The sequence below is a fragment of the Notothenia rossii genome, assembly GCF_949606895.1.
Source record: "Notothenia rossii genome assembly, chromosome: 7".
Taxonomy (NCBI): Eukaryota; Metazoa; Chordata; class Actinopteri; order Perciformes; family Nototheniidae; genus Notothenia; species Notothenia rossii.
In genome coordinates this window covers 22,895,890-23,040,068 of record NC_136905.1, presented here as the reverse complement: position 1 = coordinate 23,040,068, position 144,179 = coordinate 22,895,890, and the positions used below count along the sequence as shown (strand labels likewise).

The window sequence follows — 144,179 nt, the reverse complement described above, 5'->3', positions numbered from 1 at the left end:
CATCTTCAATTTAAAGTGGTACTGAAACGTTTCGTACCACTGGAGGATGAAGGGTATCTAGTGGGTAAACAAACTGCGAGTGGGATATTAACACCAGCTGAAACATTTCAGTTTGTTCATCCTTCTATATCTGCCTCCTCCATCTTTCTGAGTTTGAAGCCAGCAGCCTGGTTTCCTCACTTTCCTCCATCTCTTTCCACCTGCTTGTTTACTTCCATATGTTCCTCTCAACAGTTGAAATATTTCACAGATACTATGAATGTGCGTATGCAGACTTCCCACGTCATTCCTGGAGGATGTCCCACTTTGCCACACTGTGCCAAGCTGTCATACAGTAAATAAGTCGATAGTGTTATGTTATCCAGGTAGTATTTATTGGAAACATTTAAGGCTGTTGGCAAATGTTTAAAAATAAAAAATAAAAACCTAGTTTGGAGTCTGCATACAGAACCATTCTTTTAAAATGTGATATTATTCAGCTTCTATTGGCAAACTGTTTTTGAAAATCACTTGGTTTGTGCCGAAATGTGGACATAAACAGTATACAACTACATCATGAAATATAAATATCTAAAGAGTACAGTACTTAGTACTAAAAAAACATGTGACCATTCATTCATAATGCTCCGAAGTCTAATCTTATACACAACTATAAGGTTAACACAGGAACCTTAAACAGTGTTTTATATTCACATATGAAACACTTAAATCCAAAGATGTTTGACTTATTTGTGTAGTGCAGTATATACATGCTGCATTGATTTTGGGTCATAACATGATGGACAAAATTCTCAAATAAAAACAGCAGAATTTTTTATTAGAATATTTATATACATACAATATCCAAAAACTATTGAAAAATAAAGGTTTTTATAATCATAAATCAAAGATAATCCCCTTGTTTGAGTTTAATCAATGTATCATTAGTAATTTATCATGCAAAAATGCTAGAAAATGCTGTTTTTAGCTTCTGAAATGTGGAAATGTCCTATTTTCTCTTTAGTACTGAAAGAAAACACATTCAAATATATCACCTTGTGATTTGTTCATGTTTAGCTATTTTTATTTCACATTTACACTTTATAGATAAGATGTTACTAAAATGTTATTGGCAAGTTAATCAAAAAAGAAAATAACCATCAGTTGCATGTCTACACTCACTATACAGCTCACCCCAATTCTCTTGGGGTGAAATCTTGCACACACACAGGTAGTTTCAGCTTCACCCCCAAGTCCAGCCGTGTTCCTCTGCTCTGAAGAAACCATAACATCTCAGACCAGATGTGTTGAGCGCAGTGTCAGCCCTCCCACTGATCCAAGCTACGGATGATCCAAAGTTTCCACTGTGTGGCTATTTTAGGAAGCCGTAACAATCGTACAGGGAATAACATGGTTTTCCACTGTGACCTATGTAGGGTTCGGCAAGAGAGGTCAAAAGGTCACCACCCACTGTCAGTGGGACCAAAGTAAGAGAGCCTCAAAACCTTATTAAATGAACATCCTGGAGTGCAAAGGAAATCCCCAATAAGGTTACTTCAATCGTAAATGGTAAAGTGTGCATAGGAAAATGAGATCTACTGATTAACAAATGTAATTATACTTAATTTACAATGATAACGTAAACATTTAATAAGCCTAGCATGTAAAGTACATATTACGTTTGTTTGTAGATTATTTATTTAACCTCGTTGTGTTTCCTCTCTGACAGGATCTCACAATAAAATGTGAGTCTCGCCGCCCTCCACCACTCTGGGTGATCTCTCCGACATTCCTTCCTGTTTGTTGTCATGATGCCAGCAGGACAGCTCCTCTATATAAGACCCTCCTCTCCCAAGTCTGAGCCAGAACGACAAAGAGATCACAACCTTCTGCTACAGCACAGCCAGAGAGGAGGGAAGATTCAACCCTGAACCAAAGGACTCAATCTTAAGACAACTTAATACTTATTAGACTGCAGATATTTTTGATCCTGCTCTACTCACCAAGAAGATGACCAATCTCTCAGAGAAAGCTCTTTTTGTCTTCTTTACTGCGCAGGTAGGCATTACAGCACTCAATTAGTGAGATAGTGTTTGTATATTCTATCAGAAGATACTCTTGGTGTGAAGAGGTTTAAAATAATGAAAATATTTTTAAAACAAATTATTTTTTCTGTGTAGACTGGATTATTTTTCACACAATAATTTCTTTAAGATGTCATGATAAAGTTACTTCTTTATTTTTTATTTTTGCCATCGAGTGCACTTATATCATGATATCCTAATTTTTATCGAGTGATGAATTGGAAAAAGGTTGTTTTAGCAACTTTTTACTTAGTCACTGAGAAAGCAACTGACATTAAAGTTTACTATAGTCATTATGTGCCTTTCTGCAAATGCCACCTTTTTTTCACAAGAGTAAAAAAACAAATATCCAAACAAAAAATAGGATGGCAACACATTTTTGTATGTAATATTTAATCCCGATTGTCAAGAGCAAGTCATTTTGGTTGGACAAGAAAAAACAACATTCAACAACATGTAAAACCCTAATTAATTTTCTTCCCTATCAAGGTGTTCACACTGGTCTGGTCCCAGACGTGTCCTCGAAGGTGCCAGTGCCCTAAGGAGCCCCCCATGTGCCCCCCCGGAGTGCCTTTGATCCTGGACGATTGCGTCTGCTGCCTGGTGTGTGCCCGTCAGAGAGGGCAGCTCTGCTCTGACATGAATCCTTGTGACACACGCAAAGGTCTGCAGTGTGACTACAGCACAGACGTCCACAAGAGAACCGGTACCTGTGCTGGTGAGTGAGCAATTACATTCCCTCACATTACACATTACATAATGTAAGTAAAAACGCGGTTACTGACTTTTGCCTATTGTGTCTCTTCCCTCCAGCTAATAAAGGAGAGGTCTGTCTTTTGGATGGTTCTGTCTATCAAAACGGCCAGACCTTCTTCCCCAGCTGTAAATACCAGTGTTTTTGCCGTGATGGGCAGATCGCCTGTGTGCCACGCTGCAATTTGGACGTGATGTTGCCTGGGCCGGACTGCCCAATGCCACGCAGGGTCCAGGTGCCCGGAGAGTGCTGCGAGAAGTGGGTGTGCGAGCCCCAGGCTGAAGCCAGTGCCCTGGGAGGCTTCGCCATGGCCGGTGAGTAAACTGTAGCGTGAGATGGGATGAGACTGAGCAAACAGACCGTATGTACAGATAGATCCGTACAGTCCCCTATGCCTTTCTAGACGTTAGTGTCACTGCAGTGTGAGACAAAAGGTTTAAAGGTTATGTACATTTCTCTGACCTGATCAGAGTAAGGGAGCAGGAACTAAGCAAGGAAGGAAAGAGAAAAATAAGTGAATGCTTAGAAAAGAGGCAGAAACACAGAGGAAAGAGAAATTGTTATTGTCTGGAATGTGAAGCAGAAATGTGATCCCCCTGCAACCAGTTGAATACAATCAAGGATCTTTAAGTGTTTCATATTTTTGAATTTGTTGCTGGTTGCTTTAAAGTTTTCAACCATACAAACTAGTACTTCATGAATGTCCTATAACAGATGTATTTATCTAACTAACCGTCGACCTTGTGTGTGCTCCTCAGCCTTTCGTCAGGAGGACACAGTAAGCTTTGACGGTTTTGACCCCAGTCTGAACTGCATTGAGCAGACCACAGAGTGGGGGGCCTGCTCTCAAACCTGCAGCATGGGGGTGTCCACCAGGGTCACCAATAAGAACAGTCGGTGTGAGATGGTGAAGCAGAGCCGGCTGTGTATGATCAGACCATGTGACGACCAGCAGGACAAGGCCCAGCTGACACCTATTGCGCCAAAGGTATTTTTGGTTTGTTTTTTCATGCCATGACTTTATACTATATATTATATTAGACAGCAGTAGAAGGAGACATAAGCTTTTTGTTTGGACTCATCTCTTTCTTTTACCCCATGCAGAGAGGCAGTAAGTGTCAGAGGATGGTGAGGAGCGACAATGCCGTCCACCTCTCCTATAAGAACTGCACCAGCGTCCAGGCCTACAAGCCTCGCTACTGTGGCACCTGCACAGACGCCCGCTGCTGCACCCCCCACAGAACCAAGACCGCCCTTGTGGAGTTCCAGTGTGCCAACCGTAAAACCAGCAGGAGACCGGTCATGGTGGTCCTGACCTGTGCCTGCCACAGCCACTGCCCCCGAGACAACGCTGTGTGGCAGCCTACAGAGCTGGGATACAGCGGTTATCGCTCATAAATGTCCCTCTTGAACAATATTCTGTTTAAAACATGAGTTGTGTTAACTCTAACATTTTAGGTTAAAACAAAACTTTCTGTGAAATATCCAGAAAATAAGATTTTATCTGCTTATTATGGTCATAAACATACTTCCTGTTTTGTGGTGAGAGCTCAAGATCTCCGTTCCTGGAGAAAGGATTTAGTTGTGTAGCATAAGTGTTATCTTCACTATTGTAAGCTAAAATCAAAGCACTTAAAGCTTGTGATGAAATAATTCTCTCCATAGATCACGGGGAGTACTACCAACCATTGACAAAAGACTACGGTTGGATTTGAATAGTTTTAGGTGCACTTACTTACTTAGAGGAGACAGCCTCTATTTGAGAGGTAAGATAGTATGAAGTTTTTCAGTTACAGGATAGTGCAGACGTTGGGAGTGTCCTGACTGTTTGACTGAGAGTCAGGTCGGCCAATCAGGAAACTTCTTTTTTTGACAAAGAGCGTGAAACCACAGTGACACTTTGACACTTTAATCTAAAATATATCCATAGTATAATTACTGGTATCCCATTACTTTTACATAAGAAAAACAAGGAAGAAAGAGGAGAAAATAAATCATTTTAAAGTAAGCTGTTACCTTTTACCAGCACTGCCATCTTTCAACTGGGACACATTTTTTAAATAACTTGACTGTGTGCTTTTACTTAGTCCACACCAAGGGTTCAACCTATGAAAGAGAGGTCACTGCAGTGACTTTGTGTCATTTTTAACATTTGCCTGAAATCTTACCCCATTGGTAAATGTCAAATGGTTATGGCCTATGCTCAGTAAATGCAAAAGTATGTTATTTAGATTAAAAATAGTTTTTGTTAAAAGCAGTGCACATGAACAACAGCTGTTTTTTTTATGACAAAGGTTTTGTAAATACTTGCTGTATAGCTTGTTTGACTGAGTGTGTATCAAATACACAGCTTTAATCAGTGACAATGTAAACATGAATTGTATATATTAGAACGTGGTATTGGTTTACTACTTGAACTATGCTTCATACTGCTTGTTGCTGTATATGTCTGAATATTAATGATGAAAAACTCAACATTTGACAATAAATGTGTATATTTTGTATCTATTTTTCATTATGTTTTTTTTATATTCAACAGTATAAACCATTCTTTCATGGATGCAATGAATTAGGCTAATGAAGTAGATAGGGATTTGTGTTTAAATAATAATAAATTGGTTGGATAAGGTGAATAACTACTTAAGATTTTAAAAGGGTATGATTGAGGAAAGCAGGGAAACATGCATTATAAATGAATAGGACTCACATAAATAAATCAATGGGGATGTAGTATTAATGTATAAACGTTGAAATGGGATTTCTCCCACTACTTGCGTCTCATGTTGTTTGATTTTGTTGTTTATTATTGCACTAAAAATACACACTGTTAGTTTATAAGTACCAAATATTATTATTTGGGGTTTTTTGTTAGTAAAATGTATGTGTCAACCAACACTAACAATATGGCAGCTCTACATTTATCAACACTGGAGGTTTACCCCCTCTTATCAAATGTAAACTATGAAGGCACACTTCAACCTAACACAAGTTGAATTACATTTTGGCTGGTAGTTTTCAAACAAACAAACCAAACATAAAACATGAACTACATGATGATAACAAAACAGATCACCAATTCAAATATAGATTTCCCTTTTCACATATCCTATATTCAATTTTTTGGGAAATACATTCCCATCTTGAAAGAGTTTCCATCTGCATCTGGTGTAATCCTCTTCCTCTGGATCCTCTTTTAACCATTCAGGATGTTCAAGTCATCACATGGGATCCAGAAGTTTCCAGACCCTGAGCCCCACTGACAGTGGGTGGTGACCCTTTGACCTCACTCCCTGAATCCCACCTTGAAGGTCACAGTGGAAATCCCTGTTATCCCCTGTGGGATTGCTACTGCTTCCTAAAATAGCTCCTCATTGGAAACTTTAGCTCAGCTTGAAACAGCGTGGGACTGACACTGTGGTCGCACATCTGGCTGGAACTGTGTTATGGTTTCTCCTCGAGTTGGTAATGTTGGTTATGTCTGGGATTTAAAGTGTATCCTTGTGATGGATAAATAGAGTATGTAAAGTGTAAAGAGCAGGCTAAACAATAGATAGCTAAAAACATGGATCATTTCTTGACCCTCTGTTTTTATTGGTGAATGGTGTCAGTCTGTCATCCATATAACTCAAGTATCACTAAAAACAGCAAAGCTCTCAGACTTTATCCCATTCTGTTTTCAGACAAATGACTTAGTAATACAGATAAACAGATATGACCACCTGATTTCAAAAACATCTTGAGTTTAATAGCCCTACATTCCTGTCCTTTCTTAACATTCCAGGACTGCTCAGATTTTCCCTCTGTCTGGCTGAACCGTTTGATTACAACATTATGTCAGTGAGTGAATGGTCTAGTATCGATGTTGTCAGTCAAACTATATAAAAACTATATATAACAACTACTGTGTTTCTGTAATTTTCTGGTGCTGCTATGAGACCTGCATTTCCATACGGGGTCAATAAATGTCCATCTTAAAATCCATTATCCTCGGATTAATTGATTGACGGGGACCAAACATATCATGCCAGTACATGGTGGACCTACTCTATTAAAGTCTGCTGATAGTCTGTTTGTTGAACATTAAGAGACTTAACAACACATGTTTGAAGCAGCAATTCTTGCAGTATCCAGTATTTCCCTCATGTGACCAAAAGTATAAATAAATACACAGTTGGTAAATTCATGGAGATATTTAAAGCCCAACTTTAAAATACTTTTGTTATTCCAACATGTATTACTTTGACAACTGGTAATTTTGGCAATATTTAATAATAAATTCACAGTGTACCGCACTTCCCTGCCCTGGATTTGACCCTGAAATAAATTGTCTGAAAGCAATACATTCCTTAATGTTCACCACTGACGTCTGATTTCACTTAATGTAAAAACACATGAAATAAGACTTATTTGAAAAATGATCCTTTTAAAGATGCTGACATGCAAACATGTTACACTTGGTTGGCTGGCGTACAGTAATGTTTCCACAGTTACAAAGTAATAATATTACACAACATGTGCCCAAGTTTCATGTTAATGTTATCATTTTGAGCATGCAAGCATCTGCACAATCACAGTGTCAACTGATTTTCAAAGTATACAATCATCTTAATTTAGCCCAAAAGGAAACTTGTTACCTATCGGTCCTTAATGAAAAGTAAGTCAAGGCAAGGCAAGGCAAGTTTATTTATATAGCACTTTTCAACACAAGGCAATTCAAAGTGCTTTACAAAAAAAGAAAGACATTAAGAAAATGGCATTTAAAATCAGTCATTAAAAAGAAAAGCTAATAAAAGAAACATTAAAAGAAAAATACATGGATAAAAGTTACAGTGCAGTCTAAGATATGAATAGTTCAATTAAAAGCGGCGACAAAAAGAAAAGTCTTCAGCCTGAACTATAGGAACTCCTATAGTTATAAATGAGAGGGACGTGAGTGCTTGTAACAACGTTGGCGTCATGGCAATACATCTAAGATAAAGCTCTTCTCCTATACGTATTGTTAAAATAATTTAAATCAAATTAAATGTTTGTAATCCAATGTTATTATACAGTATGTCATTCTGCTGCAGCAATACATATATATATATTATACATTAAGCATACAGACAGACCACTTTGTAATTATAGTGGTTTCCCTGTTTTGATTTTAGTCTCAAAATGATCTAACTTTCTGAATAAGAAGCAATAAGATGTAAACACAAGAGTTCTTAAGAAAAGACAGAAAAACTAATAAGTACTTAAAATGTGGTGATCCAGAAAAAAACTCAATTCCGTTTAAATTGCCATGTTATATCTTAATGAAATGGGGTGAGTTTGTATGAAGAATAAGTCGATAGCTCCCTCTAGTGGTGCACTTGAATTAAGTCACCATCAACACTATACAACACTTTAGACATGCTCGTTTATTGTGTTGTTTTTTATTTCAAGTTACCAGTGTATTTTATGGAGATTTACTTTAGGTTTTTAAAAACTGACAATTTAACACCAAATGCAGAAACAAGCATTACAAATATGTTTATTAAAACTTCATTTTTATTTAGAAAATCACTGAATATGAACCAAACATTTTTACCTTTGAATATGTGAAAGATGAGTTTGTCACTGGAGGGAGATGCTTGTTGTAACCCTTTATACCACTGTAGCAGGAAAACATTTTTTATCCAATGTCATGATTTAAATATTGGCTTGCAATCCCACAGAATAAAATAAAAAAAATATTTAAAAAATAAAGAATACAACGAAAGCGGAAGTCGTTATCTGGATTTTGCAGCCATCCTTTGAACTACTCAACCTGCTGTTGCAGCCTCCCAGGTCTCACCTGATGTAGGACTGCAGAAAAGATAAATCCTCTCGTGACAATTGCAGAAGGGAAAAAGTGAAGGTCAACATCCTAGTGTCTTCATCAAAGAAGTTCACCGATCCTTGGTCATAGTCTACATACACCACAACTTTCCCATGTGTCGTTATCCAGAAGACTTGGACTGGCACTCGATGTAGAGATGTAACATTTTTCAGAGTTCCCGCCCTTATGATCCAGTTTCCATCCTTGGGTTTAGGTATGAATACCTTTACCCCTTGCATCGACTCTCCCTCCACTGCTGGGTCCTCGCTGGAGCCCCCTTCAGTCTAAACCTCACAGTAGCATCTCCATTCAGGAAGGACCCCGTTCAGAGCAACTCTGCCAAAACGGTCTTGAATCCACCAAGTCTGAGGATTGTTCATGTTTTGTATCACTCTATTGTTTTCCATAGCCTCAGCTTTGCCTTGACTCGTCTTCTTGTTCTTCTGAGCTCTCTTTTCCACGCTTATGCTTCATTTCCTGTACTTCTACTTCTTCCTTCTTTTTCCTCCCTATCTGAGCCCTCTTGTCTAAATAGGCTTCCTCCAAAGGGACTGTATCGTGAGTGCTGTGTTCTGTACACAGGACACAGACACATTTCTGGTCATTCCTGCAGAAGCGCTCAAGCATCCTGTTGTGTTTCTTGCATATTTGGTCCTCCAGGTTATGCAGGATTAGTCAGTGTGTGCCTCTTTAAAGCTGCAAATCTTAGATAATAATAATAATAATGCATTTTATTTATATAGCGCTTTTCACAACTCAAAGACGCTTTACAATATGAGGGAGGTCAGACAAACAAGGACAGGCAAACAAGTAAGTATAGTAAAATAAAAAAAATAAAAAGGCAGTCAAGAGGAAGTTGATTGAGGGGGGGGGGGGCTTATGGGTAGACAGAGTTGAAAAAATGTCTTTTGAGGCGGGACTGAAAGACTGTGAGGGACTCAGAGTCACGGAGATCTTGGGGGAGGGAATTCCAGAGCCTATGAGCTGCCACTGAGAAGGCTCTGTCCCCAAAGCTGCAGAGTGTGGATGTGGGAATGGATAGGAGTCCGGCTGCGGTGGATCTGAGGGACCGTGGGGGTTGATAAGGAGTGAGAAGGTTTGTGAGATAAGGGGGGGCCAAATGGTGGAGTGCTTTTTAGGTGAGGACCAGAATTGTGTAGTTGATGCAATGGGAGACAGGAAGCCAGTGGAGGTCTTTGAGGACTGGGGTGATGTGATGCCATGATTTGGTATGCGTGAGGAGACGCGCAGCTGCATTTTGAACCTGTTGGAGTCTGTTGATGGATGTAGTGCTGATACCGTAAAGAAGTGAGTTGCAGTAGTCAAGGCGGGAGGAAATTAAGGCATGGATTAGTCGTTCGGCTGCGGGGCGGGTGAGAGAGGGTAGGATTTTTGCAATATTGCGGAGGTGGAAAAATGAGGTGATGTGAATGATGTGAGGTTCGAGGGAGAGGGTGGGGTCAAAGATTACGCCAAGGTTGCGTGCCTGATTGGAGGGGGAAACAATGGTGCCATCGATGGTGAGTGTTATGTTAGTGACATTGCTGAGGGTGGATTTGGAGCCAATTAGGAGGAGTTCTGTTTGTTTGATGTTCAGTTTGAGGAGGTTATGTTGCATCCAAGTTTTAATAGCTGTCAGACAGGAATCGATGTGGGTAAGGGGTGGGTTATGGAGGGATTTGGTGCTGAGGTAGATCTGAGTGTCATCAGCATAGCAGTGGAAGTCCAGGTTGAAGTGGCGGAGTATCTGACCGAGGGGCAGGATGTAAATGATGAAGAGGAGGGGGCCAAGTACTGATCCTTGAGGAACGCCTTGGGTGACTGAAGCTGTGGCAGAGGAGCGGTTGGGGAGGGAGATGAAGTGGGATCGTTCAGTGAGGTAGGACTGGAGCCATCTGAGTGCAATACCTTCAATACCAATGTCCCTGAGTCGGGTGAGCAGGATGTTGTGGCTCACGGTATCGAAGGCTGCACTCAGGTCGAGGAGGATGAGAATATTGAGGGAACCAGTGTCAGCAGAGATGAAGAGGTCATTGAGGACTTTGACGAGTGCAGTTTCTGTACTGTGGTGAGGACGAAATCCAGACTGAAGGGGTTCATAAAGCTGGTTGGTTTGGAGATGGCAGTGAATTTGTTTGGCTACAATGCGTTCAAGAGTTTTTGAGAGGAATGGTAGGTTGGAGATGGGGCTATAATTAGTGAGGGAGGAGGGATCAAGACCAGGTTTTTTGAGGATTGGAGTAACGGCAGCAGTTTTGAAGGCAGAGGGGACGGTTCCATGGGACAGCGAGGAGTTGAAAAGGTTAGCAAGATAGGGGCAGAGGACGGGGAGGCAGGACTTCAGGAGAGGAGTGGGTAGAGGGTCAAGGGAGCAGGTTGTGGGATTTGAGGAACCGATCAGATGGAGTATTTCAAGTGGGGTAACCAGGTTGAACTGGGAGAGGCGGCGCTGGGGATGAGGAGTCAGGAGGTCAAGGGAGATGGGGGGAGAAATGGTAGCGGTGGAGGTTGGGGGAGATGCTTGTATATTAGATGGAGCTGAGAAGGAGTGGTTAATGGCGTTAATTTTGTCTGCGAAAAACTGGAGGAATGAGCTGCAAGTAGCGGAAGTAGAAGTAGGGAGGTTATCAGCACGGGGTTTGAAGAGCTTGTTGACTGTGGAGAAGAGGGTCCTTGGGTTACAGGAGGGGTCAGTGAAGATGTTGGAGAGGTAGGCAGATTTAGCGGCAATAAGAGCATCTCTGTATGCATTGAGATGGAGTTTGTAGCTTATGTAATGGACTGTGAGGGATGATTTATTTGAAAGACGTTCAAGTTGGCGGCCTCGCTGCTTAATTTTACGTAGTGCGGGTGTGAACCAGGGTGAGGAGGTCTTGAAAGTAACAGTTTTATTTTTGAGGGGGGCTAAAGTGTTGAGGGAGGTGAGTAGGGCGGAGTTGGGGTGGTTAAGCAGATAATCAGGTGAGCTGAGAGTTGCGTCCAGGGGGAGATTAGACGATAGCAGTTTGGAGATGGTTATGGTCAATGGAGTGTAGATTACGGAAGGTGATGTTTCTGGGTGGGCAGGGGTTTTGGGTGGGGGAGGCAATGGTGAATTGTATGAGTTTGTGGTCGGAGAGGAGAAATGGGCAAGGGTGGAGGTCAATCACAGGGAGGTTGGTAGAGCAGACGAGATCAAGAATGTGTCCTTTGTCATGGGTGGGGAAGGTGACATGTTGGGAGATAGAGAAATTGTCCAGTAGGGTTGTGAATTCGGATGCGGGCTTGCAGGTGGGTGAGTCAATGTGAATGTTGAGGTCACCAAGTAGTAACAGACGTTGAGACAGGGATGAGGCAAGTGTGAGGAATTCAGTGAAATCGAAGAGGAAGGAGGGATGAGGTTGATGAGGCTCTATGTGTGTCTCACAGAAAGATGTTAAGCAAGCAAAACAGGTTTTAGAGGCTTTGGACTGGTTGTCATCAGGGCAGCAGTCACATGGCACCTCTCTTGGCTTCACAGGGCAAGCATTGTCAGCTTTTGCATTAAGTTCCTTGACATTTTCCACAACCTCCCTGAATCCAGTGTTGACCCGAAGTTTGAGATCTTTGGGGAACTTCTCGTTGCACAGTGGACACTTGCACAGATCTTTGCCTTCCCAGTGCCTGGTGAGACAGGCCTTGCAGAAATTGTGTCCACATGGAATAATGACAGGCTCGGTGAAAACTTCCAGACAGATGGAGCACTGGAACTGATCCTCAGTAAGCAATGTGCAGGCCGTGGCCATATCTAATGGAGAGGAGACAGTTACAAGTTAAGAAACTCCCTTTGTTTTGACTCCCAAGTTGAACTGGTGTAAGCCATTTAATGAGCAACAGGTGCAATGTTTACTGTTGATAGCAATGAATAGGCCTACTCAGAAAATTATTAGAAAAGCAGTTATACTTCACCTTCTTGCAAGCTCTGCTCTGCTGTCTGTCTTCGGATGAGCCGAACTGTGTTTACCAGTTGTTGATTTTCTACTCGTCTATAAATGATGCATTGGAGCTCCTCCTCCTCTGACTCATACTCCACCTACACCAGGGGTGCCCAACCGGTCGATCCAACCGGTCGATCGCGATCACCGGTTGGGTCGATCGCGGGGAGATTCCCAGTCGATCGCGAGATGTTTCTAAAAATAGAACAACAATATTCAGTTTTATCGTTAATGTCCTTTAAAATAATCTTCCTCTGCCAGAATAATGCACTTGAACGCATCAAAGCTTTGTGATTGGCGTGACCCCATGTGTCGGGGCGTGGCTGGTGGGCAGTGGGCACTAGTTTGCTGACGTTGTCCGTGGCAACAGGAGTGACAGTCCGCACACACACACAAGACCACAATTATGGCAGAAGCAAAAAAGCCCAAAATATATAATTTTCACTCCGAGTGGGAGGATGATTATTTTTGTATCTATTCCAATTCAAAGTCCATCTGTCTCATCTGCAATGTGAGCGTGGCTTTATCGAAGGAGGGTAATTTAGGAGCGACATTTCAAAACAGTGCACAAACGCTACGAGACGGAATTCCCTCCTAATTCTGCCCTACGCTCCCAAAAGGGGAGGGACCTGAAAAGACAGCTAAATGCACAGCAGTCCATTTTCACCAGGCCCAACAACAAGAGCAAGGCTGCTGCCATAGCATCTTATCGTGTCAGTCTTGCGCGAAACACATGAAGTATTTCAAAGACGGCGAAGTTGTGAAAGAAGCATTCCTGGAGGCTGCCGATAAATAAATTGGTTACAGTCTATTATCAATTCAGGTTAAGAAACTAGTGTTGCTTGCATCCTATTTCTTTTTATACTCTACTAAAATGCAACAACAACAAAAAAGGGTTTGATTCTATTAATTGTGTCTTTTTTATTGCACTTTGGTAGCAGATTCCTGTGTAGCTTCAGATCTGAGTTGTCTTATTAGTAAGCCTAATTTATACTATTTTTAGATAATGGCAAAGAAAGGATTCCGTGTCTTTTCTTTTTTTCCTGTGTCATATGTGGCAGCACTTTTCAATGTTTCTTCCGTTTGGCCCCCCAGAGCGTTCCGTTTGCAGATCTATCCACCTTGGGACCCATTATCGTTTGCGGGGTCCGTTTACGCGTTTCCGTTACGGCCTTGTGTGCACGAACGGGCTATACAAAAGAGAAAAGTAGTGGATACAACCGTTTGCGTTCTCGTGTAAACAGCACATTACAGATGCAGGTTCAAAGGTGGATTAGGTTCAAAGATGAATTATTGCGTCATCGTTTGCGTCATGACGTAACCGTTTACGTGCCTTCTTATGACCCACACTGCGTTTTACGTCGCTGATTTTCTCCAAAACACCGCTCACAACAACATCAATAGAGGACTGCGTCGGGTAGTTTTTAATCATACAAAGCCAGATTAAAATAAAGAACTACTTCTCCAACCTTATACCTTTCTCCAGAGTGCCGTGGTGCATTGTTTATTAATGCGTGTAGCGACCCTGATAGGATGCTGAGGGTGTCACTCAGGCATCCCCCGTCTCTCTGCCAATCACAGAGCTGCACAGTGATGCTGGTTTAGGTGCGGGTCTGTGATTGGGGGAGCAGACGGGGGAGGGCGGGGAAGTTGTGACGTAGTCTTGGTTATAAAGGTGTGTGTGTGAGAGTTTAGTAGAGTGTGTGAGGTTGAACCTGCAAGCTATACCTGTACCTGTGATCATCTAAGAAAATAAGAGTTATTAAAGCCTAATAACTAGAAGCCTGTTTCAGACTCCATCTGTGAATGTTACATGCGGTTCAATCAGCGGCATTACCGACCGCTGCAGTGCTGCTCGTCCACTGGAGTTTATTCTACTGTCAACTCACGGCAGCGGCCGCTGTGAAGTATTCACTGTCCGACTGTCACACAAGATAAATATCCCCCATCCCCATCAGTGAATGTGTTTCAGTATGAGTTGACGCTGTTTGGCATTAGGGGTGCAAGAACTAATCGACTTAATCGATTAAAATCGATGACCAAATTAGTTGCCAACTAATTCAGTCATCGATTCGTTGGTGACGTCATCACGTGTGTTTTACGCGCCGTTAAACTCCAACGTTATCGGTCTTTTTAGGACCTATCGGTACTGGAGACATTTAAAAAATATATGTCATATGTTTTATTGCTACATAAACATTATATCGCAGTCTTAGTGTCGCCAACTCGTTTCTAATACGCAAAAAGACAAAAAAAATGCATCTATGGATAGAGTCTATGATCTATGGTGTATTTTCGATCTTTCCAATCCAGACGAGATCTCTCTCTATGGGATTAGTTTTGTATCATAAAGATAAAGCAACACTTTCTCAGAATAAAGCAAAACTATGAGTTTAAAAGAAAAAAAACTGAGTCAAACCAAATAAAATACATTTCAAAAATAAAACTATAAATTGCAAACAAATCATTTGTGTAATCATGTAAACTATAAGTCTTTTTTCTTGGTTTTAACATAGGTTTTTGTTTGCAGTTCTTGTTTCTTCTTTCTCAATGATCAGACTTTTGCTCTCGCTGGAGCTCTTCTCGTTTACGCTCCCTCATTTTTTGTTTTAGATTTTGAAACAAACATCCCAGGTGGGCGGGACTTTCAAGGGTGCGTCCCCATTGGCTACTCAGTTTTTGAGTGACAGCCCACTACACCACAGATCATACGATCATTAAGGTGTATAATAATAATAATAATAATATCTATTAAATGTATATGTAAAGACATTTGGTCAAATTAAATTACACTGAGCTAGTGATAACAGCAACGCCCAGCGTGGATGAAGATGGTGCAGGTCTTTCTTCATGCCCCCCCCCCTCCTAGGATCTAATGCTGTCCCCTCAGAGGAAGTCGGAAAACGGGATAAGACCTCTGGACGTCACGCTGTCTGAATGATCCACACTGTTAAAATGAGAGGAAAATAAATGTTTTAGGAAATGAAAAATATGAAGTTAACAAATAAAACACAGCTCAGGGGCAGTTATGGATGGTAGGTTTTTGTTGAGCATATTTGTATAATAACAAAGTCATGTTTCAGTTCATGTTCATGTATGACATCATCAGAATGTGCCTGCAACGTGTTGATGCTAATGAGCATGCGCTGATGCAATAAACGGCCCGTACTCCAGGCCAAACTGTGTGTGTGTTTTTTCTGTCCGTTAGCATACTTACAAGCTACTTTGGTTGACTGCAAACGTGGACACTTCTGCTGAATATAATGTCTCACGCAACAGTTTTCCTACAAAGTTAACTCAGCCTCCATTGATTTTCATATCAAATTAGCGTGTTAATAAAATAAGCTATCATGGCTTATACTTGCATATTCAAACAGAATCATGAAAGCCTGTTGGTAGAGTCAGGCACACGAGTCCCTTTGAGTGTGCGCCGGTGTCTGAACACTCACTCACTGCTCGCTTTGTAGCTAACTGTCCCTACTAGCTTGCATTGTTATGGATCTAAAGTTAGCAAAAGCTAACTTTCATAGCACAGCTTTTTTTTACTTCTCACTAAACACAATAAAGAAACAGACCGTATAGTACAGCACAAACAACACAACTAACAAACAACATTACTACCTCATGGTCGCACTTCAGTCACTTGTGGGTCACAGAGTAATAACAGTGATTACACTTAAAGGTGGGGTATGTAATTTTGGAGAAAACAGCTCGAGTGCGCTCGAATTTGAAACTATGTAGCCGAAAAAAATCTGCCTCTTCCTTGATACTTCCTTACATAGCCCCTCCTCCAACACACACGAACGAGCACATGACCAATGAGGGCACGAGATAAGTTTGTGCACAGATGGAAGGCTAACAGGCAGGTAGGCATCCAGTTATTTTAGCCGGGCTGGCTATGATTGGTCGTGCGTTTTACAGTACTACGGCTTCCACAGATTACATTTTTGTATGTTTGTCAAAGCATTTCATATATTCATTGCTATTGGGATGTTAAGAGCATTCCATGGAATATAACAAAAAGTGTTTCTGAAATAAATTACAACTTGCGGTGACACCATGTTTGACCATAATTCACCTTTTGTATTGTGTTGCCACACGGACCCTTTAGTGGGAACACGAGTGAAGACGCTACCCGTGGAGGGCACGGACCGCGATTGACGACGGCTAACGGTGGTCCCATTCGCACGTACGGCGTGAGGCCTATGTGTTTGTGCATATGAGGACAGCGTTTCAGCTGGGATTTTGTGACAGCGGACATTTCTTTTCCCCTCCTCGGAGCGGATTTTTTGTGTGCTCATGGACTCTTAGTGGACGTTAAGAATAGGCGTTTGGTTGATGCCTTAACGTTTTCTTCCCTCGTGTGCACACTTGGCAGCGCAGTGTACGGCTTGCTGTCGGGGGCTGACACGTTTCTCAGACTGTTGGCCGAGTTTCCAGACCTGTCGCTGCCCACCTTCTCTGCGCTTACCACTAAGCATGGCGTGGAGCACCACGTCACTACCGAGGGGCCTCCTGTCTACGCCAGAGCCCGGCAGTTGAACCCTTCTAAGCTGGCTGTAGCGAGGGCGGAGTTCGCAACCATGGAGCGCCTGGGCATTGTCCGCAGCTCCGACAGTCCTTGGGCTTCACCTCTGCACGTCGTCCCTAAACCGAACGGCGGGTTCCGCCCGTGCGGGGATTAGCGCCGAGTCAACGACGCCACTACGCCTGACCGCTACCCGGTGCCGCACATTCAGGACTTTTTGGCGCATCTGGCAGGTACAGGGGTGTTTTCCAAGGTGGACCTGGTGCATGGATACCACCAGGTTCCCATGCACCCCCTGGACATTCCCAAGACAGCAGTGATAACGTCTTTTGGACTTTTTGAGTTCCTGCGGATGCCTTTTGGGCTCCAGAATGCCGCTCAGACGTTCCAGCGCCTGATGGATTCGGTGCTGCGGGACCTGCCGTTTGTGTTTGTCTACCTCAACGACATACTCGTCGCCAGCGCTTCAGTGCAGGAGCACCTGTCCCACCTCCGAGCCCTTTTCACGTGGCTCAACGAACACGGATTAATCATCAATACTACAAAGTGCCAGTTCGGGATGTCTGACATTGATTTCCTGGGGCACCGCGTCACCAAAGGCGGTGCGGCACCTCTGCCAGCGAAGGTGGAGGCTGTGGTGGCTTTTCCTCGCCCTCTCAAAGCCCGGTTGCTCCATGAGTTTCTGGGGATTGTGACTTTTTACCACCGTTTCATCGCCCGGGCCGCACACATCATGCGACCGCTGTATGAAGCGTTGAAAGGCAAGACCCCCGTCCAGGCGATCGACTGGACAGCAGAGGCGGACGTCGCTTTTGCTGAGGTCAAGACCACGTTGGCTCAGACGGCTTTGCTGGCACACCCATCATCTACGACTCCCATCTCCATCACCACAGACGCGTCGGACTACGTGGTCGGCGCAGTGCACGAGCAGTGGGTGGAGGGCGCTTGGCAGGCGCTCGCCTTTTTAAGCCGCCAGCTGATGCCCAGAGAACGCAGGTACAGCGCCTTTGACCGTGAGCTCCTGGGTCTTTGGTTGGCCGTGCGGCACTTCCGTTTCATGCTGGAAGGCCAGGAGTTGACTTCGTTTTTCGACCACAAGCCGCTCACCTTCGCCATGTCAAAGGTGGCGGAGCCTTGGTCGGCACGTCAGCAGCGGCAGCTGTCCTACATATCAGAGTTCACTACAGACATAAAGCACGTGGCTGGCAAGTCAAACCTGGTTGCTGATTGCCTTTCCAGGGTCGTCATCGGTGCCGTCCAGTTGGGTCTGGATTATAATCACATGGCGGCGGACCAGGTCGCTGACCCCGGCGTCCAGGCTCTGAAGCTGGAGAGCACTGGGTTGTGTTTGGAGGACGTGGTGTTCGGCGACGCGGGCATTACTCTCCTGTGTGACTTCTCTACGGGCCTGGCGCGCAGGGCCGCCTTAATGCACGGGCTGACCTGGGCTGAAGCCCAGGGGTCTACGGAGATCGGGGGCCTATCATGAGCCAATTAAAAAATTAAAAAATTTAAAAAAAAATTCTTTTCTTTTTATTTCGGGTGTTTTTCGGGTGTTTTTTTAAATAAACAAATTCTTGGCTTTCAGAATAGGAAACTTTCATTTCCAAAATCACACGATAAATACATTTTTGAATCTTGTAAAGGGAAGACGACAGCTCTCCCTCGCCACTCTGTTGTTCCACAGCGCCGCCCCCCTCCCTCCACTGAAATTATTATTGTAAGACGTAGAGTAATGATAGATAACACGGCAAGGTCCGTTACAGTTTGTTTTCATCTGATTTTTAAAAAACAAAGTCTTGGCTTTCAGAATATTAAACTTGTTTCGGCAAATTCAGATGATAAATACAACTTTGAAGCTTGTAACGGCATAATTACAAGCGGAGAACGGAGTAACTTGACGTCACAGCAGGCATAACAACAGCCGATGTTTCTCGTGAGGGTTTTCCCCGGGAAAAAAACACAATACACACAAACGCAAATATACACAAACACACACACACGTCAGAATGAGAATATGTTTCACATGTGACTTATTCAAATTGCGAGTGATTGAGTGAAGAAAAAGTTTGGAGTGGCGCTCGGAAAAGGAAATTGTTGAGGGAAAAGGAGTTTCGAGACAAGCAGCTGTTACAAAAAATGCCGACGCTTACAGGTTATTTTAAACCTGTAGGCCAGGATGAGGAGGAAGGACAGATGAGTTCTGTACCGAGCGGTAGCGGTGCCGGCCGCGGGGCCTCTGAGACAAGTAGGCCGTCTGGTTCTGATAGCGATGGAGTAGCGGGAGAGGAAAAACAGACAGGAGGGACATTATCTGTTGGAGGAGATGGAGAGGACGACGAGGACTTGCTACGTGGAGGGGAGCCAACGGCAACCGGACAAATACATGAGGGAGGCCCGATACGTCACTCATATGGAGGAGAGGACCAGACGCGTGTAGAGCAGAGTGGAGAAGTGCGATCACAGAGCCTGCCGAGGCTATAAATGATTTTGATTTGTTGTTTAAATAGGGGGCCTACAAAAACTATCAGCCCCAGGGCCTGATGGCAGGTTAAGGCGGGCTTGCTGGCGCGGCCTGCCAGCTGGAGGCGTCCTGTGTTTGAGGCTGTGCACGACCTGTCACACCCCGGCGTTAAGCCTTCGGTACGCTTGGTGGCGGCGAAGTTCGTTTGGCAAGGGCGGAAAAAGGACGTGAGGACTTGGGGCAGAGAGTTCGTGGCTTGTCAACGCGCTAAGGTGCACCGCCACACAAAGGCCCCGTTGGAGCGTTTCCTGATGCCTGAGAGGAGGTTTGATCACGTCAACATTGACCGGGTTGGTCCATTGCCTTCCTTTCAGGGGTTTTCCTACCTCCTCACCATGTTGGACAGAACGACCCGTTGGCCGGAGGCGGTCCCGCTCGTTTCGACGTCGGCCGCAGACGTTGCCCGGGCCTTCATTGCAACGTGGGTGTGAAAAGCAGCGACCCAAGCCTTGTTATACTCATAGCTTTCTCTCAGAAAAAGAAACTCATTTCAGGACGTCTCATGATGCCAGCTGCATGAGCCATGTCGCTGCCAAACCTGCAGAGTCCGGAAGGTTGCGTTCCAATAGTCCATTTAGCTTAGGAACCTTCCTAACCAAGTGAAATGACCCAGAAGTACGTCAGTGGCAGCCATGTTAAGTGCCGTTCCAATTTTCTAAATGAAAGGAAAGGAGGTTTCAAACTTCCTTTATAACCTCCTTTAGCTTAGGAACCACTGGACCTCCCTTACCGAAAGGAGAGGAGAAAATGCTGCCCCACAATGCCTTGCAGCCGCAGCATTTGCCATCTCACAACAGTCGGCCGTTCACGGAAACAAACGATTATGACGGAGAAATTATATCATGAAAGTTACGGTGCTTATTAAGCATTTTAAAACGTATGTGGTAAGTGGCCAAAGTGCTTTGTTTTGAACGTTCATCAGTATTATAATCAAAAAGAGAAATATGAACGTTAGTTTTTACTGAAATGATCAAATAAAGTCAACATTTCACTGAGCTGTGTGGGGTTTGTTCAACTTTTAAAATATGTTTGAATGGTGATGTACACAGTGATAGGTGTTAAGGACTAACTTTTATAATAAATACATTTGTATTGATTTTAAGATCTTTTATCATACGTATTGGGATCATTTGTATTAATGTGGACCGGAGGGAGAGGGTGACGAGCATAAGTTTCACTTTCATTTTTTATTTCAATTCCAACTTTGGTCATGAAGAATACATATTTCCACGTTCATAAAGCAAAGCAACAGCATCAGAGCACGGTGCAGAGTCTCTAGATGAGTCCGTCGTTCTTATTAAACATCCATGTTGTAGTCCGCTGTATAGAAAACTGTAGTTTCCATAGTTTCCCCACAGCAGCAGACACACAAAATGACATGCGCTGGCCCATCATAAACACGTCGGATAGTGAAAGTGCATTCGGATTCTCTAAAGTACTGCAGTCTCTTCTCCTAAGTCCTTTTGAATTCTCCTATCCACTATCCCTTAACCCCGTGACGTTTCACTCACAGGTCAAGGAATAGGAGATATGGTTAGAATTTAGGAGCTGATTTTTGGATTATCGGAACGCAGCCCTGTGAGACTCAAATCTACACATGGTTTACAGGAAGTGTTGGTCATTCCTCTTCCTGTCTGATGTAATGAATTGTGTTCTGTCTCATGTTCATTCCACCAAAACATTGTGTGTTGTCATTGGTGAATTGCTTTATTTACAGTAACTTTAATAAAAGAAAAAAAACGCCTTGTTTTGATTGATATCATTCATCTTCAGTGTAATGGCTTTGTGTATTTCAGGAAATTTGTTCAGCAAGTAAGGAATTGATAATGGAACTGCCTTTCATTCAAAGAGCTCTATGATCAAGGCTCAATATGCAGGAGGGTGTTGAGAATGTATACTCAGGTAGTGTACTTGAGTACAATTTCAATGTATATATAAAATAGGGTGAGAGGAGAGAGGAAGGAATGACTGGAGTGCAACTGCAAACAAGTAAACATTGTGGTAAATAATGCAGAAATAATAAGCGTTGCAAGTAATCCTTATGAAGAAGGAAAGTCGCTCAATGATTCACACAAACATTTTCGGGAGAAACTTTGAATGTAAACAGAATATTTTATGTTTACTAGATTTCTCTTTAGGGCACTTTTACATTTTAAACGATGTAATAATACGGAGGTGTAGAAATAGAGAAATTTCGCCTCATCTCTGAAAACTGACATCTCCTGTATAGGTTGCAGTGCTATTGAGCAAGTCACTCTACCATTTTAATTGCTCCATAGGCGGTTCATAGACTGACAGTACAAACCCCATGTGTGATTCTGCGTTTGTGTGTAGGCATGAGTCTGCAGCTGCTCCCTGTTGTATTGAAAAAATCTAGAGTGTAGCACTGCCTGAGGAATAAAAAAAGATTAATTAACAATTCTTTAAATACCATCACCTTTAATCAGATTTGAATTCTTCGTTTGTTTGTTTGTTTGCTTTGAAGGTCGTTACCACTACAAAGAATGTACATGTTATCTGATAGCTCATTTCCATATAAAAGTAAAAATCAATTGTAGTTTCTACACCTCATTAAGCCTGCGTATTGTTATGTTTCAGTCTCTCTCTCAAAATAAATCCTCTTTTTGTTGCAGCTCAGTAGTAATGATACATTGTAGTTTAAAGGGTGGGCAATAAAGAAGTTTATATAATGTGTACAGCATTCATAGACTGCTATATTCCAGTGATTATACAACTTGAATAATTGCACACACACATCCTCAAGAATAGAAACTATGAGTTCTGAAAAAAAATCAAAGAGGTGATTCAAAGGTTTTGTCAAGAAGCTTTGCTGTATCTAATATACATTTTTTAACACAGCCTATTAATCCAAAAATAAATATGTTTACCTAAGCATCTTAATAAAAAAAACCTGTTTTAAAAAACAAAAATGCTTTTAAATAACTTGGGCAGTTACGTAACGACAGTCAGTTTTGTTAGTATCATTTTCAAATCTCAAGACATCTGTGGGTTATGGTTGCATAGTAAAATAGAATGATATTTTACTGTGTCCACCAGGGCAAGATATGTGTCTTTGTATGACAAATAAAACAATATTCACAGCAAAATGAATCAAATAATAAAAGTGACACATATGATCCGCATCAATGTAGAACTATGTGTGCAAAAGTCAATAAAAGTCAATAAATACCATTTATATATTGCAATGCGTTTGTGATTATTCTAATTGGCACAAATAAGCCTTTTGTATCTCTGAGTTTACCAGTGGGGCTTCGTCTAAAAAGTGTTACTGTTGTGTTTCACCCTCACAGACTGCCACCAGTAGGTGTCGTAGGTACATTGATAATAGCTCAAAGTGTCACGGTCGGTTCGAGTACCATGGCATGCTGTTTTAATGCATATTTAAGTACTGTTACACCCGAAAGCTGTAACTTCTATGTACTTGAAGTTTTCATTGAAACCCCCCCACCCGGCCCCAGCAGCATGATCTGTAACTTTTGTCTGCATCTCCTAAACCTGTCAGTCACTCCCAGATCTTGAACCGGGGTCATCGTCACTCAGCGACTGCAGGCATTGTGGTGATAACCCTGGTTGCACTCTGACGGTAGAGCCTTCAAGATTGACAGTGCACGCGGGTGTCCCTTTGTGTGGAAATAACAATAATAAGTAGAGTTGGAAAGCAAATTCTCAGGAGGTGTTCTCTCCGTGACAGATCCAAACAAAACGCTCTTTTTCTATTTTTTATTTTAAACATCATAACTGGCACAGGCGAATTCCTGTACGCGCATACCCGGTCTCACGCCTGCAACGTGAACGCGCTCAGCAAAGTGGGTCTCACTGGGAATTTGAAGACTGGATACTCAGTTTATATTCATATTTCAGATCAGTTGATGTAATTAAACTATGGGCTATCATAATGGAAATTTCATCTTTCCTATTGCTTCTTCAGTTCCACGTGGCCAAATCACTCACAGCCCTTGTGATTGTTTTATTCAAATAGACGTTCATTTGATTTCAAAGTCGGTATACATAGGCCTAGAGTATACTGTATGTAGGCTACTTGTTGTAAACCTGATACGAGTAAAAATGAAATATTTTTTTTTCGGTGAATGTGTAGTGTTTTTGTTCAAAAACTGTCAAGTCTCAAATGTTGGGGGAAATTACTAACACATTTTGTGCATGCAGGGTCTGGATCGGCTGACGGCGGGGGTCGCAAACTCCATCCAGCAGATAGGATCTCCGGCAGGCGGAGCGGCAGGCAGCTTTCTCCAAAAGGGCTCGGGCTGGTTGGTCGGGACTCCTAACAAGTCCCACAGAAACTTCAGAGGGGCAAAGTCCACGCTGAGTTAGAGGGAGACAGGGGGAAGTTAATGTGTGAGAGTGTGCTGGGAACCAAATCACATGTCATTTTAAAGAAATGCTCCAAAGATGGCGGTGGTAATCGAGACGGGAGTTTCAGGTGCCTCCGGAGTGCAAAAAAGTGGATTTGTGGAGGTTTTGGTGCGGGAGCGGTGGCACAAAGTTTTGGTCAACTTAAACGAGGAAGCGCTTACGTTAAGCTGCGAGGAGGGCTGCGTAAACGACAACGGGGACGACAATGTCAACTCCAACGGGGTTACCAACGGATCCTACCTGGACAACAATAACACCAACTCCAACAACGGCCCCCAAACTGTGCGCACCGCGTTCACGGACCTGCCGGAGCGAGTGCCCGAGGCGATCGCCAACAGAAAGCGGTGCGTCAAGCTGACCAAGCAGGAGATAGGGGGACTGGGGATCAGCATCAAGGGCGGGAAGGAGAATAAAATGCCCATTCTCATCAGTAAGATATTCAAAGGGCTCGCAGCTGATCAGACCCAGGCTCTGTACGTGGGGGACGCCATCCTGTCCGTGCACGGCATGAATCTGCGGGACGCGACCCACGACGAGGCTGTGCAGGCGCTGAAACGGGCCGGGAGAGAGGTGACACTGGAAGGTAGGCAAGCTGAGACTGTTTGGATGGCAGAAATCATTTTAGACAGAGATGTGAATCAGAGACTGTGCATTGGAATCCTAACTTGTTCATACCTCATGCCCCAATCCCTGTCGTGCATTGGACAAGATAAGGTCTTATTTAGGAAGAACGATATGTGAGTGTGTGTTCTGATATATTTCAGTGAAGGAGTGTACAGCAAAAGAGATCAGTGCGTGAGTTTCAGCTTTTTCATAGGTTCTTTTGGAGACCCAATATAACATTACTCAAAGATCCCCAAGGAAGCTCTGGACCTATACATGCATGGGAACCTAGTTGCAGAGAGGGGTCCTGTGAGATTTTAACATCCCTCTTGTCTTACTATTTCCTCTACTGGCGTTGGGCTGGTTTATGCATTATTCCTTTGCAGACCAGTCAGTGCTCCTCATGACACAACCTATTGCAAATATTTGAATTTTACCTACCAGTTGATTGCATTCACTCAGTATCCCAGATGCAAATCACTCCCTAAGAGGAACAGAATGAAAAGCAGCAGGGCTCTGAGTGTTGAAGCCTGGGAATGAAAACCTCTGCTGTAGAATGTTATTTATTTTCTATCAAAGATATGAAGTGCTGGCTGGTAGCAAGAGTAAAGATAGCAGGTGGTTATGACACCAGCCTTATCCATATCTCATCTAATCACATTTGTTTACATTTTTCATTAACAGTGCCTCACTTTGTAGGCGCCAAACAATCTCCCATGATTGGAAACTGTCGTTAAGCTTTTCAAATGTGTTTGATCATCAGCAGAAGAGGGGGAACTACTTTATACATTTGATACACAATTGGGTGGTAATCAAGTTTCTGAATTGCTGTCTTTTGCACAGAATAAGTTAAGATTCAGATTAGTATGTTAACACTTACTATGCAACCAGAGGGGCCATGGGAAGATCATACAAGTTCAGCTTATCGTCTCTTATCCTCTCATGCTTGAACAAATTCAGCTCTAGAGTTCCTGAAGTGTCTCTCACATATAGACAACACACACACACACACACACACACACACACACACACACACACACACACACACACACACACACACACACACACACACACACAAATACACATACACATACACATGCCCACGCACGCACAAACAGACTTGCTTTCAAATCACTCACAAAAACTGTGCAACCCATTTAGTTTTGTGCCATTTTTAGCCAAAGTGAAGACGAAATCAGGATAATTGCAGGCACAATCCACCCTGAGGGAAGGACACTATTTTATCCCCTGAAAACCCACACATACACACATACAAACACACATATACTACATATACTCAAGTATTCAAGCACAAATATAAAAAGCATTCACACACCGGAAAATGTAACACACAAGTGCCCAGCCCTAAGATTTTTATTCCTGTTCCTGTGACCCAAAATGGTAAGAACAACGTGTCTCTTACTCTTGCACACACACATGCACACTTACACACAGACACACACACGCAGACACACACACACATGGTGATGATCCTTCCCAGGGGGACATAAGCGGCTACATTGCAGAGGAAAAAGCAGGTCCCAGCTGAAAACTTACCAAGATAAGACAGGAGGAGAGAGGGAAAGAAGCAGGCAAGAAGGAAGGAATAGAGAGAGAGGGGGGAGATGGGAGGGGAGTAGGGGCTGAAATGTGAATTTAATGGGCAAAGTGCTGTGAGGGAAAGAGATAGAAAGAGACTGAACGGAAGGGGAGCTAACGAGGGAGGCTAACAGTCTGATATTAAGATGACAGCCAGGGTTAACTTAAGGGTAACAGGGAGAAATAAGTGCAATTTAACACAGATAATTTGCATTTGGCAAAGCAGTGAAGCATAGAGGAATAGTACAAATGACTTCAAAGTGTTTTCAAGGGGTTTCGTGGATCTTAAGGGGGATAAGATGTGTTTAACGCATAAGCCATCATGTTAACTCTAATTCCAAATTAAAAAACAATTAAAATGGGAGATGTATTTGAATTTTACGCCTGAGTATGAAGAATCTCTAAGACAGATTCTGAGAAAGGGTAGGAAACATCTAATTCAACTGAGAGATAGTGCACGTCTCGAGAGGGTTCTGCAACTCTGTGTGTACAATGCAGAGCATGTTTGTGCATTTTGTGACTGTGTACGTAAGAGAGCTTGTACGTGTGTGTTTGTGATTTCAACCATAGATTAGGCAAGCCCTACTGGAACCTTGTTTAAAGAAATGGAGAACACGTTTAGCTAGAATAGGCAGCGACTTCTCACTCCTTCAGGCTATGTTAGGGCAGTAGATTGACCCAGTAGCCGAAAACTGATAGGAACACAGTTCAAGCCCCACTGTCAGAGAGCATCTGCTGTGTTAAAGTGTCCCCTGAGACGCTGGGTTTCTCCGGCTCTGTTCTGTTGCTCAGCATGCAGCTTGACATGTTGAAGTGAATTACCCTTTAGGGACCAATCAGGGTGCTTCTGCAGCTGTTCCACAAAGCGCCTATGGAACTGCAGCCAGTGCTATTATTGAGGTCCAGTGAAAATCTGTTTCTGTTCACAAATAACGCCTTTGATTATATATCATAGGAAAACAATAAATAATACAGTCACAGGTTTGTACTTGCAATTTGAGAGTCACACTGGAGATCGATAGGTCAGCTAACAAGGTCCATCTGAAGCACTGTCTAATCAGGGCACCTTATCTTAGTCACTTGTATTACAGGAGCCATCATTTATGCTATAAGTAACACCTGTGCCTTTATGCTATTATGACTAGTCAAAACGAATGGGGAAAAAGGCCTATGTTACATGCTATTGGGAGGAGGGTGTTGCTGGAGGTTGTTATAATTAGACATCACAGTCTGATCCTAAAGCAAAACAGCACCCGGCTGCCCACCATGCTCGAAAACAAAGTGCTTGCTGAACTGTAAAACAGTGTTTGAACCCCCTCTCCCCACATGTTGCCATTGTTAGAATTATAGAGAGTTGTTTTAAGCATATTTTTGTTACAGACAATATGCAAAGCTTTTTGCCTTGTTCTTTCACAGCAGACGTTTAGACCTGTCGATAATAGAAAACTGTCATAAGTGAGATGTCCACTTCAAGGAGAGCAATAATGGAAAAAGCTTGAACTTCTCTCTCAAAAAGACAGGCAAAAAAGACCCAATAGCCGCTTTTACAACAAGTACTTTGTTGTACTTAGTTCCCAGCACTTAGTTCCCCCATGGAACGAAAGAGCAGATCGCGTTCACACCAGAATAAGTCCCTGAGGGAAGATTACGCAAATTAAGCCGCTGACTCCACTACTTCTTCTTCTGCTTTGGGTTTACTGGCAGGCCGCAAACAACTTCACGGCGTATACTGCCACCCGAAGTCCCCGGAGTTGGGGACTGGCCTTCCGAGTAAATCACCAGAATGCCGACACCTCCTCATCACTCCACCGCTCCCATGTTTTTTTTAGTGTTGCCAAAAGTTAGTCTCTCTCTGTTGGTGCGCTGGGCTAATGCTAATGCTAATAATGCTAATGCCAGTAAATACAATGGCGACATCACAAAACCTTTCTCAGTTTTACGAGGCGTGGTTTGCAATCCGCCCAGCCAATCAGAAATTGGAACTTTTTTCTCCCCAGGAAAGTACCACCTCTCTAGCAGGGACTGAAAAGGGGGTAAAAGTTCTCATGAACTAAGTTCTCTTTTTGGTGTGAATGCAAAATCCCAGGAACTATCGGAACTAAAAGGGAAAAGTATGGGGAAAAGTACTCCGGTGTGAAAGCGCCTATAGTTCAAGGTTTTTTATTTAGTCATACGAACATAGCTACAGTGTAGTTATGCCGATGAAAATCTTGTGTCACAGGCTTCTCCAACAAAGCAACACAATAACACAGATAAACAGAAAAAAAAATATATATATATATATATATATATATTTTTTTAGTAGTAAGTAAATAGTAATACAAAAAGAAAAATAGTCTTAAAATAGTGAAATAAGAGTCTATATGCAAGTTATTGAAATAGGATATATAGGTAAATAGATAAATAATTTTTAAATGTTTTTTAAGTAACAGCCAGATGAATATTAGGGATGTTATTTCAACTGTTCAGGTGTTTAACAGATTTAGCTTCAACAGTTAAGGTGTTTAACAGTCTTATTGCCTGTGGGATGAAACTGTCCCTGAGTCTGGTGGTTTTAGTCCGGATGCTGCGGTAACGCCTCATGGACGTCAACAGGTCCTGCCCATACGCTGTAACTTTATTTCTCTCCCTAAATTAATGGCCAATTGACAACCTATGAGATGCCCTTGATGAAAACATCAGGAGCCGTTGCCCCTTTACCTGCCGGTGGTAATAACTTCATGAATGGTGTCAGTAATGGATAACTACTCTTACAGCTGTCCCTGTTCTCTCCTTCAGCATTTCTCAATTCGCAGTTTGCACATCCTTGATTACTCTCCTCGCCTCGTGTTGTTTTTCACAATTGTTTTGTTATATATGCAATGCTGATTGAAAATTCAGTTGAACCATGGGGGTGTTAAGTTTATATTTTCCCTCAGAACAAAGAACACTTTCAAAGGATAAAAAGAGATGAGAACAATTCCTTTGGAGAATTGCGTAACTCAATTCACTTTTCTATAATTAAAACTGGATAGTTTCATATGTAAAGCTCTTAACACGTTTTGATTACAGTCTATTTTAGAGCCAGAAGGAGATGTAGATGATGTCTACCCCACACAATGAGGGTCAGATTATTCATAGTATGATGATTATACCTGTTTGATCATTCATTGAATTACGTGTAGGCTGAACAAAGATTTAATTCTCATGGTTGACTTGCTGTAAATAGGCTAGAACCGACCTCAAAGTAGTACAGGTTGACTATAGCTAGATTAATTGAGAATACTTATTATATTATTCTCATTAAAGGTGTGTCAAAAGTGTTCTGCAGTTTTCTTTAACAGTAGGCTGTAATAATACCTACTACTGTGAAGCCTATCAAGGCTATCTTATGCAAACGCTAGAGCTGATAGAATGTAACCTTACCATAAGATCTGCCTTTATCGATGGTGGGTTTACCATTAAAATGTAACAATGTGTACATTTTATTCCATCACAAACACACTGTTTAATACATTCCAAATGCCTTTTCTGTTGGGTTTTGATTTCAGAAAGTAAAAAGACACAGTCGCCCAAACCTTTTAAATTCCATATTTTTCTCATACTCCCTACCCCTCTCACATCTATGGTAGAGAAATCAAAATGATGGTTGCTACACTAAGAGTACACAATGTTTGGGTGAATGGTTCACCCTACCGTCAACTAACTACTGGACCCCATATATAAATAATTGAGATGGCTTTTTGTCAGAATGGATGAATATGAGTGGGTATAGTGGGAGAAAAAACAATCCAGATTGAAACTGGTAGTAGTTTCACTTTGTAAGGAAAATCGATTTCAGTGTGGACACACAGCATCAGACTATCATTTGTAAGCATCAACTCCAAAAAGCTGTTATTTAAAAGCAGAAGAAATTAAGAAAAGAGTACAATTCAAGAACATCTGCTACACTTTGGCTGACAGGAAATGAGTCAGTGTCCTGTAAGCTCCTCTGTTGATCCTTTAACAAGCCCTACCTGTCATCACCTGATATCTGGATGAGTGTGTGTGCTGTTGTCAGCAGTGTGTGATGCAAAGTGTGCGGTTAGGAGCTTGTGACGGTTTATATGTAGTCTAGACTGATACTACAGTGTGTGTGTGTGTGTGTGTGTGTGTGTGTGTGTGTGTGTGTGTGTGTGTGTGTGTGTGTGTGTGTGTGTGTGTGTGTGTGTGTGTGTGTGTGTGTGTGTGTGTGTGTGTGTGTGTGTGTGTGTGTGTGTGTGTGTGTGTGTGTGTGTGTGTGTGTGTGTGTGTGTGTGTGTGTGTGTGTGTGTGTGTGTGTGTGTGTGTGTGTGTGTGTGTGTGTGTGTGTGTGTGTGTGTGTGTGTGTGTGTGTGTGTGTGTGTGTGTGTGTGTGTGTGCGCGCGTGCGTGCGTGCTAGCATTATGTGACTTTTATGCCTAAAAAATATTCAACAGGGTGATCAAAAGTGACCAATAAGAAGTCTGTTTTGCAGTTTCACTGATTGTTGAATCAGTTTTGGTGTAGATGATTACAAAGATGTACATGTTCTGTAAAGCATCTGTTCTCACTTTCTGTGTTTTTGGTTTTGAGTGAGTAAGTTAGTTTATGTATCATGATTTATTGCAATAATGAAACCTGAGACACACCGCTCACTGGTTTAAAGATTGATGATAATAAAGTTTCCTGTTTTACAGCACAGTGCAGATTACAATGAAAACTGTGGCAGGTTAACCACTTGAAATTATTTTTGAGTTTTAAACAATGTGTCCCTGATCCCAAACAGAAAGTGGGGAAATGGCTACAAAGATGTGGCTGTGAACAAAACCTTTTACCCTACAAACATTTGTACTTATGCTATACTTTAATAAGAGTATTTACTATAAAGTTGAATGTAGCATAAGGTCATTCTTTACCGTACAAATAATACACTCAGTAAATAATGCACATAGTTAAGCCTCAGCACTATTTGAGAAAATGGTATTTTAGTTGTTTTGCTCAGGGCATTTAATCCTATTAGGGAGATTATTTGTCCACTAATATCCATGGTATTGTTTACTGTAATGAGATGTCACATATAATGAGTCTTTCTGTAGCGCAGTGTGGAGTAAACATCTACTGTATTTGCATCTTTCTGTGTGCAGAATTCAGTACAAATGTGTACTTAAATTCCTACCTACAGCCAAAGAAATATGATTTTTATACAGAAGACCTACTGTATAGCTATTAAACTATAGGTTCCAAAACAGTGTGTCAGCTCACCTTTGCCATCTCTTTAACGTTTTTAGCAACAATTACCATCGTCTTCTTTCTGATTTAAAATATATTCAACATCTCTTGTTAAAAGTTCAGTGCTGGCAGAGAGTTAGTAACTGTTTGACATCAAGTTCAGAGTTCAGTGGCAGTGAGTTATTCTACCCACGCTCATTTCAAATTTCTTGGTTAAATTCCTCCTATAAAAAGGGCCTCCATCCAAGTCACTGTTCATTGTTCATTGTTCAGTTGAGGTGATATTTGAACTCTTTGATATGTTGGTCCAAATCTTACGAAGAGACCTCTTGAGGGTGGATTTGAAAAGGTATTTTGTGCTGCCATCAGGATCCAGCTACTTGCCTCAGTGCCGACAGAGTAAAAGCCTTCATTCTGCGATCAGAGGAGTCTTTCCCCTTTTCCTGCCTCTTTGCCCCGCTCTGTTCTTATTCCAGCTTTACCAACGTCAAACCTTCTACTTTCTCTCCCACAGGCTCAATAAAAGGAGGTTTATTTTATTTCATTGGTACACCTCCTCACCAAATCACAAATCCCCTTTATAAGCATATGGTATAACTTCCAGTGACTTCAGACACCATTAAATACTGTTAAGCACCATTATGTAAAAAAAGACACAATGAGAAGTGTGTGTGTGTGTGTGTGTGTGTGTGTGTGTGTGTGTGTGTGTGTGTGTGTGTGTGTGTGTGTGTGTGTGTGTGTGTGTGTGTGTGTGTGTGTGTGTGTGTGTGTGTGTGTGTGTGTGTGTGTGTGTGTGTGTGTGTGTGTGTGTGTGTGTGTGTGTGTGTGTGTGTGTGTGTGTGTGTGTGGTTGCTGCTGAAACACACATGTCGAGGAATGCGACTGAACAAGTGTGTGTGTGTGTTGACGACACATCTGAACACCTCTGAAGAAAAAATAGCATCATTTTAAAAATGTGTTCGAGTTGAGCACAGTTTAATAATCCGTGTTTTTTATTGAATGGTTTTTAAACTGCATAAATGAAGTAGCTTTTTTACTGGTTGGTTGAACAACTTTTCTCTGGTGATACATTGAGACATCTAAACCACAACTACTGAAACAGCAAGCTTCTGTTTCTACCCTCAGTGGAGACTAAGAGTCATACTGAAAAAGATTGAGTTGCATCTGTATGGGCATGATCTCAATTTTTTTTTAAGCACGAGACAGACAAATGGAAACTAAAATCCGACAGATGGGTGATGGCAGCCTTTCATTTGGACCTTTTGGTTTTGATTTACGTAACTGCTGCTTTCAAACGGTATAAGGCCTATCCTCTCCGAGTTGTTATTGTGCTATTGAGGTTATTGTGCAGAGTTGAACGTGTTGGTGCTGTAATGGAATAGAAACACGACCCATGGGAACGCACACACACTTCCACTGTAATGATCACACCGACTCCACCCCATTTATTTTCCCCTCCGCTGGAAACAGCCAAGCTTTATTTCTGGGCGCAGTGAGGCTGCTGGTCCATGAGTGTACATTTGCTCCATTCAAAATGTCATTGTAAAGGTTAACCAAAGACAAATGAACCACTAAATATGTTTGTGTAATAGCTGCATTAGATTGATTGAGTGTTTTTAATTGAGTCAGGTAATAAAGTGGACTGTAAATCACAGAGACTAAACTGTTTGGCCATTGGTGAACCTCTCATCTCATTCCTCATTAGCAATAGAAAGAATCATTTTCATTATAAATTAATTGATTAATAATTTAAGATATGATAAATAGTTTATTGCCAAGTTGATAGTTGATGTCTTCAAACTGCCAGTTGATGTATTTAGCCGATAAGATTGTATCATGCCTTAATTATATTCCCAACAGCCACTGTGTTTGTATTGTTTAATTCTCTTTTATAAAGCTTATCACATCTTTATATCAAATCTTTTAAAAAGCACATTCTTGTTCACTGACCATTTTGTTGTTTTGCCTTTGTTTGCCGCTATCTTACAATTAAATAGTGCATTTGATAACAGGAGTCTAAAAATATGCTTACTTGCTGAACATTTTTGTTTGTCAGATCCTTTCCAAGGTCTGTCAGAAGTGCTGGTTTGGCACAGACAGACATTTGGGGGATTTAATGTATTTGCTGTTCCTTTGCAGCTTCATCATGCTCTGCAGCACAGAAGATGAAGCAGACAGTGTGCGTGTCATCTTCGTACTTTAATAAATATATCTCAAATTTGAAAGCTTTGTTACACTCGCTGCCTTTTTTGTTGCCGTTTGCCTCTTTTCTATATTAAATCCTAAATGTGCTTTAGTGTCACATAGAAGCATGGCTCCTCAGAAACATCACCAGACAAGGTTTTCATCACCCAACTGCAGCAGAATTAATATTTTCAGTCCATTGAATTCAGTTGTATAGCACCTTTAACAAGTGGATTTTCCGCCCTTTAATCTGATTAGACTATGCGGGTTATTCTATGCTGCAATTGGATCAAATCTTCTTTGAAGGTCCATCCAGAACACTCTCACATCACCCCCGTCTCCTGCTCTGTGTTTTGTGTCAGCTTGTCATCTCTCGTCTGCAGGTTGGCGTGAGGCTTGCTACGCACAGTCTCACAGGGGTCTATAGTGCTTCTTCCAAGAATAGTTCACTTTTTGGATTACAAACGCCACCAGCCATATGCCAATTAAACGCGGCTAGGACAGTAGGATATGCCAATTAAACATCCAGGGGCATACCAGAACATTTGGCACAAGGAAAGCATACTGCTTTGTCTCTGCGTCTCTATTTCTGTCTTTCACTGAAACATGTGTCATGTCTTCCTCTCTTTTCTTCTACCCTTATAAACCTAAAAACACGATGAATTTCAAATCAAGCCCCCAGTGATTGAGCTTATTTATGTTTTGCTGACATCAAAATAGGCTTTCTGAGGTACTTGGCATAAGCTGTGATGGTTTTATCAGGAAATGTTGGAGGCTGTGGGGGTTAGATGGCTCAGTGTTTATTAGATGATAACTTTTTTTGCTGCTGACTTTCTGTAGCAACAGAGACGAGGTGTGAATCATCAGTGCAGTTAACAGCATGAATACATTACAGCATGCCTAATATTAAGAAATTAACTTAAGCTAAGTCTGCTTTGAGTATACGCATTTTGACTTTGCTGTTGTTTAAAATTGACAGCAGAGAGCCAACTGGGCCAGTTTACAGGCATTAGAAGGTAATAAATAATGTGATCAAGTGAGTTTTCCTGCTGTCAGTGCAACAAGCACGCATCATTTTATTTGCATACTTTTAAATGACAGAATAACTACATGTGCAAAATGTTATTTTAAAATCTAACTTGTGGACTACCCTAATGCAAACCTAATACAGCTATAAAAGTCTCATAGTCTAAAATAAAGTCATACCGACAATACCCTAGGCATTTCCATGCTACACTTGCATATCTTTAGTTAATGCATCATTTATGCACTGAGATATTGCTGAGAGAACTCTGCCCCATGACTGTCTTTAATACTTGCAAAATGCCTCCAAGGTACCATCATTAAACAGTTTCTCTTTCTGTTGTTTAACTAAACATCCTCACATCCTCCCTTTGACAGACACAAATTCTCTTCAAAGCAGTGAGCCTCGTAACAGCAGTTTGTCTGTTACCTTTGATATCATAAAAGGGGTCGCATAAAAAGATCGCTTTTATAGTCACACATTCGGGATATTCTACTTGGATTTAAATAAACATCTGCGTTAACACAATTCTTATAAAAAGAGACTGCAGTGTGCAGAGCAGTTGAGCAGTACAGCGTGAGAGTATTTTTGCACTGTGAAATTCGTAAGTAAGTAATCTGTGTCAATATTTTGCCAGTTAATGTGATAAAAATGAAGCCCCCATAGCACCTTCTTCACGATGTCTGACTGTATACTGGAAATCTCTTTCTTCCTTTTCTGCCCAGTGAAGTACATGCGTGAGGCCACGCCGTACGTCAAAAAGGGCTCCCCTGTGTCGGAGATCGGCTGGGAAACCCCCCCTCCTGAATCTCCTCGCCTCGGCAGCCACTCCCTCACCTCCTGCTCCCCCTTCGACCCCCCAAGCTCTCCCACCCAGCCTTCACTGTCCCTGCAGGGCGACAGGAGGTGCATACCACTCAGGATGTGTTGTGTAACCCGAGCCATGACCACACCTGACCCAGAGAACAGGTAGGTGACACACACACACACACACACACACACACACACACACACACACACACACACACACACACACACACACACACACACACACACACACACACACACACACACACACTCACAGACAGACAGACCATAAAGATGCCTGTATCCTGATTCTTTAGCTGAAGGCAGGTCACTGGAGATGCTGCATTTTTCAGACTCCTGAATACGATCTGCCTGCTTCTGCTTTTAATTCACAGACTAACGACTAGTTAATCGATGAACTCACATAGTTTAGGTCACGTGTAGGTGTAATCGTTTTTAAAGATTTACATCTTCAGGAGGCACAAATGAGCTTGGGGCGGCACGACATAAACAGGATTATACGTTTTTGCTAAGTATTGACAGGGGGACAAACACAGACTGTTGCTGTTTGTATTGCATTTATGTATAATATTTCAAAAAAGAGAATATTGCTGGTCATGCTTTTTAAAAGAGCAATAGAAAACATTTTTGCTTTAACTTATTATTATGAAGTTTGTTGATTGATCCACGCAATGGGTTTAGAATAATCACACATCTGCGTTTATATTCCCTTTGAGCATTGCTTTACAGTGAAATTCTGTCTGCTAATTCTGGGTCTAAAATGTCCTCTTCCAATAGAAGCCCAAGACTATCACTGCATACTAGAGAGCCTTTGCTAAAGGGCAAATGAATAAAATAGCTTACATTTTAACAAAGCGGCAGACCAACCATAGTAATGTAACTGCTAAAGCCAAAATGATTAATCATATCTGGGGATATCCTTATCAATCTCCTATTTCACATGAAAATCAATAAACAGAAGATATATCATCACTGTCTCTGTTTTGAAACAACCACGTTTTTGGTAAAAAAGTGGAATCACCAAATATAAATTAGATTTTATTTCCATTTTATGTTCACTACAATTATGAACAGGGTGCATTTGATACAGTCTGCTGCAGTGAGAAAAGTCATGTGACATGTCTTGTGTGTGTTGTGGTGAACCCAATCTGCCTAAACTATCCCAGAGAGTTTGTGTCCATACAGTCACTTGCTATAAAGTTCAACTCTGAAACAACCAGAAGATGACTGTGAATGAACCAAAGGTTAACCAACCCTCCTCTGCTCCTTGACTCTACAGTCTGACAGACAGACAATAGGAAAGTCTTCCTCTGCGTCTTCAGCCCACTTCTTCTTCAGTTTTTAGACAGACCTTTGAAGTGGCACTCTGATTATTCTCGGTTAGCGGGGGGGTGGCCTGTTAGGAGGTGTTGTCAAGTTAATTGGTTTGTAATATGACAATGGCCCAATCAAACAGCATGGGGGCAGAGAGAGATTTACTGTTTAAACATTTTTGGTGTCACACTGTATGAATGTGTGCTTTCTGTCCCAGATGTCTCTCTCTTACCGGGTTGTTTCCCTTCCCGTTTGTCTCAACATTGTCTCTCTTTCCTGTTTTATAACTCTTTCTCACTTGTTTGTGTTTTTCTGCCACTTTTGTTGTCTCCCTTTTTGTTCTTTCATGATCCATCTTCTGTGTTCCCAGCTTTTCTGCAATCTATTCTCTCCTTCTACCGCATCTCCATCCTCTTGTCATTACCGTCTTGATTTGTTTTCTGTTTCTCTCTTTGCGGTTCTCAGTGTCTTTTTATCGCTCTGTCATTCCATCAATGTGTGTCCCCTTCTGCATATGTATGATTTGAGAAGTATGAAATAGTTGAACCTCACTAAAGTTCAAAGCTTCAGACAACATCAAAATCAAGTTATAAACGTGAATAGTGCCTTCAAAGTCCCTCTGTCTGTGAAGACGTTGTTAGACAGCTCTACGCTGCATCTGTTAAATGTAAATGCACACAAACAATCAGTTTATGAAAAAACAAAACAAAAATAAGAACAGAATAAACAGAGAAGGCAGATGGTTCTCTGCTGGCTGGCTGTCCTGTATCATAGAACTTTTAATTTCCCTCAAAATACAAAAACAAATCATAAGAAAAGGATATTATTCATTATTCTGAAATGCTTGCTTGGAATGTGTCCACTGTTTGTAGAGTGAGTGACAGAGATTGTGTCCATCAGCCATTCTCTGTACATTGCCTGTGGCAGTGGGCAGTATGAGCCCCATGTCTCTTCAGATGTTAAATGTAGGGTGAAAACTGTTACAAATGTTGACTGAAATGCTCACACTGTGTAGATTACATTACATGTCCCTTTTTAGACGCTTTTATCCAAAGCGACTTACATATTCAATACTGTGGACAATCCCCACAGGAGCAATTTGGGGTGTCTTGCCCAGGGACACAACGACATGCTGACTGCAGTGGGGTTTGAACCTGTGACCCCCTGATCCAAACGCCAGCGCATAACCCACTGTGCCACACATTTCCCACGTAGATCACTTATGAGGAATGACATTTTGTCTTTGAAGCAACAGTAAAGTATAATCTAATAGGTTTGTTATTGTCAATTAGATAATACAAATCTGCATGCAACTAGAACTCGGAGGTGATGAGCCTAGCTTAGCATAAAGTCCATATCTGAAAAAACAAGAAAGTGTAACTGTGTTAGTATATTTGAGATATTTATTTACCTGCAGGCCTTACCACAAATTACTTTTAAAGCCATTTAACTGTCTGCAGCTGACGAATATTCAATGTCATAATATTAATAATATAGTAAGAGTTTTGCTAGCCAAAGCAATCTTTGGTCAGTCTTTTTCAACTGTTGTTCATCTCTAATATTATCATACTTTTTTTTGTTGTGTAAAAATGTGACTGAATCTTTGTGAGATATTACAGATTGTCTTTGGTTTTGAGAGGGCTCTAGTTTTCAAAGTATTCAGGACAGGTTTATGGTAGGCATTAGCTAAATAAATGAAATAAATAAAAACAGATTTTCCATTACAGAAAATGAAATGTAATCCTACATTTCAAAATGCCCGGAGCCTGTTTGGTAAGCATTCTGCTCCGATCTTGGTTTAAGTATTAGACTTTCCACGAGCACTGCTGGGTTGAACATTCACTATGTTGGCCATAACTGTGACTTTATTGGTCATCCAGTTACACACAGAACTGGGGTCAATAACTCTTCTAGTTTTTTTTTTTTACTGTTCACAGATAACACAGTGTTTTAGTGGTTTGATAAAGCTGGCCAGGTTTACCTTGACCAGCATGTTTTTTTATGAAGGTCCTTCCTTGTTTTTCACAGCCATGGAACATTCCACTTTGACTGAACCGTAAATATTTAGTGAATGTTTAGATGGGAGAAAACCTCATTTCAACCTAGCCTGTTATCCTTGAAACACATATTTATACTAAAAGTTAAGAGTTGGACGATTCTTAGTATCATAGTGTTTATAGATAATGTAAGTCAGATAAAGATTGTCGGGTTAGAAGTAAACCGATTCTTTGTTTTTCTTATTTTGGGATTCGAGCTAAAATAGGTTTATTTTTGTGTATTTTTGTTAAGTTTTGCTTATCTTATTATACTAGACTCCCCTTGAGGGTTGCTATTCTCATTTCACCATGCTGTTTAAACTTTGTGTAAGCCTGAAAGGACAGGCAGGAGACAAAGATACAACGGAAGGCAGAGCACGTACAGTGATAAAACGAGATGATAAAAGACAAGGAAAATAAAAGTGAAACAGTATGGAGGAGAAAAGATAAGTGAAGATTTGATTGATTCATATTTTTTTCTAGTTTGTAATACTCTGAAGACATCTTCCTCACCTTACTGTAACATTTACATTTTATAGGCAAATAAAGTATGATTTCCTGGGACATTGATTACATACCAAAAAAAAGGATTATACTCCTATCCTTTACAGTTTGGATTACCAATGTTAAGTGAAGGTGTAGAAACAGGGGACAAGAAAAAGAGAGGAGGGTGTGGGCAGGGAAAGGACAGACATTGAGAAAGAACAGAAAAGGCTAAGATGAGCAAAGAAAAGGGAAAGGAAAGCTTGTGTGGCTTTGTAAGAGGGGGACATGAATCATGGCAGAAACAGCACAGTTCCCTGTTTGACAGTTGTCTACAGTACCTTTGTTTAACCTTAAAGGGATGAAAATGTCTTATTCTCATCAAGGTTTGGTGCATACCAGTGCAGGAAAATTGGCCTATACATACAGTTGCAAGAAAAAGTATGTGAACCCTTTGGAACTAACTGGATTTCTGCATAAATTGGTCATAAAATGTGTTCTGATCTTCATCTAAGTCACAACAATAGACAAACACAGTCTGCTTAAGCTAAAACCACACAAACAATTATATGTTTTTATGTTTTTATTGAACACACCATGTAAACATTCACAGTGCAGGGTGGAAAAAGTATGTGAACCCTTGGATTTAATAACTGGTTGACCCTCCTTTGGCAGCAATAACCTCAACCAAACGTTTCCTATAGTTCCATATCAGACCTGCACAACGGTCAGGAGGAATTTTGGACCATTCCTCTTTACAAAACTGTTTCAGTTCAGCAATATTCTTGGGATGTCTGGTGTGAATCGCTCTCTTGAGGTCATGCCACAGCATCTCAATTGGGTTGAGGTAAGGACTCTGACTGGGCCACTCCAGAAGGCGTATTTTCTTCTGTTGAAGCCATTCTGTTGTTGATTTACTTCTGTGCTTTGGGTCGTTGTCCTGTTGCATCACCCATCTTCTGTTGAGCTTCAATTGGTGGACAGATGGCCTTAAGTTCTCCAGCAAAATGTCTTGATAAACTTGAGAATTCATTTTTCCGTTGATGATGGCAATCTGTCCAGGCCTTGAGGCAGCAAAGCAGCCCCAAACCATGATGCTCCCTCCACCATACTTCACAGTTGGGATGAGGTTTTGATGTTGGTGTGCTGTGCCTTTTTTTCTCCACACATAGCGTTGTGTGTTCCTTCCAAACAACTCAACTTTAGTTTCATCTGTCCACAGAATATTTTGCCAGTAGTGCTGTGGAACATCCAGGTGCTCTTTTGCAAACTTCAAAACGTGCAGCAATGTTTTTTCTGGACAGCAGTGGCGTCCTCCATTTTATGACCAACTTATGCAGGATCCAGGTAATTCCAAAGGGTTCACATACTTTTTCTTGCAACTGTACTTTCCTGGTACTACTGATCTCTTAAGTTGTCTCCAGCATTTTTGCTCCAAAGCTGATATCCTGTTTGTATTCCATATCTCATCTCAAATGTCCACTGAAGAGGAGGTCAAACTGTTAGCCCTACCCATTTACGACATTTCTTAACATCTCATCTAATTATTTTCATGCTGAAATGGCATTTTATAGCTCAGCTGTTTGGCAAAAATATCTTTAAGACTAAGCGAAAGAATGGAAGTGCAAAATCTGTGAAGGAGAACTATGCAGACGATTCAACAAGTGGCTTAGTCAAACATACAGACCTCCATTCTGAATCAGCAGCAGGGCCGAAGAGCTGCATTCAAAAAAAAGCATTGGATTGGAAAGACTCACTCAAGTTACAGCTAAATGTCCCAAGAGAGTGCTGCCCACTCCTCAAACCACTAAAATAACTGGCCACATAGGATTGTTCCCTTTACTGCAGCTTCACACTCTAATAACCCCACGTCAGAGCTGGAGAGGCAGTCAAAAGCTTACATTCTGATCTGAGAGATCCACTGCAAACTTGCAATTTCTATATGAAAAATTGCCCTCAAGGACTTTATATTTTAGATATTACTAGACTTAAAAACATCTCTACATGAAACCTACTGTATATGTGCTACAACTATTCCATTGTTAATTATTATTTTGCCAAAGAAATATGAACTGGATTTATTGTGAATTCAAACCTTGTTTTTTTGTTATTTGGGTCATCTGTGACACATATGTATTATCGTGATTAGAATAGGCTTGTATTTTGTATGTTCAGTATTCTAAAATGTGTAACTGCTTTAAATTGGATATTTCGCCATTAAATTATTTATTTAATGCAACTGTTGTGTTCATACAAAGTTCATCAACTAATAATTCAAATAAAATGACTGCATGACTCACATCTGTATGCTAGAAGTGACCTACCAAGCTGAATACATATTTGCTATATATATAATGCTAATCCTGGGAGAACAATTACCCTTTGATCAAGGGAGACGTTGATCTTTTTTCAGGCAGGATTTATATAATAGCTCATCTACTGGTCTGTGTGCTCTTCTCAGTTATTCCCCGTGTTTAAACATTGTGTCATTCACCCAGCAGATGGGTAATTCAGCCCAAAAGCTCCTCTACATTTGAACCATGGCAGATAAAGCTTCTTCTAGGTCTAGCATAACTCACAGGAGTCAAGTTGTTGCTAAAACAAACACCTTCCTTAAAGAACCTCCTCTATCAAATGCACATCTGGCCCTGGAGTCTCCCCCCCAACCTCCCCCCTCCGCCCTCTCTCACTCTCACTCTCTAGCCTGTTCTTAATCAACTTTCCTTTTACAGGCACATTTCTATTTTTAACCCCAGAGAAACACCTGGAGCTGCCCTGGGCGGTCTGCCCCACCTCTGAGAGTTTGATGGAAGAGCAGATTCATCACATTCACCAGGGCTTTTCCAGGTCCCCAGAGTGTGCTGTGTGAATAAGAAAAGCTGCTAAAACAGCATGTTTGCAGAGTTGAAACCACCCTGGTTTTGGAGTAGTTTCTATTTTAAACCACCGGGAGCACCTGGACTGTGGAGTGCTGTGAACAGAGAGGCTAGACTGTGAACTCACCGCCAAATCACAGCATGAGCCGCACACCTAACAGTCATTTACCAGGTCTTGTTTTCTAACACCATGTACATATTACAAGCAACAAACAACAAAACTACTGAGTTTCAGGCACCTGGAACTGGCAAGAATATGTACTTTCTTAGATTTTTAATACAGGTGTAGAGAGAGAAGGAATCCTGAAATTCATGTTAACGGCTTTCTTTAAAAATTTTGAGAAACCTTTTGCGCCGCCCATTACTTCAACACAGCATTAGCGTATGAAGCCCTACTATATTTGTCAAATGTAACTGTGATGTTATTTGCATCCCTTTTCATTTGTTCTTGAATAAGTCCTACTGACAGTTGAGCTTTGCTTCAGCATCACTGAGTACATTACATGTTACTTGTTAGACGCTTTTATCCAAAGTGACTTACATACTCAATACTGTGGGCAATCCCAACAGGAGCAATTTGGGTTGAAGTGTCTCAGGGACACGACGACATGCTGACTGCATTGGGGTTTGAACCTGAACACCAACGCACAACCCACTGCGCCACACGCCTCCAGTATTTTTTACTGATGCTTTTACTCCTGAAGATGAGCAATAACTGTATTGATATTACAATCTTAAGCGCGCCATAATGGCTGAAACATGCACCTTTTTAAAATTCATAATCATTGACAACACAATCAAAGAGCCATTCAAGAGAACGGGAACCATCCTACAGACGCATTTCTCCCAAGGCCAGAAATATTCCCATATGATTTAAGAAGATTAGCTATGGAAATTTAGTGTGGGACAGCACTGTGTCATATGGCCACAGAGGATGCATAAGCAATGCCTGTCTTCTGTTTTGAATTGACTTGAATAAAATGTAATGCACTTAATTTCATTGTCCTCACCCGATGCCCATTTTCATTTGGATGAGACAAACAAGCATCTGTTGAAGCTGAGAACCAAAAGGATTACATTTGGTTTCTATAACTATGGGTTGAGATTAAATTGAGTCCAATTGGGTCTGCCTGATAAGGCTAGCAATGGATTTTCCGAAATATATTAATTTATTCATTGCAGCATTAAAAGTCTTAGAACCTGTGGTAAGATAACACCGAGGTTAAGGGTGTTTTAACTTTTCTTATTTCTCCCTCCAGACAGCTGGAGCTGCACTCCCCTGACGCCCGGCACACAGTGGTGCTGCGCTGCCCCGACCAACCCTCGGCCCTGAGCTGGTTCTCCGCCATGCACTCTGTCACCTCCACTCTGTCACAGGTCTGTCTCTGATTTCATTGATTTTAAAGGTAATTCTCACCATTAGAATTACATATTTTAATTGGCCTCCTCGGTGCTGCTCTGAATCTAATGCGTCCTGAATGATCGTCCCTCCACAGCGGGCGCTGGCAGAGGTCATCCAGAAAACAGCCAGGACCGGGGTGGCTGGCAGCCGAGAGATACGACACCTGGGCTGGCTGGCAGGGAAGGTGTGTGTGTGTGTGTGTGTGTGTGTGTGTGTGTGTGTGTGTGTGTGTGTGTGTGTGTGTGTGTGTGTGTGTGTGTGTGTGTGTGTGTGTGTGTGTGTGTGTGTGTGTGTGTGTGTGTGTGTGTGTGTGTGTGTGTGTGTGTGTGTGTGTGTGTGTGTGTGTGTGTGTGTGTGTGTGTGTGTGTGTGTGTGTGTGTGTGTGTGTGTGTGTGTGTGTGTGTGTGTGTGTGTGTGTGTGTGTGTGTGTGTGTGTGGTTCTGAGGGGAAAGAGAGGGATAGGTGGGCAAGGGGACTCGGCAAAGAAAATATGTGTACCTGCACCTGCAAACCAGACACATTCACTGTTTGGTGAATTCTCCTCTAGCTACACACATCAGTATAGTGATGGTTCTTATGTCTAGAGATGTCCCAGAACAGCATTGTGACATTTAGATCAGTTTTGGAGCATTTGGCAGGGAAATAAGACAAAAAGACAGATAGAAAGAGTTAGTTTGAGAGATGAACGCTGGTCTACTACCACTGCAGAGTCTTTTACAGATCAAACACACACACCATTCCTCTCTCTGACACACCATAAGTCCCAAAGAGCCAGCTCACTGGTAAACAACCATTGATATTACTGATGAAATACCTGCTTTTGGAGACCTTTCAGCGTTTGTGACAAGGGGTTGTGCTTTATTCAAATATAATTCTGAATAAGCAGCCTTGTATGCTTGAATCAATTAATTTATATTTTTAAGCTCCACAAAGATCCCTTAACATTATGAAAAAAGTACATTGAGAAATATATAAAGGGATATTTAAAAAATAGAGAATTTTGGGCTGCTGCTGAGCACACTCAGTACTCATTATATTTGATTACTTCTGGGTTGGCAATTTGACAAATTATTGAAGAAACTAGTTTTAAATGGCTTTATGTTTATGTAAATGTGTTTCATCTGAATACAGCAGTCTGCCCATGGACCTGTACTAGATAAGTGGTTATAGAATATTAATAGATGTTTACAAACGTTCCTGTCTCTTTGTTTATGTGTTTTTTCTGCAGACGGAAAGCGAGAAGCAGAGCTGGAAGCCGGTGCTGGTGGTGGTGACAGAGAAAGACCTGCTGCTGTACGAGAGCTTACCGCAAGGCAAGGAGGCCTGGCAGAGCCCTGCTCACACCTACCCACTGTTAGCAACACGGTAGGTCCACTACCATGGGTACAGATATCAGAAGAATCAGAGACTTTTGTGATTTAGAAATCATTACTAAATTAGATATAAATTAAAAAATACACCCTGCCACGATATCAATTTTATTAAAGCCACTTCTTGTGATTTTGTGCTGCTAATTTGAATATTGAAAAGGATTTTAACATGTTTTGCTAATAGGTTAACATAATGTGCTTAATGCTACCAAGTTAGCATTATTATTGTGATCACGTAAGCATTACAACCGTTACAATATTAACCTCTACCATTTTTTATTTACTTCACCACGACTCCTCAGAATCATCAAAAGCAGCTTTGAACTTCAGCTTCTATCCATCGTCAAATTTGATTTAGTTTATAATGATCAGCATCACAGAGCTGCTGTATGAATGTAGACCTTTAGGCTCTGTCTCAAATCTCTCCATTCACTGATTTCGGTATAATAAACCCTCTAGATTTTTCAGGCTCTTGCCTCACCACGGACAGGTGAAGTGTTGCACAACTGGGATTGTTGTATGTATCAAAGTCAACGTATTGGATTTTGAGGGTTTTCAAACAACAGTCCCCTGCCATGCTACATGCTCTTTCAGGCTGTACTTAGCCACAGCGGTGCTTTGACTGTAATGAAAATGTGGCAGTGTTGCAGGTTGGTTATAGGCCAATTTCACCAAGATAAGCAAAAATATGAATTGGTGCCTGCTTTTTGGTAACAGCTTTGCAATGAAATGTTTTCTATGTGTGTGTTTCTCCAGTTTGGTCCACTCTGGTCCTGACCGGGGGTCGCCGCACTCTGGCACCGAGTTGTTCTTCGCCACTCGGACTGGCACACGGCTCGGTATCGAGACTCACCTGTTCCGGGCCGAGACCACCAAGGATCTGTCCCTGTGGACCAGACAAATAGTCAACGGATGTCACGCCTCAGCCGAGATGATCAAAGAGGTCACGACAAGTGAGTGGTACTGAACTTAGATGCCATAAAACATGTAGCTCTGGAGTGAGATTGAGAGTAGTATAGGTCAATGCGCTGGATTATGTGATGCATCCTCAGACGTGTGGAGGCACGCTGTAGCAAAATACATGCTAAGAGACTTAAGAGTTTGCAAGGGTATGCACTGCAAGCACCACAAGTTAAGTACAAGAAGTAAATCATATACATTCACCATACGCCCACTTATACGCTGAGAAGGTTTGTGATATAACTTGACAGCCATATGGACGATGTGGAGGGACAAAGCATTTAAAGCTATTTATAGAAAGGAATGCTATTTTAGTGTGCGTGTGTGTGGGGGGGAGGTATTTGGCATTTAATTTCTGCCGTCCAGGGAATTCCAACAGAATATACTCTCTCCCCCTCCATCTCCCCCTCTCTCTCCCTCTTATACATAATGTCCTGGGAACTGCACTGCTCCCCTGGGCCCCCCTCCTCTCGTCTTCTGTGATAACACTGTGCCAAATAAAGTTCGACTTCAGAGTACACTCATATATGAAATAGAGAGATTTCAGGAGCAAATCATACACTACATCCCGTTATTATTTACACATCACCAAGCTTTTGCTAAAACTTTCTGGAAGTGTGTCTTCACCCAATTATCCAGGTGTAAATGTTACGCTGTGATTGGCATAGCAAGGCTACATTCATGCCTGGAGAGCTCAATTTGAATTTAACATCCCCAAGATGTTTGAAAATAATCACATTTTCTTTGTCAAGGTAATTTGTGAGGAGATGTGAATGTTAAAAGGACATTTGTTTAATCCCATGACAAAACGCTGTCTAGCCTGAAACAACAGGATTAGTTTTGACTCACTGTAAGATAAGGCAACAGATGAGGTGGAGAGCCCTGGCCTGCAGACCTGTGGTGCACCCACACTGGTGATTACACTTATTTTGGATAAGAGCTTCATAGGAGTGAATAGGATTTTGCTTACTGTTTTTAATGAACATTTTACATTTCCTTTATCATTCTTATTGGTAATTTGTGTCCTGTTACCGCATGCAATTTTCTGCCCTCCCTACAAATTGTGCTGAAATCTAATCAGCTGGGATCCATTAAAGCCCATGCGCCTTAAAAACCTGCCTTAATTGTTTTTTTGGCCACTTAGGTGAGTAGATATAACATTAGCATTAATTGGCCTTAATAATTAGCTTTCATTTTGCTGCTAAATGTTGCACTAGCATTTGCCACTGACAGATGACAGGGTCCACTGTGGCTGTGAGGGAGCGGGGTTTTCTATAAATTGGATGGTTTCAATCCCAGCAAGATACTTAAAGCAAAGGTACTCCCGATGGCATTGCCAATTTTGTGTAAGTGTCTGTGAATGTTAGTTTCCCAGAGCAGATTCCCTGAGATCTGTGAATGGTTGAATGCTGACTTGTGTATGTAAAAGCACTTTGAGGGCTTGTAAAGACTGGGAAAGTGTCATACAGCGCTATAAAAGCTACAGGTATGTAAGCACCATACTGTATGAATGCAGTCCATTCACCATTTACCATGAATGCTTGTTTTTCATGTTGTGTCACTTCTGTTTACAAAATACCAAGGAGGCCACTGCCAAAAAACAAAGATAGCGACTAAATGCCAAATTCAAGGCCTTAAAACAGGAGTCCATAAGACAATCTGTGACGATGGAATAGTCCTAATGTTTACACTGTTCGCCATCTTAGTTTAGCACACAGAATCTTACTAATTAGCACTAAGTGGTGGCGCAAGAAGTCAGGGGTTCACCAAAATCATAACGATTTATCCTCTGGGGACGATGAATGTCAGTCCAATATTTCAGGGCTTAATTGTGGTTTAGATGCTTCAGTTTGTCCAAAAGTGGCAGACCCACAGTCCAACATCACCATCCATAGAGCCATGGCACTACAATCGGTGGAAACATTTATTTTCTTTCATTTTGGAGTGTAATGAAAATGGTTGTGAATCTTTATTGCTCATCATTGAATTTCTGTCTAAATTGGATCCTATAACTTTTCTGAAACAGATTGATGTTAGCACCAAGCCCTCGGTTTCGTGTTATGGAAGGAGAAAAAGTAATTTACACTTCCCCGAAAGCGAGTGGGATAATGCATACAAAGTGCATTCCCTCATTTTTCAGCAGTTGCCACCTGCAGTTGTGGGGCTGACCTTGTAATATTTTCATATGTGTCACGTTCTGATAAATCATTGCGATGGTTTCTTCACTGTCAAGACTTGTGATGAAGATTTTCTCTGAAGAGATTAACACTCAATCACTTGACGGGCAGCAGGCCGTTCTTAGAGCGACGTTAAGAAGAAGAGAGATTTGTTAGGCTCTCAAGTCAAATTTCACAGACACATGGCCCGGAGTCATTTCTCTTATGTTTATGTCCAAGGTGACTTTTCTTAGGTTATATTGATATTTTTAGCAATTAGCAGGATACGGCATCTGTCTATCATGTTCTGAAGTTAAAACCCTGCTTATGTTTACCGCATTTCTGCTCTTCCTAGTGTCCTCTAACGCTTTACTCACTTCACTGGAGTCTTAATCAACCTATCAAGAATCAATAATCTGTCTTATGCAGTATTTCATGTTGCAGAATATAAATAGATCTGAGGATGGATTTTACCGTCAGTTGTTTTGCAGATTTTACTTGAGCACTTATGTTAATAGTTTGATATTTTGGGCACTTTAATTTGCTTTCTTGCAGAGAGATAGATAAGAGACTTGATACCAATGAAGTCCGTCATATAAAAACAAACCTACAACCAGCTGTCAGTTTCCTTACCTAAAGCTTTCCATTAAGAATGGAAACACAACCCTTCTTTATGACCAGCTTCAGATGTATCTGTTTAGTCAGTAATCCCACTAGTCGCTCTTCTACACCCACAGCCTTCTCATTAATGTTATTGTCAAAGGTGCCAGCTGTAAAATGGTCTTAGGGCTCGACTGGGTCTCCTTAATGAACAGGTAAACAGCTTAATGACTCGAAACACACAAAGCAATTTTACCTCGGTGGTTGTGGAGAATCATCACGGTAACCTGCTGTGACACGAGTTCAGCACAGGGGGAAGCAGTTTTAAAATGTGAAGTATTCCATTTAACAAGTTTCAAACTAATGACAGAGAAAACCGAGTTCTGTCCCCTAATAACCTTTTCAGTGTTTGCACACGTAGTAACAGAGTTGGTGTCCCTCTCCTCTCTCACTGTCTTCTTTCATTCAGTTCCTCTCTCAGTGTTGTCACTCTCTGCCCCCCCCCCGCTGTCTTTTCCACTCACTGTCAGGCAGAAAGAGGGTTTTTTGTTGAAACCTGAGAAGTGTGTGTGTGTGTGTGTGTGTGTGTGTGTGTGTGTGTGTGTGTGTGTGTGTGTGTGTGTGTGTGTGTGTGTGTGTGTGTGTGTGTGTGTGTGTGTGTGTGTGTGTGTGTGTGTGTGTGTGTGTGTGTGTGTGTGTGTGTGTGTGTGTGTGTGTGTGTGTGTGTGTGTGTGTGTGTGTGTGTGTGTGTGTGTGTGTGTGTGTGTGTGTGTGTGTGTGTGTGTACTGGTGGGAAACCTTGCCTGCAGATCAAGCCTTTCAGGTGGAAGAGTAGGGTTTCAGGTCTGATTTTCATTACAAAGACCAGCACTCTTTGCCCCACTTAGATCTGTTATGCCGTTAGGGAGACGTTTGTCCTGCCAGATTGTTTATAAATCATTAGAATAATATTACACATTATGAGACTCATTTTTCATCATGAATGAGATCAGGGTTCTGGGGATATTACACTGTGTATTTCACTCCGTGTGCAGCACATTTTTCTATGTGATGTTTTCTCCTTGTCAACATTACATTACCCTTGGAAGTTGAAATCAACACACATCTGATGTGTTTAGTGTGTTTGAAAAGGCCATACTGTAGCCTACACTACTTCTCTGCTCCTGACACAAAATGTTGTCTGAATCCCAAAATGTGCACTTTCTACTGTACATTACTTCAGTGGTATTGCTATCCTGAAATATGCAAGATACTATATATTACAATAGAAACAGATGTTAACCTTGTGTAGCTGTCTGGCTGTTGGCAAAGCTATACACATTTACATTTTAGCATTGGGTCAGCGTTTCATAATACCTATAGTTTAGAACAAGTTCATCCCAGCTCTTATTCCCCCCTCAACAAGCACACACAAATATAGCTTGTTTTTGCACCTTGATAGTGAAACAAAGTGTACACATGTTTTAATAGAAGTCAAGCAGCTAATGACTTGAGTGCTCTGCCTGTACCAAAGCTATTCTCCAAATAATGTTAGAGAATTTCTAGATCTGCAACTCCATCTTTGTGTCTGTATGGGTTCTGAGTCCATTTAAATACATTTCTTTAAAGTTACTATCTCACATTTGAGCAAAGAGGCTTATGAGCCTTAACTACAGTTATAAAATGATGAAACATTTCCACCCAAAAAAATATGCCGAGCGCATTCCTGTATTAGAAACAGTGACAAATAATCTATTTCGTACATGTTTTCTGCAACTTGATTACATAGCTCTGCAGTCTAATCTGCTCCTCTGTGAAGGCCGAATTAAACTCACTAGAAGAATTTGCCTTTGACCAACTCTGGTGTGTATATATTTGCCAACCTTCCGGTTTCATAATTGCCTTTAGGTAAAGAAGCGAACGTCAAAGGGATTAAGGTGTGTATAAGGTGATTAGGGTTGTTTGACTGGCAATGTGGTTGAGTAGTCATAGAATCTCCGGTTGACTCTCTGACAAAATAGACTGATGTAGGACACTATTACTATACTATAACAGACATGCTATTCTAAAACATACAAAGAGAGAAAACGCACACTCGTATGCATCTTTATGATTGTTTCACATTACTGCAAGATAGAAAATACACCCTTTTACGTAGCCTGCTTAGAGGCATTATACACACACTTTCACTTTCGTATGTAAACTCTAGCAAACAGACACTCCCTACCAGTACATACCACACACACACACACACACACACACACACACACACACACACACACACACACACACACACACACACACACACACACACACACACACACACACACACACACACACACACACACACACACACACTTCCTGCTCAGGCTGTCAGCAAACACTGGAAAGATAACAACTATTTTCTCGTTCACCATCTCTTTGTCACAAACACGGCGCTCGATTGATCAGATGTCGTCAAGAGAGAGAAGCCTATTCTGTAAATGAAGTTTTCAGCATGCAAAGGTGGAGGTGGGTGGGGGGGAGGGGCTGTAGCAAGGGAGCTCTGCTGTCAAGGCACTGAAAACATCAGACTAAATGCAGTGGGATTACACTGTGTGGAGAGGCGACAGGTTTGTCATTAAAGCAGAGGAAAGTGATGTGTAAATTGGGAGAGTAGATGGCACACTCTGCTTTCAAGCGGACACATGCTGTGAGGAGAGAGGAGAGAGAAGTAAAGTGAGGAGAAATTATGCAGAACAGATACATTACAGACCATCGGTCTCCACGTGAAGAGAGAAGCCTGTCACTGAAGTGTGGCAAATTGTAATGTGTAAAATATACATGAGTTAGAACACAGTCTGCTTTAATGATATGACAGAAATGTACTGTGTTTTAAAAAGAAGATCATACATATATGCTTTAAAACTAGCTGAAACTAAGGTTCAATGCAGTAAGAAGTGTCACTTATGTTTAGTCTTCCCTCATTAATATAAATCCGAATGACTTGAATAATACTCCAAATACGAAAATGCCGTACAATTCTGCGGCAGCAAGTCTCTAAAGATCGGATCAACACAGTAACATAAACAATCATCAATAACCTCAATGAAGAACGTGTTTTTAAAGACTTCCACTGGAAATGTACCATACCATGTTATTGTTTTACCAAATTATGTAGTCAAATGTAAGGCTTTTGAGCAAATTGTATTGAAAACGTGTATCTTTTTTTGTTTTACATGCGAGTACAGTGAATGACACATGAACAAAAAAAAGACTTTATCAATGTCATCCATTTTTTTATATATATATCTAAGAAAACTGATTCACTTTTTACTAACATCCAACCTAGTAACATATCACATTAATCATACTGGATAGCCCTGCCCTGCCAATACAGGCCAACACTTATTAAGTAATTCGACAATAGAAAAACTACATGTCCCTAAAAGTAAGGAGAGAAAGTGTTCCAAGAACAAAGAAGATGCATTTGATTTGATTTAGCTAAATACAAGTCTGTGAGTCTAACGTTTACCTCTCAGTGTAATGACATATTACATATAGCATGTACCAGGTGAATCAAAGTGGGCCTGTCATCCACACATCAATAATGAGGAAATGTGCTTTTGAAAGGATTTTGATTTTGTTCATCCAAAATGAAAATGTTCTGTCTGTTCATCTTCCAGGTTGTCTGTACCAGAGTCAGGAGTGCCGGCTGGTGATTCACTACGAGCAGGGCTTCTCTGTGCTGGCTGACCCCTCACTGGGGGAGGGGGGGGACGGGGAGGAGAGAGGAGCCCACACACCTACCAGGCCCCGGGTGCTCCTCTCCTACCCCTACGAGAAACTAAAAATGTCTTCAGATGATGGAGTTCGCTTGCTCTTTCTTGACTTTGGAGGAAAGGAGGGAGCGATAGTGAGTATTTCTTTATTGTAAAGCACATTTTTGTTACACAATTGACACACATGACCAGAAATCATATGATGGATTGTGAGTAGTACTCTCTAGAAACCCATCAAAGATGAGGCTGCCTTTTTCTCCTCAGTATCAGCTGCAACAGAATATAGAATAGTCTTTCAAATGAAAATTTGAACAAATCTAGACTAACATGTAACTTGTTTGTATTATTTTAACCCATGAGGCTTAATCCTAAACTACAATGTTTTTTATACAACATTGTTTATTATGTCATTTCCAAAATGTTCCCAAACATTATTTCTTAGATGGGGTATTGTCTGTTCAGCATAGCACGCTAGTTTTCTCCATTTTGCTTTAGCAAAGAGGACATTGATGATAACAGTGGTCCAACAGGCCTTCAAGATAGTCTCTAAATATCTAATATAGTCTAAGATAATTGCACTTAATCAGTTTAAGGTAAGATGAGTGCAAATTTAAGCCTTAATATTAATAACTTTATGTCACACTGATTGGCAAAAAACATATACATTCAAGTAATTTTTTGTAGATGTGTCCAACCCCGTACAATAGAAAGAACGAGCTCATATGCACTCTCAGGGAAGTTTAGGAGGCCTTCTGGGAAATGAAGCCAAACACAAATTGGAGAGGTTGAAGTGTACAAGACAGGCAGAGGGAAAGTGGTACAGCAGGAACTGAATTACAGCACTTCATCACAAAATAAAGAACTTCACATATACCAGGTAAGAGCAGTGGAGAGTGGACTTTTCTTTATAAATAGCCTGCCACTTACTGTAAGAGATTTCATCTGTTTACCACTCAGCAGCTCCAGAGGGTCCAGGTGGCCGGGCTCAAGCCCACCCTCCAAGTTATCGACTTGTATAGCTAAAAACAATCAACAAAACTCTCCCTTCCCAATTTCTTTATTTCATATGCTGTAAAAATGTGGTTTTTCGCCTCTTGGAGGGTTAGTGAAAAACCCTGATGTGAATATTAATCATGGTGTTAGGAGGATCACATCTCTAAACTCATCTATTACCCTCTCTTGGCACTTACCCAGAAAAACATTTACGTTTTATCATACATAAAGCCATTACACTGATTCACCATGTGCTGGAAAATAAAGTGACAGTAAAATCTAAAATATTAACTGTCTAGGCATATGGCATTTGGAAATTGGAAATATTTGATTACATTTCTTTGAGTAGTCCACATACAGCTCCATATAAAACTCCTGTCAGATATACTTGTTCCCAGCTCAGACTCTGCTGAAGGCAAATAAGCAGAGACTTTGGAGCTTTGATTCAGAACCCTCTGTTGGCTACCTTAGCAGAACAGATTTTGGTGTCTGTAGCCTTTCTGAATCACTACACAGTCATAGACGAGGCTTTATAAAAATCCCAAGACACCTTGCGGATGTGGCTGAGGGCTCATTAGCCAATATTTGAAAGCGGAATCAGCTGGGCTTTTTTCTCAAAGTGTTGACTATACTGTCATTAGTTGGCCGGGACTGTGTATATCTAATTTTGTCACAGCAATTCAAAGATACAGAAAATGGTTTATAAAATAACAGGGACTCTAGTAGCTCCTAAACACAGAAGTGCATTGTGCTACACTGCGAGTCAGCAATTCTAACAAGCTCTCAATGTCATCGCTAGCATACCAATGTTAGGCAGATCCTAATATATGCTTATTCGCACTAAACACAATTTACAACTGAGGCTGAACATAATTCCTTCTTTTTTTTTTTAGATATTCAGTCATAGACGAGGGTGTTGAACAAATTGGCATTTTGACTTGAGGATAGTACTAGATGAGAAGTAGAATTCACAATCCACCTAATCGTGGTTGATCAGTTGGAAAGATGTTAGCCAATATACACAAATTGCTGGCGGTTTTAGTTGAAAAGGTAGGGGATAACAAAAGTCATTTAGAATCTTTGCCCCTCATGGTTATCTGTATAAAAATCCATAGCAAACCATCCCAGTGGAAATATCTTCCACTGGACTAATGTGTTGGACCAACTGATGCAATGGCTAAACCACTATTCATAATCAATCATTCAATGTTTTATTCCAGGAGGTAACTAGGTTTCGTGACAGTTATTAGAATACAAAATATATATTTGAAAACACAAGTTGAAGTATAAATGTGCATTAAAAGTATTTTTAGCCTCTGGGACACATCGTCTTCGGCACAGTAACGAGGCAGAGCATTCTCCACAGCACAGGGACCCTCTGAATACTCAGGCTGGTTTACAATAATTCATTGCCCTGGCTTTCCTGGGGATAAGGTATCTGCTAAAATGTCCACCGTGTTAAATATGACCAACTAAACAGTAGTCTTAGTGTAAATGTACAGGTTACATTTTCCTAAAGGTGAACAGGAAATGAGTCACACTGCTGTTGATTCAGGCTATGAACAGAGCGTTGTTCACAGTGATGTTAGTGCGTGTGAAGTGCTGAGCTCAAGCTAGGTCTGTCTAATTCTTGCCTCATGGGGACCTGTTTCCTGTGAAGCTAATTTTTAGCATACTTTTATGATTGTATGTGCCTAACAATCACTTTTTCTCTTTTATTTCCCTCCCCTGTGTCTTCCCCTCTGTGTCATCCCTTCTGCTCTAATACATTCTCACATCTTTCAGTCATATTCTTTCTTTTACTTCTCACAAGTGCAGTGCTTTATTCTGTCTAGATCTACTACGTAGTCAATTCTGTTATTTTTCGTTTCTCCTCCAGCAGCTGGATCTCCACTCATGTCCGAAGCCGATGGTCTTCATCCTCCACTCCTTCCTCTCTGCTAAGATCTCCCGCCTGGGTCTGGTGGCCTGACCCCTCTGAAGGGAAATCTCCTTGGAAAACAGAAATCTACCTTGTTTCTCCACCTCTCTGCAGCCTGCATGCAGTTGATCACCACATCAAACTCCTTCAGTCGGGGACCCAAGCTGAATGAATGTAACTTCTATCTGGAAATGTAACTTTATTTTGGAGTCCATGTCAATGAAACACTGGAGAAACCAATTGAGGATTTTTGGAGGGAATTGGACAGATTTCTTTTGGGGGGAAACCCCTTCCTTTAAGGGCTGCATGGACTGGAGTGATGACTGAAGAACCACAGAAGAAGACATGGACTGAACTAGAATCAAAGGGATGAAATCTACAGACATTGGGCATGACTGTCACGTGCATCATTGGAAGGACTGGACACGTGCAACATGGTTGAGATTAATTCACTTTTAATTCAATCAAAATGTAATATCAAACTGCCTTCCATTAACCAATTATATAATGTATTCACCATTAGCTCTGAAAGCACATTATGAATTTCATTAGGTCATTTTTCTTAGCCAAACATTTGACACACTGGAAAAACTTCATGCATTTGTCTTTGTTAGTGTCCCCTGAAATGTCTTGTTAGCTGTGTCAGCATTCATCTTTGGAACTGGCGGGCACAGTCTCCCACACAGTCTCCCACAATGTGACAGCTGACTCAAATTCAAAATGTCACATTATTCTGTGAACAGGTTGCAGGAGGTCATATAGTTTGATCTGATGGTGGTCTGAAGTCAGTTCTAATGTATTCAATTAATAAAAAGGAAGATAATTGGCTATAGTTAAGATTAAAAAATAATATATGCAAGCATTGAGATATTTGGCAAACACATTTAAAACCGACAATTTAAAAGCAATACTTTGATCTTTTAGGGAAATACACTTTTTCACTTTCTCGCAGAGAGTCAGATGAGCTACAGCCAGTAGCCGATTAGCTTTGATTGAAGGCACAGGATTGAGAGGATGAGTAGGATTTGTCATTTGCGGTTTGTAAACATTCAAATTGGCCCTCCTGTCGGGCTCAAAGGGATGTTGCTGCTTGCCAGAGGCTAAAAAAAAAAAAGATTCTCTCTTGTTTTAGAACCAGCTTAGTCAGCTTGGCATTTCACCAACAAAATAAGAAATAGAAGCAGAGGGCAAAGTCATGGCGACACCAACACCACCAAACAGTTTTAGTAGGTCATAATCGATGATTGAGTGGGATTATTTGTGTATTAATCTATACATTGTTTTTAAGTAAAACTATTCTCAATATGCCTTGAGTGGTAACAGAGGAAAACAGATAGCTGGGTAATTAGTGAGCTTTAGAGGTGCTGGTGGGTGGTTATGTTACCTTTGGATACTACTGTAGGTTAACTTATAACCTTATATCTAACAGACACATTTGAAATTAGTTTATTCTCATCTAACTCTGCAAATAAATATATTTCCCAAAATGTTGATCTGTTCCTCATAGGGTCTGCCGTCTGATCAGACATGATAATGCTGTTCACTCCTTCCTCCCTCATTTTACAGTGATATGTTTATGATTGTTAACTTGAGTTACCAACTGATATCATCTAATTGTCTACGCAGAACTGATCTTATTTGCCTGTTAACTGAGAAACTGCAGGCATGTGCTTCCCCCAAGCAAACATCTGCCATCATACAAAAAATTGATACTCAATCAAACTGTGCCCCTTATGCCCCTTATCAGATCAAGTGTTATTTGTTTTTTTGTAGCAAGGTGGCCATGATAGGAATCTCAATAATTGTTTTAGTCCTGTAGCAGCCAGTGTAGGGTTTTCTTTTTGTTTTCTTGTTTTGGGATGTTATGAAATCTGCACACTGCACTGTCTGTGACATGGCTGACTGCCGGGACATTCCTCGTGCCTTCAGATGACTAAAAATGAGACATTTTAATTTTGAAAGAAATTCATTATAGAGATCACAGGATTGAGCAACAATGTGACTTCTATTGTGGCTACTTTTATGTTATTCTGTACTTTTCTGTTTCTCTACTTTATATCAGCATATTTTCAATAATCATTTACCCACAAACTGTGAACAATGATTTACATATTGTAATCCCACCAGTCTGTAGAAGAATAACCATCTGTTTTGTTGCTATTAAAAGATAGGAAAAGGCATTGTAACACTTTAGTTCAGCCACGAATCCAGCACTTACTTATAACCTCAAGTGGAGAGAAGCTCCTTGAGTAAAGGCTGCTTTGATATGTAGACTACTCTGATGCCTTCGGCAGCTACTGTACTGTCACTCAGAATGATAAAGCCTAGTTTTTAATTCAAAACGGTGCACATAAATCATGTATTTAACAAAAGTGACATGAGTTTTTGTCTTCACTTGTTTGTTATTCATTGCTCAGCAGCAGATACAAATCAACAGAAAAAGCCTGGGTTTTACATTTTACATTACATTTACATTGTTTGTTAATAACACTGGTTCCTAGTAATACAATATTATTTTCTTCTTTTACTTTCAGATTTCAAATGCTGTAGACACACATATTCAGTACTATATATTTTATACGGGGCGGCTAAGTTGAAATGTGGTGTACTACTAGTCTACTGTATATTAGTGACAATTTACCATCATTTGGGAAGCGTTTTATTAATCAGCTCAGCAGGAAGAATTCACACGTCTTTAGCCAGATAACTTTAGAGTTATTGAATTGTAGGCAGCGTTTAACACAGTCGTAACTCTCTGACATTATACTTGGCTCCTAGGTAATGAGCTGGAAACTCTCCTCTCCAACACACAAACAAACACACACACACAAACAAACACACACACAATAATGGATGGACACATTCCTGTAATTGAGGGTGAAGAGTTTCGACTTCAAACACATTCATAACTCTTGACATTGTTTACTATAGTTTACTAGCATTTTTTACCACCTCTTTGTGTTCATCACTGTTTCCCTTCTGTTCAGAATGCTATTGAACCTGTCTCAGCGGGACACTAAATGTCTGCACGTAGCAATTGTTGCATCATGAAAGAAAAACACAAACCACTCTCAAAGTCAAGGTTTACCACTGGGGCGGACAGGAAGCTCTATTTGTGCCAATTGTAAGACCTTAAACACAAAAAATGACAAATGTTGTACTAATGAAATTTCAACACACACAACCGCATGAACATGCACGCTCACTAATTACCATCTTTTTCATTGAGAGAGTAAGGGAGGGCCGTATTGACTTGGAGTATTAGCTTTTCATTTTGAGGGGCCTGGACAAGAGCCAAATCAATTAGCAATCAGAGAAAACTGTGTGTGTGTGTGTGTGTGTGTGTGTGTGTGTGTGTGTGTGTGTGTGTGTGTGTGTGTGTGTGTGTGTGTGTGTGTGTGTGTGTGTGTGTGTGTGTGTGTGTGTGTGTGTGTGTGTGTGTGTGTGTGTGTGTGTGTGTGTGTGTGTGTGTGTGTGTGTGTGTGCGTCCGTGCGTGCGTGCGCTAAAAAATGTCCAGAGTGGTGCTCATGTGCACACAGTGGATACTTCTTTCAGTGACATGTAAATACATTCCCTAAGGTATTTTGTTTGCGTGTGTGTGTGTGTGTGTGAAAAGGGTCCCTGAATGAAAAGCTTTTTTCCTGGCTCAGTCTTGCATTACATTCCTCAACTGTGGCAGGTCATTACGTACGTGTGTGTGTGTGTGTGTGTGTGTGTGTGTGTGTGTGTGTGTGTGTGTGTGTGTGTGTGTGTGTGTGTGTGTGTGTGTGTGTGTGTGTGTGTGTGTGTGTGTGTGTGTGTGTGTGTGTGTGTGTGTGTGTGTGTGTGTGTGTGTGTGTGTGTGTGTGTGTGTGTGTGTGTGAGTGTGTGAGAAAAAGAGATGGGTGTGCGTGTGCTTGAACTAATTTATGGGGGCAAACATGTTGGGCAAAGGGACTGAACATACATTTTAAGATCATTTATTGTGAACTGAAAGTGTTTATTCTCCATAAGGGAAGCGAGGTCAGCCATGACCAGAAGTATTCCATCTCTGAAAGTAAAACTGGCATCAATTTGGTCCTTTTTTATTTTGTTGATATAAACTAAAGAAGTAAAGATCATTCTAAAAGCTCCACATTTCCAATTTCAGTAGTCTTTGGATCGATGGATGGATGAGACCCTGGTGGGTAAAAATGCAAAGGTGTTGATCCCTTTAGCCAACTCTACAACAAAATAATGAATAGAAGTGTGTTATTAATTCCGAACTGTTTCTTTGACCATTAATCCATCTGGAATTAGTCTTGCTGTTGGGTTCTACTGGCATGCAAGCTAAATGTTAGGACACATGTTTGTTCATTTGTATTATTGACTACACAAATAATTCATGTTTAAGTACATTTTATATTTAGTCTTAATACATGCTGCCTACTCAACCTTGTATATACTGTATAGTCTGATATATTTACCTTGCGTTTAAAAGGCCTTCTTAATATGTTACGTTTTGTACTAGTAAGACTCATATGACAGAAAGAGGAGATAATGGAAACCTGCTTTAATGCAGGAGGGAGATGTAGAGAGGACTGATCACTGGAAATAAAGAGAAGAAGAAATAGAGTAGTGCTTTTAGTGTGATATTACCAGTCACATGCAGAAAAACAGGTTGGACCCCTGTGTGTTTGAAGTGTCTTCCAATCCCTCCTCAGACGTGTTCCTTTGAAAAGCTTTTAAAAATGTAAAATATATGACACATTTCAAAACCCATGCTCTGCTTAACTGAACAGACTGGCATTGCTGTTCAGTTCAGCCCAGAGTTTCTCAGGAGATGATTGTGTCATGATCAATCATTTAATATTGGGAGACATAATTAATGCATAGACAAGTTATCTACAAACATTGTTATTAAATGTTAAAGCATCTGAGTAACATCCAGCATCTCTACAAAGACCAAACCAGTGTTTTTGCATGTTGCACTCACCCACCCTACACCCTCATTTCATGAGAAGAAGTCATTAGTAAATGTATTTCATAAACAAATCACTACATTTTGTTGTATTTTAAGTCATGATGTAGTTAGGTAACGTACCTTTAGAATGGTTTTCAACTTTTGAAAGATTTAAAACGTATAACTGGATCAATCCACTTGTAAAGCAATCTGAAGAACCACACTTTGAACTGAACTGTGTAACAAAACCTCCTTCGTTCTATCCATCCATTATCTCTCTTTTCCCCATTTCAATTCCAGCAGTCAGTGAGACAATAAATACATCCATGGACAGCTCAACTTCATCTTCCCCCGCCAACCTCGCACTAAACACCTGCTCCCTATCCCCAGAAGTTTGAGGAACTCATAAATGTCCAGAGTGGTGCTCATGTGCACACAGTGGATGCTTCTTTCAGTGACATGCAAATTCATCCCCAGAGTTTGAGGAACTCATAACTTCTGGGCAAGGGTGGTTTTGAAAAAGTGGTCAAATGTGTGAAACAAGCCACTGAGCTGAGAGACCATAAATATTGCAAAAAAATGACGATGTTCAGACAGGAGGTGGGACACTGTGGGTTTTGTTGCCACAGTTACAACTACACATTCGTAAAATGGGGTTGGTTGGGATGATTACTAATTGACATGGTAGTAACACAGGACTGTTTGCTACACTATATATTACATATCTACACCAAAGAAGAAATCAATACCATGATGTTTACAGTATACTGTCCAACAACGTCAATGGGCACCACAGAAAGTGAACTCGACATGATATTTACTTCTTAATCAAGGGCAGCATGGTGGTTCAATCAGTAGCATTTTGGCCTCTCAGTAGGGGAACCTGTTGCGGTCAAAAAGTCTCAACTTCACAATCAGCCCTTCCTAGCAAATGGAGTTGATCAATCTCGGTAAACAAAAGCACACTGCAAGAGAAAGAAATTGGGTCATCTCTTTACTCTGTCCCTGTTGTTACTGTATCTGTTAATGTACAAGAAAAAGGATGAGTGACCTTCTTGGCAACATACACATAATGGACACAATCACATGACAGGACCCTCCGTCTTACATCATAGGATGAGGACATGTTTGAGAGGTGATGTTGCTGCCGTGACCCTCCCACTTAACAAGCACCATACCTCAAACTCTGTTAATCTCAAAAACAACCGCCAACATGCAACCTATACATATATGAGGCCACAAATCATGAAACTATGTACTCACACATGGACATACAAAGTACCGGTCTGTGGGAACCTGATGATAAAGGAGTGTGAGAGAGAAAGAGAGAAGGGAATGTTTTGCGATGCCACTGCCAAGTCCCAGTACCCCTGAATGCACACCCATCTCTTTTTCACACACACACACACGCACACACACACACACACACACACACATACTCACAAAGGGTGTTCTTTACATTCTCCTCTGTCATGTGAACCTATGATAGATTTATAAACTGTTTGTGCTTGTGTGTGCTTGTGCTTGTGTGTGTGTGTGTGTGTGTGTGTGTGTGTGTGTGTGTGTGTGTGTGTGTGTGTGTGTGTGTGTGTGTGTGTGTGTGTGTGTGTGTGTGTGTGTGTGTGTGTGTGTGTGTGTGTGTGTGTGTGTGAGTGTGGGGACAAGCAGGGACCAGGACCATGCACAAAATCCAGGGTTGTATTGCGCTCCATTTTGATCTTTCACAATCAGTATCATATTTAAAATGTGTGTATGCAAACGATAAGTGGGAGGGAGGCAGACATCATAGGAGACAAAACAAACTCAGGGAGACGATATCTGAGCTGACTCAAACAGAGAGAGAACACGTTCCCATGCAGGAGGATCAGGCGATGAGATTACAAACTGAATCATGACACTGTGACAATGACAGGATGTACTGCAGTAATATTTTTTAAAGGAGCGTTGGGTGTCTTGGCTGCGCCCCGTCTCTCCTAATGTTTTTACTGTTTTCCCCGCTCCTTTTATGTTCCATGACGCCAGTGTGTCTCTTACTCTCTCTCTCTGTTTGTCTTCTGAGCTTCAGGACCCCAGCCAGCCTGTCTGCGTCCCTGCCAGCTAACTCATGTTTCCTCGCAACACCTTCAACCAGTCTGCCTCAACATCTCTATCCTTCCTGCCGTCTCCAGCCATCTAATGACCTCTGAAGTACATTACAATAAATCTGTTTAACTTCCTCTCAGTCTGTGCTCCAAAACAGAGCTTATGGAAGTAAACACATTTTTGTCAATGTATTAAAGTACGAATGATTGAATTAATACATTTTAGGGAATGTTGTCTGAATGTCTGTGTAGTAATCCATTTTGAATTATCATGTTGTCTTACCCTACCCCACCTTTGAGCATGGTCATTTGGAACAGTTCAAACTACAACAGCATACTGATTTGCTTTTATTATATGGTTTACCTTAAGTAGAAAGCATCTCTCCATACCTTCCATGTTGCATTAAGAGCCGTCGCTCCTCTTTATCCAGAATCTGCAAATTAGAATACCCCCGATTACTCCCCTATGTCTAAAAGAAGGTTACAAATATTTATGGTACATTTATATCTTTAAATGTTCGTGATTTACTGTAAATGCAGAAAGCTATCATTCTGTGCTTTATCTTTAGCATCCTTATTTAGCTCAAGGAGGTCAATGAGGTGTTGCAGCTGGAGACAAAACACAGCATCGTATTAACAGGTTCAGCTTGTTCACTAGCAAACATTACTTTAATTAAATCCAGTTAATAAATATGCGAACCAAGGCTGGATTATAAAGATGCAGTAATAATTTGGAATGGTAAGCAAACAGAGGTCTGGTAATTGTACATTTCTCACTAGAATCGGTCAATTCCCCCTGGTCAAAGCACAAGGCCAAACACCATGATGGAAACGACAAAGAAGCCCTTAATGTGAAAGAGAACAATACAATGAAAGTTAATTTACAGCAAAGTACATTAACAATCAGCTCTGTCTGAAGGTAGCTCTGTTGTAAAACCATTCGACTTTTAAAAATATCTTTGTATAAAAATCACATTTATCTTGGTCATCACGGAACTATATGGGTGTTAGCAAGCAGATTGTATTGCTTTGTACAGAGGCATACGGGTTTGCAATAGTTTCTTTCTTGAGGCAAAGCTAAGCTAAACATCTCTCCACGCTATGGCTATTTAACACAATTTAAAACAATTTCTTTAAGTGATATTTAGCATTAAAAAAAAGCTTTTAAAAACAGGAAAAAGTAAAGAAAGAGTTAAAAGAGTATAAATACAATGTGTGTCAGAAGTTGGTGACTTGATGTCTGGTCACGTTCAGGCCGGTCCTCCATCATCACAGATGGTGTCTGGCAGTGCAAGCCAGATAGCAATCATGATTGTAATTCAATCTTAATGGCTCCCCATTCTCATCAGCTCTTATCAAACTTTGTTGATGTGTTCAACTGTCTTTATCACCAAAATGAGCGATGTCACACGCTGATACACCTTTACAAAATCTGCTGTCTAATTCACACATCACACTCTAGCTGTCGAGTCTGTATAGTGCACAGTCTGTTCAGAACTGTTCAACAACCGAAACTATGGCTGTGAGAGCATAATTCAGCCTCATTCATTTTATTGTACACCTGTGCTGTTGCTACTGTGACAAGTCTTAATGTCTTCTGTGCAAAAGGCCTATTAGAGTATTTTCTTCTGTAGTGTTTGTGAGAATTTGGGGGATTTAATGACTTAAGAACTAATTAAAAAGCCATTTAAAATAGGATTGTTTTTAGGCTAAATGGGAATTGTAATCGGATAAAAGTATTTAGCACAGTAGAGATAAAATGTACAGAGGACACGTTTTTCTAAACTTGCAAAGGTTCACTTTGTCTGTGTTATAATTATACAGTGTCATTATTTGCTTTGCTTAAAGACCACACAACAAGGAGGATGGCAACGCAATACCGTACTGTATGAATAAACTCTTCAGTACACAATACTCATCTGAGGAACTGCACTTGCCAACTGCATTTTTTTGTATTTGTCCAAAGAAAAAGATTCAAAATAAGAATAATGGTTTCCATCTGCTTCCTCCTCCACCCTCTTCAGTTGCATAAATCTGCTCCAGAACATTGTCCCCATCGTTCTTCTTTGTTTTTTCTTTTCTCATCCATCGGTCAAAAGACAAATCCAGAGAACAAGAACCTCCCACGGCCATTAATAACATTTATTTTACATGTTGCAAAAAGCAGAAGCGACAACAGATGGCCCGCTCATCTATTTGTCGCTGTATTCATTTAATGGCCCCACAGAACATATCTGTAAATCATTTAGGGTCCTGGAATTAAAACCAAGACTACATGATGCAATACATGCTGTAAAATTAAGGTTGTGAATTTCTTGTCGGTTTTCAGTCTTTTATTAACACAGTAAAAAAAAAAAGTTTGATTCTCCATACTAGGTTATTCTTATCTCTCCATACCAATTGAGTGATAAGTGGCACCATTTATTTTCGTATCCCCTGCCCACATACTTATTTTCCTTTTCTGGTCAATTTCTACCAAAGACTTGTGAGTGACGCAGATGCACGAGGTACAATGTAAACTGTATTATCTCTGCTGTTGGTCCACTGCGATACAAAAAGCACATGCAGATAATATAACTTGTATTATCTCCACTCACCCTGACATTCAGCTGTGCTCCCACACGCTGATGGATACCACACTCAGTCCATTCCCACAAAAAGAAAATGTCAGATTATGCAGTTTACATGCCCTTTAAGACCCTCAGATAGAGACTGTCTGCTAGGGAAAACAGACACTATATTTGGAGAGTCTATAGCTCTCCAATCAGCTGCCTTGAAAGTAGCAATAGTTGTTCAACAAAGTGCAGCCTGTTTTATATTTGTATTTTCAAAGGGGGTACATGAGGTAATGCCAGTGCCTATCCTGAAACTAAATATACTGGTTTCAACTGTGACAACGACCTCATACTCGTTTGACTTTTAGTCAGATATAGATTGTAAAAGCTGAGTATTTAATGAACATTAGGTACATTTCCTAATCATTACCAAGATATAAAAATACAAAATGTTGCCAATAAAAACTGCATCCAAATAAAATGGGAGTAAATTCAACAGTCCACCAGCTATTCTCAACATATTTGGGGGAGTAGAAATTGGATTCTCGTGCATAGTCATACAATTGTCTTTGTATAGCCATCTTATTCATGCAGGTAACACTATGCCAATTCAGAATGAAACTATACAATGCATAAGACTAAGCAGATCCTTATGTTATCATGGCATGGAGGAGATTTTCTTTCTTGTTGCCAGAAACCTGTAGCCAGCTACTCTCAGAGGAACTGTTGCCCGTAGTGGCAGGTAGTGTTGCATCTCATCAGAGATCTTTGCAGTGTTCCCCATCAGTCTGTACAAAGTCTGACTGATAATCGCAGTGCATTATGTACTGCGCTGCTCTTCACTTTGTTTTCACCGTCTGAATAACAGCTACCATCTAGAAATGGCTGCTTGCCGTCAGCACTGATAATGTAACGCATATTTCTCAGGACAGGACACACTCTCATATATTTTCTCCAAATAAGCTGCGGTTGTTATCAGAAAGTCACACTGTTCACAAAATAAGAAAAACATATATTTTATTATGTAACAGAAAGTTAAAAGATAATATATGTACATTTATAAAGCGATAAAATATTAGAGTATTTAGAAACAAACAAGTGGAAAAATGATCTAAAATCTTGTTTGAAAATTGCTTCATAGAAAAGACAACCTTATGTTGTTGGAGTATATCAGAATAGATATCCACAGACAACAACAATTAAAAAATATATGTCACTCGTAGTGACACAATACAATTAAATAAAGGACTGAGTTCATTAAAATAGGCTTAACGTTACAATATAAATCTAATCGAAAAGGCTTAAAACTATTTTTTTTACAACAGGTGCAGGTTGTTTTAAAAAGGTGAAAAAATAAATATGTTTTTCGCCAATTATTCTTCGACACCGCCTTCACTTCATTGAGGTCTTCTCCAACACCCAGTCAACGACCTGAAACGAGAGGAAATCACTTTTAACAGGTCCAGGTTCAGAGCAACGAACAGATGGAGAGCTTTTGGTGTTTGGTGTGGTTACCTGTTTAACATTACTACCGGCTGCCTTCTTCATCTCGTCATGGAGACCCCGAGATGTCTTCAGATCCTGGGATCAAACAATAGAGGGGGAAATAACTCATACTGACAGTAAAGTCAAATTGCATGGGGTTTACATCATACAGATCAAATGTTTTATGTCACTGACTGACACATTCTAACTGGGAAGAGACTCATGTAGAACAGCAGTGAAAAAAAAGAAAGTACATTTATCTAAATACTATATTCAAGTAAAGAAACTCAAAATACAATTTTTCCATTTCTGTTATCTTCCCTACACCTTAAAGGGAAATGATGTACTTGTACTTTGTTTTCCACAATATATTTGTGACAGTTATATGTAAAACGTCTGGTTAGGGTTTTACATGCAAAACATTCAATGAGTTCCAAAGATCAAACTACCTGTAGTGGCTATTTGTGTATAATGAAAACCATTTCAAACCAACAGCTGATGCACCACAGAAATGAATGACATGCAGGCTAAACACATCCATTCTCCCTAAATAAATGTTTGTTCTTTTCTTGAGTGTAGTAACCATCCCCGGTGCATGCTTGTCCTATAAAGCACGGTGCATTCAGTTTTGCCAAATGTGAACAAAAACAGGCAAAGAAAAACACTTACAATTAAAACGTAGAATAAAATAAACAATCATGCATCTCCTACAATATGCAACCGTCTAACAAGGAGATATATGAGCGCTATCTCTGCTAGATATAACATCAAAATATAGGCTAATACAGCATTGATAATGTTTATATTATATAAAAAATAGAGTATATCATAAAATGACGTGATTCTGGAAAACAATTTTATAGTATTTCCCCGCCACTGCTGGCAAGTTGTTTATTTTCTCCATTATTTGTACTCTATCAGACAAAAACACCTGAATCCAATTTACGAGCAGGCACAAAAGAGAATACGTGAAAATATGGGGTTTTCGGCAATAATAGCAGAAAGGCTGTCTTCAAACTGTTCCTATTAGCATTCTGACAGGACATATGGTCAATGCAGTACAAGTCCTTGATAGGATAGGAGTATACGGATAAAGAAGTGAGAGGACAGCGCTGACCGTGTGTGGGCAGCTCTCAGACTAACCTTGAGATAGAATTTGGAGATATCAAACAGCCTTTTGCTGCAGGCCACAAAGCACTCATGCTCTGCAGCGATCCCATGGTGTTTGATTGTTCTAGCCACTACCTCCTGCAGCATCTGAGGACACAAAAGACAAACAGACAGGGATTTTAATACACTCGTAAAAACATTGAATAGAATTGTGTTTATTCCCTCAGGACCAGACGCTAACCAGGTTCAGAGAAACTCATTTTAGCACAGCGTCCTTTTTAAAAAGGAAGAGAAGTAAAATATTCTTGACTTTGGAGGACGTCCTTGCACAGAATTCTACGCCTTTGCATTCACCCGTGTGAGGTCGCAGTGACAAACGTACCATTATTTTACCAGAAAACACATTCCTGAAATAAATAAATCTGCCTTTAATCTTGTCACAGCGACTGTTGTGATGAAACATCATACATTATGGTGAGGAATCATCTGTGCCATTCAGCCTCATGAGGAAAAAGGCAGCTTTTAATCTCTGTCCTGAATAAACTGCTATCATTATTTCTGAATGGGGCCAACTGCTCTTTCCTTTACTTCAGTTTGGATGATAAGCCTGTTTGCATGGCAATCAGGAATCAGAACAAGTCAAGGTCGGTATGCAGATTGTGAGCTGTACGTGGGACAAAGGAAACTGTGTGTGTGTGTGGGATGGTGTGTGTGTGTGTGTGTGTGTGTGTGTGTGTGTGTGTGTGTGTGTGTGTGTGTGTGTGTGTGTGTGTGTGTGTGTGTGTGTGTGTGTGTGTGTGTGTGTGGGGATGGTGTGTGTGTGTAATCATGCATGTATCCGCATATGTTTTTTGTCATTTCACACTATACTGCACAAATATGCAAAAGACAAGAGAGAAACGAGTGTCTGGTGCCTGTGGAGGCAGGCAGCAGGTGATATGATAATAATGTATTCGTTAAAGTGCCTCAGTGGAGACATTATAATGCTGCCCACACATTCACAGTGATCACATGCAAAACATAAAGCCGTTATCTAAACTGGAGCTGTTGCAAAACTTTCAGTGCTATTCAAAAGACGGAGAGTTTTGTCTGTATGTAGTTTGTTGTGGTAAGTGGAAGCATTACACACTTTGTTGATTCCATTAAAGAACTGTTTATTTAAACTTAAGGTGGATATTAAAAGAAAACGACGATTTATTACTTTGGTTTTTTATTTAAAAGTATGAAAACATTTGACTCAATGCTGAAGAATTGCAGGTGTGGCGACATCATTAAAATGTGATAAAACATATTGTATATTTGTCATCATTAGGGCAGTGTGCCAGTATACCAGTTTGACTTTATACAGAGGTGAAACATGCTGCTGGTAACAACCAACTTTTCAGATGGCACCGTGAACACAACAGAGTGCCCCTGCCTCCATTAGCAGCTTTATTTTTTTTAGTCTCAGCGATTTATCCTTTTACCCATTAAACAAAAGCAGAGATATTTTAAAAAGGTGTTGAAACATTAAATTAGGTGAAAAGGAAACAACATGCCTTTGTTATGACTGAGAGGAAACCTGAAACTTCAATAACGATCCTTTGCATTCTTCCTCATGTTGTTTACGTAAGTGTATTTGATGTTTACTACAAACTTGCAATATATTCTTTACTTCCTTTTGTAATGTACCAAGTCCAGGGCAACCATTGTATGAAGTAATCGTACTACCTATGTTCTTTGGGACACAGCACAACATCCCTTTTAAAATAAGACACCCACACACAGAATAACTCACCCTGTTGTGTTTCTGGGAGCGTGACTCTTTGGAAGCGTTGTCCTCTGCTTGTTCATGATGTGTCTTCAGCTGCTCAGGTTTAGGTTTGTCAGCAGAGGGAAGAGTCACCAAACCTGGGGGGTAATGTCAGGAAAGTTAATATAACTCTACTTATAACTACCATCATGACAAAGACATGTTTGATTAGAACAAGAAGTAGAGTAATGTTTACCTCTGCTCTGGGGATGGGAATGAATTGTGTGTTTGAATAGTATTTTGTGGAAAATGCAGTACCAACAGTAGTCCTACCACCCACTGTAAAACAGAATCCCAAAGCTTTTGTTTACCTGAGGATGTGGACTTGGATCTGCTGGGTTGTTGTCGTAGAGACCTGATGACCGGGTGTGTCCCACTGCTGCCACTGCTCTGAGAACAGAGGGATTCGCTGCTCTCTGACTTCACCAGCCTGGATCATTCACACAAAGACACAAACTTAGTAAACATTGCTAACACTTAGAATCCATAAACCACAATCCAGTCATTCTAATAATTCTTGTTGCTAACTAGGAGCAAACACCATGGTCATACCTCTTTCGAGGATAACCTCCGATAATGTCCGTGTCCCACGAACTGCGCTTAAGTCGCGCTACATCAGCGTTCTGCAGAGTTTCTCCATCCGGTACACTTCCTGGTTCTGACATGACAGCAGGGGAGGGGGCGGGGCTGAGGGTGAAGGGGAGGGCACAGGGCTCCTTGGAGCACGTGGTCTGGGTCTCGTACCGAATCAGACGGGACTGGAGTTTAACAAAGCCCTGATCTCGGTCTAAGGACCGCTGGTTGTCCAGGCAGTACCTACAAGAACAAAATAAAATGATCATTTTAACAAAGAAGACATTTAGCCTAGTGACTGTTGTGTTTCTGCCAATTGTTATAAAGCTTTAATGGTTGCCTGCAATTAAAAAATATCATTTCAGCTGAAGGTCGCTCTATAGTTTATAGGAACTTACTCTATGCCATGGTAATGTGATACTGAGACTTGGTTGAAGGGCATCTGGCTGATTCTTCCAGGAGAAAGGTCTGGTGACATCTGAAATGCATTAATACTGAAGAGAAAGAGAAGGTGGAAGATATAGAGGAAGGGGAGAAGGGTTGGGGGACCGAGAAAAAAGAAAGAGAGAGGGTGGGAGAAACAAAACAGTTTGTCAAAGAAAAGGCAGTGTTTGTTTACCCCTTATTAAACCACAAATACAAATGTCACTAATTAAAACACACCGTTTGCTCTGACATAATTATTAGCACTAACTGAAGAGTGCTCTGCTGCAGAGAAATGATTCGTTTTCCATTTCAATCATTTTTCTTCAAAAAGGTTGTAAGCTCACTGAGGCAGGCTAATGGTCGTAATCAAATCCTCATTAGCTGTCATTCAGGACCACCCTAAAACTGTTTACCCTCCTTCATGGTTATTTTTCTTTTTTCATAACAATCTTTGTGTCTGGTCCTCTGCTTGTGATCCTGTCTGCCTGTGTCTTCTTGTAGGGCAGCTCAATTCATCGTATTTTAAATCGCAATTACGATTATGGTTTGCAACGATTACGAAAGTAACGTAATCGAAATAAAACGATTATTTTTTTATTATTAAATTATTATTTTTTGGTTTTTCAGTTGAATTATACTTAAAGTTCAGGGTAATCAACTGTTAAAAACATACTGTTCAAAAAAAAAATTCTCCAATAAATGGATGTTTTCAAAGTAAATGGATAATCGTTTTTAATAATCGTGATATCAATTATTGACCCAAATAATCGAAATTATGATTTTTGCCATAAATCGAGCAGGCCTAACTTCTTGTTTGTCTCATTAATCTGCCTGTGTTTATTTAAGGAAGAGATTCCACCAATACTTAACTCGATAGCATGTCTGCATGTAGGGGAGGAAACTTATACAAAATGTACACCCCCCCAAATTGATCATGTTGTTGATAGTGCTACAGATGCGCTGCGAATAAAATTAGACTCTGTTGCTCCTTTGAAAAAGAAGAAAATAAAACAACATAGATTAGCTCCATGGCATAATGCCGAAACCCGCAAAATAAAGCAAAAGTCGAGACAACTTGAAAGGATATGGCGTTCCACTAAACTTGAAGAATCTCGTTTAATTTGGCATATTACTCTCAATGAATATAAGAAAGCACTGCGTAAAGCGAGAGCAGCATACTACTCTTCATTAATAGATGAGAATAAGAATAATACAAGATTTCTTTTCAGCACTGTAGCCAGGCTGACAGAGAGCCACAGCTCGACTGAGCCTTCTATTCCCATAGCACTCAGTAGTAATGATTTTATGTGCTTTTTTAACGATAAAATTGTTACTCTTAGAAACAAAATCAATGACCTCTTGCCTTTGACCAGTATAGTGTTATCAACAGCTCCCGGAAACGTAAGTTCTAATAATATTACACTAGATAGTAAACTAGAATGCTTTTCAGCCATAAACCTTGAACAATTAAATTCAATGATTCTCTCTTCTAAACCATCAACGTGTATCTTAGACCCGATTCCAACTAAGCTGTTAAAAGAAGTTTTTCCATTAATTAGCACTTCTTTATTAAATATTATGAATATGTCTTTATTATCAGGCTATGTTCCAAAATCATTCAAAGTAGCAGTGATAAAACCGCTTCTTAAAAAGCACAACCTCGATCCAGAGGTTTTAGCCAACTATAGACCTATTTCTAATCTTCCGTTCCTCTCAAAAATTCTTGAGAAAGCAGTCGCAAAACAGCTGTGTGATTACTTAAGAAACTATGATTTATTTGAAGATTTTCAGTCTGGCTTTAGAACACAACATAGCACAGAGACAGCTCTGGTTAAAGTCACAAATGACATTCTAATAGCCTCTGACAAGGGACTTGTCTCTATTCTTGTCTTACTCGATCTTAGTGCTGCATTTGATACTATCGACCATGATATCCTATTGCAAAGACTAGAGCACTTAGTTGGCATACAGGGAACTGCTTTAGGCTGGTTTAGGTCTTATCTATCTGAACGCTCTCAGTTTGTACGTGTCAACGATGAATCTTCCATGCAAACCAAAGTTAGCCATGGAGTGCCACAGGGCTCAGTGCTTGGACCTATTTTGTTCACCCTATATATGCTTCCATTAGGCAATATTATAAGGAATCATTCTGTAAACTTTCATTGTTATGCGGATGATACTCAACTATATTTATCAATCAAGCCTGATGAAATTAATCATCTAAATAAAATTCAAGACTGCCTCAAGGACTTAAAAACGTGGATGACCTTACATTTTTTGATGTTAAACACGACCAAAACTGAAGTTATTGTACTTGGCCCGAAGAATCTACGAAACAAATTATCTAAAGATATATTAACTATGGATGGCATTAATTTGGCCTCCAGTGAGACTGTAAGGAATCTTGGTGTTATATTTGATCAGGATTTATCCTTTAACGCCCACATAAAATCAATTTCAAGGACCGCATACTTCCATCTACGTAACATTGCAAAAATCAGGCATATCTTGCCTCAAAACGATGCAGAGAAACTAGTCCATGCATTTGTTACTTCAAGGCTGGATTATTGTAACTCCTTATTATCAGGGTGTACCAAGAAGTCAGTCAAGTCGCTTCAGCTGATTCAAAATGCTGCAGCTCGTGTACTAACCAGAGTTAGGAAAAGGGACCACATTACTCCTGTTCTGGCTGCCTTACACTGGCTCCCTATAGAACACAGGATAGAATTTAAAATTCTTCTTCTCGCCTACAAAGCCCTTAATGGGCAGGCGCCATCTTACCTTAAAGAACTCATTATACCCTATTGTCCTACTAGGGCATTGCGTTCCAAGAATGCAGGGTTGTTGGTTGTTCCTAGAGTCTCTAAAAGTACAATGGGAGCCAGAGCCTTTTCTTATCAAGCTCCACTTTTGTGGAATCAGCTTCCAGTTTGTGTTCGGACGGCAGACACCCTATCCGTTTTTAAGAGTGCGCTTAAGACTTTCCTTTTTGATAAAGCTTATAGTTAGGGCTGATTAGATTCAGCCCCTAGTTTTGCTGATATAGGCTTAGTTTGTCGGGGGACATCTTACTTCTTCCTTCTCTCTGTCTATACCTGTGTACTCTCATGTTCCGATTAACCCAGCTTCCCCAAATGTCTTTCTTTTTGGTGTCTATATACGCCGGGATCCGGAGTCATGGATGATCCTGCGGTCCTGTGTCATGGATTGCGAGTCCTGGATCTTGAGACGTGGCTGCGGTCCTGGATCATAAGTCCTGGATGGATATCCTCGTGGATTCATCTTCTTATTATACACACATGCATTTCAAAACATTTGGACTACCTATGTTGCAAATGTATTATCTTTTCAATTTACACACGGCATCTATTGCACGTCTGTCCGTCCTGGGAGAGGGATCCCTCCTCTGTTGCTCTCCCTGAGGTTTCTCCCATTTTTCCCTTTAAACTGTGGGGTTTTCTCTGGAAGTTTTTCCTTGTACGATGTGAGGGTCTAAGGACAGAGGGTGTCGTATTGTCATACTGATTTTCTGTACAAACTGTGAAGTCCACTGAGACAAATGTAACATTTGTGATATTGGGCTATATAAATAAACATTGATTGATTGATTGACTGTGTGAAGGCCTGGTTGTAGCACATGTACTGTATGGGCTAGTGGTGGTCAGTGCAATGGATGGAGGAAGAAAAGGATGGAGGCAGAAAAGAGGAGTGAACCTCAACATACCCTCTGTTGATGACCAGAGGCTGCAGCTCGGCAGTAGGAAGGCCATCAGATGTGAAGTGTTTCAGAAGTTCTTTAGCGTCGAGTAATGCAGAGGAGCTCTTCTGACTGTCTTTAGGGCCCAGCAGACTGTCACTGGAGCCTGGACCTAGCAGACCAAATCTAACACAAACAACATGAATTTTAAGTCAAATACATTGTGTTAGGATCACAGAGTTGTCATGTGTCTATTATCTCTCTCATGTACCTCCTCTTCTGTCGTCTCCTCTGCAGGTTCTCCATGTTGTGAAGGACGCTCCTCTCAGGCCAGTCAGACTGCAGGTGGGAAATGGTCTGAAAAACTGCAATGAAGAAATATCCAGACTTACTCGTCGTTCCCACTGAATTATGTTGCTCCTAAGAACCAGTCGCTCTCAATATTGGTCTCACAAGAAACCGTTTTTATTTGTCTGCAAGCTAATGATTGAAAATATGAGTAGTTCAGAGATTGGCACAATACCAATATGCTCTTTAAAGCCTGAAGTCCTTGTTTTTTTATTACAGCTGGTAAATGCGTGAGTAAAAGAGACAGCAAGGACTTGAAGTGATATAAATAGGAAAAAAGAATATGACATTGTTGTGACAAAGTCAAAAGATATTTTTATTTAATGTAAAAAGGGGGGGGGGGGGTTACAAAAGCCAAAAAATCGTTGTGAATTCATAAAGTGGCCAAATTCTGATCAGCTCATGTTCAGACAGGTTTTTATATAAATGGATCAGGACAAAAAGTGAGAGAATCTCTTTTCCTGAAGCTTTCAGAATCTCTTTACACAGAGGGGACACATGTTTATGTAGAAGAGACATAGAAATTGGATTATGCATAATAGGTGACCTTTAAATGAATAAAATGGTTAATGAATAAACTCGCTGTGTAATATATCCTATAAATCACAGGTTATACAATCAGCTAGGGCTGCACGATATTGGAAAAAACTGACATTGCGATTTTTCCCCGCCCTGCGATATATATTGCGATATGAAAACATACAGGAATTCAAGAAAATACCGTTTTTTTCCCCCGCAAATCTTCTTCTTGAACTTTAATGCTATACAATTGGTATTTTTTTTAACTATATTTAACCGGATGAAGGATTTTAGTCACGGACGTCTGGATCTTAAGTTATCAGAGCAACAAGCTGAGCTAGCTCGGTTAGCAGCGCCGAACTGCCCTGGAGAAACACATGAAACTACTTTATTCAGTGTTTTTACCTTTAATCACCGGGTCCGTTTGCTTTGGAGATTTGATTGTGGTTTGCTGTGCATGCAGAGCCTGCATGTCACTCACTCAAGTACCCCTGACATGAGAGCCGAACACATTTTCCTTTTGTAGCAAGCAGCAAAATAATTGTAACATGACGTGTTTGAGTTAATTTGCCTACTTAATATCGCAAGTCCTAAAAAAAAAAAAAGAAAAAAAATCGGACGTCCACGCGATCTGAATATCGCGCATGCGTATATCGCGATTATCGTCACAACACGATATATCGTGCAGCCCTACCCTCAGCTAAAGTCTGCAGCAATTGCACATTGCTGCAGACTTTAGCTGAGGGTAGGGCTGTACGGAAAGTGTGAATAAAGTCCTCAAAACGTCTGCTCGAGAGCCCCACAAATTGAGAGGGGGACTAAAGTGCAAGAATGTGCCTTTGTACTCGGTGATTGTGGGGATTGGGCCATTGATTAGTTGTCTCCCTCTCTTTCAAAACCTTGATAGGTTGACTTTTATTGAAACTGCAATCATATGGTTTTTGTTTATTGTGAAACAGCTATTGACAGAAAGTATTCTGTGCCCAATTATTAAGTACTTTTCAAGTCTAAATAGGAAGTTAAAGTGTGTATACAAGCCTTTAGTTGTTTTTTATGGACATGATCAAAACAATCTAACTTTTCAGCTTCAGAGGCTCTACCCTGTTTGGCAATGCTTGCCCAAAAAGCTGGATCATAAATGAGATCAATCATTTAAAAGAGCTGGATGAGCATTTACAGCGCCTTGAAAGAAATAGAGTTTAGGACAAATCTTTAAGATATTAATAAGACAGCCTTATCTGTTACAATTAAGACATAACTTAGTACACAGGCAACATGGGCACCATGTAATGGAAGAAGAGTTATCCCAAATTCAACTTGAGCCAGGTCAACAAACTGAGCTTTTGGCAGACATAGGAAATAATCACACTACATTTTTCTCTTGTTTAGACAGGAAGGTTGAAGGTTATCTCAAGGAGGACGGAAATGTGATGAAAGTTTATACAGCAGGTGTACCGGGGAGATGACAGAGTGTTTTATATGAAGAGACTGGAGCTCCCTGTTAGTGATTTGAAAGCCCACACAAAGTCATTCACACCTTTAGGCAACGCAAATACACAAAAGCATGAGACATTCCTAATGGATTGCAGAAGCTGTTGCATTGCTGTAACTGACATGCCCATCTCCAGAGCAGGGGGTGGGCAGGGATAATGGAAACAAGTACCTGATGTGCACTTTAAAATAAATATCACTACATGTTTACATCTATCATCACTTCTGCTTCTGAAGCTGACTTGCTCACCTATTAGGAATTTTAAGTATATCCTTTATGTGAGGTCCTGCAGAACTAAATACAGAACAGGAAAGGTGCAGGATACACATAAACACAGGGACATCATGTGGACTGTTTCAGAAATGAGACTACTTGGAATCACATGTGTTCATGTACCTTTACACTGTATCTTTGAAGCATGTGAAAATTCCATACCTGAGCTCTTGGCCGCTTTGCTCTCCTGCGCGTCTGTCAGACAGGTGGCAGCATTGGGCAGAGTGGAGTCAGTCATCTTGAGATACTGCTCCCTGGCCACACTCAGAATCACCTTCAGGTCGTTGACGGGTACTAAGGTCGAGCCTGAGGCTTCTTCTTTCTGTCCTGCACACAAATCACATGAATCTCCCGCCCCTGACACACAAGCAGCGCTTTGATTGGCTAGAGCTTGTACTGGCATATGATTCGATTGGCTGACGCTTCTGCCAAGGCTTCAAAAGTTGAACATTGCTCAACTTTTGCAGCGAGCCACTCCAGCAAAGCTCCGATTCGCTTCCCACAATGCAGTTCGGCGAAAAGTGACGTCACCCCATTCAAAGTGAATGGTGAAGCTTTCAACGCACGCCGCTGTGTGGACGGGCCGTAACTCAAAACTAAAACTCCAAAGATGTATTTGAAAAAAACAAGAAAACTTCTTGCTTTTATCAGAAAGAAAATGATCCTCTGGTTTAAACCTGTTGTGTAACTTAGGCTTGTGGAATGTTTTAATTCAAATCTTATGTAGGCCTATTAGAAATGGTTAAGGGGGGATAACAAGTGAATCTTAAAGTGAACAAAATTATAAATGAATAAGTCCTTAACATGCCGATGCATCAGGTTGCATACTTATCACACGTGACCTTCCACATAATCAGAATAACTTTTGGCACTTCAGTGAAGCACTTTCAACTCTTGCCACTTATAAGGCCATGCATTTCCCAAATGTAAAGCCAAGTCAGAATATATTGCACTGCATTTCATTAAGGCCTTCGGTCTGTTAGGACTCTTCATTCCGCTCACAGCCTTTTTAAAAAACAGCCCTATTGCTTTTCCTAAAGTCTGAGAAATTTCACTTGCTTTAATCTGGCTCCACTTCAATGGTGTTTCACTATCTTCGCCAGCCAAGGGGACATTATGTGTGTCTGTAAAATAATGATATTTCCACAGAGTGCTTCTATGCACCACACTGCGCTGAGAGCTGCTGAGAGTTCAGACTGACGACAGTTCAAGCAGCTCTGATTGACACAGTTGGGACACACACGCACAAAAGAACACACTCTTAAAGACTGACATTTGATCCCATCTGAATGTATGTAAGGAATCAACACTAAGGACCTCTTTCTGGCTGAAATAGTGGACAGTTGGTAATGACATACTATACTATACTATACAGTACTATAATACATTCTTCTCAAAAAATCCCCATCAAACTGTGAAAACCTTCTCTGAACATTTTACAGGGTCAACCAAGTTGTCGTTAAGTCAACATGGAGTCGTTTTTTTCATTGCCAAACAAATGTTCCCTGATGAGAGGAAAAGGTTTTCAGAAAGGTTAAAAAACTGCATGTCATTTGAGAAGTCTGTTGGCATGACACTCTCAAACCTTTTTCTCCTCTACTGTTCTGTGAGAGGTCATATCCCATACTGCTTAGGGGCATCAAAGTTTGATTGACATATCTTAGTAAGCTCAAGGTGCTTTTCTTGGTTATTATCATACATTAGCATGCAAGCAATTAAAAAAGATTGATGGTAGCTCTAAAATGCAACAGAAATAGAGATGAAAGTGGTTTCACTACAACACTGTAGTGTAGCACTTTCCTACTTCATGGTAAACTTGCACACCTCCTACTTTCTGTCCCCGGAACTGCAGTACATTGTGTGATCTGATTTTAATTTCAGGAATCTTTAAATGTACTTACTGAGGTATTCTTTGAGTACTAGTGTCTGGACCTGTGTCACCTTCCTCTCCCTCTTCAGCAGGCCTTCTCCTTGGAGGCAGGGAAACGTGGAGAGAATGCTTACTACGGCTCCTGCTGGTCAAACAGAGAGGAAGTGAATAAAAAAAGGGAATCATTTGCAAAATTCGATTGTGTCGAAACTTGGTGAGGAACTTGCAAACATGTTTGAATTGGATTAGGGGCGATGGAGAGTTCAAAACAATATCAAAAGTTCAGTTTACATTGAAATAGTCTTCGAGATATACTAAAATATCTTCCGAGATATACTAAAATAAAACGCACCTATTTGCCACTGCTTTTAATTGAGCTGCCCATACTCACACTACAGTATGCCTTTTTAGTCATGTATTCTGTACCTGCTGTGTTTATTTATTTCATTACCTTTGCTTATTAGGCCTGTTTTTAAATGCCTTTTTAATAATGTATTTATGCTGTATTTGTTCTTAAATGTCTTTTGCTTTTAATCTGTAAAGCACTTTGAATCGCCATGTGCTGAAAAGTGCTATATAAATAAAATTACCTTGCTTTGCATTGCCTAAAAGATTAAAGAGTCAGAGAGGGAATAAAGGCCATTTTTCTACCAATGATTCATAAACTACACCACTCCATGTTGAGGTGTCATTAGGATGATTGAGGACAAATAAATGAGTAAACAACGAAAAAAACGAGAGATTGCCGCTCCATTACTTTGCAGTAAACTCATGGTTGATGAACTACATGTGTAATGTACATGTGCTGTTTGTAGGAAAAACAGATCTAACAGCATTATTCTAGGGCACAAGGTATACGGAGTATTTCTTGCTTTTTGTTCAGGTGCAACAACCCTTAGATGTGCATTTAAAGACCTTCATTTTTATTTAAAAACCCTGCTGTCGTTGCTAAAGTTATATAACCTTCTAAAGTCTTGTTTTGTGTTCAAAAGGATTTCCAAAATGTCTCCTGAAGGTTGCATTAAATGTTAACAACAGTGGGAACTCTCAGGAGGAGACATCACAGTAGGTCTCTTGAATATCACATAAAGCCCAAGAACAATGACGCTTTTAGTTTAAAGAACAAAACAAACTGTAATATTTACGTGTCAGTACTTCTAGTCAGCCATTACCAGCAGTTTCTTTGCTCAATCAGCAATCCAGTTTATCTATCTATACATCTGCTCAGTTCCTCTCACCGCCTTTAATTCTCTCTCCTTCAATTCATCTCTTAAATACCCTTTGCTCTTTGATTGTTCTTATTTCAGTGACAATAAGAGGAAACCCTAAAGGTAACAGTACTAACTTTACATTGATGTGTGAGAAGAGGGAGGAAAAACAATGGATATGATACAGGTCAGCCTGACGAACAATGACGACCCTCTGTCAATGACGCCAGAAGAGCTTCTTCTCTAATTAAGCAGAAGCACTGCTTTAGACACTTGAGAGGCTTTTCTTTACATCATGGCAGTAAAACAATGTGTGACACACAACACATGGGAGGACATTAAAGGTCCCATGTCATGCTTTTCCGGTTATGACACGTCCCCTTGTGTGTTATTAAGGTTTTTATGCATGTAAACGGTCTGCAAAGTCAAAACCCTCAAAGTATACCCTGTAGCGAGTAAAACTCCAACACAGAAAAGACCTCCCCAAAACGCCTCGTTGGAGATACGTCATTGTCCATTGTTTACTTCCTGGGTATTGTGACGTAGGAATGGCCAGTAGCCGAGCCCAGAGCTATGACGCGGTACGGTCATGCGTTACCAGGAACCAAATGGACCAATCCGTGGAGCCGTTACGTTACGTCCGCGGAGCCGTTACGTTAAGCCCCCGCTGATTGGTCCAAATTGACCAATCCACGGACTTCCTCACACACACACTCAGTGCATGCAGCTCTGCTGATCTCTCCTCCCTGGCTGCAGGCTGATAACAGACAGTTGGGATCGCAGCAAAATTCTCTCTGCAGACCCATTCTCACAGCGTTTATCAACCTATAAACCTTTTTCTTACTCAATATCAAGCCACACTTATTGTCTTTACTTCGGCTGTGACTTTGTGTGTGCTCAGGGTGAGTTTGGCTGTGTATCGCTAAGCAAGGAAACAACACCTCCACGGAGCTCAGCGCGATTCACAACGTCCCGACCAATCAGAGCACACTGTGCTCACAGGGAGGGTGGGGGCTGGAGCTATTGGAGCTACAACGAGTGAAATTCAGTGAATACACGTAGTTTACAGAGATGCTGTTTGAGAAACCAATGTGAGTTTGGAATATTGCACAATATAAATATATTCTAGTAGACCTCAACAATGGAATTATGATCAGTGGAAATGGCCATGACATGGGACCTTTAAGGTAGTTTAAACCCTTAGCATCAAAGTTAGACTCTGTTCTTTGAGTCATATCTTAAGATGATCTGAACCCACAAACAAAGTGCACATATTTGTTCACTGAGTGTGACTAAACACCTTCAGTGTCAATTCTGACCATATGGCCATTGCTAATAAACGACTTGGAAATCATAGGCAAATGAAGCTCCTTATTAGATTCAAGACTCAAGGCTTTTATTGTCATGTGTACATAGCTACAGTGTAGATATGTCAATGAAAATCTTAGGTCACATGCTATTACAAAAGAGGCAGAGGGCCAATGGCAAAGGTTCATTGCATTGACCTGAGTTGGGCCCTACCGGGTCTGACTCTGGATACCCCTGTCGTTTGGATTGATCCGATTGAGTTAGAGAACAGTTTTATTGTCTTATTTTACTCACTTACCATCAAATCGAAGTTTTAGAGAATTTAAGTGATAGTGTCAACGTGGCACACAAAGACTGTCCTCGACAAACATGACAGCTAAATAATATACCTGATGATAACTTCTCCCTGAGAAACCCGGAAACGGTTGCCATGGCAGCCGCTCCATTGATTTGACCGTCTGAGTGCACCATCCTGGCACTGCAGCCTCCCGACCCAGCGTTATCGGAGCCCTGCACCAACAGGAGGTAGTGAGCGCTCTCGCCTCGCAGCTCCACGTCCGGCACTGTAGGGACAGACAGAGATTACAGAGTTCATCCACCACAAGAAGGGACTTCTGTCATCACACAACAACAATTCATTATTGTTTTAATATCTACTCACTCTAAGTATGATTGTTTCTAATTATGTTTTTGTACTATGCTGCTGCAATGAAAGCGTTTTATATTATTTTTGTATTCATATTTCATCCAAACAATATTACTTTATACCTTACTTAAAATATGTTGATCAAGAGTCTAGTCCTTGCTGCGCTAATATTATGTTTATTGTTTATCCTTTGACACAGGAATCCAATTTACCCAAGGGTTTGTTTATACGAGTTATATCTCGCCCTGTGAATTTTATTTTCTGATTTTGTCAGCAGTGTTTTCCAAATTGATTCAGTTCCACTTCGTAGTCTGCTTCCCAACGGAGGGCTTTATTATCTATATCAGTGTAGTCCAATTTATTTCCCTACGGAAGAGATATGGCTCCTCTTTGCTGTTGCCAAACGGTCATCTATTTAACGAGGCAATGAAAATCACTTTTTAAAAACAGTCTTTCTTACCAGGTAAGGACTTTGGTCTCCTGGCGATAGACTCTCTCCAGCGCTGGGTGCTGAGCTGGCTGGCTGCCGGCTGAGCGATGGGGGTGATTATAAAGGATAAGCTGAACAACGCGCCAACCTGGAGATAAAAACAGTTGATAAACATCAACACTCACACAGTCCCTAAATCTAATGAATCATACAGAAGCCTTAACTTATGCCTGATATTTTGTACATGTTCACATTAGATTGGGGACTAAAGTAAAGAAATCAAAGTTACAATGTTTTATGGTTTCCAATATTGGAACATACAGATACCTTTCCACGCAGTGACCTCAGCTGGTCCAACAGAAGTTTAGCTTTCATGGACTTCCCGGACAGGTTTCTGTTTTTCAGTGGTGAAGGGATAATACAATATTGGAGAGAAAGTGTTACAAACTACCTTTTGAGAAAAGGAAATCCTTAGAGGGCTGAGGTAAAAACATTAGAAGCTGCATTATGTCATTTTAATTCAACTAGGTTTTCTGAAGTGGGTCAATTCAAGAGGAAGGCAGGATGTTGCATTGATTCCCAAGACACACACGCACTCAATTACAACCTGATCAGAAAGGATACAGTTCAAATTGGGTTGTGGACATCAGAAAGCTGGGCAGGTCTGACAGATGAACCAACTGAACCAAATCTAAGGCCGGTGCGTAGTAATGGAAGACCTGCAAACACAGCAGACAGAGGGTGGGGGGGGGAGAAAAAGGAAAGACAGAAAGATAGACAGAAGAGAGGATAAAGGGAAAAACAACAGGGTTAGAACTGACGCAGCATTTAAAAAGAGAAATGTAGAATAAATGGTGGTGGTTTGTGAGGCAGCCCCTTCAGAGACTATCCAGCAGTTGAAAGAATCTAATACAACAGAAGTGTCCTTGAGCAGGACAGCAAACCTTGAGCTGTTCTTGGTGTTAAACCTACTTGACAATAACAGAAGACATTGGAGTTGCAACTACTTTTCACTATCAAGTAACCTTTTTTCGTCTTGTGTAATTGATCAAATGTCAGACGAGAGAGGAAATGACCAGAACAAGTTTAAACAGCTAAAGGTCAAGACTACGAATCTCTTGCCCAACAATAGAAAAATAACATAAAGATATTTAAATTCCACTCAGGAACCATTCAGGTACACATTTTTTGAAAACCCCTACATTTCAACCGTCTCCAGTTGTCCTACTTCTCCCATGAGCTCATTAAGTTGTGGGAAAATCAATAATATATTAAAATAATTTGTCACATGGAGAAAAAGGTCATTTGCATGTACAAGAATACCAAGGAAAGGAGCTTGAAATCTCAGTCTCATCATTTATTGAGAAGTGCCGACCTATTTCTGATAGACTCTTACTGATTAAGAGCAGATGAAGATTTTAATGAACGCAGGGCCAAGTGTTGTTAACTAGTTGGTTAAGTTCATTACTCTCTTGCTCAACATAATGAACAGACTGAATAATGCAGTGAAATGGCAAATGCCTGTTCTTTTGTACATTTCAACATGATTTGCTGCTTTTTGTAGCAGGAGCATTACATATGATCCATAATTACATATTGCTGTGCTCTCGTCCCGTGTTCTTTTCCTTAAAAAACAAGTGGGGACAAGATTCTACTGTGGTTTAGGAGTGCAGGAAGTGCAACACTTTGAATGCAGAAAATGTTCCAGCCAGAATATTATTCTAATCTTAGAACAAAGTGCAATGTGCAATGCCCTTTCCCTTCCCTGACAAACTGGGTTGAGGTGTTTTTGGAAAGGACACTCGACAGACCAAATGTCAACATTTGAATTCGCTATAGGGCAGTTGGACATTCACCATTAATACAAAGCTTTCCTTATAAACAGCTCACTGAAGAACTAAATAAGAAGAATTGAAAAGTAACTGTGGTATAATTATTCAGAGGCATTCACTTCGAACATGTGGATGTATAACAATTTTTTACCTTTTGTCAAAAACATTAACACTTTTTCAACTAGAACTCTTAAAGAAACAACATTTTCAGCATCAATGTAAAATAAAAACCTTTTCTTCTACATACTAGCAAAAATCTTGCAGCAATGGTTCCTTGGTTTGTGAAGTTATTCATCTACTACATTAGCTATAAACACATATTATTTATATAAATACTATGTCATATATATTGATTTCACAACCTAAAATAGTTAAACTGTGATTTAATATTACATTAATTTACTGTAATAGATAAGGATATATCAAGTTTATGATATAAACACGCCTTTGCTTCCTGCTCTCGTGGACTTCCTGCCCACACAGACTGAGCCTCTGTGTGCGTTATCCCGAGTGTTGCTCCTGACAGTGAGGATGCCTAATCATTTTTATCTGAGCATAGTTTAGATTTTACAATCAGTTATCCCGGCAGAGTGGAGATGTGATAGTTTTGTTGTCCTCAGAGGTTTTTGTTGTTGTTGTGTGCCAAGACAATCACCACCATCTGCTTCTCTTTACACTGATCTGATGCGCGCGCACACACACACACACACACACACACACACACACACACACACACACACACACACACACACACACACACACACACACACACACACACACACACACACACACACACACACACACACACACACACACACACACACACACACACACACACACACACACACACACACACACACACACACACACACACACACACACACACACACACACACACACACACACACACACACACACACACACACACACACACACACACACACAATCTCCATAGACTTGTAAATAAGCAGCATGCAAAAACACACACACCTTATATGTGACACTCTGTTGTGGATAATGAGCGCACACAACAAGATAGACTGATAGATATCTGTGGGCAGACACAAACTCAGAAAGCAGACATTGCTTATAATTCAGATTATTACAGCTACTCCTGTCTAGGAGTCAAAGGACATGGTCATTGCAGATACAGGCACCACAGACACCCTTTAATGGATCATAAGTGATTATTGAGAGCCATTATTTTTGTTATGATTGTATCCATTTCCATCATAGAGCCACATACTCTATGTGAATCAGATACATGAAACTGATCAGCCAGTCATCAGTCATAACTGCCTGGTTTCGACTGGTGGCTGATTGATTTGTGCATCTCTAAAGTCTGGTGACAGATGGATGGACTTAAGATGAGGGGAAATCTGGGAAGCCACGTGTGACTGCAGTTGACAGATGAACCTCTGTTAAACCCTTGGGCATTGGCTTTCCGTGAAGAGATGATGAATCTATATTAAAATACTGGTTTGTGGCTACGAGGTCATCATGGGCCGTCAGATTAAATACTGAATGTTTGACTGATAGTCCTTCATTCACAGGTTCCTATATTTGATTAAAGGGCAACCAGGAAGTGACCCTTGGGAACTCATCTCCTTCCAGCTACCAGAAATCATTAGGAGCCGGGACTCTGTGCAGCTCATTCAACTCTTTAGCTTGGGGGTAAGATGTGGCTTGAACTAGGGTTAAGAGTACAGTTCTCCTCTAAATGTAAATTCATTCATTAGCTACTCAACATCCTGTCAATCAAAACCTTCACTAAAGTTTGTAGGAACACGGACACACAGTCATAACATCATCATTGTCATCTTTTGAACTGTAGAGATTAACAATCTCAAACACATTGTATTGCTCTAAACAACATTTCCTCACTGACAACACTTGGATGGAGGGCCGGGCCAACTGCTTGTTACTTTGAGACAACTGCTGGCACATAGGAGAACAAAGCTTTGTCACAGAGGAAGAAGCAAGAAATAATGAGGCACACAATTGGACTTTTGAAACCACAATGCAGTTGTCTGACAATTAAACCCAATCATTCTGCTCCCTGAGGTGTTTGGAAATGTTAAATGAGATGCAGCTTTGTCCAGACCTTTGGATCACTGCCCACGTCTCCAATTTGTGTAGCTATTCACATAGATCTGTTGTTGTTCACACCGAGTGGGAGAAACATTCAACCTTAAAAAAATCCATACTTTGTAGGATTGGAGTGGATATATCTTCTTGTTAAGCTACACCCATGAAAAATAACAAAGAAGAAAGGCGCCAAATGTAGATGAGATGGAAAATGTAAAAAAAGTGACCTCATGGCATGAAACAAGTGGCAGGATGTATCGTGTATGCACAATCCAAACCAAAAGGGGGCCCACACTTAGCAACAATAATAACATATTCCGTGTTGCTTTGATCAATGCAGGTTGGGCGGTTCTGTCTCTTGCTACTGATTGGTTGAGGCAAAACAAAACAAAATACACCCATGTGAAACAAGGGGAAATTCACTCGGATATTCAGGCCAGCTATCACACATACTTGAGCATTAGAGAATGGCAACAGTCTGATTCAAGTGTGAACTGTTTCCCAAAGTGAGCATTTCATGAGCTTAGGGTTACATTAAACATCAGAAAAGCTTAAGGCTGGAAAATAAAGATGTGAGGGGTGGTGGTGGGGGGGGGGTTAGGACTCACCTCAGACTGCAGTTTGTGGTCTGTAGCGGTGTCGGGAGCTTGCAGGAGATTGGTCCCTGATTTGTGTTGCGATGGAGAGCGTAGAGAAAAGCCATCGAAACGGAGCTCTGACACATACTGAGGCAAACACACAGAGGGGAAAAAGGTCATATAGTGGACATTCTTTTTCATTTGATAAATTATGTTACAGTCTGTCATGCGTGTTCTGAAATGTATTCACAAAAATAGACACGATTCTCCCACACACACACACACACACACACACACACACACACACACACACACACACACACACACACACACACACACACACACACACACACACACACACACACACACACACACACACACACACACACACACACACACACACACACACACACACACACACACACACACACACACACACACACACACACACACACACACACACACACACACACACACACACACACACACACACACACACACACACACACACACACACACACACGGCTGTAAGTGGCGGTGGTTGTTCTCAGACAGGCATTTCTTCCTTTGGGATTTTGTTCTTTGTTCCACTGCTCTCCAACTGTGAAGTTTTCACTGACTGACTGCCAGAGCCCACTTTCATCTGAAGGCAGTAACTTAGTAAAGGTCACTTTTGTGAAGGAAAAGCTACATGCTGCCCTCAGCATACTCAAAGCTCGAAGATGAAAAGAGAAAACTTCTTCTCAAGCATGCAATATTGCAATAGTGTCACCAGTTGGCCCTAACTTTACTTAAAATGTAATGTTTAGAACTTGCTCTTCTGCTCCCGAATAGCCGAAAAAATATGAATTCTGCTTTAGACTTTTTCAGGGTATAACACAAAAACAGCAATTGATTTAAATATGATATCATTACATTTTGGAAGCGTTATGTGAGACAAAGAGAGTCAGAAATAATCAACTTAATATCAAACAAACCTTTTGTCATACGTGTCCTTTGCCTCAGAAATACATACTTTTTTGAGCCTCTTGAACTTTATTTCTATGACAAAATATCAAGGGAAACTCCACAGTGAAACAGATTGCTGATTCTCTCCGGAGAAACTTGGAAGAATAGCACAAAATCGGCCAATTCTGTCCAGAGGCAGAAAACGACTGCAGCAGCAAGAGTTTCAGCCTAATGAGAAAAAAAAATCTCCAAAGTTGCAAAAAAAAAAAACAACTCACCTCAGCCTATTCACGTTGATACTAGCTACTCGCAGGAATATAGGAAATAAAGAACAATTCATGGCGAAAATGGCGTGGAAACCAGAATATATTAAACATCACTTTCCAAAACAAAATTGAGGAGCATGGCTGCAATCATTTGTTTCCCATTCAGCCTCAAGAGCAACACTGAGGTGTTCCAGGTGATCTTGATTTTTTTGCAGAGCATTAGAAGTGATAATCCATCCTCGTTCCATCAGCAGTGAAACCGTTACTGCCCCTTCACACCACACTTCTATTTCTCTACTTCATTTTATTAATTACAATTATTATTGTAGGAGCCGCATTTAAGTTTATTTTGTTTTGATTTATTTGGAACCTTTATTAATGCATTTTTCTGTTTCAGTAAGAGGTGTGCTTTGCTCAGGTGAAGGGGGCGGAGCTAAGGCTTTCAGTTGGAGGTGCGGTGTGTGACGGGAGAGCAGCAGGCAGCAGCAATACCGTCATTGACACGCAGACGCAACCTTATACTTAGCAAAAGACAGATTATTAGGATCTGCTCTTTAAGTTTATGTTAAATATTGTTTTCGTATTTTGTTTATGTTTGCTGGAAATAAACCTTGAAAAGCAACCGAAACGTCCAGTGGATTGTGTACTGCGAGTCTGACACTGCTTCCGAGGCCCAAGCTCCACATGTGGCCAAGAACAATAACTTTTGAGTTGAAGGTTACAAGACAAACTTTTGGGGTTTTTGGCCACTACAATTATTTTTGAAAAGGTTCACAGCCTGTCTGTTGGTGCTAAAGCCAAGTCAAGTACACCTGACTCTGAGCTAGGTCGAGTCAGAGTGAAGTCGGTACATGGTATTGTGTCGGCTCTTACAGGGAAAGACCAGCCAGGTATTGCCACTTCCCATGACCTCTAATAATACCTCTAGATTCATTCAGCAGCAAAGAGAGACTTATTTCACAAAGAGTCAAACATTCTAGAATTTCTAAAAGAAAACACACACACACACACACACACACACACACACACACACACACACACACACACACACACACACACACACACACACACACACACACACACACACACACACACACACACACACACACACACACACACACACACACACACACACACACACACACACACACACACACACACACACACACACACACACACACACACACACACACACACACACACACACACACACACACACACACACCAAAAGAGCTAGGACCTCACATGCACTTTTCCCTTTTACTGCTGCTTTCAAATGATCGATTGTACCTACTGTACATAAGTACATATATACAAAGACTCACACAGTAATCTCGCATTTATTTTCTTTTGCATGCAAAAGCGCTGTCACCCACATACACATTTGACTAAAAGTCTTAACCTTGTTATTCATGACCAGTAGCTTCATTATGCTGCCTAGTCATGCACATACAAATGTATTCTTCCTCTCTCTGATAAACCGATCTCTTTGGCCGCCCCAGAGTCCTGTGTCACCGGTCTCTTTAAAAAAAATGAATACTGCAGTACAATGTAGGTTCAACTGAGTTAATGTGTTCTCTAGTTCTATCCTTCTACATCAAAGGTCCCCTATGATACTGTTTTTCATCAATATATTAAAGGTCTCAGTTATATACAAAACATGGCTCCAAATACCAAACAGATCATGCATTGCAGCATCCCATAATCCCCTCTGTTTCAGTCCTGTTTCAAAAGTGCATCTTCTCTGTCTGTTACTTTAGATGAAAATAAGGAGCCACTCCCCACGCCCCTCTGAGATATTTGGTTAGCCGTGAGCCTGTTTTTCAGGTCTCAGGCTCGAAAATGACATTCCCAGAACAAATGACCATATCTTCCCTTCTAAAAGGGTTAAATTAATAATATTTTTTCTCAAAGCAAAGTTACATCTGTGAGTTGGATGTAGAAGTGTCAGAATCAATATAGATGTTTTTATTTTAAAGTAAATTCAGATTGAACACAGTAATAAAATGTAAATGATTGTGTCCGTCCAAAAAAAGAATTTCTTATAGTGAAAATCATCCTTGAATGATGGGATGGTAAACTAAAAGCTTTAGGAATCAAACTACAACATATAAAGATTGATGCAAAACAAGTGACATTTGACCTTTTTAGACAGATTTAGCACAAAAAAAACACTTCTGGGATCATTTGGGTGGATTTTCCATATCTCTGGCCCCCCTTGGTCGATTTTGATGATTGACATTTCTTTTTAACCGGTGGAGCCAATGGAATCTAGGGGAACTCCCACATACACACACACACATTACCAAATAAGGAGTGAGAGTGACGCATAGCCAAAACCGGAAGCTGCGATAACTCTGGTGGCTACCATTAGCAGCTAACTTTTACTCTCCGATTTTTACATACAAATGGAATTATGGACTTTAAAGAATTTTTTCAAAGTGACAGACACATTCAATTAACCTATGGATTGACCATCAGCCGCGTTTTTTCTTGTTTTAATGCCATTGAACAAGACTTTTGATCAGAATAACAGCTAAGGTGAGACGGTGTCCCGTATTTGCTCCGTAATTCTACGTGTTGTGACGTTTGTGTTTGCTTCCCGCGAGTTCGGATCCCTCAGTGATGATACTATACCTATATAATCTGTGTAGTCTCAGCTTTAATCGGGTATCTTGTATGTGCAGTTACGATAAGTAATAAGGGTATCTTTTATCTTGAGTTATGTGCCAAATTGATTTAGCATTTTTTCGCTCAGGGGTCATTTAGATGCTTCTTATGAGACTTGTGTTTTGTTTTGGTAAAAATGGTTTGTATCGTCAGTTAGCTGAGATTCTTCTCGTTAATCTGGTATAGCACATTAATAGGTTTTTAAATATTAAGATGCCCTGAGACACAGTGTCGTGATTTTTTTTTTAAAAAGACCCACCGAAGGGGTCTTTGGGGCTTAACAGGTTAAAAAGAACACAATGGTGTGCTCTAGGAGGAGATTCAGGTGATAAGGTGGGGGGGGGGGTGTTACCTTGGTTAGTGATTGGCTAATGGCTACACAAGCCAAAATCTTTTTGACATCTTTATGTGGGCCAAAATCTGATCAGCTCATTTTATATAAATAGATCAGGACAAAAAGAGAGCAAATATTTTTTCCTGAAACTTTCAGAATCTCTTTCCAAAGAGGGGACACATGTTTATGTATAAATCATATGAAAAAGTGGATTTTGCATAATAGGTCCCCTTTAAGTCAAAAAGACGAGACTAAATAATGCAAAAAAAGAAATGTGTCCCCTGGATGTCCCTTCACATGCTCACTTCATTTCTAAAACTACGGTCCTTACCTTCTTCTCTCTGATAACCAGCCCCCCCCTCCACAGCTCTCTGTGGTCCAAACAGCTGTGCAGGGCAGCAGGCTCCACCAGAGCAGCACTCAGGTAGGACGCTGCTTTCTGCCACCTGAAAAAAGAAAAGAAAAGAATCTCTCAATGATGAGCACAGGGGAACTCATGGGATTTTTATTTACAATTCCAGTAATTAATGGAAAAATAGTCCTGACAAACCTCCACTTAAGCACATACATCGACAAAATATAATTAGTAATTGTTGAAGCTAGTTTGCCATTAAATAAAAGGGAGTATAAATGTTTCTTAGTTTATTCAGGCGTTAGTCCTACTGTAATTGACACCTTCTCATCGTTACTCTTCTATCGCCCCCTAGTGGTGAACTGGGAGGAAAAATTATAATATCTGCAAATTCGCACAACACTGCTGCATTTTCTACCATTTTTGCAACCCTCATCAAGTTATTATTTTTGGCACACCACCATTAACTTATAGTTGACAACCAAACAGAGTCAATGTAAATGTATCCTGTTAATACAACGACTTTAGTAAGGTTCCTGTGTGTTGGATCGTTTCAATGTGTTTTCATCATATTCTTTGTGCTCTGAAGAAATGTAAGGCATGAGTATTTCTCGTCTCCTCACCCCGTGGTGTGCTGTGTGACAACAGTGATCTTAGTAGCGTGCCAGCAGGACATGTGTTTGAGGGCTCCCAGCAGGGGCAGCAGGTCTTTGACAGGAGGGGACTGCTCTGTAGAGCACAGCACCAGCACATCCAGCAGGGCTTTACCTGGGGGTTGAGACAAACCACAGAGGAATACATTAAATATGTACTGTCTTTTCTTTGTCTCTACAGATTCAACAAGGGCTGATAAGTTATCCTTTTTCTTTGTTTCTATTCATTTTTATAATAAAAGGAATATACAGGACTGTCTCAGAAAATTAGAATATTGTGATAAAGTTCTTTATTTTCTGTAATGCAATTAAAAAAACAAAAATGTCATACATTCTGGATTCATTACAAATCAACTGAAATATTGCAAGCCTTTTATTATTTTAATATTGCTGATTATGGCATACAGCTTAAGAAAACTCAAAAATCCTATCTCAAAAAATTAGAATAGTTCCTCAGACCAAGTAAAAAAAAAAGATTTATAACAGCAAAACACAATCAAACATTTGAAAATGTCCATTAATGCACTCAGTACTTGGTTGGGAATCCTTTTGCACGGATTACTGCATCAAATCGGCGTGGCATGGAGGCAATCAGCCTGTGGCATTGCTGAGGTGTTATGGATGCCCAGGATGCTTCAATAGCGGCCTTTAGCTCATTAGCATTGTTGGGTCTGGTGTCTTTCAGCTTCTTCTTCACAATACCCCACATATTCTCTATTGGGTTCAGGTCAGGGGAATTTGCAGGCCAATCGAGGACAGTAATGCCATGGTCAGTACACCAGTTACTGGTGGTTTTGGCACTGTGGGCAGGTGCCAGATCATGCTGGAAAATGAATTCCTCATCTCCATAGAGCTTTTCAGCAGACGGAAGCATGTAGTGCTCTAAAATCTCTTGGTACACAGCTGCATTTACTCTGGGCTTGATGAAACACAGTGGACCAACACCAGCAGCTGACATGGCTCCCCAAACCATCGCTGACTGTGGGAACTTCACACTGGATTTCAAGCAACTTGGATTTTGCTCCTCTCCAGCCTTTCTCCAGACTCTGGCGCCTTGACTTCCAAATGAAATACAAAACTTGCTTTCGTCTGAAAAGAGGACTTTGGACCACTGTGCAACTGTCCAGTGCTTCTTTTCCTTAGCCCAAGTCAGACGCCTCTTCCGTTGTCTTGAGTTCAGAAGTGGCTTGACCATGGGAATACGGCTATTGTAGCCCATTTCCCGGACACGTCTGTGAACAGTGACTTTTGATACCTGGACTCCAGCTTCAGTCCACTGTCTTTGAAGCTCCCCCAAATTCTGGAAGCGACTCTTCTTCACAATGCTGTTAAGGCTGCGGTCATCTCTCTTGGTTGTGCAGCGTTTCCTGCCACATTTCCCCCTTCCAACAGACTTTTTGTGGATGTGCTTTGAAACTGCACTCTGTGAACAGCTTGCTCTTTGAGAAATTTCTTTTTGTGTCTTACCCTCCTGATGGAGGGTGTCAATGACGGTCCTCTGGACAGCAGTCAGATCAGCAGTCTTCCCCATACTTGTGATTTAGTTTACTGAACCAAGCTGAGTGTTTTTCAAGGCTCAGGAAACCCTTGCAGGTGTTTCGAGTTAATTAGACGATTCAAGTGATTCGTTGAACACCCTGCTAGTATACTTTTTCATGATATTCTAATATTTAGAGATAGGATATTTGAGTTTTCTTAAGCTGTATGCCATAATCAGCAATATTAAAATAATAAAAGGCTTGCAATATTTCAGTTGATTTGTAATGAATCCAGAATGTATGACATTTTTGTTTTTTTAATTGCATTACAGAAAATAAAGAACTTTATCACAATATTCTAATTTTCTGAGACATTCCTGTACACACAAAGGACAACGCAAAGAACCCAACAAAGATTCCTCAAATCTGACATACAGATCAGCTCATAGACAGTGGCTCAATGACGTTGACATTAGGTTATTAGTTATGTGATTAATCAAATGTAGCCAAATTCTCAACACTTTCTCCTTCTCTGATTCAAGATTCAAAGGTTTTAATGTCCTATGCATATAAGCTAGTGTAAAAAAGGCAATGAAAATCTTATGACACGAGCTCCTCCAACTATGCAACATATATAATAAAATACAAATAGTGCAAGATGTCTATATACACATATATAATATGATATATACAAGAACAGAATGTAACATTTAATTAATTATCTGACAAAATGCACCAGTTTTTTTTCCAGGACTTATTTGTTTTCTAGCTCTAAGCAGTAGCTGTCAGGCTAAAATATATTGAAAGGGAGATAGCCTGAGGCTCATACCCGGTCCCTGGATCGACACCATGTTTTCATGTATTTTTAAGTGGAAAGCCAGTAGTGACTCCAGCTACAAATGAAAGTTTACTGTTCCTGAACTCCTGCGAAGATGGTGCTCTTTAAGAAATTAACAGAGCAGAAATGGGAAGAAGTAGAGATGTACCCAGCAGTTAGTGCCTATTATTAAATAGAATAGGGTAGCACCTTTTCTACAGGGCTGTAGAAGGCAGATTTTCAAAACCTAATTGCTTGAAATTGGAATTGATCCCTATAACACAGCTGAGGAATTTGTCTTCGTTAAAACGTTTTTAATTCCATGTTATAGGCAACTTTTGCTAATAAAACACTCTCATTTTTAGATATTGCTTTGTGCAAGAAACTAACTTCTTGCACTGTTGGCACCTCGGTAAACTACACATTTGTTTTTCTTCTAAAAAAAAGAAAAAAAGAAAAGAAAAATAGAAATAGAAAAATAAAGGGAAACTATTTAGCCCTGCTCTTCATCACAACAACCAAAATCCTCTGAGAAGTTGTGAGAGAAAGCATTTTGGATTCAACCTCTTAGATGAGGAGAGTGTTCATTTGAATTAATTGAATACAAGTAATGTTCATGTATTTGTATAATTCCAACTACACACTCAACCGACTGAGCCCAAAGTTACAATTTTTACTATTGTATTATATGACTCAACTCATAACGGCTAAGAAAGGTGTAGTATTTAAAGAAAGTGAGAGCTCAGCAGTACCTGGAGGTGGAAGCTTGTCTGTCAGGAGATGCAGTCCTTCAGCAGCCTCTTCCAACAGCCTGCTCAATAAAGATCAGATTAGAAAAATAACTTGCAAAAGTAACAACTAGAGCTTGAATAATTGAGACACATGAACATAAGATATCATATCATAAAGAAGAGGAAGGTTGTATCTGTCTCTCACTCTGCTGGTGACGGCTGGTCTGCTTTTTGGTCCGACGCCTCCTGATTTATCAGAGAGCTGAGATATGACTCCACAGCAGAAAGCTTCTCCTCTTCACTGTCAGTTTTCTGATGGCCTGTCCCCAACTCTTCCCAGTCTGAGCTGCAAAACTACAAAACAGGATAGTCAGTAGGTTACATTGGTTGTTTTATATGGCTGACACATAACCTTCCAAGACAGGAGCACTCCATATGATTATGACCATGAAATTACTACAAAAGGTATCATATTTAGCACTCACTCACCTAATTGTGTCAAGTTTGAAAACTGATTGAATTATCATGTACAGCCTTTTTTTTAACAATTGATACTTTACTTATCTTTTCACAAGCAACTACTGCATCACACATTGAAGAAAGGCTATGCCACATAGGCATTTGTGTCCAGTTCCTTTCAACATGAACCATGTTTAAGGTCAAATTGTTTTACATTTTCCACATGTCTCACCTGCGTAACTCCTTGGTAAGCCTGCACAGCAAAGTGCCATCTCTGAACTGATGGGCTGCCACTGAGAGAACAAGCTGGGAAGTGTACAGAAGAAATACAGAAGTGAGGAACGTTGTGAAATAAGTAACATAACTTATGTCTGGAGGTCACACAGGGTGAAAGAGGCCCAAAGTGCTCAATTTACTTTACCTGGAAATACAGAGACTCCTCTGACTGAGTCCTGGGCTGAGATGTCCACAAGTTTGTCATATATCTGTTTCACTGACTCCAGACCTGTGAACAATGACAGTTTAGGGTTTATCACAAGCAAACTGCTGATAAATTGCAGGTTAAAATAAGCAAGTTGTTGCACCTCCTGTTAACCCATTGTCAATTTACATACTGAAATCTAAGAAAACTGCACTGTATACAGGTACCATATTTCCACCTCCTTCAATTTCCTGTCAGTTACCAACTTTTAAGACTTAAATTACTTCACACATTGTCCTTTTTTCTGTAAACAGTAGACTGTTTTTACTGTGTAGCTTAAATGTTTAACGCCATAAGCCAGAAAGTGACTCAACTTTCTTGAAACAAGCAGTTCAAAATGTAGCCTTGATATTTACAGATACTATATTTTGTTAACTCAAGTGTGGTTGTTGATAAAGGTGTCTACATGTATTGGAACACTTTTCAAGCCACTGGCTAACTCAACTTGGTTTCAACTTGGATGATATCAAAGTAACTTACATGTATTCTCCTCTGCCAGCTCTTCGTCAGTTTGCCCAAAGCATACAATCAAAACGTACCGGTCCATTTCGTGTAAGCATCAATATTTTCACTAATAATGTTAGCTTGTATTAAAATATCGTTCAATTGTGAACAACAGCCTTTCGCGCACTGTCAAATTTCCCACCGCTTCTTCTTCTTCTGTAATATATACAAAGTACAGGATGTTGACACCAGAGCAGAGTGCGCGCCATTGCCACCTACTGGACTGAGACTGAACAACACCATGACCCAGAACAAACGGGTGAACACATCGAAATCGTTGCAATCATTTCAGTTCATTCACTCTACATCGAAACCACAATTAAATAAACTATGAATTCTAAATGCTTTCTTGGCTGCAATAAAATATGAAAATGGCATTCATAGGTCAATAAGAAAAATCTCATTTATATGAAAATTGACTAATTACAGAGTTCACATACTGCATGTCTAAATAATGCATTTTGTACTTTCTGGTGTAATATTTTTTGACATTTTACAGTTCGTTGTTTCATTTACCAGGATTATGTAAATGTGTTGTGTTCATAAAAAATCTTTCATAAATGGCAATTTGTAAATTATTTTTTATTACTACTTTACTAACATTTCAGTCATTTCTGAACATTTTAGGGCAATAACTGAACTTATGCTATAACTCATGAATGTTATACATTGGAATTTTGTTTTTTATTTTAAGGAAATAAAGTCAATCAGGAGCATTGAGCAGTGCAAGACATGCTTTTATTTAAATATACTTTGTAAATACAAAATATGTCACATAATAATACAAACAATTATTGTACTTATAGTTTTCATGTGTACAAATAAAACTGAAATGATCTTAATCATGATACATTTTCTGTAACTTCCCTTTTCCAAAGGGATCTACTGATGCTCATTGATCCCAACAACACTGATGGATCAACAGGTGATGAAATGTTAGCATCCCTAGTTGATTTCTACAGTGTGTTCCTGGACGTAGACGATGTAGTGGTGAGTGTTTTCTCCCTGAGTGAGGACTGTCAGAGCCTCCAGGCCATTTGCGTCCTCTACCACCATCACCTGGTCTCCTGTTAGACCCCCATCTGCATTCACCACCATCAGCTGGTTTCTGCAATCCCCCACTTCCTGCTCATCATTCACCTGCAACTTCAGACAAAGCTCGACATCAACATTTTGCTGTAAACACTCGTGATTTCCTGAGTATTTGATGAGATGTTGTTTACCTGTTGTACGACGGTAACAGTGCCTGGTGCCATGGCGACCATGGAGGTGACGGCATTGTGAGTCTCTGAACTGTATTCAGTGATATGCTGGATATTAACTAAACATAGAAGACACACATTTATTGTGACGTGTCACAAAGTTCATATGAAAGCATGTTGGCTGGTTTGTGCCTACTGTCTGTTTATCACTGTTGCTGTGGTTACCGTTGTCATGTAGGGATTCTTCAGGTACTTCTGTCAGCTGCTCTTCATCCTCCACAGACACATACTGAGCCTCCACTGTCTCCCGAACCTGAATATTCATAGATAAGGCAGGGATTGCATTTACCTGAAAATACTGACATTGATGAATAAATCAACTAAATTCTAACATGATTGAGCTGGCTTTTTTTTCTTGCTCCTGACATTTTTAGTATCATTTTGGGACAGATACAAGACTAATATCTTTTGTGTTGTTGAAATATTTCATGCAATAAGTGAAAACTATGACCCAAGGGTGGCACTAAAGAGAAAAATCAGAGCACACCCATGTCAATATAGAATAACCTCCGGCAGGCATTTAATGTATGTCCAAAATTGCAATAATCATTCCAATGTGACAGACCTACGGTGAGACGATCATAGCCAATACTCAGACCTACGGTAAAAAACAGTTTCAATGTATCTATTCTGTGTAAGTGAACACTGTTTACCTCCCAGGTGCCTTCCACCACTTTCAGCCTGTGTTTGCTCTTCAGGTGTCGATTCAGCTCCCACTTGGTGCCATAAACAAATTCACATTCAGGACACTTCATACCCCCTGCACACACACACACACACACACACACACACACACACACACACACACACACACACACACACACACACACACACTTTTAGGTTATGCTGAACAAGCATTTTGTTTTGTACTGCTGCAGGAATTAAGTAATATTTAATGATTTTTCTCCTGGCACAAAATAGATTCTTGCTCCTGAGAGTCTTCACCACAACACTTTTAAAGTCTTTACTCAGTACAAGTGTCCTACTTTGGCAAAATGTGACTATAAACAACATGAAAAGTGTCGACAGGGCAGAATGAGAGCAGAGTTCTGACCTTGCTGTTTCAGAGCATCGGGGTTAGGCAGTCCAGGTCCAGCATTCTGATATTTCTGATCCGGGTGTTTTATCTTGTAGTGTCGCTTCAGGGGACCCGCAATGTTACAGGAGTAGTGGCAGTGTGCACAGCGAAATGGCTACAAAGAAAAACCAGATATGACGTGATTAAAAAATATAAATTGTACTTTTCTAAACAACTTCTCAATCCTTTTATCAAAACAAGAACATGACATCTGGAGTGATGCTTGTGTGTTATTCCAACCTTAAACTCAGCGTGTTGCTCCATGTGTCTGAGCAAGGACGGGTTGGACGCCGAGGTGAAGTCACACTCTGAACATTGAAAACGCTTCCCTGAATTAACATAACAAATTATTCTCCTTTTATCAATCATCGCTTTTCACTTTCAAAAAAATCCTGTTCGAATGAATAGACAAATAATATGTACCTTCATTGGTGTGGCTCAGTCTGTGGCTTTTGAGCGTGACTTTAGATTTGAACTTTTTCCCGCACAGATCACAGAGGTGACGTTTCTCTGTGTTGTGTCGGTTCATGTGAGTCTTCAGGTTACTCCTGCTGCGGCCCGCATAGTCACACACACCGCACACATACGGCTTCACACCTACACACCAGAACAAAAGAATAACCACATGAGACAACAACAACATTCCAAAAACATGACTTGTATAGAGTCAAGGGGATATAAAAGTGTTTCAAATCAAGATGGTATTTGATGAGGTGTTACAGATGCACTCTGTTCAATGTTGGTCCTTGAAGTAATATTGCTCTAAATAAGACAGAACGTTTTTTAATCAAAAATGTTGTTTATGAGTGCATTTACATTATATGTAGTTTATTAGAATAACATAACAATTAGCAACATATATTTACAGACAAAGACTACATTTGTGACTGGATTGTTAGTGATGCTTATGGGCAAGTTTTCTTTAGTGGGACATGCAAAATCTCAAGGACGGTGGGAGAAAGTGTGAAGAAAACCAAGGCAGATAAAAACTGCTGAATAACATAGTGAGCATATGCATTGCAAGGTGTTTTTTGATTAACTGGCTCTGCTCACTGAGACCTTCATCAACACCTGTGCTGGATTTATGTCTGCCAACATCTTCAGCCTGGGATGTAACTTCAAGGTAGCCAGATCATTGAGGTAGGCAAGTGTTTAAAGAGGTAGGTAAAGAGACAAAGAGGCTGATATGAACAACTCACTTCCTCAAAGCAAAACATTGGACATCACAGCTAATTAAGACATGGTTTAAGTATCAAATAACTTCAGCTAAGCAACCACATAGTCATTAGGCATTGGTACTCATTAGTTTCCGAGATAAATATAACATTTAAGATATTTAACATAAGGCCTAGCAAAAGAGTTGTTTTTTAACAAACTATCCTTAGAAGGAAAAACAGTCCTCAAAACTGAAAAAGAGAATGTTTTATCATTTTAAGGTAACTTCTGCCAATTGTTATTTTCAGCATTGTTCATTTTCCTCTATGAGATTTTGTCAACAGCATACAAGTAGAACATTTAGTTTGCTAGAGTTTCTATTTGTATACAATGTCAGCAGTGTGTATTTGTCTAGTCCATCCTCCTGGAGGGCAGCCAGGAGGAGGAGAAGCAGATGGAAGAAGCTCACTTCACACATTAATCATGCAGTGAAACACTTTGCATGTGCTTCTCCATCCTTGTGCAGTGTGTGTGTGTGTGTGTGTGTGTGTGTGTGTGTGTGTGTGTGTGTGTGTGTGTGTGTGTGTGTGTGTGTGTGTGTGTGTGTGTGTGTGTGTGTGTGTGTGTGTGTGTGTGTGTGTGTGTGTGTGTGTGTGTGTGTGTGTGTGTGTGTGTGTGCCTGGTTTAAAGGTAAAGGAATATCGCACCTTGATGGGCCCAGATGTGCCGCTGGAAGTCACTGCTGTTCTTTAGGAAGTAGGATTCACAGTAGGGGCACTTCTCTGCACGCTGCACCATCAGTCCTTTACCCTGCACAGGCAGTGCATCTGTACAAAACATCAACACACAAAATTAAAAAGCAACCTCGGAAATGTTAATAAACTTGGTTATGTGAGTTCATATTTATTTCAGTTAGGTGCTATTAAGTGCAGGGCAGAATGAGCAAACTAACCCTCAAACTGATTAAACCCTCTGAGCCCTACAACCCACTGTGGATTTGAAACACATGTTGTTGTTTTTTTTAAATCTACAAAATTGCATGATTTGTCATCAAGAATTAGAAATCAGAGATTCAAAATATTAGATGGCTGTTGAATGAATCATGTGAGTCGAATGCTTTAGGTTGAAAGCGACAGGTTTGAAAATGAACGCTTTTAAGAGAAAAATGTTTTAACATGTTTTGTGTGTGTTTTGTCTATATCTGTAGATATACTGTATTTGTGTGTTCTTTACCAGGGTGGGATGTTTTGATGTGGTGCTTCAGTCTGTGCTCTGGATAGCTGTTGTGGCAGACGGGACATGCTGCACTCTTTCCCTGAAATGAACAGCAAGAGAAAAACATGACAAACCCCACCAAGAGAAATCAAACCTCAATGTCTGCATCCTTCACAGAAGTAATCGGTAATACACTGTGTGTCCAATTATAAGGAAAGTTGTATTTTTGAGGATAATTGTATTATTGAACCACTACAGTGCTTTCGGTCAATCCAAATATGAATAAACCTCAAACCTGAATACTAAAAAATATTCAAGTGAGGTTTAGGCTCTCCTAGGAGAAAATATACGTGTGCAGATATTGGGCCAATTGTGCATGAGACAAAAGAGTTGCTTAATAATTATGCACCCTGATATAGGGTGTTGATCTCCTTAGGCCACGCCCTCCCTCATTACACAAATACACATAACCTAATATGCTTAAATCTAATATGCATTCAAGTTTATACAGCTTGGAGTTAGAACATATGCATAACAACTGTGATATGGTCAAAATACGCACTTACCATTGTGCACACAGTGAACACTTAAGGTTTTACCCATGATTAAAGCTTCAGATTCCAATATTTACTTTTTTATCCAGTATAGTGAAGGCTTGCTACCTGTTCCTGGTGGGTCCTCAAATGGGCCTGGAGTTTGTATTTGTCAGGTGTGGTGTATTTACAGCCGGGGTTGGAACAGGGCAGCAGCACGCCGCTGTGCTTCTGGATCTGGTGCCGCTTCAAAGAGCTTTTGGTGATGGACGAGTAGCTGCACTTTGAACAGTAATGCGAGTGCTCCTTGGTGTGTGTGCGCACATGAATGTTATAGTGGACTTTGAACCAGAACAGTTTACCTATGCAGCAAAAAAAAGAAACGATCAAACACTCAAGCCATATAGAGGAAAAGCTAAGTCATAGATAATAATACATTATATTGTGAAATTAAACTAATTAAATAACAGGATAAAAAAAAAAACAGCTTCTCACCACAGTATTGACATTCCAGGTCCCCATACATTTTCCTGAGCCGTTGGAAAGACTCCATATTGAGCCGAGTCTTCGGAAGAGATGAGAACACCTGCTCGAACGCATTCGGATGGAAAACCTCCGACACCTGCCGACAGAGGACAAAGATTACAACTCAGACTGCCAGGAGCAAAGCTGCTAACTCAGGAGTGGATGGGAAGACCTAGTAGAATTCCTCTAAGATAAGTAAATATTTCAGATGCATTAATTAATTTAGATATGCTTTAAATTCAATAACAAATTATAAGACTACATCATACTACTTTTTGAGTGTTAACATTGTCTGTGAACACCCTATACAGACTTGTAAAAAGCCTTGTAATGTTAAAGATCATAAAGGGACTAGAGATGGATTCCTTAGTGATGTCATTTCCATCAACAAAACAATTAATCAGGAGCTATTTCGATATTTGATAAATCATCAAATTATATTTAGGTCAAACATACCATAATTCTCTTGTTTGGCCTTCTCAAATAATAACTTCTTTGTCTTAACATTATATGAAATGTAATATATTTGAGTCTGGATTGTTGGAAAAATAAGGCAAAATGATTCATTATGAAAATAAGTGTTATGTGCTAGCTGACATTATTGTAATTGTATATATTTTACCCTCTCTGAAAGTGGAGTTAGTTCATCTCCCCCTGCGGCCGGTGATGACACAGTTGTGTGTGTGTTCTCCTCAGCTGAGTGTGAGTTTTCTTTTGTACTTTCCTTTAAGAGAGGGGTGTTCGGTGAGCACGCCTCCTCAGTGCTGTCCTGTGATGTCTGCCCAGCTGTTTCTTCATCCTGTCTGTCAATGGGAGTTGTAGTTTCTGAAGAAATGTCTGAATGAAGCTGTTCTTTGGAACTTTGCTGTGCATTTATTTTTCTTTCCGTACCCTGCACTTCTTCTGTGGTTTCACTCTGAGATTTATCTTCTTCTTCTTCCTCTTTCTCTTGCTCCACATCTATGCTCGCTGCTACTTTTGGCTGCCCCCCTTCGCCATCTCCCAAATCCTCCTCTACTACACCATTTCCTCTACTCTCATCTCTTGTGCCCTCATCTTCCCCCTCCTGCTCTATTCTAAGCCCTTCCTTCTCTACATCGTCCTGCTCCTCCTCCCCCCACATGCCTGCCCCAGGCTGTATCAGGTAGTAGCTGTTGTTGATGCAGTCGGTAAAGGCCTGTCCCTGGTCCAGCTCCAGGTGGGACTCTTTCAGGTGACTCTTCAGTCTCTGGGAGCTGACAAACTTCCCATCGCACACACAGCACACATATAGGAAGAGGTGTTTCCTGACATGAGCGGCGAGGTTGGCCATCTTGGTTGCAGCGTGGTCACAGAGGAGGCAGGCAAAGGGACGCTGGGGCCCGTGGACCAACAGGTGGCGCTCTCGCTCCAGCTGGTTCTTAAAGCGTCGGTTACAGGTGGGACAGTGGTAGAGGAGCTGCCTGAGGCCCTGACGGGTCTTCAACCTGGACCACATGAACAGATTAGAAGGGCAGGTGTGACAGAAAGGAACAACATTTTTGTTGTGTTTTCCCAACAAAAATGTTGGGAAAACACTGACTGTACTCTTCCAATATCAGAGTAGTACATGATAACAAAGGCCCTACGTAGCTGTGTACGTAACAGGATGTATGATGATTATCTAGAAGAGCGTCAGGACACACTGTTTTAGGCATACGATAGCTATGTGACAACGATTAACATGATGATTCAGCCTCTGTGGAGATAGACATATGACAAGCATGATGATTTCGGACGTGGGCCTTAGCTAATCTAAACTAAACATTGAATACTGCTTTGAACCTGTATTCCTCCATCTTGTGACTGTGATACACCCTCTATATGAGCATGTGAAGGACACTGTTCTGGGAACTAGTTGTACCAAATGCTCTGCACTGTATGTGATGACTACTTCCATTCTTGCAAGGATTATAAATACATGTATCCTGATATTGAAGCTCAAGCCGGTGACGAGTGATATTTTTCTAACATATAATATCCTGGTTTTTATTTTGTTACTGTAAATTCAACATGTATATTTTCTATTTTATTTCTATTTGAGATGTTTACATTTTGGATTGTTTATTTCTAGGGTTCTAATTTCTCTAACATACAATGCCTTGTCTTTTTATGCTGCTGCAACGCAAACATTTCACAAATTGGGATCAACAAAGTACTTCTTATCTTATTCTTATCTTAAATAATGTAGATGTTTTAAATCAAACCTGAGTATTTGGTAGCTCTGGTAGACAGCAGCATCATTCAGGTTGTGTCGTTTCTCCATGTGTTTCAGCAAGTTCTTCAAATCTGAGTATTTTTTCTCACAAAAGCTGCAGTGCTGCTTCACCTTCAAATGGACCCGCTCTATGTGCACCTGCATTAACAGAAACACAGAATCACTGCTGCGCCCAGAATAACAATTTATGTGGGTGTTGAAATGAGTATTGTCTCAAAGCTGTTATGTTAATAATAATTATACTCTGGATATAACACTTTGCTACTAATATTATCAATATCTGTAATAGAGTTGGTACAGCACCTTGAGGTGTCCTGGGCTCAGGCAGTTGAAAGGACAGTGCTGACAGCTGAACTTCTCTCCTGTGTGCTTCCTCAGGTGAACATTCAGATTGGCTTAAAAGACAAAAGAAGGTGGGAAGGTAGTCAGCTTTTACAGGAATTTTGTGCAGGTTTCACGATTTTGTTATTTAAATCCTTACAGCAATTTAGTTTTGTTTGTTTGTGACTATTGATATTTCCAAATATAGTCATGGGCTGGTTCCTATGCACTATTATATATAAATATATATATATATATATATACAAAATACTTTTTTAACCCTCTTTAATGATGAATCAATAAGGACACTGACACTGATCTACCTTTGATGGCCGATGCGTAGTCACAGTGAGGACACTGGAATGGTTTCTCCTGGGTGTGTGTCCTCAGGTGGGCGACCAGTGAGTGTCTGAACTTAAAGATTTTGTTACAGAACTCACAGGCAAAGATCTTCAGCTGGCTCTGAAGTAGACTGGGAGACAGAGAGTAAGGAAATTACATTTACAAGTTGACGTATAGTTTGCAGATATTATCATGGCAGTGAATTTGTTGTTATTGAAAAAAATAGACAACATCCTTTGGCTGGCTCTAGGCTGCACAGATAAGTTACCAATACTGAAAGAGAATACTCTTAACTCTTCAAATTAACGGATAGACAAGGCAAGCATTTTGTTAGATAGTCAGATTAGATTATTCACATTAGTATGTAGCTTTTATTTTACACAGGATTCCCCAAAGCTAAGATGACAATAATATAAAATCATTGTCAATACATTCAATAAACAGTATGCATACAGTACTTGGTTGCATCTTGCTTGATAGAATATTCCTGGAAGCCTCTGCTCGGTACTGTTGTTGTGGAGGTCGGGTTAGAACTAGAGTAAAAGGAGGGAGGTAATGGGTACATTAAAGGTCAGACTGCTTCAAGCACCAAACAGCAGGAGCTTAAAAACATTATTTATAACAACATGTTTCTGTGAGATTTTGTATACCAAGCTTACTAACAATGTGTCTTTATAACCATAGATCATGCAATTTTAGGAGACATGGACATTCTCCATGACACTACCTTGGCTCCTGGTCTGTTTTAGGGTTACCCTCACAGGAAGGGGCTTCACTTGCAAGATCTTGTGTCTGACCCTGGAAGAATAAATAAAAGACAAAAAACACACTTTAACATGTAAGACTGATTTTTTTTTTAAATAACCTTCTACAGAAACACAACCCTGAGACACTTATACACCAAGAGTGTGACACTGTTAAGAGTTAAATCTATCCTACGTAAATTAAATCCAGACTGTCTACCAGGCTACATACTTTACAGTTTGGGTGAATGTTTTGGTGAATTCCTGTGTTTACCTGAGGTTGAGCTTGGATTGCCAAATAATCTGCTTCCACTGAATTGTCCTCTACTGGAACCATTTTAGAAACACCTGTTGAGTTAAAAGGTAACAAGTCTTTCTTATAGATATTTCTGATAAAGCAGTCCAGTCAGTCTTTAGCCAAAATGTTTATGACTTTATGACAAACCTGGAAGTGTTTTATCTTCAGTCAGAACTACGCTGATGACAGACTTCTTGTTTCCTGTTGCTAGGCCTCCTTCTTTGGAGGGGCGGCTTCGGTTATTTCTTGGGGATCTGAGGCTGCCTGTGTCTACAAGCAGAGAAAAAGAGGGGGTTAGGCCGCTCATCTTTTACAAATCATCATAATTAGCAATTAGTGTCCATCCTAGGAATAATTCATTTAAAGAAACCATGTTCTGAACTTAATCTCACCTTTTTCTCTCACAAGTCCTGCCCTTGCTGGATTTTGTTGCGTTTGGTTTGGATCTACTCCAACAGAATCCAAACTCCCAGAACTCTCAGCTCCCGCTCCACCAGAGACGCTCTCTAAAATGTATTGGGTCTGTTAAGCATAATCACCTGAATTTACAAGTACAATTCATGTATGGAAATTGTATTCTTTTGTTCCTTTACCCAACATCTGTAGTTAACACATTTAATCCTCTATTCAATAATAGATTATCCCAAACATCCTTGCTGTGGTCACTTTGAAAAACTCCAAAATGTACTTTTGAATTGCTGATTTATTTAACTCCTCACTTTTCTCCTCTTCGTCCTCCTCCTCCTCCTCCTCCTCATCATCCCTCAGGCAGATGTGTTTGAGGATCTGTCGTCTGTTGCTGAATGAGCGGTGGCAGTCTTTACATTCAAGCCCTAGTGCACCGTTATGTCTTTCACCTTAGAAAAAAACAAGTTAAAATGTTAATGGTGGAAAACAGTTTGTGTAGTATATTTTCAAAAATCTCTAATTGAAACCATATACTTGAAACAATTAAAAGTTCATAATAATCTTCTATCATGCATAGGGCACTTCTTGTCTTTTGTATGAACAAAGTACTATGGGATACATATCAATTGACCAATACTACCTTGTAATGAGCTACATTGTTTGTCTCCCTTCTCCTTATTCCCTTCTTCTTGTCTTTGAAGATCATCCTTCAGAGAACTGGAGGAGTCCGCCTTGTCCTCTGTCAAATCTGTGCGCGTCTTCTTTGTAGAGCCTTTTGGTCGTCCTCGTTTTCGCTTTACTGGGCTCTCTGTGAGCCGACATAACAGCAGAACAAATAAGAAGACAACACCAGGTTATTTGTCAATGAACTGATTCCACGAAGGGATCGCAGAAACAACGAGATTATCCATCTCCATCCATATATTTTTTTCTGTGTCTGATAAACTGTAATAGATAATGCCTTGTGAAATAGAACTTCATTGTAATCTCCCTAAACGCTAATCTGACCTGCTGGTGTCTCCACAGTCTCTCCAATAAGGGGCTGCAGGGAAACGATGATGTCATCAGGGGCTTCCTGCTGTGGGTGCAGCTGGGAGCAATGGGCCAGCAGCTGAGAGCGACTGGGAGAGAAGATGTTGCACAGCCGACACATAAACACAGAACCAGCTGTGGAGAAAAAGGAAAGAAGGCTAATGTCAATGCCTGCTCTCAACAATAAAGCAAATGTTGTTATTTTTGAGTGATTGTACCCCATTTCCTCATTATGATACCCCCAAGACTAAACCCTTCAACCAACTGCAATATCTATAAAGAACTTTTTTTGCTATTTTGCTTGACAGTGCATAACATCTAATATACAAACACAAAAAAAGGAACATTGCTTCAGTCCATCTTTATCTTTATTTGTTAAGGTGTTACATTCTGCAAATTAGTTTTTGCAGATATATACATTTTTGTCATTTTCTTGTGTTTAATTGTAGGCCTAATGTCTATATTGTAGGCTACATGTAACAGAAGTTAAAAGGGGAGAGAACATCAAGAATATGGGAGGGAATGTGAATTAAATGATAAAGGCTAATGGAGGGTGTCATTTATATACAGTACAGGTTATTTCAGAATTGTTAGGAAATGTCAGCTTAAATAAAAAGTAGCATCTGATCTGACAGACACATCGACATGAATAACGTTAGGCAATTACGGTGTCCATCTACAGATAACGATACCCTGAGCGTGTTAATATTACAACTTTAATATAGTAATATGTATTTGATTGTTAAATTGATGATTAACAATTTAATTTAATTTTTTTTTTAAATGAGCTTTACGTCTTTTCTTTTTAAATAAAGGTCGAACATCATTCTTTGTCCACACAGTTTGATGCTGTCTCAAAACGTTCAATATAATAATATAACGGTGACAGATTCAGGGTTGACTATAGTCAACACTTTCTGTCGTCAGTCATGACAGCTGCCGAGAATGACAGTAGAGTCGATGTGTATACCTTTATCACAAAAAAGCCTGATAATAATGAAAAAAATAAATACAAACTTAACACGTTTGTTTATTTTGATTTGGCCCAAACTAACATGAATACCCGACAAACATATTCGAGTTGAAGCTAGCTAAAGTTCTTACCTGCTTTTTGTCCATCCATTTCATCAGCGATTCAACAACAAAACAATACTAATTTATCGATGGTGTTAAGGCATATACAGCTAAATACAATCACTGAATTTATATTTTAGAGCCTTATATGATACAATGCACATCGACATTTCTGACGAATCTGCCACACAAGTCCTTCTGGCCAGCGGAAGTGCTCTGTTGTGACGCTAGAGCTGGCAGAGCAGCGCCCCCTGTGGCGGGGCAACTGAACTGCGGCTAGTGAGGGAACTGCAGCAAATTAGGAGTTCAGTTTTCCTCAGAAGAAGAAACACATTTTGGCCATGGTTAAAACGTATATGTATATTATAGGGTGACCATATTTTGATTTCCAAAAAAGAGGACATGCTGCCCCCAGCCTCGAGATACTTAATGATACTCAACGTTTACTCAAAGATGCCTTATTGTTTTAAAGTATGCCTCCTCTGTATGGATATACAATTATTATTTATATTATTTTACTGTATATAACACAATAATATCTCTCTATAACCAAAGACACACCAAACCAAGGTTACTCAACAATCAACATGCTTTATTATTTCTAGAATTATCTCTGACAAATCTCAAATGCACAAGAATAACTTAAACATCAATCTGTAACAAAATAATAGCTCTCTTTTCAAGTCTTACTGGACAGAAATAAATAACAAAATATATGAAATAGTAGAAAATAGAAAATCCAGCTTTAACAAATAATCTCTTTGTATCTTGTCAATGTAAACAATAAAACAGTAACCTCACAAAGATACTAATGTAATTATTTTAAAAGTGCACTATGCAGTTTTGGATTTCACATTTGCATAATTGCCATTAGTGAACATAACATAACATAACATTTGATTACCTAAATCAAACCAAACACATTTTGAGTCACCATGAACCAAATATAAGCCTACTTTAAATGTTTGTAAACACAATTCCAGGCCCTGTCATTGTAAACAACCACAGTGAAACGACAACTTTTCACATATTTCTAGCTTCAAACTGTTTTCTAGGGTCCCAATTTAAAATGAAAAGTTTAAAGTTTCTCTCCCACAGCTACATAGCTTTCTCTCTCTGCATAGCTGCATACTTCAATCTTCTTCATCCTGCTTTTCTTCTTCATCCTCCTTGTCTGCCCATCGATATTTAGCTGTGGAGCTGATCTTTCCCAGCAGGTTTCGGTTGCTCAACAAATAAGCATGAAAGTCTTTGCAAGACATGTCTTTCAAATTGTATTGCACAAATAGAATCCCCTTCAGTGACTCAACAGACAGCTGGTTCCTCTCCTTGGTCCACTGGCTCTGCATCAGTGAGAAAACCCTCTCAACATTTGCATTGTGAGAGGAAAGTGCAAAGACAAACTGTGCAATCTTCAGTAGTTCTGAGTAACATGCAATGCTTTTGGCCTTCTCAAAATATTTGGTCCACTTCTGGTGCACCTGCAGGCCACTGAACTCCTCATCACGGTTGCACCTTTCTGTGAATCTCTTCAGATTGGTGACCTGGTCAAAACACTTGACATCATCAATTACCACCCCCTTCTCTCCTAGGAACTTGATGCAGGCCTCCACATCATTCCACTCTGGTGGCTCACTCAGATCCATCCACGTGAATGTGGAGAACTCTTCCATGGGAGTCATCCACTTCTCCAGATACTCCAGACATGTACTGTACAGGCCTTGCACATCAGCACAGAACTGGTCATATTCCTTACCAAGTCCATCACTACGCTTTTGTGCCAGTAGTCCCTTAACTTTAAGGGACATGAAGTTGTTGCTCTTGCGTTCAAGAAGAATGGTGTGGATGCTGTTCATGATTTTTTTTACCTCCATAATGGAGTTCTTCTCCTTTTCCATGTCTTGAATGTGGGTGTGGAACGCAGACATGAGTGAGTGCATGTGCCAGAGGTAGATATCACTGAATTCGTTTACAAAACACTTCTTGATCACTATGGGTGGTTTTTGCTGAGACAGAAAGAATGCCTTTAAGGCTGGAAACATCTGTATCATCCTCTCAATGCCTGGGAACAATGACAGCCACCTTGTTTTGCTGTGAGAAAGCATCCTTCTGTATTCAATGTCAACAAAATCACAGTACTCCTTCAGGCTCTCAGTGCGCACAGTGTAAATGTGGAAGTACTGGTAGATTTTGAACATGATATTCTCAAGGTCAATATCTATTTTGTCTGCCCCATGATGAACACAATTATTCAATATGTGTACTGGGCAACCCACACCGATCAGTGTTCTTCTGCAGCAACCTCTTCAAATTTGCAAACACATTCTTTCCCCCTTCATCACGTCGGATTCCTCCAAAGTTTGTGTTGCAATTGTCGCCAGTAAATGCAATGCATTTTTCAGACAATTTTTTTTTGCCAATGTTTCAATGAGATATTGTGCAATGGTTTCTGCTGTCTCATTTGGTGTGTCTTTAAACTCGATACATTTTGTTTGCATGCCACCCCTCTTCCAGTCAAAGTACTGGATTATGATTGGGAATATTTTCACTGCTCCGTGGTTACTCCCGTCTGTAGAAACACCAGAGTACTGGATTTCTTTGAGTGCTTTATGTGCGACATCAATCGAGTGGGGCGCTATAACACCATTGACAATGGCTTCGGTTTTAGTGCGCGCACTACTGAATTTCTTGGAAGTGTCAGAGTCTGGAAATGCTTTTTTTAGCAAGGCACTTGTGCAATCCATAGATCTGTAGCTGTTGTGATGTTTCACAGTGTGAAATGCAAACGCAACCTCCGCTGCATTTACAGCATCCTCTGTTTTGCCTGGTCTAACAAAGAAGTCTGTCAACTTTGCCGACAAACTCTCACCTTGCACAGCTTTCCTATGTTTGTCTGTGTCCATGTGCGCTTTAAGATCGTCTGCACCTTTATTGGACACACACGTATGTGCAAGCTTTGCACAGGGTGCACTCCGCCTCCCATTTGTTCCGACCGGAACATTTGGAATTTCTTCTGCAATTCATCTGTAAAAGTACATTTGCGCTTTGGCATTGTGAATGTGAGCGGCGGTCCGCTCTGTCCCCTTCCTCTGCTTGTGTGTCAGCGTAGTTGTAGAGCCGCCCACAAAGCTTCAGACTCAGGGATTACGTCACACACGCAACAGAGTACCGTAGTATTCTGTGCAATTCGCCAGTCAATTTAAGTACATGCAAACGGTCCGCGAAACCCGGACATTTTCATGAATTTATAAACCCCCCCCGGACGACCCGGACAGGGCGTGAAAAGAGGACATGTCCGGGCAAAAGAGGACGTTTGGTCACCCTAGTATATTATATGTTGCCAATCGTGCCATTAGGCGTCAACACTGTTGACATAGACTTTTGTATGCTTAGTTCAAGTTGTGTTAATAACACAGTGTGTCTGCCATAGAGTAATTATTGTTTTTCTTATGTAACCTAAGGTGTTTACGAACAAATACAGGCCATATCATATCCTTAAAATGCAGCAAATAGACAGAAGAAATCGTGAACAACTATTATAATAAAGGGACAGTGACAAAAACTTTATTTAACAGTGCGAGAATTTACAGACAAACAGACGTTTTGTTTTACATTAAAAAAGTGTTGGTTTATGCCAGTCCCAAGGATTTACAATGGCTAAAGTTTGCGAAAAACACACACACAAACATACACACACAGCCATACACAGTCATACACAAACACATAGACAAATACACATACATACACACACAAACACACAGTCAAAAAACATACACACATTATATGAACAAGGAATCTGTAGCCAATTTGCTAAGGTTTCAGGAAAACGTGGTTGATCCTATTCCTATCTCCTTTTTAACATCAATGTTACACCCTCTGCTCTCATTTTATTTTTGTATGCATTGTCATTCAAGACCATAGATGATGGGAGACTAGCAACTTACTAAAACAAAAAGGGCATGCTCTATCATTAGCAAAAAAGGAAGCCGTTGGCTGAAAGCATCATTCAGGAACAAAACACATAAGTAAGTAAACTCCACCCCACAAGATAATCTTTGACCTAGTAGATAGTGTGATCTAGACATAAATGATGTGCAGCTATATTTATGTTAGGATTAGTCCATTACCTCCATTTACACATCATCCATGGATTAAAACTAGGAGATTGTGTCCTCCACTGCTGATAAAATATAAATTCCTCTGTGACACAGAATATAGAATATATAATATACATATATTTGAAACTATTTATTTTTTGTGTGCAAATTGTTGTAGTCAATGAATGGTAGGAGTGGTGTAACCACTGGTTACGTCCATGGGAATAAAAGGGATAAAAATAGGATCACATCTTTTTACATTATTCACAACTAGATTACATATGTCAGTCCTTTAAGTCTGTGTGTAATGTATTATTACTTGGCTTCAAATCAGCTGTTTCCTTCTGTGAATGTCAGCAAACAGAGCATAATATAATGCACACACTGATATGTAAACACATAACTTGAGCACAATGGAGTAATTTTAAAACGGCAACTGTGACAAAACCAAATGAAGGCTTTATATTTACCAAAAGCTGATATTCACAATGATCATAGACAATAAATAATATCTTATTTTTAGACAAATGTCAGAAAATACTCGGATGAAAATTAGCCCTTATATCTCCAGTTAAACTAAAGAAGAGACAATAAAAGGAATAATCTCAAAGAGAGGGTTGCTTATAGTATTGACTTAAATTGATAGTAAAAACCCTGTGCTACAAAATTATGGTTTTAAAGGTTTTGGTATAAAACAATCTTACATAAATACTGCTTGTTATTACCCTGATAATGATGAGTTTTAAACATATTGAACATGTGTACATCATTGAAAAAATAAATAGTTACTTAACAAAGTATGCAGTATTATTTGACATTTTGAAGGCCTTGTATCAATTTAAATCAGCAACACCCATTTGTATGGGTTTGCCCACTTGTGTACTCTGGATTTGTTTTATTGAACATTTTAAGGACCTGATCCCTGACCAAAGTTTCTGTCTTTCCCAGAGCTATTTAGTTGCGCAAATATGCCTTAACAATAAGCTACAAACCTTTTTATGGGTTTGTCTTGCCCATCTTGGCAATTTCTTTCACTGTTATCTATAAAATGAAGCAAACATGCCAATAGAATAATTTAAAAGGGACCAAGAATTCTAACAAACAAGGGAATAAAGATGCATTGTAACAAACCCGCTGTCAAAAATTCCCAGGGTACAAATCAGGTTTTATGACAAGATGACAAGGCTTGTATGGTTCTTTCCTGAGAGCATTTGTTGAGGGGTACAAGATGTCTGAGGGAGGGTGTGTGTGTGTTCACATTGTGCAACACTTGTTCTTGTGTGCAGTAGAGTCTTTGAAGCGAAGTCTTTGCTTGGATCGATATTTCTCCAGGTAGGTTAGCTGTTTACTGTTGATGGCTCCCCGACGCTTCCTGAAACACACATAAAAACACTATGTATGATGCAAGAACACGCCTTTTTAGTGTGCGATGCCTTCTGCCCGGTCTGTTCTCTTATTAATTTGATATCACCACCAGATGGCACCAAGAAAGAAATATTCAATTTCTACTCAAAAACGGTTTCATTAAATACTGCATACATTGATTGATAACACAATTCATTGTTTATCATATTAAACCATCTTTCTTTGCTGTGTATATAATTGGAATAAGACACTGTTTGCATTTAATATTAATATTTAATATTGCTTTATGAGGATGTAATAATCAAATGTACTCACTGTCTAATGAGTTGAATAGCATCTTCATACTTCATCCCGCTCTCTATCAAAGCCAAAGCAACCATCACAGGAGCCCTAGTCAGATGAAGACAGCACATATAAATTACGATTATGTAGGCAAGTATGTGAAAATAATAGGTTTATCTTTAAACGTTTCATAAATATATACAGTATAAAAAGCCCTAATAATCGACAATAAGATCAAATATGTTTAATCACTTGGATTGTGTTTAGACACAAACTGTGTTTTCTTGTTGTTGCTCCCTGTGTCTCTCACCTCCCCAGTCCAGCCACACAATGGACAGCCACGCAGCATCCTGGTTCCTCCAGAAATTTCTTCTTCAGCAAATTCAACCAATCATCAACCAGCTTCGTAGGGGGTGGGGCTCCATCATCAAACGCCCAATCCTGAAAGCAGAGCAGAGTTTTTAAAGTAATCCTGGCACTCTGTATCCTCTGTGTTTGTGTGTATGTGTGTGTTTGCTGAGTGCTCACCACCACAGTAATGCCGTCTTTCTCCAACGGTGTTTTATCATAGGTGATATCACAGACTCGAACAACTGTGGTGGCACCAAAGTGCTTCAGGTCCTGGAAGGGACCATTTTTGAATTAACTTAAAATGTCTCTCGGTTTACATGTCTTCAACAAGAGGGGAAAAGACATACAGTTTACCATGAGGTATATGTATATGTGCATGTGTACCATGTGTCATCTTTGGTAATCTCTTCAGTTTACTTATGGTCTTCTGTTAGCAAACACACACACACATATATGTTTCTCACCTCTATAAAGGAGGTGAGCGTGCTGTCAGTAGGGTTGTGTGTGATGAGGAATCTCATGTTCTTGTGGCACAGTTCCACTGGAGCAGGGCGGTTCATGTTGGCAGCCGTGACCTTTAATGTCCTAGAACGTCCTCTGTCAGGGAAAAATGTACTGAATTTATCTTACGATGGCACACGATGTCAACAAAATGACACCATATAAAAATGCTCATAAAGTTTTGAAGAGCTTCAACTATATTTCTCAAGTTACCTCAAAGGCCTTTTTCATGGCAGACATGTTGACAGGTCACAGTGAGGAAAGCACAGGTTTAAATGAGGAAAATATAAGATTGCTGATTGGTATTAGGCTGCTCTAGTTATTATTCAGAATGTGGGATCACTGTCACGCTGTTGTGGCTAACACTTGAATAGAACAGAGCTATTGCTAGTGCTATTAATAATACCTGTCCCTTTTCCTACCATGACAAGCCAAAACATCCGTTGTGAAAAAAGGCCCAGCTTTACTCTTCCAGACAGCAGTACTGAAACTGTTACTGTCTTGAGACATCTCAAGACCTATCACAAGGTCACACAATAAAATTCCTTCCTTTCAAAATACACTTAAATCAAGCACTTCTCCATAAGAGAGAACATTTTTCAAAGAAGAGCGAATTACACTTGATTAGACCTAATCTAAAAACTGTGTGGGTGGGTACCGACTGCACTTGAATAAAATCTCCCTCTGGCTTTGGTCACATGTGTTATATGGTGCGAAAAATTAAAATAATAGAAAAAACATAAAATTCACTTGAAGAAATCATGTGGATACAAATAAATAATGTATATTAAACAGCACGGACTGTTAATATCTTGATTGATAGAGTCATGTGATGCAGAGACCACACTGTATCATTTGAGACACCTTCAGTGTGAACAGTCTACTAGTAATGGCACACTTTTTAATTGAATAGACAGGTGACACATGAAGTATGTAGTATGCAATAAGTTAGTATGCAGTATGTTTGTATGCAGTAACTTAGTATTGGATTTAGAACACAGCCTGAGTTTTAACCTGAACAAATTCCCACCATAAGATGAAAGAGTGATTTATGACTTTAGGAAATACTGTGTAATCTGTATAACATGTATAGTATAGGAATTCTACTGGCTGTACTATAAATATGGCATGTGCTTTGTTATTGCATTATTTTCAAATAAGGAAATGTTTCCTGTGTTCAGACTGTTCTACAACTTCTTTAAAAAACATTAACCAGCACAAAAAATGAAGGATGTTTTTCCGATTTAAGGACTTCGAAATTAAAACATTCTTGTAAGTACATATTACACCCCTACTGCAAAGGCAAGCCAAAGGCTGATTTAAGCTTACACTGACACAACTAAAAAGCTACAATAGAATCCTATATAACCAAGCCATAACAAGTCAATGAGGAACAGGAGTTAGGAAGTGCTGGTGCATAACTAGATTTAGTCCAGCTCTGATGAGCAGACGGCCCTTACCTTCAGCTGGAGCTGCAGCAGGTAGGTAGCTGCTGTGAGTTCAACTTATAGCAGGTCACCAGGTGACCTCCTGTCTCTGGTTGAACTTCCTGTTGGGAGATTGTTTATAGCCTTCAAGGTATTTTCCCAATTCCGATGTCCTGTTGTACAGTTTTAGTCCATCAGTTGACTGTGTCCTATAGTTCAGGAAGCACGTCGTGTCAACTTCCGTTGTTTTAATTTCTCAGATTGTCACTTCAGTCCTTCTCTCTGTGTCTTTCAGCAGCTCTCTTTTTCTCTCCGGTAAGCTTCCAGTGTCGAGGCTCCACGTATTACCCCATTAGCTTGCTGCTTCAGAGAGCAACGGTCTTTCAGGTTTCAGGGCCGCAGGACTGCATGCTGTAGCTTCATCCCAAGTAGCCCTTAATGGTGTTGAGCGTGGCAGTAGTCACCACTCCCCCGCACAAACTCCATCAACCAGCGATTCTATAGTACAAAACATACAATTTAAATATTACTCTTTAAATAAGCATCTCCAGAAAACAGTAATGAAAATAAGAAAAAATTACACATTTTTGTTCCAGTGTTCCAATCACAGTATCTGTAAAATCAGCTGGTTCTGTTAGGCAGAAATATACTAATGATAGCCCTCTTCTGTAATGTGAAGGGCCAAAGAAAGGCAACTAATGTACATAGATACACAAATAACACACACATGAATATGTTTGAAACATATTCTAAATCTCTTGCCAATTAACTAACACACCTAAGTGTTTGTATTATACAAAAAATATAAACATTCGGCATAAAGTGTGCCTATCTATAATTTTACTTGTGAAATTGGTTTGTCTTTGTAATGATTTAAAATAAAAAATATTAAGTAAAATGCTGCCAATACCAGGGCCACTAGCCTATGCAAATTCAAGACTGATATTTGCTACTAAGTCTTGATTCTGCCTTGTTTTGGAAGTAATTTGTGTGGAAAACAAGTGCTGATTATCTCTCACTCCAACATTCAGACAAACAACAAGGGAAAGTCCAGATGTACTCTGGGTAATCCGTCATCACCTCTTCATCCTAGCTTTGACAATACCCACGTACATACGCACGCTTAATAATCACATGCCGACTTACTCGCTGACTCTACCAGAAGAGTGCAGTCTATTCCCGGTTGTTGACCATCTATAATTAGGATTTATCCTCTGTTACCACTAATCAGGTTAGAGCAGAGGACCATTTTTTCCATGCAGTCGATGTGAAGACAGGACATTTGTTTTATTTTTTTAAAAGTTTGTTTTGACTTTAACGGAGTTGCCATGTGTGTTTTTTAGCAGTGACCCAAGATCAAAACATTATATGAAAGCATAAAGGAGCATCATTTAAATGACTAGACGGTAGCAGTAATTCCAATTAAAACTGTACAGCCGATCTTCCCTCTTATCTTAGAGTGCAGTTTGGTCTCTAAAAGCAGGTGTGTCCCGTGATGGCTGTCTAGCTTGCCGACTGACCTGCCTGTGCAGGCTAGGTCAGGGCCCAAAGAAGTTAAAAATGGATCTCAATATAATTTTAGCCACGTTAGGTTGCCAAGCTTCTCTACAGTACGTGCAATGTGAGGCTGACTGACAGAGAGTAAGGTTAGTAGTAAAGACAACAACAAGACAGGCAGGTAGTAGCCTCAAAATAGGATAAATCCTCTTAGAGGGTATTCACCTCTGCCTCTTTACAAATAAAGACACCATTTTTGCTGCTGAAGGTCCATTCACAAGTCATTCTGTAAAAGAAATGTTATCAATGCCAACATTTCAGTTGTTTCTGCAACAGTACACAGCCTTCCTTCTTACCTCAGTGGACAGCTTGGCCTCTAAACAGTAAAATCCACCAACCTGAGTTAGTCCTGCAGAAGCAAGCAGCAGCACTACAACAGTGAGAGCGCTGACATGCAACCAGTGGACTGCCTAGACACTGAATATCTGTAGCTGTATTTATAGCTGTATCTATACCAGCAGCTGATTATATGACACACCACAGTTTAATGACAGCAACAATCTGCAGTATAGCCATGTCTTCCCTGTTCCAGTGAAGAACTGTGATTAGCTTGATAGCTTTCTTTTGAAACTTTACTGTAGAAATACATTTCAATGGACATTTCTTTATAGCTGTATCTAAATGTGTCACATCAAGTTATTGCCATTGCAAACGTTGAAAAAACCTGTTGCACCAAACATCTGTTTGGCTGTGTGACAGCATCAGGAACATTTCCCAAATGCCTTTTATCAGCATGACAACTACTAAAACAAATGCAAAATCTTGTCCTTACCTGCTTTTCAATGTCATTTCCAACAACAGGCAAAAACGCAGTTCTTGGGCCTCTTTGCCACAATGGAGTCCACCTGCTTTTATTCTTTTTCCACCTCTAGAACTTGAAATGTCTGGTATTCAGCCACCAGAAAATGAAGTCTGTGAGCAACAACCTGTTGCTCTTTCCCTGTATAACAGCAAACTATCTTCCTCTCTCAGCAAACCCTGGCCTCATATAACTGCTGCTGCTGCGCCGTCTGTGCTGTGCTCTGTACCTTGCTGTAGCAGTGGGCTGTGTGGAGGATCTGCTGTGAGCTGGTCTAATCAGGCTGAGCAGCCATATGACCCTGACAGCCCTGTCACTAGCAGAACACTCTACAGTTAATGCTCTTAGAGGGAGCGGAGAAGAGGCTCACTCCCCCTCCTCCTCCTCCTCCTCCTCTTCCTCCTCCTCTTCCTCCACTCCACTCATTTTCCCTCCCCTCTACCAGGGTAAATAAGAGGTGCTGTCCCCCCCTCTTCTCTTCTCCTCTCCTCTCCTCACCCTTCCTATAGGCTGACCAGTATTTGTTCTCACATACAGTATAATGCACAGTGACAAAATAAATACAGATCAGATCATGTTTATCTTACAAGATAAGAACAAGTTGTTTTTTGCTATGACACGTCTGTCTGTACCTTCTCTTGTTTTCCTTTCCTCCCTCTCTCCCCCCTTTTCTCTCCCTCTACCAACTAAAAATAGACAGTCTTTGGAGCTACCAGACAGATTGGACAAGTTCATGGAATTAACTTTCCCCTTAAATGACAATAGTCTCAAGTTTGTTTGTGTTCATGTGTCAAGCAACTGTGTTGTCGCCACAATGCACCACACAAAGTGTTGGTTCAAAAAACTGAATGAAAAAGGGGAACCATTTTTCATTCAGTTCCTGATTTTTCATACCGAAGTCCATTAAGGCAGGGTTCCAGGAAGCTTTGGGTTTTTTAAAATATTTTTAAGGATACATTTAATCAGATTTGTTGACAGGCTTGCAGTATAGATATGTGAGTGCAGGCAGTCACAAGGCAGTCATACGCTCAGATTTCTTAAAGCAGAACAAGCCGGAGCCTCACCTCACTATCAATCACTTTGAGTAGAGACATGACTGTTAAACCGCACATGGAGCTTTAAAAAACAACTCTTAGTAGCTCAAATTAGCTGATGCACTATTTGAAAACTTTCCAGTTTATCACATTTGAATGTTCAGGATCATGTGTGTTGCTTAAAGCTTTGGTCATTTTCTGTACTCTTATAACATTTTCTATTTTCCTTATAGTGTCCTGTTGCCTTTATTTGTTTTGATAATCAGTGTAAATAAAGCCACCGGTGGTGATCAGCAGGTTCAACCTAATGTGGGAGTCATACAGATAAAAAGGGCTAGAGGAGAGAAACAAGATGGAAACACATACAGTAGGACACTGCTTTGCCTTTGACTGCCAACAACATCTAAACATAGAGTAGAGGTGAACACTGCTCCTTCACACACTGTACGTTTGTTTTACACCATATAAAGCCCAGGTGACATCAGTATGTCTGTAAACAAAGTCAAGAAAAACAGGAACATGGGGGAGGGGTCCGGAGGGGTCAGGGTGAGCAGAACCTTCAAAGTGAGACGATGTGTCATGTGGCTTTAGACCACCACTCATTTCGATAGACTTCTAACATTACCTGATCCAAGTTAGGACATTGACATGACTGACTATAAAACAAAAAATACTCTTAGTATAAAACAAGTGATCAGTAAGTACTGTATGGACCAATCTTAACTGGGCTTTTGAGATGTCCTGTAATGTATGTGGAACGTTTGAATATTTATAGATAATGTGACAGTTATGTTGTCAAATATTTTCATGAACTAAGCGGCCGGGGTCCGGTCAATGTTCGACCCTTTTGCTGCATGTCGTCTCCTCTCTCTCCCCCTGATGAACTGATAGTAAAATCCACAAGGCCTAACATCTGCCAACATGTATGTGTATTATCAACATGATTTCAATTATGTTTAGCGATATGTTATGTGTACACCATTTATTGTAAAAGAAATGTATGCTAGTTAATTTAAGCTTCATATGAACGTATGCTTTTAAAGATATGATGTACACTACTGCGTTAACAAACATACAGTATGTCACAGTAAAACAGTTTATCTTAAGGATGTGTGCAGAAATGATTCTCAAGAACATACTAATAAATTGCCTGTGTCTTATGTTTAGTAAGCTGCAATGGCACATCTTGAAAATGAAGTGCAAAAAACTAAAATAATTTATTCCACTATGTGGAGAATCACTGTTAAAACGGCTGTAGATTTTTCATGTGTTTTGAACTGTGGGCCAAGACTTTTGTTCTGCACCATCTGTGCCTCAGATCCTAAAATTAATCCAAATTGGTCAAAATGTTTTGCAACTAAATAATTTGATTTTAACTTTTGATTAATATATGATATTCGCCTACTTGTTGTAAATCCTCTTCCTCTGAGGAACAGTTCCAGTGTACCCATCTGTTTTGATACTACAGACAGCATTGCACTGGCCCAAACAGGGTTGCTGCAATGGTTTCTGGTAATGTGAGCTGACACCCTGTAGGTCAAACCCTCAGCAGTCTTGTGCTTTTGATGGAGCCTAAAGTACACTTTGGGCGCCTGCTGTTGCGTCATGAAAGCAACAGGCTGATCTGCAAAGACTTCAGAATGCTTTCACCACAGCTTCAGCAAAATGTCAAGGAAGTTTCAAAGCTTTGTTTCAATAAGCCAAACACTGTATGACCATCATGGTAATGATGAGTCATTAATCTCAGGTTCTCCTGTCCCCTTTAGACTTAAGCAGCAACTATGAATAGGGCAATTTATTACCTTGATTTCAGATATCAAACCTTTAAGTGTATCAACTAGTCATTCAAGGCGTCTGTGATAGCACGGCTTAATTATATGACCAAGGTTCATAAGCCAAACATAATTAATTTCATATCTGTGTGTGTCTGTGTGTGTGAGAGAGAAATATTACAGTTTTGATAAAAGCAGAACCAATTGCTGTTGCCAAAAATCAACAATGCATATTTCAATTGATTTAACACCACTGGTTGTTGTGCACATCTTATTTATTTATTCCTCATTATCTTTGAGTAATGTTTACCTGTTGTTTTACCTGGAAAGATCGTCTTAGCCTTAGGTAATGCTTGGTGCTATTTAAACCTAGAAGAAGCGCTCTAATCTGTCTTAGCTACATCTTGTCTCACCCTTTGTTGTATTTGTGTCTGATGATGAGTACAAACATAGCCTCATGTAAAAATAAAGTGTCTGCCTCTGATACAACCGTAATGTAGCTGACCGGTTTGTTTGCAAGCTAATAAACAGTCTATGGGTTACTACAGTGGTGAAATAAGTATTTAGATCCTTTACCTAAGTGAATGCACTTAAACCACACTGCGAAAATACTCCAGTCTTGCGCTCCAAAAAATACTTAAGTCTGAGTGAAATATTATCAGTAAATCTCAGTATACTTCATCATGCAAAAAATATTGTTTTACTATTATGATGGTTTGGAATTTATATTACGGCTGCATTATTGGGTATGTTGTATTTTACTGGTGGAGATATTCAAGGTAGAGCTTATTCAACTACCTTATGTAAAGTTGGGTAGTTTAATAAAAAAAGAATGCATCATATTCTATAAGCTCATCGTATGTTTGTAATGTCACAGTAAGTATCTGTAAAAAATAAAATGTTAATGAGCTCAGAAACACTGCCATGTTTAGCTTTGGGACCATCAATTATACATCTCATTCAACAAGGTTTTAAAATAGTTTATTTGGATTAACACTTATTCCTATCGTAATCAGATAAAAAAAAAAACAAAAAAAAAATTCCCTCACAAGATACTATTAAGTATACGTGCTATAAATGTGTATCTAATTGCAGTACTTCAGTTATATTAGATTCAATCACTAATTATTTACAACCCCTACTACATCTGGTGCACATGTGCGCTGATTCAACATGTTGTTGATGATGTATACGATTACACAGTGCATCCACTAATTTGGACTAGTTGGTAATACTGTCCCTCAGGCACACTACTCCTGCACCAGTGTGAAATACTATGTAATCCCCAGGGCAACTAAGAGGAAACAGGATATCAAAAGGAAGTATGGCATAGTTCTTTTTTAAACTCTTAGCTGCCATAGTATGATATCTAAACAGCACACAACAGCACAATAACTGCTTTCAGGTTTATACTTATATTTAGGCCATGTCACGTTGCAGCAGTAGCATTACTATGCTGGAAAAGCGAAGCCCCTCATTGGCCAGCTGTGGATGGTGGAGAAGCAACAGTATGACGTGTTGGATCAAACGATATTTACGGGTCTTCCTGTTTGAGCCATGCTAATATTTTAGAGTTCAACTAGATTACTTGAGGAAACAACGATCAGTGTATTGGTTTACAGTGACTGCAGTAGGTTGCCGTTGAAGTGGAGGGGTTTCTCATGTGTTGCAAAATGGTTTTATCTAAAGAATATGATGCAAGGCATACAAATAATAATAAAATGCAATACAATATGGTATGTGTTATTTAAAGCAGTGGTTCCCAACCTAAGGACTAAGACCAGTAAACTGTATAGCAATGAACCCCAAGAGCTTATCATAAAGAAAGGAAAGAAACTTTACATTGCTTTTTCACTTATATAACTGGATGAATTTGACCTTTTCACGCCCCTAAAGTAAATTAAATCAAATCAAGTATTGAGAATCTCTTGGGGGAATCAATAGATCTTTACTTTACTAAAATATATTGACTTAAAATGGGTTTAATTGATCAAACGTTTAGGCCTAAACTACTCAGCAAACCATCTATTGCACCTCAATCTCTTTTTTTAGCTAGGTCATGTTAATACCACGACAAACTGTACCCTTAGTCGTTCCTACTATACATGGAAGTATGCATGGGGCCTGTATTATTTTGAACATAAACACATGGTTACATGAGAACGCACACATGCACATACACACAGGTTCAGAGAAAATCACAAACATACTAACACACACTCACAAACACACACACTCAAACAACAACAAACATACACACATGCACACACAGTCAAGTGTGTGGCAAGCGGCAGCAGCTGCTGTGTGTATAATTAGAGTGTTTTGAAAGCTGAGAGTTGGACGGTAGAACTTTCACCTGCAGCCTAAAAAGGTTGCCATGACGACCAGCGACAGCATGACAATACAACTCCTGTGATCAGCTTCATTACATGTCTATATGTAAGGAACATTCAAATAAAAATAAATGTGGGACACTTATGCAACCTGCTGTTACAATAAGCAATATTAAGCAATTACATGGCAATTACATGACATTACATGACATTACATGACATTACTTCACCCTCAATACAGTATTTCTATTACCCTGTGCAGCAGGTTATGTTGGAGGAACATATCAATACTTGTGGGTCAAGGATCTCTCCACCATATGCTGAGTTCTCAAAACTCTTTTTCCATCTCACCGTCCAACCATTCTGCTTTGGGACTGACACACCCACATGGCATTTCAAAACAAAACAGGTGACTGTCCTAAATATATTTTATGTATGCCGAATTATATTTAAGATTCAAGCTATCTGTAAGTACAAAGCCATTTTAATATTAAGCAATGACATTTAAAAAAAACAAGATTTGTCAGTGTAGTATGTGGAAAATCTGAGCTTCTTCAATGCTGCCAGTTGACTAGCTTCATCCAGAAAGGTGACATTATATCCCCATCTAGTGGAAATGACACAAAGGTGCAGAATGTGCTTAGTTTGCAATGGACTCGAATCTGGCACTATTTCTAAACTTACATTAAAGATGAAACGCAGCTTGAAATGGCTAATTAATGGCTTTGAAGTTTGTTATCTCAGTAAATACATTCCTCCTTAGTATAAAACATGTTGTGTCGTGTTAATATTCACCATGGTTCTGTTCCAACTTTTTTTGTTTTTTATTGAAGAAATCTTAATAAAAGTTTAACATTTATCAGTTTGAGTACTGTTATGGGGTTTACATTGCATGGATTACTTTTTTTAAAATTTAGAACTGTTTGGCTTTATTGCCCGGTTTAAAACAGTTGTTTGAAAAGTAATCAAAAGTATTGAAATGTATTGATTAACAGAACTTTAATTACGTTATTAAAATAGTAACATTACATTTAACAGTTAATGGTAATATGTAACCTATTACATTTTTAACCTCCCCAACACTGGTCGGATCCTGTCACTAAATGTGATCAATTAAGGTTAAGGAATGTCATCAACTGAACAGCAAGGGTTTGGTCAAATGAAATACCGGAATTTCAATGTGCAGAAAAACTTGTTATGTGTACAAATATTAAGAGTTATAAGAATTATGTTGTTGTATTAGACTGCTATTGCCATTACTGGGTATTTATATTGTTGGCGGTGCTAGTTTGATTAGGTGATTATGCAGTCACTAATCCTCAAACACACTGTAGAACAAAAAATAAGCACGAAAAACACAGGTGGATGTTGATGCCAAATCCCTTTGGACAATAGATTCCTCAAATGTGGGACAGTATTCCAAGGTAAAAAAGGCTGGCAGGCAAAGCTTGGTCATGGTTAGGATAATGTTAAAAGGCTACATGCTGACTCTCTGCTCTTCAGCCAGCACTAAATGGAGTGTGTGTGTGTGTGTGTGTGTGTGTGTGTGTGTGTGTGTGTGTGTGTGTGTGTGTGTGTGTGTGTGTGTGTGTGTGTGTGTGTGTGTGTGTGTGTGTGTGTGTGTGTGTGTGTGTGTGTGTGTGTGTGTGTGTGTGTGTGTGTGTGTGTAATAATTCTTAAATGAGGTGCTTTCAGATCCGCCTATTGTTGTTGCTGCCTGCTGTACACACTGCAGTTTACACACCAGTCACATCTCTTAATAAATCATATATCTAGGGAACATCCTGTATGCCAGTGATAATAGGTGTTGTGTTGTGTGTGTGTGTTGCACACACATTCCTTCTTCTTGTTAAACTTTTTCTTCCCAACCAAAGTGTACCTTTTTTGCACTTTTCCAAAGATAAAAAAAACTCTGGACTTTTTCTTTTCTTTTATTATTTGGGGGGATTTTGTAAAAAAATAATAATAATTCCAACACAAAAATCAGGATTACACAAATATTCCATTATCAACTATAAATGTCAATGCGACACTAGGATAAATATCCCTGTTAAAGTTGTACAATTTATCACAATGATTTTTCCTCACTAAATGTTCATCTTAAAGTGCTTGAAGAAATTCAAACAGTATCACACCTCTGTCATGGCAACACTCAATGTTCACAGCTGTAGGCTAGACTTTTGAAATCTCTATGGTTATTTTCATCTTTTGTGCTGTAAAATTGCAAAATGACGTACTTCAGAGCACCCGTTAAATAAAGTGAATGTACTAGTTAGCAGGAGGCTGAAGGAGGAACAGATGGGATTAGACATCTGACGTACTTAGTGTTTGTCTGAAGGTGTTCAAATGACGCTTCACAGTCAAAATAACAAGCTTTACCTGTGATTTTGATGTTATTTACCTCTAATCAAGCATATTTCAGAACACAGTCTTCATTATTTCACGAGTCGACATAACAATAATTTGGTTGTTTGTTTTTTCACATTTAAGTTTATCGGACATATGAACACATTACTTTAAGATAAAGTAATAACTGTCTAGACACAAATGTCATGATCATAATAAATAATCTGTAGCTGGATATTCTGCTTAAATTGTCTTAAGGACGCTTCAAAAATTCACAGTGAAGTTTGTTTTTTACCATGTGTAGATGGTCTGGTTAAATCCCTTTAGAGATCCAGAGAGTTCAATGTTGGATTGCAGCCGCCTGAGGACAGATTAAAAAAATAAGGGGCCGGTTGGCAACGGGTAAAACCTTTTGGAGTTAAAGCTTAGGGACAGATCAGTGCCGGAGGATATAAAAAGCAGCACAAACAAATAGCTTGTCTCACAAATTAAGCTCTGAGATCGTCTTTTGCTCTGGACTGGAAGATTCCAGACAAACAAAACAAAGACAACATTTGATTCCAAATTTAAGAGGAATTTGAGAATCAGAGATCTTCGCAGGTCATCTGTATCTCCTTTAGCTCTGCATCAGCAGCCATGGTACTGGAGGAGATGGAGTGTGACTCTGTATATGAGCCCCATATCACTGTGAGTATTAAGCTTAAGTTAAACTTTCTGCTCCATTCGCTGCTGCAGGTGTTATACTTGTGAGAACAACTTTTACCTCAGTATCAGAGGGATCTTTTCCTGCATGGCTACATATGGAGCTTAAAGCATCTGGTTTTAATTCACATTACAAAAATGAATCTGCTGTGTGATTGTTTTGCTTTTTAGGAGGAACATGTAGAGAGTTACTATGGGAAGGTGCACTGCATCATGATGGGAACTCCAAAGACAAACCATCCTGTTATCTTGACATTTCATGATGTTGGACTGAACTGTAAGTCCAAACTACTTCACTAATGTTTGTACCCTGCGCACACTAAACCTACTGTAAACCTATATACAAGTGGGAGAAAAAAGTATATGAAGTGTTTTAGATCAGCTAAGCTAAAAAGTAATTTTTATTTATTGTATGTATTTAATACAAAGAATAGCTTATATTTCAGTATGTAAAACCTTTAAGCGTGCATTTATTAATATAAATATCTCTTCTTCTTAAATATCTTTACATTAAACCAAGCATACATTTTCAATTTGTCTAGATAAATATTTATCTGAGTGATATAGTATATTTACTTTTCTCATTTTCTTTTTATTTGTTATTCTTATTGATTTTGATGCAGTTTTGTTTTTTGCTTCTCGCAGACAAATCCTGTTTCGAAACCCTGTTCAAACACGAGGATATGCGGGAAATTATCAGACATTTTCCAATTTGTCACGTTGAAGCGCCAGGACAACAAGAGGGAGCCAAAACTCTGCATACTGGGTCAGTGTTTTAAGTTGTAAAAATAAATTACTTTACATGAGTATATTAGGTTTAACAGATTGAGTCCGACCCTTTACTGATGGTTATGTGAACTTTGACCCCTCAGACATACCTACCCTACAATGGACCAGCTGTCTGAAGTCATTCCTGCTGTCATCAAACACTTTGGGTGAGTTCAACAGATACTTTTAATTGTCCTTTTATTAAAAGTTAGACTGTTTTCACACAGCACTCCAGGATTTATCTCAGTTCGACTTTTGGCTGCTGTTTGCAGGTTATCTCGGGTGATTGGAGTGGGAGTTGGAGCAGGAGCTTACATCCTGGCTAAATTTGCTGTGAGTTCAAATCTCTTCCCCTAATCCCATTTCACCTTAAGACAGAGGGACGAAGTGTGACAAATAGTTTGGAACATTTAAAATTGAAATCTTTACTCTTGTCAAAACAGATCTTCACTAAGCTGTAGTTTCTCTTAGTGTACACTTGAATATCAGAGTTATTGATTAGATATTTTTGTTAAATCCTAGAGATTGGATGACACTGCTTTACAATACCTGTACATTCAGCAGCTCTCCTTTCCATAAAAAACTCTGAACAGGGAAGATAAATATTTTATCCATGATATTAATCCATGGGTGAATATCAAGGATATGATCTAGTACAAGAGTAAAATGACGTGGAGTCATTCACACTCCAACACCAAATGAGAGAACTGCTGAAAAAACAAGTCAGTAACTGTATGTGAATAATATTGTAGAAAACTAACCGTTCATATGTGTTTATGTGTGTAGCTGAATCATCCTGATATGGTGGACGGATTAGTCTTGATCAACATTAACCCCAGCGCTGAAGGACTAATCGATTCTGTTACAAGCAAGGTGAGCAGTGTGTGTTGATCACTTCGTTCAAGGTTGATCGTTTGTTTAATAAGATTAACATCTATTTGAAGAGCAGCAGTTCTGCTTGTCAGACATCTTTGATTGCCAGATCTTAAGAAAGGCAGGAATGATTAGAGTGCCCAAACCATCCTCTCTTTGAGGTACTGGGTTGAGTGCAATAGATTCAAATGTATAAGTATGACTTTAATCTATACAACCACCTGTATTTATAGATATTGGATTGCATTGGACTGATTCTGACATTTTAAACCTGATGTCAATTTAATGAATAATATGCTAATCTAAATGTAGCTGAATGTAAATGTAGTGATTTTCTTATGTGTTTTATAGATCACTGAATGGACCCACACTCTCCCTGACACACTCATCTCACATTTGTTTGGAAAGGTAAGTTATTGGCTTCCATTACCATGTAACAAAAGTGTAAACATCTTCAAAAATGTTGATTATTAATTATAAAGTGAGTCTTTTACAGAATACCTTTGTCTTACTGATGTTTCAGGTTGAGATTTTGAACAACCATGACCTCATCGCCACATACCGCCACCTCATCACGACAACAATGAACGAGTACAACGTGAGTGAGTTCCTTCACTCCTACAACCACCGCCACCCCCTGGAGGTCGAGAGGCCCATCCCTGGAGGAAACATCAACGCAAGGACCCTCAAGTGAGTACAAACATGAACCTTTAAGGAGGTGATAGCGTCAAGATCTGGAAAATGAATAGCCGGAATAGTTCACATATAATATAATTTCCTTTTTTGTGTCCTGTAAATAGCATCCGATAAAGTGCCAGGCTCTATTTTTTCTTACTAAATGTCTTACTTTTTCTGCCCTTGTCTTTGTTTACAGGTGCTCCACTCTGCTGGTTGTAGGAGATAATTCTCCCGCTGTGGAGGCCGTGGTCGACTGCAACTCTAAACTCGACCCCACCAAGACAACTCTGCTCAAGGTAACCAAGGGACTGACTGACACAACATGTCCATTAACCCATTAACACCACATACAGTTTTTATTAAACCTGACAACCTTTCCTCTTCAAGATGGCGGACTGTGGAGGACTTCCTCAGGCGGATCAGGTAGGCAGGGACATTTCAGTGGCTTTTCCGCTAGCAATAATGTAAAATCTACACTCCTTATTGGTTGGAATTAAATGTGATCCTTTTTTTCTTTCTCTTTACAGCCAGCCAAAGTTATTGAAGCTATGAAATATTTTATCCAGGGCCTGGGATACTGTAAGTCACTGTGACCTAACCCTTAACTATCCTAACCTTTAACATAACTATTACATCACAGAGATCAACACTTTAGGTATTTACATCTCTGCACTGTTAAAAACCACTTCCTGTAAATGTGATTATTGAAACCCCTAACTGGTGTTAGGAGAAGAACATGATACATGCATTTATTTTAATAAGTGGATAACATGTATGTTGAATCATAATTATAAATCTGTTTTGGATACACTCCTATTACCATTAAAGACTGATGCAAAGCTCAAACCTCTCTCTCTTATTTCTCCAGTGTCCAGTGCCAGCATGACTAGACTTGGGTCACGAACAACTTCCGTCTCCAGTATCGATGGCTCTCGGAGCCGCGCACACACCAACGAGCTGCAACGAGGTCGAACATACTCACACAGCGCCGAGGACAAGCATGGCCCCACAAACAGCACCATGGAGCATACTTCATAGACCACATCGTCCAATAAAGTGGCATGCAAGAGAGCACTCTGCACTAAATGGCATGCAATTATTAACATACCTCATTATATTTACTAAGATAGCTTCGCTCTGTCATGCCCTTTTCTTTGCACTAACTCTAGCAGAAAGGTCTTTGTTCCCTCTTCTGTATCATCTGTGTCTCTTCCTATTCCTTCAACTATTTAACCATCATTTCCTATATTTCTCTCCTGGTGTTGTATCTAGTATCTCCATAAATTAGTAATCAAAACTGAACATTGTCTGTTTATGTAAAAAGCTCAAAAGTGTTTTCATGTATAATTGATAAAATTAAGATATAAAGTGTTTTCTAGTCTGAAGACTGGATGTTCATACATATAGTAGGAATGTGTATTGATTATGCTACAGCTTTGTTTTTATTATCTGCAGTTATGGTCATATATTTTAGATCTCAAAAGGTTGAAAATGGGACTTGCTTTTGGGAATAAAATAAAATAATATCATTACTTTAAATGCATTTAATTCAATCATTAAAATGTATTACTTTATGTAAGTATCAGTGAAAATGAACTACATAATTCTGACAAATGATTGCCTTCCCTCTCTTGATTGTTTGCCATTCACAAGATCGTCTAATATGAATGATTGGAATAAAACAGACAACACCTCTGGTTTTGGTTTACATTTTGATAGACAAAAAACTGTCTATCATGTGTCAAGTGACAAAGAAAACGTTTGAGAATAATGTTTGTAAAATACAGGCATTATTTCAGACAGTAATTTTTGATCAGAACATCAGTAATTGTTCCAGAAAATCCCATTACCTTCAAAGAAACAGGTCATCTAATTACATCAATCTTTATATGTGTCACGCAAAAGGTCAATATTGTCGTCAACATGGATATTGTCTTCTTTCTCTGATTCAATCTACAACATGCCATTTACTGCTCAGAATGTCATGAAGGCGAAAGCCTTTTTCTCTGGTTTCCTTGTCATCATAATTGACGATACATCAGTTAAACTCTCAACCACCTAAATAATTCAATCCTAAAAAAGAATTATGTTTATAAATCCTCTTGCAAAGAGATTGCACTTTCCATAAAATTACCTCGATTATACTATAGGTTGGATCTATATATCACATGTATACAGTCCATGGTTGACATACAGTATGAACCCATTCTGTTATTCTGTGTCAAGACCAACTGTAGTGTACTTCTCCAATATGTCCAATAGATGGAGCTCTATCATCTATTTTTTTTTCTTTTCCTTGGCATCATCATTACATTACATGTCAGTTGTTAGACGCTTTTATGCAAAGCGACTTACATACATTCGGTACTGTGGGCAATCCCCACAGGAGCAACTTGAAGTTGGTGAAGTGTCTTGCCCATGGACACAACAACATGCTGACTGCAGTGGGACTCGAACTTGCTACCCCCCTGATTCGAAGTCCAGCACACTACCCACTGAGCCACAGTCTCCTCATCAACAGCCATGCACTACGTGACACTTTATATAGCCAAATAACATTCAACTACCACAACTATATTGAAAAAAAACATGTTTTTTTAATACAAGTTCCCTTGCACAGCATTATGGATCGTAATTAAATATATTGCGTGACTCGTATTTAGGGTTATCCAAAAAAGGCAGGATAAAAGTATATTTCCTTTTTTTCTATCTTTTCTTCTGTGTTCTTGTTATAGCAGAAATAAGTCTCCAGTGTGCAATACAACACATGAACCTCCCTACCAACAGCTGGCTTTAGCAGCATGAAGTATTAAGAGCCTGTGTTTATGATTGGCTCAAGGTTAATTTGTCCCTTACTGTTTAATTGAATTCATTTGACACTAGATGTAATTCCCTCTATATGCTCAGCGGTCTGACTGCCAAAAGTGTAAAATGGGAGTATACTGCTAGCAAAGCACACACACCATGTTACTATGACAACATTAAGAGTTTTAATCCACCTAAGTGTCTCCCTCCCTTGTGACATAATTTGTTTCACTCTTCTGTTAGAATAAAAATAATCTTTGTCACAAGTGTGTGTTTGCATTTGTGTATGTATGGATATTAACTGTATGCATGAATGTACTGTACGTGTAGGTGGGGCTGTGTGTAGGCCCGCCAGTAGATGAATTGTTTTGGGCTGCGACTGCGAGACAGTGGAGACACACAGCAACACAGCATACTGGCAGTCAGCATCACAATAGTCAAGTCACAATAATGTTGTGTGAGAGAGAGAGAGAGAGAGAGAGAGAGAGAGAGAGAGAGAGAGAGAGAGAGAGAGAGATCTTTATTTCAAAGCTTCTTTGTTTGGCTTACATTATACTATGATGCATAATGCACGACAGTAATCTCTAACTTTCATTTAAACACGAGACATCAGCTGCAGCACGACTGTGGGTTCTTACATGTTGCTCCTGTTTCTTATTATTTCACTTTGCTTTGGTGCATTGGACTGTATTACAAAAACACAAAATCTTGCAAATGCCCATCCACTTTGCTAGACCTTTGTGATTTGTCCCATAAAGTGGATGATGACTAACCTGCCAGCTCAGAGATGACTTGCTCAAAGTGGGGAGGACCGAGTGGAGAGCAATTTAATGTTCAGCTTCAACAACAATTTTGTTCATAGACGCATGCAGCTATGCAGTTCTGATTACTGACTGCAACTCAGTTTACACAACAATTGTATCAACCTAACTCAAAAAGAGCAACTGCACCTTCGCATCTGCTTAAAATATTTATATTCTCTAATAAACATAACAAATGTGGTAGTACTAATGTCAAATTTGTATTGATACTTTCAATTTTATTAACATATCTTGAGAACATTTTACATCTTCATGTCTGATAGTTGATCCACCATTTAATATGGCCACATATTGTAGGCCTATGTATATTGAGATTTTTTATTGGATGTGAACTCTTATTCTAATGTTTGAATAGATAGGTTTTTTTAAATGGTCTTCTGTTCTCATTTTATTGGTTACATTGTTGTGTGCTGTTATTATCAATGTTTTATATTTTATTGGTAGGCTATTCTTTTTCTTTTGTTTTATAATCTTCTTTGGTATAAGTTTACCATTATACCAGCTTTTTTTCATGATTATATGGACATGTCTGGCTACTGGGTATTTCAGTTGAGGACCCATAGACAATACATTTCATTCTAAAATAAAAGGCGATGGATCTGTTATAGCCAGGCAACAATAGGTTGTCATGTTGCACAACCTAATAATAATGATGTATGGTTCCCTGTTTAACTATACTATAGAGTCTGTACAGTGCAAGGCAATGGCTTTTTAGGTAAAACACGGTCGCAGAGCGTTGCCCTGCATAACATTATTTGACAAGATAAATCGAGGAGGATGTTGTTAAATTGAGTTCTTACTTAAAAACAGTTGGTGGCCCTTGAAGTAGTCAACTGGACACGTAGGGCCCCTCTCCTCTCCTCCTGTCAGTAAACCCACCAGCTGCAGCCATGTTGGAAAAGCTGCTCCAGCTGCACGGTGCTATCAGCTAGCGTCAGTGGACACCGACTACCGGGCACGGCGCTGTTGAGGACAAAAACAGACAGGGAGAGGGACTCATAACGGAGAGGTACAGCCACCAAGCCGGTTCTGACATCAGCGGGTCCATACATTTATATTAACGTGCTGGCTGGAAAAGGTGGCCAGTTACGAAGAGTAGGTGCGGCCGGGCTCCAGGGCTGAAGCGGGTGAGTATTGATCCTTCTGGGGGGCGGATTAAATAGGAATAGCCCACCGTTAGCTGAGCTAGCTTAGCATTAAAGGGGGTAACACACACAGACAATGGGGTTAACGCGAATGCATTACACGGGGTGTGTTTATTGGAGCTGGTATAATGCATTTGAGAACAGATCCTGGACTGAATTATATGAAATATTGGTCCAAATGACACACCGGAGTCATTTGTATTCCTAACAGACCGACAGTGGTGCAGTGGCCGAATCCACCCCTCTCTCTTTCTCTGTTTAGGTGCAAAGGTCCAAGCCTAGGAGGATTTATGTCAGAGCAACAACGCCGTGGCAAATCTGTGTTTTGATGAATAACGAGTTGCTCACAATGAGGGGTATTGTTGCAAGCAACGGTTTTTAGACAAAAGGGGGCAGCTCTTACTTAACCTGTGAGTCTCAAGTGTTAGGGTTGCTTGCTGCCTTTTCAACCACAAGATTGAACACTTTCAGCTGTGGAAGCCCGAGTGTTATATTAGGTATTCATATTTTAACCATGCACAAATGATTTCCTTTTGCATGTTTCGTTGGATTAAAGTATTATTTTAGTTGCAGTGTCAACATTTACAAAACTAAAGAGGGTGCGGAGCCTGGTGCACAGCCCTGTGGATGGGATTTGTCTGTGGATTTTTTTTTGGTTTAAGGGGTTATGGAGTCAAAGCTGCCCTTTCATGTCTCCTACAAATTTCTGTTTTCCTTGCTTTTTTCCCTCCTCTTGTTTTCTGGCTTTATGTGACTGTTGCCCCGATCACATCCCTGAATACATCCTGACCTTAGTTGCAGCAAAACTGGAGGGTCAAAACCCCAAAGCTCTCAGTTATTTTGAAGTGCTTGTGCACAGAAAACTATTGAATGCATAGCTGAGATTTGTACTCTTTTATACTTGAATACAAATCTGACAAGGCTTGAATCAGATCGCTTTGCACTTACTAAACTCAAAATGTGATTAAATTATACATATACAGTAATGGAGCGTCCAGCTATTCTTGTAAAAGAGATATGACAGCATTTGTTGTAAGTGCGTTATAGGAAAATACTGGCATTTAGAATAAGTCCCTCACTATATTCCTAATGGACAAACACTATCACTTCACAGTTTAGGTAATATTGAAAGCCTAGTTAATGTTTGCTAGATTGCATTTCCAGTCAATCCTGTGATTCATGGCTTTCCTCTCTCCGTGTACACAGTCCTGCCGTCAGATAAAAAACCTCACTTGGGCACATCATGAATTTAGTGCAATCTGTCTTGATATGTGACTTAAATGTAACTTGCTTATTATTTTGTAAATATAAACAAATATTTTAATTGTGTTTTGTAAGTAGAACTTATCATTTGAGATGAAGGAGGTATTGTTTCTGCTGTGGCTTTGTTTCTCTTTGCCTCCTCCATTACTTCCACTAATCTGAAGAGGCAGGGATGTGGAAAAAAACATTGAGGACGTTGGATCAATTTTATACACCCGCCTGTCTCCAGTCAGGAAAAGATAAAGACGAGACACAGAGTAGTGGATAAGATGGAACGCAGAGTGAGAAGAAGTGGGAAGAGGATTAGAAATAAGAGCTTAGGAGGAGGAGGAGGAGGAGGAGGCAGCAGTTTGGAAATGAAACTCAGCCCCCAGGTGTGTCAGTCCGAAACAATCAGTGGGCGGGTGTTTTCCCTCTCCTATAAGTGACAGCCAACAGTATAACTAGGAAGTGGAGAGTCAGAACAGGAACATATAGGCGTCTGTGATTTCGAGGTTCAGTCCTCTGTGTGCCGACTGCAAACATGCAGTTCTGGGATTTCCTGGGCTGCACCAATGGAGGTATGAACGTGTGTAGTCATCCTGAGGGCTGGGGAAAAGCAATGGGCTGTTATTGGACGGCTGTATGGGCGCTCTGTGCTCGACAGGTAGAGAGGGGTCTGGCAGGCTTGAGGGCTGGAAAGGAATTTGTGCTGCTCACCGCCGTGCAAGCAGTTGCATGTGAAAACCTCAAAGACAGGTAGAGTGTGGAGCACAAGCAAAGACACTGAACGCTCTGATACAGTGTCAGCCTGCTCTGTTTCACTTTGATAAACCTGGCTGTTTGCTTCTGACAGCAGGTTTGACAAATGAATAAATTGGCACGAATTGTTTATTTGTTGCGCTGAAGGTTTTGGAATATTGCTCGCTTGGCCTGCCATAGATACGGGTGTGAAATTAAATGAGTGTTGTCCATAAAGATTATTCTCACCTGCTACTTTCTATTATAAAATAGGTAAACAACTTTCACAAACCTAGAGATGGAGTACAACACCAATAACAACAACAACAACAACAACAACAACAACACTACATTAATTGCTGTTGCTCCAGCTGTTACTGTAATCATATTCCTACTGTAACACTTCAAAGCCAGTGGCACCTATGATAGTGTAATACCAAACACTGAATGTAACATCCTGCTTATCAGTGTCTGTTAGTTTACCTGTATGTAAGATAAGGATTAAATAGTAATGTGTATTGGCAAAAATCTGGTGATATATTATACTCAAAACATTGTGATTTAATGCGAAACTGTAAGCAAGGCTATACAGTATATTGCACTATGCATTCAATTTTATCACATTGTTTTGGTTCTTTTAATTCAATCATGACAGTTGAAATATAAACAATGTTTTCAAGAGTTCATACAGTTTTGCGAAACATTAAATCGCAATATCAATATTTTTCTTACATCCCTACCTATTGAATTTAGCTCCCTTTTTAAGCTTCTGTGTGAAATGGCAATTCATTATTTTACTTCACCTGAGTTCACCCGAGCAAACGAGGTCTAGATTTCAAACCTTGTGTTTTGCCCACATTTGATCTTCTCGTTGTTTACCGCACAGAGAAACTGCCTGAAGTTATTCACTCTATTCGGGCAAAGACATCTGGTCCGACCTGTAGCACGAACTGTTAAACATCAGATTTCTGTTTGTGTATAAATGCAGGTAAACAACCGCAGGCCAAAGCTATTAAATGTCACTTTTCTTTTTCACGGGGCTAAGTGAAGGACTTTAACTAACAGCTTTGTATAGGGGAGGCTGTTAGTTAACATATTAAAAAAAGCAGATGAAAATGTTGGCAATTGGCAGAGGAAGTATAAGACATAAACTAAATAGCTCTCGCTTTAGTCATCTTTTGATCAAACCCACATTAAAGCCTATGCAGTGGAATACAGATGTTCCTCTGACATTGTTCAGTCCGTATACAAAACACTCACACCCTCTCTTAATCTATAAAGCATGTCAAAGTCTGCCTTATGATCTCAGTTAATTTGTGTTGTCTTCACTTGTGGTGACTTTATTGTTGTGTATTGAATTCCAGGACAGTTACCTCCAACACCCATCCTCTGCCCCGGGCCATGTTTTCTGCTTTTGCATAAAAAGCTATAGCTAAGATACCTATTGGGTTGTGTCATATCCTCCCCTTGTAAGGAATGTCATGTTAGATCTTGACTTTATTCACACCTGGAATTCATGTTTGTTGAAGCTATGGTTGTCATTTTTTGGGACAGTAAAGCAGCAGGTTATATGTTTAGACTTGTGACGCTCCTGTTGTGTCATCAGCCTTCCCCTATTTCCATCCATAGCTCACTGTTTTGTTTAACCTCTTCCAATGGTCAGCACGCACTGTCCGGATCTGTGATTGTTAAATAACTTGTTATACACCTCAAAAAAACATATATTTGCATGGCAAAATGGAAAAATAATTAATAGAAAAATAATTGCAACATCTGATTCTTAGCCTTATTCAGCCTGGGTATCCACATGTCAGATTGTCTGGTTGATATTCATTACATTGGGCTTCATGGTAATGGAAAGTCTAACTGAGTAATGCAGAGATTATTATTGAAGAAATCTAATGTTATGATGATTATTGAAATTGTACAGTTTTCTCCATTCCATTTTAGAAGGTTCATAAAGCATAAACAACTATCTTTACTTTCTCTTTTACTTAATTAGCATTTTCTAATCTACAGCATTGCATAACATATTGGTGATTAGAACAGCAGCCAGAGGAGCAACATAACTGTCAAATATATATATGTACAGTATGTATAAACATGATCAGCACTGTATCCATTTTTATATTTGAGTAATGTTTCCACTTATGATGTTGCTTATGTGGATCAAGTGAGCTTCAAGTGAAAGTAAGAACAGACATATTAATCCACAGCGGACAGCTTTGGCTGTTAAATATTATATCATAGTTGTTTGACACTTTCTTCTTATTCTTACCACAAATAATTTTTCTATCTGACATCAGGCACTTTTACACAAGTAGCTTATATTGAGAAGGATTCATAAAAACACACAGCCAAAAACATTGGTGTCTAACAGCTAAAATCCTTTAGTCTCTGTTACTGTAATAATTCAGAGATGATTCTGTGGGACCACAGAGACATGCAGTGGTTTAGATCAAGGTTTTTGTGAATTACTGAACATTAACCTCGGTGCAGAGCACTGCACAGTGCACACTGAGGGGGAGCCATAAAACAGCTTATAAAAACGCTTGTTTTTGTTTAGAATTTGTCCTTGCATAAAACTATAAATCTGTGCATTCGGGGGGAAACGGTTCAGAATAGGAAGGCATGAAGGGGATCTGAGAGCGCATGCTGGAGTCCTGCCTGTAAAACGTGAGTTACTGTAAAGCCAAAAACATTTACTCTTCAAACAGTCACACCGAGTTGTAGTTCTCAGTATGGATATTTTTATTTAATAAATGTTGTAACTATGGTACATTGCATGAAATATTATTTTATATTATAAATGATTGACATCTTTAAAACACTAAATCTGTCTGGATTTTGTGTATTTGTTGTTAGAAAGATATTGATGACAGTGAGTGATAATGGGCTGTAACAAACAGTGTAAAGGATGTGCTTCTGAACTTTTGACATAAGTGATATGGAAAGTGTAGTAGTGAATTATGTTCAAGCATTTATATTGCCACGCAAATTGTGCATGCCGCTTCATTTGATAAGCAAATGAACCTACAGAATGGCTCCTCGGGGTTGTGTTCTGCAGCTGGCCAATGAAAGTTATTGACGCAGGTGTTTCAACAAACAACATGTGGAAAGTGATGTCTGCTCATGTCAACGCTTCATCTGTCAAACATTCAAAAATACAGATGTGAAAATGAGAACATCAGACGATTTTCTGGTATACTTCCTTATCTCTAAAGTAATCCCAGTGCTACAATAATGTTTTTATGGCTGCTTCTAACAATGACAGCTACCTCATTAAAGCTGTAGCTGCCACTGTGGTGGCTTTCTTCTTCTCTGATGTTACACTCCATTGTATTGTACTGTATTCTGTCGGGCTGATCAGCGCATGAGGCTGTCGTTGTTTTCTTGATGAGAATGGAGTTGTGCAATGCCCTTAGCGTGGTGTCAACTGTAGCGTAGCCTCTGTGGTTTATAGCCAGAGGCACGAGTGGGTGAGAGAACGCAAAGGGCTGCGAGTGTGACGGGGAAATGTGATGGAGTAGGAGGGAGAAGCTCTGTGGAGTGTTTATACAAGTGAAAAATGTTTTAAGCAGTTCCAGTGACGGATGTTTCAGTACTGTTTTAATAACTTGATCTAGTTTTGAGTCATTATTTGTGGATATGAAAGAATGGAGGTGGGTTCAAAGCCAGGTTATTTCTGGTGACATTTGAGTGCGTTCCTTCTTCTGTTAGGTATTTAAAACATTTGAAAATACACTGGCACAGTACTGGCTAAATGTGTGGGCAATTTTCAAAGGTGATAGTGCTTCAAGAATTCTATTCATTAATATATTTTTAACACCAAGAAACATTTCTATGTATGCTTAAGCCTTTTCTACTGAAAGCACTGCCAGCCCAGGCTCAAAACGTCTTAGTGTGTCAGAGCCTTAAATGTTACATTTTGGATTTTACACTCCGAGAGAGGGAGAGGGGGAATATTGCCAGAATTGGTGTTGCGTTGCTTTTGTTAATATCATCTACTTGTAGCCAACATTTTGGGCACAACTCTGCCAGGAACCAATTGGATTATGTGATTAGAGGACATTAAGAAGAACACACACACACTGAGCAGCAGTGAACCAAACCAAGTCAAATGTAAAAAACAATATGTTATATCTTTATAACCCACAATGTTTATTATTATACACGTCCTAAATTGTGTCCCAATGTTTTCATACATTCTTATCCTTACCAGATTTTAAGTTTGATTAGAACAAGTAAATAAAAAAAACGATATCAATATTTAAACTAAAAAAAAATCATTTCAGATGTTGCTTCTGTTAGACTGTTGACTCACAATGCATTGTATTAGGAACATTAAGAACATACATGTAGTATGTAAATAGTGTCCCAATTCCATACTACAGTACATCACTTAAAAAATAAAAATGCTCACCTATGAAAACAAATGATGCATGCACAAACATCTCTTCAATTTATTTGGTTGTTGCTTTTAAAGTTGCAATTTGGGGAATGCTATTCCTTTTCCAGTAAAAAATGTAAAAAATACATTCATTTATTTTACACTCTCTTCAGCACGAGTATCCTCAATACATAACATTGATAAATAGCCCGTGAAGCATATTAGTAGTATGTTATATGGAACCGCCTTTATCATGCACAATCCGACACAAAGCCTTGGCATCCTCATCAGCACCACAGTCCTGCTTTGTGTCCGTTGCTTAGTAACAGAAGAGCGTAGCTTCACAGTGTTGGACATTTCATCACATTGCTCATTTTGGTGTCCTTTTTATGTGAGCTTGTGAGTAAAAAGAGATAGGAGAGTGGAGTGGTGAGTAGAAGGTGACATGAAGGTGGTTATCCGGCATTCTGAGAGCTGAATGAGGCCACAGTGTGAAGCTGTTACAGCATGACAGGGCAGAATTATTTTTGCCAAGTCATTGTTCTCGCCTCACTCAGACTGTCTGGAATGTAGCTCATATTAAATCCTTCTGTACAGTAACTGGTTGGTCAGCACTGACATGTAAGCCAGTGATGTGCGGATTGGGATTAGAAAATGATGCCTTTCAGCTAAAATTAAACATTGTAATCGATTTGGATTCGACAGTTGGACTTTCCAAGGGATGAATGTCCTCTTTGATGTTTTGGTTGGTCGTGATTTGTCATAGACTAAATAGAAAATGTGTGAAGTATCGTTTTGATAATGTTAGTCATTTCAACTAATGGAAATGTTGTTCCTGTCAATAACTCAAATTCTCAACAATGCTCTCCTACAACTCTTTCTACACAACTTAAATAAATATATAGGATTTGAAGTAGTAAATTACGAACAGTAATCCCTTTTAATATATGAAAGTAGATTAATTGTATCTGTTCATCCAAGACAAATATGTAGCTATCAAGTGTAAGATACTTGCAATAAATGTATAAGTAGAATTTGTTGCAAGATGGTCAGGGCCAGGAAGAAACACCACACCCCCAATATTTATGGTCAGTTTGAGTTTCACTTCCAAGTCTGTGTAATAACCATGTAATTTATCTGACTAAAATCTTGTTTTCTCTTTTTCTCTGTTCCAGATATTTCCAGAATATCATACTACGCTGGTGAGCATCTATTTATTTTTGTTAAATACAGGTGAGGTATTGCTGAACGTCCTCTGAACTAACAATAGAGATTTGTGTGTGTCATGTGTATGAGTTATTGCATCAACCTTAAAATGTAAAGGTTTCCTTTGCCCACTCTTTGTTTTTTGTTTGAATTTGCTCTCTAATGTAACTTTGATATGGACAGAAATATTGTCAACTACTTAATGGGAATGACAGAATCCTTTCCGTTTGATTTTCATGGTCTAAGAGAGATCTATCCTTCTATTTCGCATTCACAAAGCATGATATTCTTTGGTATTAGTCTTGACTCACACCTAAAGAGGACTGCTAGGGTTAAATAATGTCAAGTATAGATACGATAATTACCTCTAAGCAACAGTCTCTCTTCGTTGGTGTTGCTAGGTAACCGTTGATCCTATGTTTTCAAGGAGGATGTTGTATACCTCAGAAAAGAGAACTTGTCATAAGGCGCTTTCACACCGCAGTACTTTTCCCACAAAGGTTCATGAGAACTTAGTTCATCAGAACTCTTTAGTTCTGATGAACTAAGTACAGATCGCGTTCACACCGGAATAAGTCCCTGGGGGTGTATTAGGCTAATGAAGCCGCTGACGTCACTTCTTCTTCTTCTGCTTTGGGTTTACTGGCAGGCCGCAAACAACTTCATGGCGTATACTGCCGCCCAAAATCCCCGGCCGGAAGTCCCCTGAGTTGGGGACTGGCTTCAGTAGAAGCTGCTGAGACTCCCAGCAGCTTCTACTGAAGCCTTCAGAGTAAACCGCAAGAACGCCGACGCCTCCTCATCTCCACCGCTCCCATGTGTTGCCATAAGTTAGTCTCTCTGCGTTTCTGCGCTGGGCTAATGCTAATGCTAATAATGTTAATGCAAGGATAATAAAATGGTGGCTTCACAACACTTTTTTTTAAAGTTTTACGGGGCGTGGTTTGCAATCCGCCCAGCCAATCAGAAATATAGCTCTTTTCTCACAAGAGAGCCGCATGAGAGTCCCTGCTAGAGAGCAGGGACGGTAAAGGGGGTAAAAAGGTTCTCATGAACTAATTTGAGTTCCGGCTCTTTTTGGTGTGAACGCGACATTTCGGAACTAAAGTGGGAAAAGTACTCCGGTGTGAACGCGGCTATTCCTGAAAAGGACAAACGCATATTTTACTTTTCCTGACCTTAACTTTGGCAGAACTCCAGTGGGATACGTGTTGAGGTCGAGGTTAACTGAAACTCATAATGAGATGCTGCTTTCTAACTTTGCTGTCAAAATGACAGTAGCACGCCACACAGTGTACAGGGGACCGGTTAAACTGAACATCTGTATCCCGAAACAGCCTTAGAAATACTCATTCTCAGTACTGCTGAAAGGATCACAAGCTCAGTTTCAGTGGAGAGCACACTGAACATAACATCCAGCTTCTGTATCTCTGTCATCATTTATATCATACAATCATTTTGTGTTGCATGATATGAAATATAAAGACGGAAGACAGATCAGACGGAGTTATAGCTCACAATTTGGCTGCACTCATACTGTAAGCACCATGCGGTTCAAATTCTAATGAAAACTAAGGCAAAATAACTAATGTAAAAGACATATGCAAATAAATGTATTCAAGAGTGCTGTAGTTATTTTGTCCTGGTCATTTTATATTGTCCATTTTTATGTCCTCTTTGCACTCTCAATGCAGCTGGAGACAGACTGTAGCGGCCCTTTCTACCTGTATAGAATACGCTAGTCCTGAAGGCCTGTTTTAAAGGCACAGTTTCTGAATACAGGCTTTGTGCATTTAGGTAACTTCCTAGTTTATAAGTAGCAGCTAGACCTGCTTTATAATGAGATCTCACTTAAAATGTAACCTTTAGTTAAAGATGTTTTTCTAGAGCACATACAGTATGTCTACATATTGGATGTCAGTACACTTGATTGGTCCACTTAAAACAGGGCGGGCCACTCTTTATTTCCTGACGCAAGGAGACATTGGTTTCATTTATACCTGACCAAGATCCTTTAGGAGCATGAGGTCTTAATTATTAAATAACTGAATATATGCCTATATGCTCTATATTAGTTTGTGTCATGAATACATCACAACATGTTAGTTGTCAGTGGTTTTCCACTGGAAGCTTAGCTACAAAGCATGCCCATTCATCTCGTGCTCTGGCAGTGGCACATCAGAGGAATAGAATGTCAGTGCTTTATTGCCATTGAAGAGATGGCATGCTGCAGGAGAGCCGATGCAATATGTTTGTAGAGGAGGAGAGACAACAGAGAGGCAGGACAGAGGGCAGCAGAGACCTGCCCACGGATAATACAAACAGAGGAGAAAGGGGAAGTGTTATTATGGGTCATACAGTGGAATGTATGTTTTCAGTGGCTAAACATTAATCCTGGTAAAAGTGTGTGTGTGTGTGTGTGTGTGTGTGTGTGTGTGTGTGT

At 40.0% G+C, this 144,179-nt stretch overlaps 7 protein-coding genes across 17 annotated transcripts in view; 4 read left to right on the top strand and 3 right to left on the bottom strand.

Annotated features, from left to right (window-relative positions):
* Positions 1-1,858: 1,858 nt before the first annotated feature.
* LOC307013968 (CCN family member 3-like) lies at positions 1,859-5,325 on the top strand. Its single transcript, XM_079641619.1, has 5 exons — positions 1,859-2,037; positions 2,553-2,781; positions 2,877-3,131; positions 3,576-3,805; positions 3,922-5,325. Exons 1-5 carry the CDS (start codon positions 1,990-1,992, stop codon positions 4,213-4,215), a joined length of 1,056 nt encoding a protein of 351 aa, XP_079497745.1. The 5' UTR covers positions 1,859-1,989; the 3' UTR covers positions 4,216-5,325.
* Positions 5,326-23,361: 18,036 nt separating this feature from the next.
* On the top strand, positions 23,362-57,725 carry sntb1 (syntrophin, basic 1). Of its 2 annotated transcripts, none has more exons than XM_079691891.1 (9): positions 23,362-23,491; positions 23,850-24,639; positions 35,400-35,643; positions 43,471-43,588; positions 43,708-43,797; positions 44,842-44,978; positions 45,740-45,936; positions 52,344-52,573; positions 55,315-57,725. In XM_079691891.1, the coding sequence occupies exons 2-9, from the start codon at positions 24,093-24,095 to the stop codon at positions 55,402-55,404; spliced, it is 1,653 nt and encodes a 550-aa protein (XP_079548017.1). In that variant the 5' UTR covers positions 23,362-23,491; positions 23,850-24,092; the 3' UTR covers positions 55,405-57,725. The 2 variants fall into 2 exon arrangements, with proteins under 2 accessions (XP_079548017.1, XP_079548016.1); XM_079691890.1 differs by having other exon boundaries at positions 23,364-23,491; positions 55,312-57,725.
* An 8,186-nt stretch (positions 57,726-65,911) lies between these two features.
* Positions 65,912-96,424, bottom strand: mtbp (MDM2 binding protein). Of its 2 annotated transcripts, none has more exons than XM_079640587.1 (23): positions 96,256-96,424; positions 95,716-95,799; positions 95,527-95,600; positions 95,041-95,189; positions 94,857-94,915; positions 91,780-91,924; positions 91,136-91,250; positions 86,617-86,733; positions 82,713-82,807; positions 82,416-82,482; positions 82,119-82,236; positions 81,402-81,575; positions 78,528-78,641; positions 76,789-76,953; positions 74,266-74,359; positions 74,022-74,180; positions 70,270-70,365; positions 69,851-70,114; positions 69,610-69,728; positions 69,284-69,396; positions 67,540-67,653; positions 66,427-66,492; positions 65,912-66,342 (listed from the first exon to the last, which is right to left on the bottom strand). In XM_079640587.1, exons 1-23 carry the CDS (start codon positions 96,320-96,322, stop codon positions 66,304-66,306), a joined length of 2,607 nt encoding a protein of 868 aa, XP_079496713.1. In that variant the 5' UTR covers positions 96,323-96,424; the 3' UTR covers positions 65,912-66,303. The 2 variants fall into 2 exon arrangements, with proteins under 2 accessions (XP_079496713.1, XP_079496714.1); XM_079640588.1 differs by having other exon boundaries at positions 78,528-78,638.
* Positions 96,425-97,000: 576 nt separating this feature from the next.
* On the bottom strand, positions 97,001-108,707 carry zfat (zinc finger and AT hook domain containing). Of its 4 annotated transcripts, none has more exons than XM_079694606.1 (25): positions 108,532-108,707; positions 107,404-107,562; positions 107,036-107,203; positions 106,707-106,844; positions 106,380-106,493; positions 106,135-106,257; positions 105,964-106,037; positions 105,674-105,744; positions 105,405-105,479; positions 104,928-105,076; positions 104,587-104,678; positions 104,273-104,421; positions 102,670-103,513; positions 102,018-102,144; positions 101,652-101,884; positions 101,008-101,089; positions 100,482-100,601; positions 99,679-99,735; positions 99,043-99,216; positions 98,860-98,948; positions 98,596-98,734; positions 98,195-98,301; positions 97,707-97,794; positions 97,503-97,600; positions 97,001-97,425 (listed from the first exon to the last, which is right to left on the bottom strand). In XM_079694606.1, exons 1-25 carry the CDS (start codon positions 108,548-108,550, stop codon positions 97,225-97,227), a joined length of 3,690 nt encoding a protein of 1,229 aa, XP_079550732.1. In that variant the 5' UTR covers positions 108,551-108,707; the 3' UTR covers positions 97,001-97,224. The 4 variants fall into 4 exon arrangements, with proteins under 4 accessions (XP_079550732.1, XP_079550733.1, XP_079550734.1 ...); XM_079694607.1 differs by having other exon boundaries at positions 97,001-97,419; XM_079694608.1 differs by lacking the exon at positions 99,679-99,735.
* A 3,336-nt stretch (positions 108,708-112,043) lies between these two features.
* On the bottom strand, positions 112,044-119,242 carry LOC307047395 (protein tyrosine phosphatase type IVA 3-like). Of its 5 annotated transcripts, none has more exons than XM_079694343.1 (8): positions 118,854-119,234; positions 118,247-118,307; positions 116,558-117,022; positions 115,061-115,193; positions 114,774-114,866; positions 114,556-114,686; positions 114,279-114,353; positions 112,044-113,970 (listed from the first exon to the last, which is right to left on the bottom strand). In XM_079694343.1, the coding sequence occupies exons 4-8, from the start codon at positions 115,154-115,156 to the stop codon at positions 113,853-113,855; spliced, it is 513 nt and encodes a 170-aa protein (XP_079550469.1). In that variant the 5' UTR covers positions 115,157-115,193; positions 116,558-117,022; positions 118,247-118,307; positions 118,854-119,234; the 3' UTR covers positions 112,044-113,852. The 5 variants fall into 5 exon arrangements, with proteins under 5 accessions (XP_079550469.1, XP_079550470.1, XP_079550468.1 ...); XM_079694344.1 differs by lacking the exon at positions 118,854-119,234 and adding an exon at positions 118,378-118,453; XM_079694342.1 differs by lacking the exon at positions 118,247-118,307.
* A 7,759-nt stretch (positions 119,243-127,001) lies between these two features.
* LOC307013715 (protein NDRG1-like) lies at positions 127,002-130,786 on the top strand (the record flags this gene model as incomplete). Its single annotated transcript, XM_079641270.1, has 12 exons — positions 127,002-127,052; positions 127,239-127,344; positions 127,713-127,833; positions 127,940-128,002; positions 128,108-128,168; positions 128,622-128,708; positions 129,060-129,116; positions 129,232-129,398; positions 129,583-129,682; positions 129,774-129,809; positions 129,914-129,965; positions 130,255-130,786. 12 exons carry the CDS (start codon positions 127,002-127,004, stop codon positions 130,422-130,424), a joined length of 1,071 nt encoding a protein of 356 aa, XP_079497396.1. The 3' UTR covers positions 130,425-130,786.
* Positions 130,787-133,815: 3,029 nt separating this feature from the next.
* LOC307046202 (focal adhesion kinase 1-like) overlaps positions 133,816-144,179 on the top strand; it is a 68,543-nt gene continuing 58,179 nt past the window's right edge. The window contains exons 1-2 of one of the 2 annotated variants that reach the window (XM_079692457.1): positions 133,816-134,139; positions 141,706-141,732. The gene's annotated coding sequence lies outside the window, so the exon portion shown is untranslated. Of the gene's footprint in view, positions 134,140-141,705; positions 141,764-144,179 lie in introns of both variants that reach the window. The other variant, XM_079692458.1, reaches the window with a different exon arrangement.

What these genes read in the sequence shown, in the direction of transcription:
- LOC307013968 (XM_079641619.1), top strand. Translation starts at nt 1,990, where the DNA reads ATGACCAATCTCTCAGAGAAAGCTCTTTTTGTCTTCTTTACTGCGCAG. An exon ending in GAGAACCGGTACCTGTGCTG is followed by an intron (nt 2,782 to 2,876) that starts GTGAGTGAGCAA and finishes TCTTCCCTCCAG; the next exon opens with CTAATAAAGGAGAGGTCTGT. An exon ending in GGGAGGCTTCGCCATGGCCG is followed by an intron (nt 3,132 to 3,575) that starts GTGAGTAAACTG and finishes TGTGCTCCTCAG; the next exon opens with CCTTTCGTCAGGAGGACACA.
- sntb1 (XM_079691890.1), top strand. Translation starts at nt 24,093, where the DNA reads ATGGCGGTGGTAATCGAGACGGGAGTTTCAGGTGCCTCCGGAGTGCAA. An exon ending in TCACCTCCACTCTGTCACAG is followed by an intron (nt 43,589 to 43,707) that starts GTCTGTCTCTGA and finishes GTCCCTCCACAG; the next exon opens with CGGGCGCTGGCAGAGGTCAT. An exon ending in TGGGCTGGCTGGCAGGGAAG is followed by an intron (nt 43,798 to 44,841) that starts GTGTGTGTGTGT and finishes TTTTTTCTGCAG; the next exon opens with ACGGAAAGCGAGAAGCAGAG.
- mtbp (XM_079640587.1), bottom strand. Translation starts at nt 96,322, where the DNA reads ATGGACCGGTACGTTTTGATTGTATGCTTTGGGCAAACTGACGAAGAG. An exon ending in AGGAGTCTCTGTATTTCCAG is followed by an intron (nt 95,601 to 95,715) that starts GTAAAGTAAATT and finishes TACACTTCCCAG; the next exon opens with CTTGTTCTCTCAGTGGCAGC. An exon ending in GCTCCCAGAAACACAACAGG is followed by an intron (nt 67,654 to 69,283) that starts GTGAGTTATTCT and finishes TTGTGTCCTCAG; the next exon opens with ATGCTGCAGGAGGTAGTGGC.
- zfat (XM_079694606.1), bottom strand. An exon ending in TGAGCCCAGGACACCTCAAG is followed by an intron (nt 104,422 to 104,586) that starts GTGCTGTACCAA and finishes CTGTTAATGCAG; the next exon opens with GTGCACATAGAGCGGGTCCA. An exon ending in CAGAGCTACCAAATACTCAG is followed by an intron (nt 103,514 to 104,272) that starts GTTTGATTTAAA and finishes CATGTGGTCCAG; the next exon opens with GTTGAAGACCCGTCAGGGCC.
- LOC307047395 (XM_079694343.1), bottom strand. Translation starts at nt 115,156, where the DNA reads ATGAACCGCCCTGCTCCAGTGGAACTGTGCCACAAGAACATGAGATTC. An exon ending in CGCTCACCTCCTTTATAGAG is followed by an intron (nt 114,867 to 115,060) that starts GTGAGAAACATA and finishes GGTCCCTTCCAG; the next exon opens with GACCTGAAGCACTTTGGTGC. An exon ending in GCTATTCAACTCATTAGACA is followed by an intron (nt 113,971 to 114,278) that starts GTGAGTACATTT and finishes TGTGTGTTTCAG; the next exon opens with GAAGCGTCGGGGAGCCATCA.